General features: G+C 50.2%; 3 protein-coding genes and 2 long non-coding RNA genes across 28 annotated transcripts; 1 reads left to right on the forward strand and 4 right to left on the reverse strand.

The window, feature by feature from the left end:
• Positions 1-383: 383 nt before the first annotated feature.
• LOC140252815 (uncharacterized) lies at positions 384-79,205 on the reverse strand. Of its 23 annotated transcripts, XR_011903725.1 has the most exons (21): positions 78,240-79,203; positions 77,560-77,678; positions 75,983-76,155; positions 74,590-74,685; positions 73,910-74,028; positions 72,554-72,726; positions 66,544-66,639; positions 65,864-65,982; positions 64,287-64,459; positions 62,894-62,989; positions 62,214-62,332; positions 60,858-61,030; positions 4,100-4,401; positions 3,974-4,020; positions 3,741-3,838; positions 3,523-3,661; positions 2,888-2,962; positions 2,040-2,190; positions 1,905-1,930; positions 1,496-1,578; positions 384-952 (listed from the first exon to the last, which is right to left on the reverse strand). It is a non-coding gene; the product is annotated as an uncharacterized lncRNA (long non-coding RNA). The 23 variants fall into 23 exon arrangements; XR_011903713.1 differs by having other exon boundaries at positions 2,888-3,661; positions 78,240-79,205; XR_011903734.1 differs by lacking the exons at positions 1,905-1,930; positions 2,040-2,190 and having other exon boundaries at positions 1,496-1,541; positions 2,888-3,661; positions 78,240-78,335; positions 78,725-79,204.
• A 2,221-nt stretch (positions 79,206-81,426) lies between these two features.
• On the reverse strand, positions 81,427-90,061 carry LOC140252819 (uncharacterized). Of its 2 annotated transcripts, none has more exons than XR_011903736.1 (5): positions 89,952-90,061; positions 88,891-88,987; positions 86,550-86,718; positions 85,381-85,491; positions 81,427-81,969 (listed from the first exon to the last, which is right to left on the reverse strand). It is a non-coding gene; the product is annotated as an uncharacterized lncRNA (long non-coding RNA). The 2 variants fall into 2 exon arrangements; XR_011903735.1 differs by having other exon boundaries at positions 81,427-82,043.
• Positions 90,062-91,497: 1,436 nt separating this feature from the next.
• DNAJC17 (DnaJ heat shock protein family (Hsp40) member C17) lies at positions 91,498-108,685 on the forward strand. Its single transcript, XM_072337950.1, has 12 exons — positions 91,498-91,614; positions 92,906-92,975; positions 93,751-93,809; positions 95,092-95,179; positions 95,568-95,650; positions 96,046-96,142; positions 97,262-97,311; positions 97,821-97,898; positions 98,569-98,649; positions 99,411-99,539; positions 106,467-106,596; positions 107,506-108,685. The coding sequence occupies exons 1-11, from the start codon at positions 91,537-91,539 to the stop codon at positions 106,587-106,589; spliced, it is 936 nt and encodes a 311-aa protein (XP_072194051.1). The 5' UTR covers positions 91,498-91,536; the 3' UTR covers positions 106,590-106,596; positions 107,506-108,685.
• Positions 102,271-105,430, reverse strand: C5H15orf62 (chromosome 5 C15orf62 homolog). The gene is made up of 2 exons (XM_072337951.1): positions 104,665-105,430; positions 102,271-104,228 (listed from the first exon to the last, which is right to left on the reverse strand). The coding sequence occupies exon 2, from the start codon at positions 104,102-104,104 to the stop codon at positions 103,574-103,576; it is 531 nt and encodes a 176-aa protein (XP_072194052.1). The 5' UTR covers positions 104,105-104,228; positions 104,665-105,430; the 3' UTR covers positions 102,271-103,573.
• On the reverse strand, positions 107,685-114,498 carry GCHFR (GTP cyclohydrolase I feedback regulator). Its single transcript, XM_072337952.1, has 3 exons — positions 114,368-114,498; positions 111,759-111,853; positions 107,685-107,824 (listed from the first exon to the last, which is right to left on the reverse strand). The coding sequence occupies exons 1-3, from the start codon at positions 114,401-114,403 to the stop codon at positions 107,701-107,703; spliced, it is 255 nt and encodes an 84-aa protein (XP_072194053.1). The 5' UTR covers positions 114,404-114,498; the 3' UTR covers positions 107,685-107,700.
• Between the last annotated feature and the right edge of the window lie 230 nt (positions 114,499-114,728).

A 114,728-nucleotide genomic window follows, 5' to 3' on the forward strand; every position in this document is an offset into this window, starting at 1 on the left:
TAAAAAAAAAAAAAAAAAAAAAAAGAGAAAAAGTGAGTCCTTTATGTCTTTGCTGACAGAGGGATACAATCATACAGTCTGGCCCTTGGGGTAAAGTGAGGTGAGGGAGAGTTTGTACCTGCATTTGTAATGAAAGACAGTGCAAGGACTGGTTTGAAGTCTGGAATCTCTCTTATGAATACATTATGACCCCATGCACTTTTATGGTGTGGAAGGTGGTGGTGTTTGGTTTTTTTTTGTACTTTTAAGCTTTATAGCTGCAACCCACCATTTTTGCTCAGCCATTCTTGTTATTAATGGCAGGCTACACACTAATAATGTTAGTATGTAGAAAATGTGATCTGTGAAAAGACAGAGATAGTAAAAATGTCAAAATTCTGGATAATTTATTAGATTTTATTCCATTCCACCAGTAGAGCAATACATCCATTAATTTCAGCTGTCTAATACACTGAGTCAATAAACTAATGTGTAGGAACAGACAAACTAATGGCTAACCAATCATTTAAAGACATAAAAAAGAGGTTTCAAGTATTTGCTAAAATGAAATCAGAATGCAAGAGGCTGGAGGCAGACTCCAGGTGCTTCTTTGCAGAAGTAGTTCCCTTAGGTCTTAATGTAATTAATCAGGATACAGGAGACAAAGGTGTACATATTCAGTACATTTGCCAATTATGTTGAATTAGGAGGAGCCACAGATTCCTCAGGGGTAGAAAGACTCTGCAGAGGGATCCAAACAGTAGACAGTACAGGTTGGAGATGAAGAAAAATCATGCTCTAAAGAGGGCTGAGGTATCATAACAGGATTCCCTGAGGCAGCAATCACAGCCCAGAGCTGACACGGTTCACAAAGCAGGCGGATGCCGCTCTCAGCCAGAACAGCAGAAGTCAGGGCCATCTCACACAGCGCTAGGAGTCACATGTCCCTTCTGCTCATGTTGGCTTTGTAATTCTATAATGAGAAAGAAATTTCATTGAATTAGTGGATTTGTTTATCCATAACCTTTCTCTCAGTAATATTCATTTAAGACATCCCTATGCAAAATAACCCTCTCATTCTGTTTATCACAGAAACCAATGCCTCAACTGCCCACTTAAATCATCATGTACTAGTAAGATTACCTGTTAATTCATTGAAACTCTGTCGCAGTCAAGTCATTAGGGAAGAAGCATCATAGTTAACTAAGACTCTTCTTTTACTGCCAAATTACTAGCATGTTTCATTTTAGTGGCAGCATAAATAGGTCATTAAGTGATTGCAAGTGTTTATTAATTAATTAATATTAATATTTTAATTAATAAATATTAATAATTGCAGACTGTCACATAAAGATGAAAATGCTTGTGTGTAGTATAATCATGTATGGCAGAACCCCAGTGCAGTTCCATTACTCTTGTTAAAGTACACAATGCAGAGCATAGTGTACTTGTATAGTTAGCATTAAAGCTGAGTCTCACTTTGGAACAAAGGTTAACAAGAACTAACTTAGATTACCTGTTGGATGCAGAGGGTCACGCAGCAAAGCACTAGCTCAGTTTACCTAGTGAGAAACAAGTGTTTGCTCACAGTAATCTAATCTTAAAAAAAAAAAGAAGGAAAGATCAGAAGAAGATCAGGAAAGAAGTTTTTTTTTCTTTGTTTATTTTAAAACAAGGCAATCACCACCACTCTGCTGCTGAGACAGCACACCCACCCATCAGCCCAGAAAACCATACCGAGTTCATGAAACACTGCTCCAGAAACAGAGCCACAACAATATATACACTGAGCAAAGCGAGTCTAATGCACAGTCCCTCTGCCATAGTTAACTTGTGAAACTATTTGTTACTGATTTAAGTCTCACTTTTTCTTTTACAGAACATGCAATGCCAAGTGCCAATTGCTTAAGGGATCATTACTCTACCTCTTCACACTCCGCAAGATAAAAACCTTCGGCAGCAAAGAAGCCAGACCAAAGCACAGAATTAGAGAGCTCATCCATTTTTTATTGAGGTAAGCACTGATTTTCTGTTGTTTTAAGTCAGAGACAGACAGGTACCCGCTTCACCGCAAAACCTGGAGATAGCTAAGCCTAGTCTTTCCGCTAGGGGGCAGATATTCTTGGGCGTCCCAGATCTCAAACGCAATGCAGAACGGCGGCGCTCTCAGGAGAAACAATCTCGCCAAAAAGCGTTCGCGAGCCAATAATTCTGCAAAAAGGAATTATCACCCTCTTCCCGAACCACAGAAGTAAGCTTAGTTATCGCTATTTCAGAGGTACACGTTGAAACGAGAAGAACAGAGTTATATCCTGAAGTTCTTCTTCACAGTTTGGCTCAAGTAAAAATATGAAGCGGGACATACGCTATTAAGGGAGATCTAGCTTTTCACTAATTCAGATATTTTTAAGTCCCCCATCTGGCAATTAGTAATATTCTTAAAAAGAGTCAAACTCTGCTCACAGAGAGATAGTTTTCTACATTTTTTTAGTATATAATTATATACATTGATATATAATTACATATATTATATATTATAATATATACTATGTAAAATATACTATTATTGATAAATGATATAATTATTGATACAAATAATTGGCCTCAGAGAGCTCAACAGCTTTCACAAGCATTTCTATTTATTTGCCTGTTAGGTTTTATTTTTTCTCCCTAAGAGGATATGGCAATAATGTTACAGAGAACAGAGTAGCAGTTTCCCTCCTCAGTAACCACTCAGCCTACCTAGATTGTTGATACTGTAAACCATTCATAGCACATACAGGACTTATGCCTGAGGCATGCATCTCAGTATATTTCACCTTCAGCCCCTTAACCAAACTTCTGTAAACAGGAAATCCCCATAGACCCCCTTAGGCACAGAGCAAGAGTTGTTTCAAAAAGATCTTACCTGAGGCTTGAATTAAACCAAGTCGTCTTCTTCAGCAGGACACAGAACGCAGCTCCTCCTCACTCCAGCTCCTTCCTTGAGGGCAAAGAGCACCACCACACAGCAGCCACCCCGGCTCCCAAGGAAGAGACCCCTTCACCAGTGAGGGGCTCTTCCCCACACACCCCACTCAGAGGGTGGCCCCAAGGGGACAAGGGAGAGACCCCAAGGGGCAGGGCCCAAGTGGGGACTCAGGGGGCAGCCCCCAAGGGGGCAGAGGAGGGGCTCCAAGGGGGCAGGGGAGGGACCAAGAGGGCACAGGGGAGGGGCACACGGGCCGCCCCCAAGGGGGCGGGGGGCCACCGCAAAAAAGAAAAAAAATTATCTTTTTAAAGATACTGCAAAACCGGCTCTCTAGCATTATTCCAAGGGGGGAGAACACAGCCCACACTAAGCGACCAGAACAGTCACTGAGTGTAAGCAGTGTTCTCCCCCCTGAACAAAGTCAAACCAACACAGACAAAAAACCACAAAAAACACCAAGTGAAACCAACACCAAAACACCCACTAACTAACCGACAGTGCTCTAAACAACATCACCCAAAAATAAAGTCCCCAACACCAAAAAGCAACACACTAAACAAACAAGGACACACCTCACTCCGTGAAGGTGCTCCGATGCAGTGCTACCTCTGCTCCTCAAACTGCTCCAACCGCTTCAGAGGAACCGCTGCAACAGCCGGGTCGCAGGGCTCACCCGCCCTCCATGCCAAATGCTCTGCTGCGCTGCTCACCCTGGGAAAAAAGAATAAAGACAAGCCTTAAACAACCCCAGAAGAGAGGACTCAAACTCTCCAGACAGCCCATTACTCACCACACCGTGCCACCCGGGGACGTGACGCCGGCTCTTCTTCCCTCCCGCGCTGAAGGCTGCGCTCCTTTGGGCTCTCCGTCCTTCCTCGTCCGCCTTGCCTGTAACAAAAAGTACAAAAAACGCCATACGAACCTCTCGAGGGCTCGCTTCTGCCCGCTTCCTCGGCGGACATAGGCAGAGCCCAGCAAGCTCTAGGAAAAGAATGCTCAGGGGATACCTTAGGGCTCTCTTACCACATCTCCAAGCTGCTTATCCTGACGACTGCAATACTCTCTTCTCCCTGCTGACAGAAGGACAAAAAAAATCCTACCGTCGCCACTCGGTACCTTTACCCTAGACCTTAGGAAACGCTTCTTGACCTAAAGGGGAGTTAAACGCTGCACTAGGCTCCCCGGGAGATGGTCTCCTCCGCGTCCTGGGATGTCTTGAGGAGCCCTCTGGATGTGCTGCTTCCAGAGAAGATTGAGCTGAGCCTTGTAGACGCCTATGCTTATGCTGCCGCTGAAAACGACGATCTTGGACATCTCCTCCCACCTCAGTACCTCTAGAATTCGCAAGCCTTTTACCTACAGGATTTTCTTCCTTTATCTGTAGGCAGAGCTCAGGACGTACCGGTTCCCTCGGCTGTCTCTCTTGGAAAGAATGGAGCTGTCCTCGACGCCTGAAAATAGAAATAAAGGGTAAGGGGTGAAATATTCAGCTCGCTCCTGTCGGCGGAAGAGGAAGGGGCCACGGCACCCGCCAAACCCTTCTCGGGCGGTTGGTTCGGCCTGCAATAGAAAAAAACTTGTTTCAGAAGTCCTTGCGTGGCTGCACCCGTGCACTCCCAGCCGTGCCGAGGCTGGGACAATACGGCCCCGTCCCGCTCGCTCCTACCTATAACACCGAGAGAACCCGTAGCCCTCGATGAAAAGCCTCGAGGGGAGAAAGGAGCGGTAGTCCCCCAGTATCGTATGCTAATGAGGCACGAAGCCACGCCTACTTACTATATGCTAATGAGCTAGGAATCCACGCCCACAATAGGCTCGAGTCCAAAGGGGCGGGGCCTCAGTGTCGTATGCTAATGAGGACTGAAGCCACACCCCCAAAGGGGCGGAGCTTCACTGCTCTAGACTAATGAGGCATGAAGCTCCGCCCCCTTCAAGTCTCATACGTGGGCGGGGCCTCGTATGCTAATGAGACACAAAGCCACGCCCCCAATAGGCTTAAGTCCAATGGGGCGGGGCCTCAGAATCGTATGCAAATGAGGCTTGAAGCTCCGCCCCATCTAGATACAGGTATCATTAGTGGGCGGGGCCTCATATGCTAATGAGGCTTGAAGCCACGCTCCCAATAGGCTTGAATCCAAAGGGGCGGAGCCTCAGTCTCATATGCTAATGAACCATGAAGCCACGCCCCCAATAGGCTGGAGTCCAAAGGGGCGGGGCCTCGTATGCTAATGAGGCACTAAGCCACGCCCCTCCCTATACTTATAATGGGGGCCTGCAATACCATTAACAGCCACAAGGCGGCGCTATAATGGAGCCCATAGGGTTTAATGGAGCCCATAAGGTATAATGGGGGCCTGCAATACCATTAACAGCCACAAGGCGGCGCTATAATGGAGCCCATAGGGTTTAATGGGGCCCATAGGGTTTAATGGGAGCTGCAATACCCTCAGCGGCCACAAGGTGGCGCTATAATAGAGCCCATAGGGTTTAATGGGGCCCATAGGGTATAATGGGGGCCTGCAATACCATTAACAGCCACAAGGCGGCGCTATAATGGAGCCCATAGGGTTTAATCGGGACCATAGGGTTTAATGGGAGCTGCAATACCCTCAGCGGCCACAAGGTGGCGCTATAATAGAGCCCATAGGGTTTAATGGGGTCCATAGGGTATAATGGGGGCCTGCAATACCATTAACAGCCACAAGGTGGCGCTATAATAGAGCCCATAGGGTTTAATGGGGCCCATAGGATATAATGGGGGCCTGCAATACCATTAACAGCCACAAGGCGGCGCTATAATGGAGCCCATAGGGTTTAATGGGGCCCATAGGGTTTAATGGGAGCTGCAATACCCTCAGCGGCCACAAGGTGGCGCTATAATAGAGCCCATAGGGTTTAATGGGGCCCATAGGATATAATGGGGGCCTGCAATACCATTAACAGCCACAAGGCGGCGCTATAATGGAGCCCATAGGGTTTAATGGGGCCCATAGAGTTTAATGGGGCCCATAGGGTTTAATGGGGTCTGCAGTCTCCAGTCTAAAGGGGCAGAGCCCCGTATGCTAATGAGCCATGAAGCCACACCCCCGGTAGGCTGGAGTCCAAAGGGGCGGAGCCTCATTGCCGTATGCTAATGAGCTTATCCAAGGGGGCGGGACCTAGTTATTATATGCTAATGAGGACTGAAGCCCCGCCCCTTCCGGGCTTGAGCCACGCCCCCTCAAGAAGAAAGGGGCGTGGCCTTATCACCGTATGCTAATGAGGTGTGAAGCCACGCCCCCTCGAGCCTAAATGGGCGGACCCTTATCATCGTATGCTAATGAGTTATGAAGCCACGCCCCCAAAGGGGCGGAGCCTCACTACTGTATGCTAATGAGACACAAAGCCACGCCCCCAATAGGCTTAAGTCCAATCGGGCGGGGCCTCAGAATCGTATGCAAATGAGGCATGAAGCTCCGCCCCATCTAGATACAGGTATCATTAGTGGGCGGGGCCTCATATGCTAATGAGGCTTGAAGCCACGCCACCAATAGGCTTGAATCCAAAGGGGCGGAGCCTCAGTCTCATATGCTAATGAACCATGAAGCCACGCCCCCAATAGGCTGGAGTCCAAAGGGGCGGGGCCTCGTATGCTAATGAGGCACTAAGCCACGCCCCTCCCTATACTTATAATGGGGGCCTGCAATACCATTAACAGCCACAAGGCGGCGCTATAATAGAGCCCATAGGGTTTAATGGAGCCCATAGGGTATAATGGGGGCCTGCAATACCATTAACAGCCACAAGGCGGCGCTATAATGGAGCCCATAGGGTTTAATGGGGTCCATAGGGTTTAATGGGGACGATAGGGATTAATGGAGGCTGCAATACCATAAACAGCCACAAGGCGGCGCTATAATGGAGCCCATAGGGTTTAATGGAGCCCATAGGGTATAAGGGGGCCTGCAATACCATTAACAGCCACAAGGCGGCGCTATAATGGAGCCCATAGGGTTTAATGGGGCCCATAGGGTTTAATGGGAGCTGCAATACCCTCAGCGGCCACAAGGCGGCGCTATAATAGAGCCCATAGGGTTTAATGGGGCCCATAGGTTTTAATGGGGCCCATAGAATATAATGGGGGCTGCAATACCATTAACAGCCACAAGGCGGCGCTTAACGGAGCCCATAGGGTTTAATGGGGTCCATAGGGTTTAATGGGGACGATAGGGATTAATGGAGGCTGCAATACCATAAACAGCCACAAGGCGGCGCTATAATAGAGCCCATAGGGTTTAATGGGGCCCATAGGATATAATGGGGGCCTGCAATACCATTAACAGCCACAAGGCGGCGCTATAATGGAGTCCATAGGGTTTAATGGGGCCCATAGGGTTTAATGGGAGCTGCAATACCATTAACAGCCACAAGGTGGCGCTATAATAGAGCCCATAGGGTTTAATGGGGCCCATAGGGTATAATGGGGGCCTGCAATACCATTAACAGCCACAAGGCGGCGCTATCATGGAGCCCATAGGGTTTAATGGGGCCCATAGGGTTTAATGGGAGCTGCAATACCCTCAGCGGCCACAAGGTGGCGCTATAATAGAGCCCATAGGGTTTAATGGGGCCCATAGGATATAATGGGGGCCTGCAATACCATTAACAGCCACAAGGCGGCGCTATAATAGAGCTCATAGGGTTTAATGGGGCCCATAGGGTTTAATGGGGCCCATAGGGTTTAATGGGGTCTGCAGTCTCCAGTCTAAAGGGGCAGAGCCCCATATGCTAATGAGCCATGAAGCCACACCCCCGGTAGGCTGGAGTCCAAAGGGGCGGAGCCTCATTGCTGTATGCTAATGAGCTTATCCTAGGGGGCGGGACCTAGTTATTATATGCTAATGAGGACTGAAGCCCCGCCCCTTCCAGGCTTGAGCCACGCCCCCTCAAGAAGAAAGAAGCGGGGCCTTATCACCGTATGCTAATGAGGTGTGAAGCCACGCCCCCTCGAGCCTAAATGGGCGGGCCCTTATCATCGTATGCTAATGAGTTATGAAGCCACGCCCCCAAAGGGGCGGAGCCTCACTTCTGTATGCTAATGAGGCATGAAGCCACGCCCCCAATGGGCTTGTGCCTAAAGGGGCGGAGCCTCCGTATCGTATGCTAATGAGGCACGAAGCCACGCCTACTTACTATATGCTAATGAGCTAGGAATCCACGCCCACAATAGGCTCGAGTCCAAAGGGGCGGGGCCTCAGTGTCGTATGCTAATGAGGACTGAAGCCACACCCCCAAAGGGGCGGAGCTTCACTGCTCTAGACTAATGAGGCATGAAGCTCCGCCCCCTTCAAGTATCATACGTGGGCGGGGCCTCGTATGCTAATGAGACACAAAGCCACGCCCCCAATAGGCTTAAGTCCAATGGGGCGGGGCCTCAGAATCGTATGCAAATGAGGCATGAAGCTCCGCCCCATCTAGATACAGGTATCATTAGTGGGCGGGGCCTCATATGCTAATGAGGCTTGAAGCCACGCCCCCAATAGGCTTGAATCCAAAGGGGCGGAGCCTCAGTCTCATATGCTAATGAACCATGAAGCCACGCCCCCAATAGGCTGGAGTCCAAAGGGGCGGGGCCTCGTATGCTAATGAGGTACTAAGCCACGCCCCTCCCTATACTTATAATGGGGGCCTGCAATACCATTAACAGCCACAAGGCGGCGCTATAATAGAGCCCATAGGGTTTAATGGAGCCCATAGGGTATAATGGGGGCCTGCAATACCATTAACAGCCACAAGGCGGCGCTATAATGGAGCCCATAGGGTTTAATGGGGCCCATAGGGTATAATGGGGGCCTGCAATACCATTAACAGCGACAAGGCGGCGCTATAATGGAGCCCATAGGGTTTAATGGGGCCCATAGGATATAATGGGGGCTGCAATACCATTAACAGCCACAAGGCGGCGCAATAATGGAGCCCATAGGGTTTAATCGGGACCATAGGGTTTAATGGGGCCCATAGGGTATAATGGGGGCCTGCAATACCATTAACAGCCACAAGGCGGCGCAATAATGGAGCCCATAGGGTTTAATCGGGACCATAGGGTTTAATGGGAGCTGCAATACCCTCAGCGGCCACAAGGTGGCGCTATAATAGAGCCCATAGGGTTTAATGGGGCCCATAGGATATAATGGGGGCCTGCAATAACATTAACAGCCACAAGGCGGCGCTATAATGGAGTCCATAGGGTTTAATCGGGCCCATAGGGTTTAATGGGAGCTGCAATACCATTAACAGCCACAAGGTGGCGCTATAATAGAGCTCATAGGGTTTAATGGGGCCCATAGGGTTTAATGGGGCCCATAGGGTTTAATGGGGTCTGCAGTCTCCAGTCTAAAGGGGCAGAGCCCCATATGCTAATGAGCCATGAAGCCACACCCCCGGTAGGCTGGAGTCCAAAGGGGAGGAGCCTCATTGCCGTATGCTAATGAGCTTATCCAAGGGGGCGGGACCTAGTTATTATATGCTAATGAGGACTGAAGCCCCGCCCCTTCCAGGCTTGAGCCACGCCCCCTCAAGAAGAAAGGGGCGGGGCCTTATCACCGTATGCTAATGAGGTGTGAAGCCACGCCCCCTCGAGCCTAAATGGGCGGGCCCTTATCATTGTATGCTAATGAGTTATGAAGCCACGCCCCCAAAGGGGCGGAGCCTCACTACTGTATGCTAATGAGACACAAAGCCACGCCCCCAATAGGCTTAAGTCCAATGGGGCGGGGCCTCAGAATCGTATGCAAATGAGGCATGAAGCTCCGCCCCATCTAGATACAGGTATCATTAGTGGGCGGGGCCTCATATGCTAATGAGGCTTGAAGCCACGCCCCCAATAGGCTTGAATCCAAAGGGGCGGAGCCTCAGTCTCATATGCTAATGAACCATGAAGCCACGCCCCCAATAGGCTGGAGTCCAAAGGGGCGGGGCCTCGTATGCTAATGAGGCACTAAGCCACGCCTCTCCCTATACTTATAATGGGGGCCTGCAATACCATTAACAGCCACAAGGCGGCGCTATAATGGAGCCCATAGGGTTTTATCGGGACCATAGGGTATAATGGGAGCTGCAATACCCTCAGCGGCCACAAGGTGGCGCTATAATAGAGCCCATAGGGTTTAATGGGGCCCATAGGATATAATGGGGGCCTGCAATACCATTAACAGCCACAAGGCGGCGCTATAATGGAGTCCATAGGGTTTAATGGGGCCCATAGGTTTTAATGGGGCCCATAAGATATAATGGGGGCTGCAATACCATTAACAGCCACAAGGCGGCGCTTAACGGAGCCCATAGGGTTTAATGGGGTCCATAGGGTTTAATGGGGACGATAGGGATTAATGGAGGCTGCAATACCATAAACAGCCACAAGGCGGCGCTATAATAGAGCTCATAGGGTTTAATGGGGCCCATAGGGTTTAATGGGGCCCATAGGGTTTAATGGGGTCTGCAGTCTCCAGTCTAAAGGGGCAGAGCCCCATATGCTAATGAGCCATGAAGCCACACCCCCGGTAGGCTGGAGTCCAAAGGGGCGGAGCCTCATTGCCGTATGCTAATGAGCTTATCCAAGGGGGCGGGACCTAGTTATTATATGCTAATGAGGACTGAAGCCCCGCCCCTTCCAGGCTTGAGCCACGCCCCCTCAAGAAGAAAGGGGCGTGGCCTTATCACCGTATGCTAATGAGGTGTGAAGCCACGCCCCCTCGAGCCTAAATGGGCGGGCCCTTATCATCGTATGCTAATGAGTTATGAAGCCACGCCCCCAAAGGGGCGGAGCCTCACTACTGTATGCTAATGAGGCATGAAGCCACGCCCCCAATTGGCTTGTGCCTAAAGGGGCGGAGCCTCCGTATCGTATGCTAATGAGGCACGAAGCCACGCCTACTTACTATATGCTAATGAGCTAGGAATCCACGCCCACAATAGGCTCGAGTCCAAAGGGGCGGGGCCTCAGTGTCGTATGCTAATGAGGACTGAAGCCACACCCCCAAAGGGGCGGAGCTTCACTGCTCTAGACTAATGAGGCATGAAGCTCCGCCCCCTTCAAGTCTCATACGTGGGCGGGGCCTCGTATGCTAATGAGACACAAAGCCACGCCCCCAATAGGCTTAAGTCCAATGGGGCGGGGCCTCAGAATCGTATGCAAATGAGGCTTGAAGCTCCGCCCCATCTAGATACAGGTATCATTAGTGGGCGGGGCCTCATATGCTAATGAGGCTTGAAGCCACGCTCCCAATAGGCTTGAATCCAAAGGGGCGGAGCCTCAGTCTCATATGCTAATGAACCATGAAGCCACGCCCCCAATAGGCTGGAGTCCAAAGGGGCGGGGCCTCGTATGCTAATGAGGCACTAAGCCACGCCCCTCCCTATACTTATAATGGGGGCCTGCAATACCATTAACAGCCACAAGGCGGCGCTATAATGGAGCCCATAGGGTTTAATGGAGCCCATAGGGTATAATGGGGGCCTGCAATACCATTAACAGCCACAAGGCGGCGCTATAATGGAGCCCATAGGGTTTAATGGGGCCCATAGGGTTTAATGGGAGCTGCAATACCCTCAGCGGCCACAAGGTGGCGCTATAATAGAGCCCATAGGGTTTAATGGGGCCCATAGGGTATAATGGGGGCCTGCAATACCATTAACAGCCACAAGGCGGCGCTATAATAGAGCCCATAGGGTTTAATGGGGCCCATAGGATATAATGGGGGCCTGCAATACCATTAACAGCCACAAGGCGGCGCTATAATGGAGTCCATAGGGTTTAATCGGGCCCATAGGGTTTAATGGGAGCTGCAATACCATTAACAGCCACAAGGCGGCGCTATAATGGAGCCCATAGGGTTTAATGGAGCCCATAGGGTATAAGGGGGCCTGCAATACCATTAACAGCCACAAGGCGGCGCTATAATGGAGCCCATAGGGTTTAATGGGGCCCATAGGGTTTAATGGGAGCTGCAATACCCTCAGCGGCCACAAGGCGGCGCTATAATGGAGTCCATAGGGTTTAATGGGGCCCATAGGATATAATGGGGGCCTGCAATACCATTAACAGCCACAAGGCGGCGCTATAATAGAGCTCATAGGGTTTAATGGGGCCCATAGGGTTTAATGGGGCCCATAGGGTTTAATGGGGTCTGCAGTCTCCAGTCTAAAGGGGCAGAGCCCCATATGCTAATGAGCCATGAAGCCACACCCCCGGTAGGCTGGAGTCCAAAGGGGCGGAGCCTCATTGTCGTATGCTAATGAGCTTATCCAAGGGGGCGGGACCTAGTTATTATATGCAAATGAGGACTGAAGCCCCGCCCCTTCCAGGCTTGAGCCACGCCCCCTCAAGAAGAAAGGGGCGTGGCCTTATCACCGTATGCTAATGAGGTGTGAAGCCACGCCCCCTCGAGCCTAAATGGGCGGGCCCTTATCATCGTATGCTAATGAGTTATGAAGCCACGCCCCCAAAGGGGCGGAGCCTCACTACTGTACGCTAATGAGGCATGAAGCCACGCCCCCAATGGGCTTGTGCCTAAAGGGGCGGAGCCTCAGTATCGTATGCTAATGAGGCACGAAGCCACGCCTACTTACTATATGCTAATGAGCTAGGAATCCACGCCCACAATAGGCTCGAGTCCAAAGGGGCGGTGCCTCAGTGTCGTATGCTAATGAGGACTGAAGCCACACCCCCAAAGGGGCGGAGCTTCACTGCTCTAGACTAATGAGGCATGAAGCTCCGCCCCCTTCAAGTCTCATACGTGGGCGGGGCCTCGTATGCTAATGAGACACAAAGCCACGCCCCCAATAGGCTTAAGTCCAATCGGGCGGGGCCTCAGAATCGTATGCAAATGAGGCATGAAGCTCCGCCCCATCAAGATACAGGTATCATTAGTGGGCGGGGCCTCATATGCTAATGAGGCTTGAAGCCACGCCCCCAATAGGCTTGAATCCAAAGGGGCGGAGCCTCAGTCTCATATGCTAATGAACCATGAAGCCACGCCCCCAATAGGCTGGAGTCCAAAGGGGCGGGGCCTCGTATGCTAATGAGGCACTAAGCCACGCCCCTCCCTATACTTATAATGGGGGCCTGCAATACCATTAACAGCCACAAGGCGGCGCTATAATGGAGCCCATAGGGTTTAATGGAGCCCATAGGGTATAATGGGGGCCTGCAATACCATTAACAGCCACAAGGCGGCGCTATAATGGAGCCCATAGGGTTTAATGGGGCCCATAGGGTTTAATGGGAGCTGCAATACCCTCAGCGGCCACAAGGTGGCGCTATAATAGAGCCCATAGGGTTTAATGGGGCCCATAGGGTATAATGGGGGCCTGCAATACCATTAACAGCCACAAGGCGGCGCTATAATGGAGCCCATAGGGTTTAATCGGGACCATAGGGTTTAATGGGAGCTGCAATACCCTCAGCGGCCACAAGGTGGCGCTATAATAGAGCCCATAGGGTTTAATGGGGCCCATAGGATATAATGGGGGCCTGCAATACCATTAACAGCCACAAGGCGGCGCTATAATGGAGTCCATAGGGTTTAATGGGGCCCATAGGATATAATGGGGGCCTGCAATACCATTAACAGCCACAAGGCGGCGCTATAATAGAGCTCATAGGGTTTAATGGGGCCCATAGGGTTTAATGGGGCCCATAGGGTTTAATGGGGTCTGCAGTCTCCAGTCTAAAGGGGCAGAGCCCCATATGCTAATGAGCCATGAAGCCACACCCCCGGTAGGCTGGAGTCCAAAGGGGCGGAGCCTCATTGCCGTATGCTAATGAGCTTATCCAAGGGGGCGGGACCTAGTTATTATATGCAAATGAGGACTGAAGCCCCGCCCCTTCCAGGCTTGAGCCACGCCCCCTCAAGAAGAAAGGGGCGTGGCCTTATCACCGTATGCTAATGAGGTGTGAAGCCACGCCCCCTCGAGCCTAAATGGGCGGGCCCTTATCATCGTATGCTAATGAGTTATGAAGCCACGCCCCCAAAGGGGCGGAGCCTCACTACTGTACGCTAATGAGGCATGAAGCCACGCCCCCAATGGGCTTGTGCCTAAAGGGGCGGAGCCTCAGTATCGTATGCTAATGAGGCACGAAGCCACGCCTACTTACTATATGCTAATGAGCTAGGAATCCACGCCCACAATAGGCTCGAGTCCAAAGGGGCGGGGCCTCAGTGTCGTATGCTAATGAGGACTGAAGCCACACCCCCAAAGGGGCGGAGCTTCACTGCTCTAGACTAATGAGGCATGAAGCTCCGCCCCCTTCAAGTCTCATACGTGGGCGGGGCCTCGTAAGCTAATGAGACACAAAGCCACGCCCCCAATAGGCTTAAGTCCAATCGGGCGGGGCCTCAGAATCGTATGCAAATGAGGCATGAAGCTCCGCCCCATCAAGATACAGGTATCATTAGTGGGCGGGGCCTCATATGCTAATGAGGCTTGAAGCCACGCCCCCAATAGGCTTGAATCCAAAGGGGCGGAGCCTCAGTCTCATATGCTAATGAACCATGAAGCCACGCCCCCAATAGGCTGGAGTCCAAAGGGGCGGGGCCTCGTATGCTAATGAGGCACTAAGCCACGCCCCTCCCTATACTTATAATGGGGGCCTGCAATACCATTAACAGCCACAAGGCGGCGCTATAATGGAGCCCATAGGGTTTAATGGAGCCCATAGGGTATAAGGGGGCCTGCAATACCATTAACAGCCACAAGGCGGCGCTATAATGGAGCCCATAGGGTTTAATGGGGCCCATAGGGTTTAATGGGAGCTGCAATACCCTCAGCGGCCACAAGGCGGCGCTATAATAGAGCCCATAGGGTTTAATGGGGCCCATAGGGTATAATGGGGGCCTGCAATACCATTAACAGCCACAAGGCGGCGCTATAATGGAGCCCATAGGGTTTAATGGGGCCCATAGGGTTTAATGGGAGCTGCAATACCCTCAGCGGCCACAAGGTGGCGCTATAATAGAGCCCATAGGGTTTAATGGGGCCCATAGGATATAATGGGGGCTGCAATACCATTAACAGCCACAAGGCGGCGCAATAATGGAGCCCATAGGGTTTAATCGGGACCATAGGGTTTAATGGGGCCCATAGGGTATAATGGGGGCCTGCAATACCATTAACAGCCACAAGGCGGCGCAATAATGGAGCCCATAGGGTTTAATCGGGACCATAGGGTTTAATGGGAGCTGCAATACCCTCAGCGGCCACAAGGTGGCGCTATAATAGAGCCCATAGGGTTTAATGGGGCCCATAGGATATAATGGGGGCCTGCAATAACATTAACAGCCACAAGGCGGCGCTATAATGGAGTCCATAGGGTTTAATCGGGCCCATAGGGTTTAATGGGAGCTGCAATACCATTAACAGCCACAAGGTGGCGCTATAATAGAGCTCATAGGGTTTAATGGGGCCCATAGGGTTTAATGGGGCCCATAGGGTTTAATGGGGTCTGCAGTCTCCAGTCTAAAGGGGCAGAGCCCCATATGCTAATGAGCCATGAAGCCACACCCCCGGTAGGCTGGAGTCCAAAGGGGCGGAGCCTCATTGCCGTATGCTAATGAGCTTATCCAAGGGGGCGGGACCTAGTTATTATATGCTAATGAGGACTGAAGCCCCGCCCCTTCCAGGCTTGAGCCACGCCCCCTCAAGAAGAAAGGGGCGGGGCCTTATCACCGTATGCTAATGAGGTGTGAAGCCACGCCCCCTCGAGCCTAAATGGGCGGGCCCTTATCATCGTATGCTAATGAGTTATGAAGCCACGCCCCCAAAGGGGCGGAGCCTCACTACTGTATGCTAATGAGACACAAAGCCACGCCCCCAATAGGCTTAAGTCCAATGGGGCGGGGCCTCAGAATCGTATGCAAATGAGGCATGAAGCTCCGCCCCATCTAGATACAGGTATCATTAGTGGGCGGGGCCTCATATGCTAATGAGGCTTGAAGCCACGCCCCCAATAGGCTTGAATCCAAAGGGGCGGAGCCTCAGTCTCATATGCTAATGAACCATGAAGCCACGCCCCCAATAGGCTGGAGTCCAAAGGGGCGGGGCCTCGTATGCTAATGAGGCACTAAGCCACGCCTCTCCCTATACTTATAATGGGGGCCTGCAATACCATTAACAGCCACAAGGCGGCGCTATAATGGAGCCCATAGGGTTTTATCGGGACCATAGGGTATAATGGGAGCTGCAATACCCTCAGCGGCCACAAGGTGGCGCTATAATAGAGCCCATAGGGTTTAATGGGGCCCATAGGATATAATGGGGGCCTGCAATACCATTAACAGCCACAAGGCGGCGCTATAATGGAGTCCAAAGGGTATAATGGGGCCCATAGGTTTTAATGGGGCCCATAAGATATAATGGGGGCTGCAATACCATTAACAGCCACAAGGCGGCGCTTAACGGAGCCCATAGGGTTTAATGGGGTCCATAGGGTTTAATGGGGACGATAGGGATTAATGGAGGCTGCAATACCATAAACAGCCACAAGGCGGCGCTATAATAGAGCCCATAGGGTTTAATGGGGCCCATAGGATATAATGGGGGCCTGCAATACCATTAACAGCCACAAGGCGGCGCTATAATAGAGCTCATAGGGTTTAATGGGGCCCATAGGGTTTAATGGGGCCCATAGGGTTTAATGGGGTCTGCAGTCTCCAGTCTAAAGGGGCAGAGCCCCATATGATAATGAGCCATGAAGCCACACCCCCGGTAGGCTGGAGTCCAAAGGGGCGGAGCCTCATTGCCGTATGCTAATGAGCTTATCCAAGGGGGCGGGACCTAGTTATTATATGCTAATGAGGACTGAAGCCCCGCCCCTTCCAGGCTTGAGCCACGCCCCCTCAAGAAGAAAGGGGCGGGGCCTTATCACCGTATGCTAATGAGGTGTGAAGCCACGCCCCCTCGAGCCTAAAGGGGCGGGGCCTTATCATCGTATGCTAGTGAGTTATGAAGCCACGCCCCCAAAGGGGCGGAGCTTCGCTACAGTATGCTAATGAGGCATGAAGCCACGCCCCCAATGGGCTTGTGCCTAAAGGGGCGGAGCCTCAGTATCGTATGCTAATGAGGCACGAAGCCACGCCTACTTACTATATGCTAATGAGCTAGGAATCCACGCCCCCAATAGTCTGGAGTCCAAAGGGGCGGGGCCTCGTATGCTAATGAGGCACTAAGCCACGCCCCTCCCTATACTTATAATGGGGGCCTGCAATACCATTAACAGCCACAAGGCGGCGCTATAATGGAGCCCATAGGGTTTAATGGGGCCCATAGGGTATAATGGGGGCCTGCAATACCATTAACAGCGACAAGGCGGCGCTATAATGGAGCCCATAGGGTTTAATGGGGCCCATAGGATATAATGGGGGCTGCAATACCATTAACAGCCACAAGGCGGCGCAGTAATGGAGCCCATAGGGTTTAATCGGGACCATAGGGTTTAATGGGGCCCATAGGGTATAATGGGGGCCTGCAATACCATTAACAGCCACAAGGCGGCGCAATAATGGAGCCCATAGGGTTTAATCGGGACCATAGGGTTTAATGGGAGCTGCAATACCCTCAGCGGCCACAAGGTGGCGCTATAATAGAGCCCATAGGGTTTAATGGGGCCCATAGGATATAATGGGGGCCTGCAATAACATTAACAGCCACAAGGCGGCGCTATAATGGAGTCCATAGGGTTTAATCGGGCCCATAGGGTTTAATGGGAGCTGCAATACCATTAACAGCCACAAGGTGGCGCTATAATAGAGCTCATAGGGTTTAATGGGGCCCATAGGGTTTAATGGGGCCCATAGGGTTTAATGGGGTCTGCAGTCTCCAGTCTAAAGGGGCAGAGCCCCATATGCTAATGAGCCATGAAGCCACACCCCCGGTAGGCTGGAGTCCAAAGGGGCGGAGCCTCATTGCCGTATGCTAATGAGCTTATCCAAGGGGGCGGGACCTAGTTATTATATGCTAATGAGGACTGAAGCCCCGCCCCTTCCAGGCTTGAGCCACGCCCCCTCAAGAAGAAAGGGGCGGGGCCTTATCACCGTATGCTAATGAGGTGTGAAGCCACGCCCCCTCGAGCCTAAATGGGCGGGCCCTTATCATCGTATGCTAATGAGTTATGAAGCCACGCCCCCAAAGGGGCGGAGCCTCACTACTGTATGCTAATGAGACACAAAGCCACGCCCCCAATAGGCTTAAGTCCAATGGGGCGGGGCCTCAGAATCGTATGCAAATGAGGCATGAAGCTCCGCCCCATCTAGATACAGGTATCATTAGTGGGCGGGGCCTCATATGCTAATGAGGCTTGAAGCCACGCCCCAATAGGCTTGAATCCAAAGGGGCGGAGCCTCAGTCTCATATGCTAATGAACCATGAAGCCACGCCCCCAATAGGCTGGAGTCCAAAGGGGCGGGGCCTCGTATGCTAATGAGGCACTAAGCCACGCCTCTCCCTATACTTATAATGGGGGCCTGCAATACCATTAACAGCCACAAGGCGGCGCTATAATGGAGCCCATAGGGTTTTATCGGGACCATAGGGTATAATGGGAGCTGCAATACCCTCAGCGGCCACAAGGCGGCGCTATAATAGAGCTCATAGGGTTTAATGGGGCCCATAGGGTTTAATGGGGCCCATAGGGTTTAATGGGGTCTGCAGTCTCCAGTCTAAAGGGGCAGAGCCCCATATGATAATGAGCCATGAAGCCACACCCCCGGTAGGCTGGAGTCCAAAGGGGCGGAGCCTCATTGCCGTATGCTAATGAGCTTATCCAAGGGGGCGGGACCTAGTTATTATATGCTAATGAGGACTGAAGCCCCGCCCCTTCCAGGCTTGAGCCACGCCCCCTCAAGAAGAAAGGGGCGGGGCCTTATCACCGTATGCTAATGAGGTGTGAAGCCACGCCCCCTCGAGCCTAAAGGGGCGGGGCCTTATCATCGTATGCTAGTGAGTTATGAAGCCACGCCCCCAAAGGGGCGGAGCTTCGCTACAGTATGCTAATGAGGCATGAAGCCACGCCCCCAATGGGCTTGTGCCTAAAGGGGCGGAGCCTCAGTATCGTATGCTAATGAGGCACGAAGCCACGCCTACTTACTATATGCTAATGAGCTAGGAATCCACGCCCCCAATAGTCTGGAGTCCAAAGGGGCGGGGCCTCGTATGCTAATGAGGCACTAAGCCACGCCCCTCCCTATACTTATAATGGGGGCCTGCAATACCATTAACAGCCACAAGGCGGCGCTATAATGGAGCCCATAGGGTTTAATGGGGCCCATAGGGTATAATGGGGGCCTGCAATACCATTAACAGCGACAAGGCGGCGCTATAATGGAGCCCATAGGGTTTAATGGGGCCCATAGGATATAATGGGGGCTGCAATACCATTAACAGCCACAAGGCGGCGCAGTAATGGAGCCCATAGGGTTTAATCGGGACCATAGGGTTTAATGGGGCCCATAGGGTATAATGGGGGCCTGCAATACCATTAACAGCCACAAGGCGGCGCAATAATGGAGCCCATAGGGTTTAATCGGGACCATAGGGTTTAATGGGAGCTGCAATACCCTCAGCGGCCACAAGGTGGCGCTATAATAGAGCCCATAGGGTTTAATGGGGCCCATAGGATATAATGGGGGCCTGCAATAACATTAACAGCCACAAGGCGGCGCTATAATGGAGTCCATAGGGTTTAATCGGGCCCATAGGGTTTAATGGGAGCTGCAATACCATTAACAGCCACAAGGTGGCGCTATAATAGAGCTCATAGGGTTTAATGGGGCCCATAGGGTTTAATGGGGCCCATAGGGTTTAATGGGGTCTGCAGTCTCCAGTCTAAAGGGGCAGAGCCCCATATGCTAATGAGCCATGAAGCCACACCCCCGGTAGGCTGGAGTCCAAAGGGGCGGAGCCTCATTGCCGTATGCTAATGAGCTTATCCAAGGGGGCGGGACCTAGTTATTATATGCTAATGAGGACTGAAGCCCCGCCCCTTCCAGGCTTGAGCCACGCCCCCTCAAGAAGAAAGGGGCGGGGCCTTATCACCGTATGCTAATGAGGTGTGAAGCCACGCCCCCTCGAGCCTAAATGGGCGGGCCCTTATCATCGTATGCTAATGAGTTATGAAGCCACGCCCCCAAAGGGGCGGAGCCTCACTACAGTATGCTAATGAGGCATGAAGCCACGCCCCCAATGGGCTTGTGCCTAAAGGGGCGGAGCCTCAGTATCGTATGCTAATGAGGCACGAAGCCACGCCTACTTACTATATGCTAATGAGCTAGGAATCCACGCCCCCAATAGTCTGGAGTCCAAAGGGGCGGGGCCTCGTATGCTAATGAGGCACTAAGCCACGCCCCTCCCTATACTTATAATGGGGGCCTGCAATACCATTAACAGCCACAAGGCGGCGCTATAATGGAGCCCATAGGGTTTAATGGGGCCCATAGGGTATAATGGGGGCCTGCAATACCATTAACAGCGACAAGGCGGCGCTATAATGGAGCCCATAGGGTTTAATGGGGCCCATAGGATATAATGGGGGCTGCAATACCATTAACAGCCACAAGGCGGCGCAGTAATGGAGCCCATAGGGTTTAATCGGGACCATAGGGTTTAATGGGGCCCATAGGGTATAATGGGGGCCTGCAATACCATTAACAGCCACAAGGCGGCGCAATAATGGAGCCCATAGGGTTTAATCGGGACCATAGGGTTTAATGGGAGCTGCAATACCCTCAGCGGCCACAAGGTGGCGCTATAATAGAGCCCATAGGGTTTAATGGGGCCCATAGGATATAATGGGGGCCTGCAATAACATTAACAGCCACAAGGCGGCGCTATAATGGAGTCCATAGGGTTTAATCGGGCCCATAGGGTTTAATGGGAGCTGCAATACCATTAACAGCCACAAGGTGGCGCTATAATAGAGCTCATAGGGTTTAATGGGGCCCATAGGGTTTAATGGGGCCCATAGGGTTTAATGGGGTCTGCAGTCTCCAGTCTAAAGGGGCAGAGCCCCATATGCTAATGAGCCATGAAGCCACACCCCCGGTAGGCTGGAGTCCAAAGGGGCGGAGCCTCATTGCCGTATGCTAATGAGCTTATCCAAGGGGGCGGGACCTAGTTATTATATGCTAATGAGGACTGAAGCCCCGCCCCTTCCAGGCTTGAGCCACGCCCCCTCAAGAAGAAAGGGGCGGGGCCTTATCACCGTATGCTAATGAGGTGTGAAGCCACGCCCCCTCGAGCCTAAATGGGCGGGCCCTTATCATCGTATGCTAATGAGTTATGAAGCCACGCCCCCAAAGGGGCGGAGCCTCACTACTGTATGCTAATGAGACACAAAGCCACGCCCCCAATAGGCTTAAGTCCAATGGGGCGGGGCCTCAGAATCGTATGCAAATGAGGCATGAAGCTCCGCCCCATCTAGATACAGGTATCATTAGTGGGCGGGGCCTCATATGCTAATGAGGCTTGAAGCCACGCCCCCAATAGGCTTGAATCCAAAGGGGCGGAGCCTCAGTCTCATATGCTAATGAACCATGAAGCCACGCCCCCAATAGGCTGGAGTCCAAAGGGGCGGGGCCTCGTATGCTAATGAGGCACTAAGCCACGCCTCTCCCTATACTTATAATGGGGGCCTGCAATACCATTAACAGCCACAAGGCGGCGCTATAATGGAGCCCATAGGGTTTTATCGGGACCATAGGGTATAATGGGAGCTGCAATACCCTCAGCGGCCACAAGGCGGCGCTATAATAGAGCTCATAGGGTTTAATGGGGCCCATAGGGTTTAATGGGGCCCATAGGGTTTAATGGGGTCTGCAGTCTCCAGTCTAAAGGGGCAGAGCCCCATATGATAATGAGCCATGAAGCCACACCCCCGGTAGGCTGGAGTCCAAAGGGGCGGAGCCTCATTGCCGTATGCTAATGAGCTTATCCAAGGGGGCGGGACCTAGTTATTATATGCTAATGAGGACTGAAGCCCCGCCCCTTCCAGGCTTGAGCCACGCCCCCTCAAGAAGAAAGGGGCGTGGCCTTATCACCGTATGCTAATGAGGTGTGAAGCCACGCCCCCTCGAGCCTAAATGGGCGGGCCCTTATCATCGTATGCTAATGAGTTATGAAGCCACGCCCCCAAAGGGGCGGAGCCTCACTACTGTATGCTAATGAGGCATGAAGCCACGCCCCCAATGGGCTTGTGCCTAAAGGGGCGGAGCCTCAGTATCGTATGCTAATGAGGCACGAAGCCACGCCTACTTACTATATGCTAATGAGCTAGGAATCCACGCCCCCAATAGTCTGGAGTCCAAAGGGGCGGGGCCTCGTATGCTAATGAGGCACTAAGCCACGCCCCTCCCTATACTTATAATGGGGGCCTGCAATACCATTAACAGCCACAAGGCGGCGCTATAATGGAGCCCATAGGGTTTAATGGGGCCCATAGGGTATAATGGGGGCCTGCAATACCATTAACAGCGACAAGGCGGCGCTATAATGGAGCCCATAGGGTTTAATGGGGCCCATAGGATATAATGGGGGCTGCAATACCATTAACAGCCACAAGGCGGCGCAATAATGGAGCCCATAGGGTTTAATCGGGACCATAGGGTATAATGGGGGCCTGCAATACCATTAACAGCGACAAGGCGGCGCTATAATGGAGCCCATAGGGTTTAATGGGGCCCATAGGATATAATGGGGGCTGCAATACCATTAACAGCCACAAGGCGGCGCAATAATGGAGCCCATAGGGTTTAATCGGGACCATAGGGTTTAATGGGGCCCATAGGGTATAATGGGGGCCTGCAATACCATTAACAGCCACAAGGCGGCGCAATAATGGAGCCCATAGGGTTTAATCGGGACCATAGGGTTTAATGGGAGCTGCAATACCCTCAGCGGCCACAAGGTGGCGCTATAATAGAGCCCATAGGGTTTAATGGGGCCCATAGGATATAATGGGGGCCTGCAATAACATTAACAGCCACAAGGCGGCGCTATAATGGAGTCCATAGGGTTTAATCGGGCCCATAGGGTTTAATGGGAGCTGCAATACCATTAACAGCCACAAGGTGGCGCTATAATAGAGCTCATAGGGTTTAATGGGGCCCATAGGGTTTAATGGGGCCCATAGGGTTTAATGGGGTCTGCAGTCTCCAGTCTAAAGGGGCAGAGCCCCATATGCTAATGAGCCATGAAGCCACACCCCCGGTAGGCTGGAGTCCAAAGGGGAGGAGCCTCATTGCCGTATGCTAATGAGCTTATCCAAGGGGGCGGGACCTAGTTATTATATGCTAATGAGGACTGAAGCCCCGCCCCTTCCAGGCTTGAGCCACGCCCCCTCAAGAAGAAAGGGGCGGGGCCTTATCACCGTATGCTAATGAGGTGTGAAGCCACGCCCCCTCGAGCCTAAATGGGCGGGCCCTTATCATTGTATGCTAATGAGTTATGAAGCCACGCCCCCAAAGGGGCGGAGCCTCACTACTGTATGCTAATGAGACACAAAGCCACGCCCCCAATAGGCTTAAGTCCAATGGGGCGGGGCCTCAGAATCGTATGCAAATGAGGCATGAAGCTCCGCCCCATCTAGATACAGGTATCATTAGTGGGCGGGGCCTCATATGCTAATGAGGCTTGAAGCCACGCCCCCAATAGGCTTGAATCCAAAGGGGCGGAGCCTCAGTCTCATATGCTAATGAACCATGAAGCCACGCCCCCAATAGGCTGGAGTCCAAAGGGGCGGGGCCTCGTATGCTAATGAGGCACTAAGCCACGCCTCTCCCTATACTTATAATGGGGGCCTGCAATACCATTAACAGCCACAAGGCGGCGCTATAATGGAGCCCATAGGGTTTTATCGGGACCATAGGGTATAATGGGAGCTGCAATACCCTCAGCGGCCACAAGGTGGCGCTATAATAGAGCCCATAGGGTTTAATGGGGCCCATAGGATATAATGGGGGCCTGCAATACCATTAACAGCCACAAGGCGGCGCTATAATGGAGTCCATAGGGTTTAATGGGGCCCATAGGTTTTAATGGGGCCCATAAGATATAATGGGGGCTGCAATACCATTAACAGCCACAAGGCGGCGCTTAACGGAGCCCATAGGGTTTAATGGGGTCCATAGGGTTTAATGGGGACGATAGGGATTAATGGAGGCTGCAATACCATAAACAGCCACAAGGCGGCGCTATAATAGAGCTCATAGGGTTTAATGGGGCCCATAGGGTTTAATGGGGCCCATAGGGTTTAATGGGGTCTGCAGTCTCCAGTCTAAAGGGGCAGAGCCCCATATGCTAATGAGCCATGAAGCCACACCCCCGGTAGGCTGGAGTCCAAAGGGGCGGAGCCTCATTGCCGTATGCTAATGAGCTTATCCAAGGGGGCGGGACCTAGTTATTATATGCTAATGAGGACTGAAGCCCCGCCCCTTCCAGGCTTGAGCCACGCCCCCTCAAGAAGAAAGGGGCGTGGCCTTATCACCGTATGCTAATGAGGTGTGAAGCCACGCCCCCTCGAGCCTAAATGGGCGGGCCCTTATCATCGTATGCTAATGAGTTATGAAGCCACGCCCCCAAAGGGGCGGAGCCTCACTACTGTATGCTAATGAGGCATGAAGCCACGCCCCCAATTGGCTTGTGCCTAAAGGGGCGGAGCCTCCGTATCGTATGCTAATGAGGCACGAAGCCACGCCTACTTACTATATGCTAATGAGCTAGGAATCCACGCCCACAATAGGCTCGAGTCCAAAGGGGCGGGGCCTCAGTGTCGTATGCTAATGAGGACTGAAGCCACACCCCCAAAGGGGCGGAGCTTCACTGCTCTAGACTAATGAGGCATGAAGCTCCGCCCCCTTCAAGTCTCATACGTGGGCGGGGCCTCGTATGCTAATGAGACACAAAGCCACGCCCCCAATAGGCTTAAGTCCAATGGGGCGGGGCCTCAGAATCGTATGCAAATGAGGCTTGAAGCTCCGCCCCATCTAGATACAGGTATCATTAGTGGGCGGGGCCTCATATGCTAATGAGGCTTGAAGCCACGCTCCCAATAGGCTTGAATCCAAAGGGGCGGAGCCTCAGTCTCATATGCTAATGAACCATGAAGCCACGCCCCCAATAGGCTGGAGTCCAAAGGGGCGGGGCCTCGTATGCTAATGAGGCACTAAGCCACGCCCCTCCCTATACTTATAATGGGGGCCTGCAATACCATTAACAGCCACAAGGCGGCGCTATAATGGAGCCCATAGGGTTTAATGGAGCCCATAGGGTATAATGGGGGCCTGCAATACCATTAACAGCCACAAGGCGGCGCTATAATGGAGCCCATAGGGTTTAATGGGGCCCATAGGGTTTAATGGGAGCTGCAATACCCTCAGCGGCCACAAGGTGGCGCTATAATAGAGCCCATAGGGTTTAATGGGGCCCATAGGGTATAATGGGGGCCTGCAATACCATTAACAGCCACAAGGCGGCGCTATAATAGAGCCCATAGGGTTTAATGGGGCCCATAGGATATAATGGGGGCCTGCAATACCATTAACAGCCACAAGGCGGCGCTATAATGGAGTCCATAGGGTTTAATCGGGCCCATAGGGTTTAATGGGAGCTGCAATACCATTAACAGCCACAAGGCGGCGCTATAATGGAGCCCATAGGGTTTAATGGAGCCCATAGGGTATAAGGGGGCCTGCAATACCATTAACAGCCACAAGGCGGCGCTATAATGGAGCCCATAGGGTTTAATGGGGCCCATAGGGTTTAATGGGAGCTGCAATACCCTCAGCGGCCACAAGGCGGCGCTATAATGGAGTCCATAGGGTTTAATGGGGCCCATAGGATATAATGGGGGCCTGCAATACCATTAACAGCCACAAGGCGGCGCTATAATAGAGCTCATAGGGTTTAATGGGGCCCATAGGGTTTAATGGGGCCCATAGGGTTTAATGGGGTCTGCAGTCTCCAGTCTAAAGGGGCAGAGCCCCATATGCTAATGAGCCATGAAGCCACACCCCCGGTAGGCTGGAGTCCAAAGGGGCGGAGCCTCATTGTCGTATGCTAATGAGCTTATCCAAGGGGGCGGGACCTAGTTATTATATGCAAATGAGGACTGAAGCCCCGCCCCTTCCAGGCTTGAGCCACGCCCCCTCAAGAAGAAAGGGGCGTGGCCTTATCACCGTATGCTAATGAGGTGTGAAGCCACGCCCCCTCGAGCCTAAATGGGCGGGCCCTTATCATCGTATGCTAATGAGTTATGAAGCCACGCCCCCAAAGGGGCGGAGCCTCACTACTGTACGCTAATGAGGCATGAAGCCACGCCCCCAATGGGCTTGTGCCTAAAGGGGCGGAGCCTCAGTATCGTATGCTAATGAGGCACGAAGCCACGCCTACTTACTATATGCTAATGAGCTAGGAATCCACGCCCACAATAGGCTCGAGTCCAAAGGGGCGGTGCCTCAGTGTCGTATGCTAATGAGGACTGAAGCCACACCCCCAAAGGGGCGGAGCTTCACTGCTCTAGACTAATGAGGCATGAAGCTCCGCCCCCTTCAAGTCTCATACGTGGGCGGGGCCTCGTATGCTAATGAGACACAAAGCCACGCCCCCAATAGGCTTAAGTCCAATCGGGCGGGGCCTCAGAATCGTATGCAAATGAGGCATGAAGCTCCGCCCCATCTAGATACAGGTATCATTAGTGGGCGGGGCCTCATATGCTAATGAGGCTTGAAGCCACGCCCCCAATAGGCTTGAATCCAAAGGGGCGGAGCCTCAGTCTCATATGCTAATGAACCATGAAGCCACACCCCCAATAGGCTGGAGTCCAAAGGGGCGGGGCCTCGTATGCTAATGAGGCACTAAGCCACGCCTCTCCCTATACTTATAATGGGGGCCTGCAATACCATTAACAGCCACAAGGCGGCGCTATAATGGAGCCCATAGGGTTTTATCGGGACCATAGGGTATAATGGGAGCTGCAATACCCTCAGCGGCCACAAGGTGGCGCTATAATAGAGCCCATAGGGTTTAATGGGGCCCATAGGATATAATGGGGGCCTGCAATACCATTAACAGCCACAAGGCGGCGCTATAATGGAGTCCAAAGGGTATAATGGGGCCCATAGGTTTTAATGGGGCCCATAAGATATAATGGGGGCTGCAATACCATTAACAGCCACAAGGCGGCGCTTAACGGAGCCCATAGGGTTTAATGGGGTCCATAGGGTTTAATGGGGACGATAGGGATTAATGGAGGCTGCAATACCATAAACAGCCACAAGGCGGCGCTATAATAGAGCCCATAGGGTTTAATGGGGCCCATAGGATATAATGGGGGCCTGCAATACCATTAACAGCCACAAGGCGGCGCTATAATAGAGCTCATAGGGTTTAATGGGGCCCATAGGGTTTAATGGGGCCCATAGGGTTTAATGGGGTCTGCAGTCTCCAGTCTAAAGGGGCAGAGCCCCATATGATAATGAGCCATGAAGCCACACCCCCGGTAGGCTGGAGTCCAAAGGGGCGGAGCCTCATTGCCGTATGCTAATGAGCTTATCCAAGGGGGCGGGACCTAGTTATTATATGCTAATGAGGACTGAAGCCCCGCCCCTTCCAGGCTTGAGCCACGCCCCCTCAAGAAGAAAGGGGCGGGGCCTTATCACCGTATGCTAATGAGGTGTGAAGCCACGCCCCCTCGAGCCTAAAGGGGCGGGGCCTTATCATCGTATGCTAGTGAGTTATGAAGCCACGCCCCCAAAGGGGCGGAGCTTCGCTACAGTATGCTAATGAGGCATGAAGCCACGCCCCCAATGGGCTTGTGCCTAAAGGGGCGGAGCCTCAGTATCGTATGCTAATGAGGCACGAAGCCACGCCTACTTACTATATGCTAATGAGCTAGGAATCCACGCCCCCAATAGTCTGGAGTCCAAAGGGGCGGGGCCTCGTATGCTAATGAGGCACTAAGCCACGCCCCTCCCTATACTTATAATGGGGGCCTGCAATACCATTAACAGCCACAAGGCGGCGCTATAATGGAGCCCATAGGGTTTAATGGGGCCCATAGGGTATAATGGGGGCCTGCAATACCATTAACAGCGACAAGGCGGCGCTATAATGGAGCCCATAGGGTTTAATGGGGCCCATAGGTTTTAATGGGGCCCATAGGATATAATGGGGGCTGCAATACCATTAACAGCCACAAGGCGGCACTTAACGGAGTCCATAGGGTTTAATGGGGTCCATAGGGTTTAATGGGGACGATAGGATATAATGGGGGCCTGCAATACCATTAACAGCCACAAGGCGGCGCTATAATAGAGCTCATAGGGTTTAATGGGGCCCATAGGGTTTAATGGGGTCTGCAGTATCCAGTCTAAAGGGGCAGAGCCCCATATGCTAATGAGCCATGAAGCCACACCCCCGGTAGGCTGGATTCCAAAGGGGCGGAGCCTCATTGCCGTATACTAATGAGCTTATCCAAGGGGGCGGGACCTAGTTATTATATGCAAATGAGGACTGAAGCCCCGCCCCTTCCAGGCTTGAGCCACGCCCCCTCAAGAAGAAAGGGGCGGGGCCTTATCACCGTATGCTAATGAGGTGTGAAGCCACGCCCCCTCGAGCCTAAAGGGGCGGGCCCTTATCATCGTATGCTAATGAGTAATGAAGCCACGCCCCCAAAGGGGCGGAGCCTCACTACTGTATGCTAATGAGGCATGAAGCCACGCCCCCAATTGGCTTGTGCCTAAAGGGGCGGAGCCTCCGTATCGTATGCTAATGAGGCACGAAGCCACGCCTACTTACATTATGCTAATGAGCTAGGAATCCACGCCCACAATAGGCTCGAGTCCAAAGGGGCGGGGCCTCAGTGTCGTATGCTAATGAGGTGTGAAGCCACACCCCCAAAGGGGCGGAGCTTCACTGCTCTAGACTAATGAGGCATGAAGCTCCGCCCCCTTCAAGTCTCATACGTGGGCGGGGCCTCGTATGCTAATGAGACACAAAGCCACGCCCCCAATAGGCTTAAGTCCAATGGGGCGGGGCCTCAGAATCGTATGCAAATGAGGCATGAAGCTCCGCCCCATCTAGATACAGGTATCATTAGTGGGCGGGGCCTCATATGCTAATGAGGCTTGAAGCCACGCCCCCAATAGGCTTGAATCCAAAGGGGCGGAGCCTCAGTCTCATATGCTAATGAACCATGAAGCCACGCCCCCAATAGGCTGGAGTCCAAAGGGGCGGGGCCTCGTATGCTAATGAGGCACTAAGCCACGCCCCTCCCTATACTTATAATGGGGGCCTGCAATACCATTAACAGCCACAAGGCGGCGCTATAATAGAGCCCATAGGGTTTAATGGAGCCCATAGGGTATAATGGGGGCCTGCAATACCATTAACAGCCACAAGGCGGCGCTATAATGGAGCCCATAGGGTTTAATGGGGCCCATAGGGTATAATGGGGGCCTGCAATACCATTAACAGCGACAAGGCGGCGCTATAATGGAGCCCATAGGGTTTAATGGGGCCCATAGGATATAATGGGGGCTGCAATACCATTAACAGCCACAAGGCGGCGCAATAATGGAGCCCATAGGGTTTAATCGGGACCATTGGGTTTAATGGGGCCCATAGAGTATAATGGGGGCCTGCAATACCATTAACAGCCACAAGGCGGCGCAATAATGGAGCCCATAGGGTTTAATCGGGACCATAGGGTTTAATGGGAGCTGCAATACCCTCAGCGGCCACAAGGTGGCGCTATAATAGAGCCCATAGGGTTTAATGGGGCCCATAGGATATAATGGGGGCCTGCAATAACATTAACAGCCACAAGGCGGCGCTATAATGGAGTCCATAGGGTTTAATCGGGCCCATAGGGTTTAATGGGAGCTGCAATACCATTAACAGCCACAAGGTGGCGCTATAATAGAGCTCATAGGGTTTAATGGGGCCCATAGGGTTTAATGGGGCCCATAGGGTTTAATGGGGTCTGCAGTCTCCAGTCTAAAGGGGCAGAGCCCCATATGCTAATGAGCCATGAAGCCACACCCCCGGTAGGCTGGAGTCCAAAGGGGAGGAGCCTCATTGCCGTATGCTAATGAGCTTATCCAAGGGGGCGGGACCTAGTTATTATATGCTAATGAGGACTGAAGCCCCGCCCCTTCCAGGCTTGAGCCACGCCCCCTCAAGAAGAAAGGGGCGGGGCCTTATCACCGTATGCTAATGAGGTGTGAAGCCACGCCCCCTCGAGCCTAAATGGGCGGGCCCTTATCATTGTATGCTAATGAGTTATGAAGCCACGCCCCCAAAGGGGCGGAGCCTCACTACTGTATGCTAATGAGACACAAAGCCACGCCCCCAATAGGCTTAAGTCCAATGGGGCGGGGCCTCAGAATCGTATGCAAATGAGGCATGAAGCTCCGCCCCATCTAGATACAGGTATCATTAGTGGGCGGGGCCTCATATGCTAATGAGGCTTGAAGCCACGCCCCCAATAGGCTTGAATCCAAAGGGGCGGAGCCTCAGTCTCATATGCTAATGAACCATGAAGCCACGCCCCCAATAGGCTGGAGTCCAAAGGGGCGGGGCCTCGTATGCTAATGAGGCACTAAGCCACGCCTCTCCCTATACTTATAATGGGGGCCTGCAATACCATTAACAGCCACAAGGCGGCGCTATAATGGAGCCCATAGGGTTTTATCGGGACCATAGGGTATAATGGGAGCTGCAATACCCTCAGCGGCCACAAGGTGGCGCTATAATAGAGCCCATAGGGTTTAATGGGGCCCATAGGATATAATGGGGGCCTGCAATACCATTAACAGCCACAAGGCGGCGCTATAATGGAGTCCATAGGGTTTAATGGGGCCCATAGGTTTTAATGGGGCCCATAAGATATAATGGGGGCTGCAATACCATTAACAGCCACAAGGCGGCGCTTAACGGAGCCCATAGGGTTTAATGGGGTCCATAGGGTTTAATGGGGACGATAGGGATTAATGGAGGCTGCAATACCATAAACAGCCACAAGGCGGCGCTATAATAGAGCTCATAGGGTTTAATGGGGCCCATAGGGTTTAATGGGGCCCATAGGGTTTAATGGGGTCTGCAGTCTCCAGTCTAAAGGGGCAGAGCCCCATATGCTAATGAGCCATGAAGCCACACCCCCGGTAGGCTGGAGTCCAAAGGGGCGGAGCCTCATTGCCGTATGCTAATGAGCTTATCCAAGGGGGCGGGACCTAGTTATTATATGCTAATGAGGACTGAAGCCCCGCCCCTTCCAGGCTTGAGCCACGCCCCCTCAAGAAGAAAGGGGCGTGGCCTTATCACCGTATGCTAATGAGGTGTGAAGCCACGCCCCCTCGAGCCTAAATGGGCGGGCCCTTATCATCGTATGCTAATGAGTTATGAAGCCACGCCCCCAAAGGGGCGGAGCCTCACTACTGTATGCTAATGAGGCATGAAGCCACGCCCCCAATTGGCTTGTGCCTAAAGGGGCGGAGCCTCCGTATCGTATGCTAATGAGGCACGAAGCCACGCCTACTTACTATATGCTAATGAGCTAGGAATCCACGCCCACAATAGGCTCGAGTCCAAAGGGGCGGGGCCTCAGTGTCGTATGCTAATGAGGACTGAAGCCACACCCCCAAAGGGGCGGAGCTTCACTGCTCTAGACTAATGAGGCATGAAGCTCCGCCCCCTTCAAGTCTCATACGTGGGCGGGGCCTCGTATGCTAATGAGACACAAAGCCACGCCCCCAATAGGCTTAAGTCCAATGGGGCGGGGCCTCAGAATCGTATGCAAATGAGGCTTGAAGCTCCGCCCCATCTAGATACAGGTATCATTAGTGGGCGGGGCCTCATATGCTAATGAGGCTTGAAGCCACGCTCCCAATAGGCTTGAATCCAAAGGGGCGGAGCCTCAGTCTCATATGCTAATGAACCATGAAGCCACGCCCCCAATAGGCTGGAGTCCAAAGGGGCGGGGCCTCGTATGCTAATGAGGCACTAAGCCACGCCCCTCCCTATACTTATAATGGGGGCCTGCAATACCATTAACAGCCACAAGGCGGCGCTATAATGGAGCCCATAGGGTTTAATGGAGCCCATAGGGTATAATGGGGGCCTGCAATACCATTAACAGCCACAAGGCGGCGCTATAATGGAGCCCATAGGGTTTAATGGGGCCCATAGGGTTTAATGGGAGCTGCAATACCCTCAGCGGCCACAAGGTGGCGCTATAATAGAGCCCATAGGGTTTAATGGGGCCCATAGGGTATAATGGGGGCCTGCAATACCATTAACAGCCACAAGGCGGCGCTATAATAGAGCCCATAGGGTTTAATGGGGCCCATAGGATATAATGGGGGCCTGCAATACCATTAACAGCCACAAGGCGGCGCTATAATGGAGTCCATAGGGTTTAATCGGGCCCATAGGGTTTAATGGGAGCTGCAATACCATTAACAGCCACAAGGCGGCGCTATAATGGAGCCCATAGGGTTTAATGGAGCCCATAGGGTATAAGGGGGCCTGCAATACCATTAACAGCCACAAGGCGGCGCTATAATGGAGCCCATAGGGTTTAATGGGGCCCATAGGGTTTAATGGGAGCTGCAATACCCTCAGCGGCCACAAGGCGGCGCTATAATGGAGTCCATAGGGTTTAATGGGGCCCATAGGATATAATGGGGGCCTGCAATACCATTAACAGCCACAAGGCGGCGCTATAATAGAGCTCATAGGGTTTAATGGGGCCCATAGGGTTTAATGGGGCCCATAGGGTTTAATGGGGTCTGCAGTCTCCAGTCTAAAGGGGCAGAGCCCCATATGCTAATGAGCCATGAAGCCACACCCCCGGTAGGCTGGAGTCCAAAGGGGCGGAGCCTCATTGTCGTATGCTAATGAGCTTATCCAAGGGGGCGGGACCTAGTTATTATATGCAAATGAGGACTGAAGCCCCGCCCCTTCCAGGCTTGAGCCACGCCCCCTCAAGAAGAAAGGGGCGTGGCCTTATCACCGTATGCTAATGAGGTGTGAAGCCACGCCCCCTCGAGCCTAAATGGGCGGGCCCTTATCATCGTATGCTAATGAGTTATGAAGCCACGCCCCCAAAGGGGCGGAGCCTCACTACTGTACGCTAATGAGGCATGAAGCCACGCCCCCAATGGGCTTGTGCCTAAAGGGGCGGAGCCTCAGTATCGTATGCTAATGAGGCACGAAGCCACGCCTACTTACTATATGCTAATGAGCTAGGAATCCACGCCCACAATAGGCTCGAGTCCAAAGGGGCGGTGCCTCAGTGTCGTATGCTAATGAGGACTGAAGCCACACCCCCAAAGGGGCGGAGCTTCACTGCTCTAGACTAATGAGGCATGAAGCTCCGCCCCCTTCAAGTCTCATACGTGGGCGGGGCCTCGTATGCTAATGAGACACAAAGCCACGCCCCCAATAGGCTTAAGTCCAATCGGGCGGGGCCTCAGAATCGTATGCAAATGAGGCATGAAGCTCCGCCCCATCTAGATACAGGTATCATTAGTGGGCGGGGCCTCATATGCTAATGAGGCTTGAAGCCACGCCCCCAATAGGCTTGAATCCAAAGGGGCGGAGCCTCAGTCTCATATGCTAATGAACCATGAAGCCACACCCCCAATAGGCTGGAGTCCAAAGGGGCGGGGCCTCGTATGCTAATGAGGCACTAAGCCACGCCTCTCCCTATACTTATAATGGGGGCCTGCAATACCATTAACAGCCACAAGGCGGCGCTATAATGGAGCCCATAGGGTTTTATCGGGACCATAGGGTATAATGGGAGCTGCAATACCCTCAGCGGCCACAAGGTGGCGCTATAATAGAGCCCATAGGGTTTAATGGGGCCCATAGGATATAATGGGGGCCTGCAATACCATTAACAGCCACAAGGCGGCGCTATAATGGAGTCCAAAGGGTATAATGGGGCCCATAGGTTTTAATGGGGCCCATAAGATATAATGGGGGCTGCAATACCATTAACAGCCACAAGGCGGCGCTTAACGGAGCCCATAGGGTTTAATGGGGTCCATAGGGTTTAATGGGGACGATAGGGATTAATGGAGGCTGCAATACCATAAACAGCCACAAGGCGGCGCTATAATAGAGCCCATAGGGTTTAATGGGGCCCATAGGATATAATGGGGGCCTGCAATACCATTAACAGCCACAAGGCGGCGCTATAATAGAGCTCATAGGGTTTAATGGGGCCCATAGGGTTTAATGGGGCCCATAGGGTTTAATGGGGTCTGCAGTCTCCAGTCTAAAGGGGCAGAGCCCCATATGATAATGAGCCATGAAGCCACACCCCCGGTAGGCTGGAGTCCAAAGGGGCGGAGCCTCATTGCCGTATGCTAATGAGCTTATCCAAGGGGGCGGGACCTAGTTATTATATGCTAATGAGGACTGAAGCCCCGCCCCTTCCAGGCTTGAGCCACGCCCCCTCAAGAAGAAAGGGGCGGGGCCTTATCACCGTATGCTAATGAGGTGTGAAGCCACGCCCCCTCGAGCCTAAAGGGGCGGGGCCTTATCATCGTATGCTAGTGAGTTATGAAGCCACGCCCCCAAAGGGGCGGAGCTTCGCTACAGTATGCTAATGAGGCATGAAGCCACGCCCCCAATGGGCTTGTGCCTAAAGGGGCGGAGCCTCAGTATCGTATGCTAATGAGGCACGAAGCCACGCCTACTTACTATATGCTAATGAGCTAGGAATCCACGCCCCCAATAGTCTGGAGTCCAAAGGGGCGGGGCCTCGTATGCTAATGAGGCACTAAGCCACGCCCCTCCCTATACTTATAATGGGGGCCTGCAATACCATTAACAGCCACAAGGCGGCGCTATAATGGAGCCCATAGGGTTTAATGGGGCCCATAGGGTATAATGGGGGCCTGCAATACCATTAACAGCGACAAGGCGGCGCTATAATGGAGCCCATAGGGTTTAATGGGGCCCATAGGTTTTAATGGGGCCCATAGGATATAATGGGGGCTGCAATACCATTAACAGCCACAAGGCGGCACTTAACGGAGTCCATAGGGTTTAATGGGGTCCATAGGGTTTAATGGGGACGATAGGATATAATGGGGGCCTGCAATACCATTAACAGCCACAAGGCGGCGCTATAATAGAGCTCATAGGGTTTAATGGGGCCCATAGGGTTTAATGGGGTCTGCAGTATCCAGTCTAAAGGGGCAGAGCCCCATATGCTAATGAGCCATGAAGCCACACCCCCGGTAGGCTGGATTCCAAAGGGGCGGAGCCTCATTGCCGTATACTAATGAGCTTATCCAAGGGGGCGGGACCTAGTTATTATATGCAAATGAGGACTGAAGCCCCGCCCCTTCCAGGCTTGAGCCACGCCCCCTCAAGAAGAAAGGGGCGGGGCCTTATCACCGTATGCTAATGAGGTGTGAAGCCACGCCCCCTCGAGCCTAAAGGGGCGGGCCCTTATCATCGTATGCTAATGAGTAATGAAGCCACGCCCCCAAAGGGGCGGAGCCTCACTACTGTATGCTAATGAGGCATGAAGCCACGCCCCCAATTGGCTTGTGCCTAAAGGGGCGGAGCCTCCGTATCGTATGCTAATGAGGCACGAAGCCACGCCTACTTACATTATGCTAATGAGCTAGGAATCCACGCCCACAATAGGCTCGAGTCCAAAGGGGCGGGGCCTCAGTGTCGTATGCTAATGAGGTGTGAAGCCACACCCCCAAAGGGGCGGAGCTTCACTGCTCTAGACTAATGAGGCATGAAGCTCCGCCCCCTTCAAGTCTCATACGTGGGCGGGGCCTCGTATGCTAATGAGACACAAAGCCACGCCCCCAATAGGCTTAAGTCCAATGGGGCGGGGCCTCAGAATCGTATGCAAATGAGGCATGAAGCTCCGCCCCATCTAGATACAGGTATCATTAGTGGGCGGGGCCTCATATGCTAATGAGGCTTGAAGCCACGCCCCCAATAGGCTTGAATCCAAAGGGGCGGAGCCTCAGTCTCATATGCTAATGAACCATGAAGCCACGCCCCCAATAGGCTGGAGTCCAAAGGGGCGGGGCCTCGTATGCTAATGAGGCACTAAGCCACGCCCCTCCCTATACTTATAATGGGGGCCTGCAATACCATTAACAGCCACAAGGCGGCGCTATAATAGAGCCCATAGGGTTTAATGGAGCCCATAGGGTATAATGGGGGCCTGCAATACCATTAACAGCCACAAGGCGGCGCTATAATGGAGCCCATAGGGTTTAATGGGGCCCATAGGGTATAATGGGGGCCTGCAATACCATTAACAGCGACAAGGCGGCGCTATAATGGAGCCCATAGGGTTTAATGGGGCCCATAGGATATAATGGGGGCTGCAATACCATTAACAGCCACAAGGCGGCGCAATAATGGAGCCCATAGGGTTTAATCGGGACCATTGGGTTTAATGGGGCCCATAGAGTATAATGGGGGCCTGCAATACCATTAACAGCCACAAGGCGGCGCAATAATGGAGCCCATAGGGTTTAATCGGGACCATAGGGTTTAATGGGAGCTGCAATACCCTCAGCGGCCACAAGGTGGCGCTATAATAGAGCCCATAGGGTTTAATGGGGCCCATAGGATATAATGGGGGCCTGCAATAACATTAACAGCCACAAGGCGGCGCTATAATGGAGTCCATAGGGTTTAATCGGGCCCATAGGGTTTAATGGGAGCTGCAATACCATTAACAGCCACAAGGTGGCGCTATAATAGAGCTCATAGGGTTTAATGGGGCCCATAGGGTTTAATGGGGCCCATAGGGTTTAATGGGGTCTGCAGTCTCCAGTCTAAAGGGGCAGAGCCCCATATGCTAATGAGCCATGAAGCCACACCCCCGGTAGGCTGGAGTCCAAAGGGGCGGAGCCTCATTGCCGTATGCTAATGAGCTTATCCAAGGGGGCGGGACCTAGTTATTATATGCTAATGAGGACTGAAGCCCCGCCCCTTCCAGGCTTGAGCCACGCCCCCTCAAGAAGAAAGGGGCGGGGCCTTATCACCGTATGCTAATGAGGTGTGAAGCCACGCCCCCTCGAGCCTAAATGGGCGGGCCCTTATCATCGTATGCTAATGAGTTATGAAGCCACGCCCCCAAAGGGGCGGAGCCTCACTACTGTATGCTAATGAGACACAAAGCCACGCCCCCAATAGGCTTAAGTCCAATGGGGCGGGGCCTCAGAATCGTATGCAAATGAGGCATGAAGCTCCGCCCCATCTAGATACAGGTATCATTAGTGGGCGGGGCCTCATATGCTAATGAGGCTTGAAGCCACGCCCCCAATAGGCTTGAATCCAAAGGGGCGGAGCCTCAGTCTCATATGCTAATGAACCATGAAGCCACGCCCCCAATAGGCTGGAGTCCAAAGGGGCGGGGCCTCGTATGCTAATGAGGCACTAAGCCACGCCTCTCCCTATACTTATAATGGGGGCCTGCAATACCATTAACAGCCACAAGGCGGCGCTATAATGGAGCCCATAGGGTTTTATCGGGACCATAGGGTATAATGGGAGCTGCAATACCCTCAGCGGCCACAAGGTGGCGCTATAATAGAGCCCATAGGGTTTAATGGGGCCCATAGGATATAATGGGGGCCTGCAATACCATTAACAGCCACAAGGCGGCGCTATAATGGAGTCCATAGGGTTTAATGGGGCCCATAGGTTTTAATGGGGCCCATAAGATATAATGGGGGCTGCAATACCATTAACAGCCACAAGGCGGCGCTTAACGGAGCCCATAGGGTTTAATGGGGTCCATAGGGTTTAATGGGGACGATAGGGATTAATGGAGGCTGCAATACCATAAACAGCCACAAGGCGGCGCTATAATAGAGCCCATAGGGTTTAATGGGGCCCATAGGATATAATGGGGGCCTGCAATACCATTAACAGCCACAAGGCGGCGCTATAATAGAGCTCATAGGGTTTAATGGGGCCCATAGGGTTTAATGGGGCCCATAGGGTTTAATGGGGTCTGCAGTCTCCAGTCTAAAGGGGCAGAGCCCCATATGATAATGAGCCATGAAGCCACACCCCCGGTAGGCTGGAGTCCAAAGGGGCGGAGCCTCATTGCCGTATGCTAATGAGCTTATCCAAGGGGGCGGGACCTAGTTATTATATGCTAATGAGGACTGAAGCCCCGCCCCTTCCAGGCTTGAGCCACGCCCCCTCAAGAAGAAAGGGGCGGGGCCTTATCACCGTATGCTAATGAGGTGTGAAGCCACGCCCCCTCGAGCCTAAAGGGGCGGGGCCTTATCATCGTATGCTAGTGAGTTATGAAGCCACGCCCCCAAAGGGGCGGAGCTTCGCTACAGTATGCTAATGAGGCATGAAGCCACGCCCCCAATGGGCTTGTGCCTAAAGGGGCGGAGCCTCAGTATCGTATGCTAATGAGGCACGAAGCCACGCCTACTTACTATATGCTAATGAGCTAGGAATCCACGCCCCCAATAGTCTGGAGTCCAAAGGGGCGGGGCCTCGTATGCTAATGAGGCACTAAGCCACGCCCCTCCCTATACTTATAATGGGGGCCTGCAATACCATTAACAGCCACAAGGCGGCGCTATAATGGAGCCCATAGGGTTTAATGGGGCCCATAGGGTATAATGGGGGCCTGCAATACCATTAACAGCGACAAGGCGGCGCTATAATGGAGCCCATAGGGTTTAATGGGGCCCATAGGATATAATGGGGGCTGCAATACCATTAACAGCCACAAGGCGGCGCAGTAATGGAGCCCATAGGGTTTAATCGGGACCATAGGGTTTAATGGGGCCCATAGGGTATAATGGGGGCCTGCAATACCATTAACAGCCACAAGGCGGCGCAATAATGGAGCCCATAGGGTTTAATCGGGACCATAGGGTTTAATGGGAGCTGCAATACCCTCAGCGGCCACAAGGTGGCGCTATAATAGAGCCCATAGGGTTTAATGGGGCCCATAGGATATAATGGGGGCCTGCAATAACATTAACAGCCACAAGGCGGCGCTATAATGGAGTCCATAGGGTTTAATCGGGCCCATAGGGTTTAATGGGAGCTGCAATACCATTAACAGCCACAAGGTGGCGCTATAATAGAGCTCATAGGGTTTAATGGGGCCCATAGGGTTTAATGGGGCCCATAGGGTTTAATGGGGTCTGCAGTCTCCAGTCTAAAGGGGCAGAGCCCCATATGCTAATGAGCCATGAAGCCACACCCCCGGTAGGCTGGAGTCCAAAGGGGCGGAGCCTCGTATGCTAATGAGGCACTAAGCCACGCCTCTCCCTATACTTATAATGGGGGCCTGCAATACCATTAACAGCCACAAGGCGGCGCTATAATGGAGCCCATAGGGTTTAATCGGGACCATAGGGTTTAATGGGAGCTGCAATACCCTCAGCGGCCACAAGGCGGCGCTATAATAGAGCTCATAGGGTTTAATGGGGCCCATAGGATATAATGGGGGCCTGCAATACCATTAACAGCCACAAGGCGGCGCTATAATGGAGTCCATAGGGTTTAATGGGGCCCATAGGTTTTAATGGGGCCCATAAGATATAATGGGGGCTGCAATACCATTAACAGCCACAAGGCGGCGCTTAACGGAGCCCATAGGGTTTAATGGGGTCCATAGGGTTTAATGGGGACGATAGGGATTAATGGAGGCTGCAATACCATAAACAGCCACAAGGCGGCGCTATAATAGAGCTCATAGGGTTTAATGGGGCCCATAGGGTTTAATGGGGCCCATAGGGTTTAATGGGGTCTGCAGTCTCCAGTCTAAAGGGGCAGAGCCCCATATGCTAATGAGCCATGAAGCCACACCCCCGGTAGGCTGGAGTCCAAAGGGGCGGAGCCTCATTGCCGTATGCTAATGAGCTTATCCAAGGGGGCGGGACCTAGTTATTATATGCTAATGAGGACTGATGCCCCGCCCCTTCCAGGCTTGAGCCACGCCCCCTCAAGAAGAAAGGGGCGTGGCCTTATCACCGTATGCTAATGAGGTGTGAAGCCACGCCCCCTCGAGCCTAAATGGGCGGGCCCTTATCATCGTATGCTAATGAGTTATGAAGCCACGCCCCCAAAGGGGCGGAGCCTCACTACTGTATGCTAATGAGGCATGAAGCCACGCCCCCAATTGGCTTGTGCCTAAAGGGGCGGAGCCTCCGTATCGTATGCTAATGAGGCACGAAGCCACGCCTACTTACATTATGCTAATGAGCTAGGAATCCACGCCCACAATAGGCTCGAGTCCAAAGGGGCGGGGCCTCAGTGTCGTATGCTAATGAGGTGTGAAGCCACACCCCCAAAGGGGCGGAGCTTCACTGCTCTAGACTAATGAGGCATGAAGCTCCGCCCCCTTCAAGTCTCATACGTGGGCGGGGCCTCGTATGCTAATGAGACACAAAGCCACGCCCCCAATAGGCTTAAGTCCAATGGGGCGGGGCCTCAGAATCGTATGCAAATGAGGCTTGAAGCTCCGCCCCATCTAGATACAGGTATCATTAGTGGGCGGGGCCTCATATGCTAATGAGGCTTGAAGCCACGCTCCCAATAGGCTTGAATCCAAAGGGGCGGAGCCTCAGTCTCATATGCTAATGAACCATGAAGCCACGCCCCCAATAGGCTGGAGTCCAAAGGGGCGGGGCCTCGTATGCTAATGAGGCACTAAGCCACGCCCCTCCCTATACTTATAATGGGGGCCTGCAATACCATTAACAGCCACAAGGCGGCGCTATAATGGAGCCCATAGGGTTTAATGGAGCCCATAGGGTATAATGGGGGCCTGCAATACCATTAACAGCCACAAGGCGGCGCTATAATGGAGCCCATAGGGTTTAATGGGGCCCATAGGGTTTAATGGGAGCTGCAATACCCTCAGCGGCCACAAGGTGGCGCTATAATAGAGCCCATAGGGTTTAATGGGGCCCATAGGGTATAATGGGGGCCTGCAATACCATTAACAGCCACAAGGCGGCGCTATAATAGAGCCCATAGGGTTTAATGGGGCCCATAGGATATAATGGGGGCCTGCAATACCATTAACAGCCACAAGGCGGCGCTATAATGGAGTCCATAGGGTTTAATCGGGCCCATAGGGTTTAATGGGAGCTGCAATACCATTAACAGCCACAAGGCGGCGCTATAATGGAGCCCATAGGGTTTAATGGAGCCCATAGGGTATAAGGGGGCCTGCAATACCATTAACAGCCACAAGGCGGCGCTATAATGGAGCCCATAGGGTTTAATGGGGCCCATAGGGTTTAATGGGAGCTGCAATACCCTCAGCGGCCACAAGGCGGCGCTATAATGGAGTCCATAGGGTTTAATGGGGCCCATAGGATATAATGGGGGCCTGCAATACCATTAACAGCCACAAGGCGGCGCTATAATAGAGCTCATAGGGTTTAATGGGGCCCATAGGGTTTAATGGGGCCCATAGGGTTTAATGGGGTCTGCAGTCTCCAGTCTAAAGGGGCAGAGCCCCATATGCTAATGAGCCATGAAGCCACACCCCCGGTAGGCTGGAGTCCAAAGGGGCGGAGCCTCATTGTCGTATGCTAATGAGCTTATCCAAGGGGGCGGGACCTAGTTATTATATGCAAATGAGGACTGAAGCCCCGCCCCTTCCAGGCTTGAGCCACGCCCCCTCAAGAAGAAAGGGGCGTGGCCTTATCACCGTATGCTAATGAGGTGTGAAGCCACGCCCCCTCGAGCCTAAATGGGCGGGCCCTTATCATCGTATGCTAATGAGTTATGAAGCCACGCCCCCAAAGGGGCGGAGCCTCACTACTGTACGCTAATGAGGCATGAAGCCACGCCCCCAATGGGCTTGTGCCTAAAGGGGCGGAGCCTCCGTATCGTATGCTAATGAGGCACGAAGCCACGCCTACTTACTATATGCTAATGAGCTAGGAATCCACGCCCACAATAGGCTCGAGTCCAAAGGGGCGGGGCCTCAGTGTCGTATGCTAATGAGGACTGAAGCCACACCCCCAAAGGGGCGGAGCTTCACTGCTCTAGACTAATGAGGCATGAAGCTCCGCCCCCTTCAAGTCTCATACGTGGGCGGGGCCTCGTATGCTAATGAGACACAAAGCCACGCCCCCAATAGGCTTAAGTCCAATCGGGCGGGGCCTCAGAATCGTATGCAAATGAGGCATGAAGCTCCGCCCCATCTAGATACAGGTATCATTAGTGGGCGGGGCCTCATATGCTAATGAGGCTTGAAGCCACGCTCCCAATAGGCTTGAATCCAAAGGGGCGGAGCCTCAGTCTCATATGCTAATGAACCATGAAGCCACGCCCCCAATAGGCTGGAGTCCAAAGGGGCGGGGCCTCGTATGCTAATGAGGCACTAAGCCACGCCCCTCCCTATACTTATAATGGGGGCCTGCAATACCATTAACAGCCACAAGGCGGCGCTATAATAGAGCCCATAGGGTTTAATGGAGCCCATAGGGTATAATGGGGGCCTGCAATACCATTAACAGCCACAAGGCGGCGCTATAATGGAGCCCATAGGGTTTAATGGGGCCCATAGGGTATAATGGGGGCCTGCAATACCATTAACAGCGACAAGGCGGCGCTATAATGGAGCCCATAGGGTTTAATGGGGCCCATAGGATATAATGGGGGCTGCAATACCATTAACAGCCACAAGGCGGCGCAATAATGGAGCCCATAGGGTTTAATCGGGACCATAGGGTTTAATGGGGCCCATAGAGTATAATGGGGGCCTGCAATACCATTAACAGCCACAAGGCGGCGCAATAATGGAGCCCATAGGGTTTAATCGGGACCATAGGGTTTAATGGGAGCTGCAATACCCTCAGCGGCCACAAGGTGGCGCTATAATAGAGCCCATAGGGTTTAATGGGGCCCATAGGATATAATGGGGGCCTGCAATAACATTAACAGCCACAAGGCGGCGCTATAATGGAGTCCATAGGGTTTAATCGGGCCCATAGGGTTTAATGGGAGCTGCAATACCATTAACAGCCACAAGGTGGCGCTATAATAGAGCTCATAGGGTTTAATGGGGCCCATAGGGTTTAATGGGGCCCATAGGGTTTAATGGGGTCTGCAGTCTCCAGTCTAAAGGGGCAGAGCCCCATATGCTAATGAGCCATGAAGCCACACCCCCGGTAGGCTGGAGTCCAAAGGGGCGGAGCCTCATTGCCGTATGCTAATGAGCTTATCCAAGGGGGCGGGACCTAGTTATTATATGCTAATGAGGACTGAAGCCCCGCCCCTTCCAGGCTTGAGCCACGCCCCCTCAAGAAGAAAGGGGCGGGGCCTTATCACCGTATGCTAATGAGGTGTGAAGCCACGCCCCCTCGAGCCTAAATGGGCGGGCCCTTATCATCGTATGCTAATGAGTTATGAAGCCACGCCCCCAAAGGGGCGGAGCCTCACTACTGTATGCTAATGAGACACAAAGCCACGCCCCCAATAGGCTTAAGTCCAATGGGGCGGGGCCTCAGAATCGTATGCAAATGAGGCATGAAGCTCCGCCCCATCTAGATACAGGTATCATTAGTGGGCGGGGCCTCATATGCTAATGAGGCTTGAAGCCACGCCCCCAATAGGCTTGAATCCAAAGGGGCGGAGCCTCAGTCTCATATGCTAATGAACCATGAAGCCACGCCCCCAATAGGCTGGAGTCCAAAGGGGCGGGGCCTCGTATGCTAATGAGGCACTAAGCCACGCCTCTCCCTATACTTATAATGGGGGCCTGCAATACCATTAACAGCCACAAGGCGGCGCTATAATGGAGCCCATAGGGTTTTATCGGGACCATAGGGTATAATGGGAGCTGCAATACCCTCAGCGGCCACAAGGTGGCGCTATAATAGAGCCCATAGGGTTTAATGGGGCCCATAGGATATAATGGGGGCCTGCAATACCATTAACAGCCACAAGGCGGCGCTATAATGGAGTCCATAGGGTTTAATGGGGCCCATAGGTTTTAATGGGGCCCATAAGATATAATGGGGGCTGCAATACCATTAACAGCCACAAGGCGGCGCTTAACGGAGCCCATAGGGTTTAATGGGGTCCATAGGGTTTAATGGGGACGATAGGGATTAATGGAGGCTGCAATACCATAAACAGCCACAAGGCGGCGCTATAATAGAGCCCATAGGGTTTAATGGGGCCCATAGGATATAATGGGGGCCTGCAATACCATTAACAGCCACAAGGCGGCGCTATAATAGAGCTCATAGGGTTTAATGGGGCCCATAGGGTTTAATGGGGCCCATAGGGTTTAATGGGGTCTGCAGTCTCCAGTCTAAAGGGGCAGAGCCCCATATGATAATGAGCCATGAAGCCACACCCCCGGTAGGCTGGAGTCCAAAGGGGCGGAGCCTCATTGCCGTATGCTAATGAGCTTATCCAAGGGGGCGGGACCTAGTTATTATATGCTAATGAGGACTGAAGCCCCGCCCCTTCCAGGCTTGAGCCACGCCCCCTCAAGAAGAAAGGGGCGTGGCCTTATCACCGTATGCCAATGAGGTGTGAAGCCACGCCCCCTCGAGCCTAAAGGGGCGGGGCCTTATCATCGTATGCTAGTGAGTTATGAAGCCACGCCCCCAAAGGGGCGGAGCTTCGCTACAGTATGCTAATGAGGCATGAAGCCACGCCCCCAATGGGCTTGTGCCTAAAGGGGCGGAGCCTCAGTATCGTATGCTAATGAGGCACGAAGCCACGCCTACTTACTATATGCTAATGAGCTAGGAATCCACGCCCCCAATAGTCTGGAGTCCAAAGGGGCGGGGCCTCGTATGCTAATGAGGCACTAAGCCACGCCCCTCCCTATACTTATAATGGGGGCCTGCAATACCATTAACAGCCACAAGGCGGCGCTATAATGGAGCCCATAGGGTTTAATGGGGCCCATAGGGTATAATGGGGGCCTGCAATACCATTAACAGCGACAAGGCGGCGCTATAATGGAGCCCATAGGGTTTAATGGGGCCCATAGGATATAATGGGGGCTGCAATACCATTAACAGCCACAAGGCGGCGCAGTAATGGAGCCCATAGGGTTTAATCGGGACCATAGGGTTTAATGGGGCCCATAGGGTATAATGGGGGCCTGCAATACCATTAACAGCCACAAGGCGGCGCAATAATGGAGCCCATAGGGTTTAATCGGGACCATAGGGTTTAATGGGAGCTGCAATACCCTCAGCGGCCACAAGGTGGCGCTATAATAGAGCCCATAGGGTTTAATGGGGCCCATAGGATATAATGGGGGCCTGCAATAACATTAACAGCCACAAGGCGGCGCTATAATGGAGTCCATAGGGTTTAATCGGGCCCATAGGGTTTAATGGGAGCTGCAATACCATTAACAGCCACAAGGTGGCGCTATAATAGAGCTCATAGGGTTTAATGGGGCCCATAGGGTTTAATGGGGCCCATAGGGTTTAATGGGGTCTGCAGTCTCCAGTCTAAAGGGGCAGAGCCCCATATGCTAATGAGCCATGAAGCCACACCCCCGGTAGGCTGGAGTCCAAAGGGGCGGAGCCTCATTGCCGTATGCTAATGAGCTTATCCAAGGGGGCGGGACCTAGTTATTATATGCTAATGAGGACTGAAGCCCCGCCCCTTCCAGGCTTGAGCCACGCCCCCTCAAGAAGAAAGGGGCGTGGCCTTATCACCGTATGCTAATGAGGTGTGAAGCCACGCCCCCTCGAGCCTAAATGGGCGGGCCCTTATCATCGTATGCTAATGAGTTATGAAGCCACGCCCCCAAAGGGGCGGAGCCTCACTACTGTATGCTAATGAGACACAAAGCCACGCCCCCAATAGGCTTAAGTCCAATGGGGCGGGGCCTCAGAATCGTATGCAAATGAGGCATGAAGCTCCGCCCCATCTAGATACAGGTATCATTAGTGGGCGGGGCCTCATATGCTAATGAGGCTTGAAGCCACGCCCCCAATAGGCTTGAATCCAAAGGGGCGGAGCCTCAGTCTCATATGCTAATGAACCATGAAGCCACGCCCCCAATAGGCTGGAGTCCAAAGGGGCGGGGCCTCGTATGCTAATGAGGCACTAAGCCACGCCTCTCCCTATACTTATAATGGGGGCCTGCAATACCATTAACAGCCACAAGGCGGCGCTATAATGGAGCCCATAGGGTTTTATCGGGACCATAGGGTATAATGGGAGCTGCAATACCCTCAGCGGCCACAAGGCGGCGCTATAATAGAGCTCATAGGGTTTAATGGGGCCCATAGGGTTTAATGGGGCCCATAGGGTTTAATGGGGTCTGCAGTCTCCAGTCTAAAGGGGCAGAGCCCCATATGATAATGAGCCATGAAGCCACACCCCCGGTAGGCTGGAGTCCAAAGGGGCGGAGCCTCATTGCCGTATGCTAATGAGCTTATCCAAGGGGGCGGGACCTAGTTATTATATGCTAATGAGGACTGAAGCCCCGCCCCTTCCAGGCTTGAGACACGCCCCCTCAAGAAGAAAGGGGCGTGGCCTTATCACCGTATGCTAATGAGGTGTGAAGCCACGCCCCCTCGAGCCTAAATGGGCGGGCCCTTATCATCGTATGCTAATGAGTTATGAAGCCACGCCCCCAAAGGGGCGGAGCCTCACTACTGTATGCTAATGAGGCATGAAGCCACGCCCCCAATTGGCTTGTGCCTAAAGGGGCGGAGCCTCAGTATCGTATGCTAATGAGGCACGAAGCCACGCCTACTTACTATATGCTAATGAGCTAGGAATCCACGCCCCCAATAGTCTGGAGTCCAAAGGGGCGGGGCCTCGTATGCTAATGAGGCACTAAGCCACGCCCCTCCCTATACTTATAATGGGGGCCTGCAATACCATTAACAGCCACAAGGCGGCGCTATAATGGAGCCCATAGGGTTTAATGGGGCCCATAGGGTATAATGGGGGCCTGCAATACCATTAACAGCGACAAGGCGGCGCTATAATGGAGCCCATAGGGTTTAATGGGGCCCATAGGGTATAATGGGGGCTGCAATACCATTAACAGCCACAAGGCGGCGCAATAATGGAGCCCATAGGGTTTAATCGGGACCATAGGGTTTAATGGGGCCCATAGGGTATAATGGGGGCCTGCAATACCATTAACAGCCACAAGGCGGCGCAATAATGGAGCCCATAGGGTTTAATCGGGACCATAGGGTTTAATGGGAGCTGCAATACCCTCAGCGGCCACAAGGTGGCGCTATAATAGAGCCCATAGGGTTTAATGGGGCCCATAGGATATAATGGGGGCCTGCAATAACATTAACAGCCACAAGGCGGCGCTATAATGGAGTCCATAGGGTTTAATCGGGCCCATAGGGTTTAATGGGAGCTGCAATACCATTAACAGCCACAAGGTGGCGCTATAATAGAGCTCATAGGGTTTAATGGGGCCCATAGGGTTTAATGGGGCCCATAGGGTTTAATGGGGTCTGCAGTCTCCAGTCTAAAGGGGCAGAGCCCCATATGCTAATGAGCCATGAAGCCACACCCCCGGTAGGCTGGAGTCCAAAGGGGCGGAGCCTCATTGCCGTATGCTAATGAGCTTATCCAAGGGGGCGGGACCTAGTTATTATATGCTAATGAGGACTGAAGCCCCGCCCCTTCCAGGCTTGAGCCACGCCCCCTCAAGAAGAAAGGGGCGGGGCCTTATCACCGTATGCTAATGAGGTGTGAAGCCACGCCCCCTCGAGCCTAAATGGGCGGGCCCTTATCATCGTATGCTAATGAGTTATGAAGCCACGCCCCCAAAGGGGCGGAGCCTCACTACTGTATGCTAATGAGACACAAAGCCACGCCCCCAATAGGCTTAAGTCCAATGGGGCGGGGCCTCAGAATCGTATGCAAATGAGGCATGAAGCTCCGCCCCATCTAGATACAGGTATCATTAGTGGGCGGGGCCTCATATGCTAATGAGGCTTGAAGCCACGCCCCCAATAGGCTTGAATCCAAAGGGGCGGAGCCTCAGTCTCATATGCTAATGAACCATGAAGCCACGCCCCCAATAGGCTGGAGTCCAAAGGGGCGGGGCCTCGTATGCTAATGAGGCACTAAGCCACGCCTCTCCCTATACTTATAATGGGGGCCTGCAATACCATTAACAGCCACAAGGCGGCGCTATAATGGAGCCCATAGGGTTTTATCGGGACCATAGGGTATAATGGGAGCTGCAATACCCTCAGCGGCCACAAGGCGGCGCTATAATAGAGCTCATAGGGTTTAATGGGGCCCATAGGGTTTAATGGGGCCCATAGGGTTTAATGGGGTCTGCAGTCTCCAGTCTAAAGGGGCAGAGCCCCATATGATAATGAGCCATGAAGCCACACCCCCGGTAGGCTGGAGTCCAAAGGGGCGGAGCCTCATTGCCGTATGCTAATGAGCTTATCCAAGGGGGCGGGACCTAGTTATTATATGCTAATGAGGACTGAAGCCCCGCCCCTTCCAGGCTTGAGACACGCCCCCTCAAGAAGAAAGGGGCGTGGCCTTATCACCGTATGCTAATGAGGTGTGAAGCCACGCCCCCTCGAGCCTAAATGGGCGGGCCCTTATCATCGTATGCTAATGAGTTATGAAGCCACGCCCCCAAAGGGGCGGAGCCTCACTACTGTATGCTAATGAGGCATGAAGCCACGCCCCCAATTGGCTTGTGCCTAAAGGGGCGGAGCCTCAGTATCGTATGCTAATGAGGCACGAAGCCACGCCTACTTACTATATGCTAATGAGCTAGGAATCCACGCCCCCAATAGTCTGGAGTCCAAAGGGGCGGGGCCTCGTATGCTAATGAGGCACTAAGCCACGCCCCTCCCTATACTTATAATGGGGGCCTGCAATACCATTAACAGCCACAAGGCGGCGCTATAATGGAGCCCATAGGGTTTAATGGGGCCCATAGGGTATAATGGGGGCCTGCAATACCATTAACAGCGACAAGGCGGCGCTATAATGGAGCCCATAGGGTTTAATGGGGCCCATAGGGTATAATGGGGGCTGCAATACCATTAACAGCCACAAGGCGGCGCAATAATGGAGCCCATAGGGTTTAATCGGGACCATAGGGTTTAATGGGGCCCATAGGGTATAATGGGGGCCTGCAATACCATTAACAGCCACAAGGCGGCGCAATAATGGAGCCCATAGGGTTTAATCGGGACCATAGGGTTTAATGGGAGCTGCAATACCCTCAGCGGCCACAAGGTGGCGCTATAATAGAGCCCATAGGGTTTAATGGGGCCCATAGGATATAATGGGGGCCTGCAATAACATTAACAGCCACAAGGCGGCGCTATAATGGAGTCCATAGGGTTTAATCGGGCCCATAGGGTTTAATGGGAGCTGCAATACCATTAACAGCCACAAGGTGGCGCTATAATAGAGCTCATAGGGTTTAATGGGGCCCATAGGGTTTAATGGGGCCCATAGGGTTTAATGGGGTCTGCAGTCTCCAGTCTAAAGGGGCAGAGCCCCATATGCTAATGAGCCATGAAGCCACACCCCCGGTAGGCTGGAGTCCAAAGGGGCGGAGCCTCATTGCCGTATGCTAATGAGCTTATCCAAGGGGGCGGGACCTAGTTATTATATGCTAATGAGGACTGAAGCCCCGCCCCTTCCAGGCTTGAGCCACGCCCCCTCAAGAAGAAAGGGGCGGGGCCTTATCACCGTATGCTAATGAGGTGTGAAGCCACGCCCCCTCGAGCCTAAATGGGCGGGCCCTTATCATTGTATGCTAATGAGTTATGAAGCCACGCCCCCAAAGGGGCGGAGCCTCACTACTGTATGCTAATGAGACACAAAGCCACGCCCCCAATAGGCTTAAGTCCAATGGGGCGGGGCCTCAGAATCGTATGCAAATGAGGCATGAAGCTCCGCCCCATCTAGATACAGGTATCATTAGTGGGCGGGGCCTCATATGCTAATGAGGCTTGAAGCCACGCCCCCAATAGGCTTGAATCCAAAGGGGCGGAGCCTCAGTCTCATATGCTAATGAACCATGAAGCCACGCCCCCAATAGGCTGGAGTCCAAAGGGGCGGGGCCTCGTATGCTAATGAGGCACTAAGCCACGCCCCTCCCTATACTTATAATGGGGGCCTGCAATACCATTAACAGCCACAAGGCGGCGCTATAATGGAGCCCATAGGGTTTTATCGGGACCATAGGGTATAATGGGAGCTGCAATACCCTCAGCGGCCACAAGGTGGCGCTATAATAGAGCCCATAGGGTTTAATGGGGCCCATAGGATATAATGGGGGCCTGCAATACCATTAACAGCCACAAGGCGGCGCTATAATGGAGTCCATAGGGTTTAATGGGGCCCATAGGTTTTAATGGGGCCCATAAGATATAATGGGGGCTGCAATACCATTAACAGCCACAAGGCGGCGCTTAACGGAGCCCATAGGGTTTAATGGGGTCCATAGGGTTTAATGGGGACGATAGGGATTAATGGAGGCTGCAATACCATAAACAGCCACAAGGCGGCGCTATAATAGAGCCCATAGGGTTTAATGGGGCCCATAGGATATAATGGGGGCCTGCAATACCATTAACAGCCACAAGGCGGCGCTATAATAGAGCTCATAGGGTTTAATGGGGCCCATAGGGTTTAATGGGGCCCATAGGGTTTAATGGGGTCTGCAGTCTCCAGTCTAAAGGGGCAGAGCCCCATATGCTAATGAGCCATGAAGCCACACCCCCGGTAGGCTGGATTCCAAAGGGGCGGAGCCTCATTGCCGTATACTAATGAGCTTATCCAAGGGGGCGGGACCTAGTTATTATATGCAAATGAGGACTGAAGCCCCGCCCCTTCCTGGCTTGAGCCACGCCCCCTCAAGAAGAAAGGGGCGGGGCCTTATCACCGTATGCTAATGAGGTGTGAAGCCACGCCCCCTCGAGCCTAAAGGGGCGGGCCCTTATCATCGTATGCTAATGAGTAATGAAGCCACGCCCCCAAAGGGGCGGAGCCTCACTACTGTATGCTAATGAGGCATGAAGCCACGCCCCCAATGGGCTTGTGCCTAAAGGGGCGGAGCCTCCGTATCGTATGCTAATGAGGCACGAAGCCACGCCTACTTACATTATGCTAATGAGCTAGGAATCCACGCCCACAATAGGCTCGAGTCCAAAGGGGCGGGGCCTCAGTGTCGTATGCTAATGAGGACTGAAGCCACACCCCCAAAGGGGCGGAGCTTCACTGCTCTAGACTAATGAGGCATGAAGCTCCGCCCCCTTCAAGTCTCATACGTGGGCGGGGCCTCGTATGCTAATGAGACACAAAGCCACGCCCCCAATAGGCTTAAGTCCAATGGGGCGGGGCCTCAGAATCGTATGCAAATGAGGCATGAAGCTCCGCCTAATCTAGAAACAGGTATCATTAGTGGGCGGGGCCTCATATGCTAATGAGGCTTGAAGCCACGCCCCCAATAGGCTTGAATCCAAAGGGGCGGAGCCTCAGTCTCATATGCTAATGAACCATGAAGCCACGCCCCCAATAGGCTGGAGTCCAAAGGGGCGGGGCCTCGTATGCTAATGAGGCACTAAGCTACGCCCCTCTCTATACTTATAATGGGGGCCTGCAATACCATTAACAGCCACAAGGCGGCGCTATAATGGAGCCCATAGGGTTTAATGGAGCCCATAGGGTATAATGGGGGCCTGCAATACCATTAACAGCCACAAGGCGGCGCTATAATGGAGCCCATAGGGTTTAATGGAGCCCATAGGGTATAATGGGGGCCTGCAATACCATTAACAGCCACACGGCGGCGCTATAATGGAGCCCATAGGGTTTAATGGGGCCCATAGGGTTTAATGGGAGCCTGCAATACCCTCAGCGGCCACAAGGTGGCGCTATAATAGAACCCATAGGGTTTAATGGGGCCCATAGGATATAATGGGGGCCTGCAATACCATTAACAGCCACAAGGCGGCGCTATAATGGAGCTCATAGGGTTTAATGGGGCCCATAGGGTTTAATGGGGCCCATAGGGTTTAATGGGGTCTGCAGTCTCCAGTCTAAAGGGGCAGAGCCCCATATGCTAATGAGCCATGAAGCCACACCCCCGGTAGGCTGGAGTCCAAAGGGACGGAGCCTCATTGCCGTATGCTAATGAGCTTATCCAAGGGGGCGGGACCTAGTTATTATATGCTAATGAGGACTGAAGCCCCGCCCCTTCCAGGCTTGAGCCACGCCCCCTCAAGAAGAAAGGGGCGGGGCCTTATCACCGTATGCTAATGAGGTGTGAAGCCACGCCCCCTCGAGCCTAAAGGGGCGGGGCCTTATCATCGTATGCTAATGAGTTATGAAGCCACGCCCCCAAAGGGGCGGAGCCTCACTACTGTATGCTAATGAGGCATGAAGCCACGCCCCCAATGGGCTTGTGCCTAAAGGGGCGGAGCCTCCGTATCGTATGCTAATGAGGCACGAAGCCACGCCTACTTACTATATGCTAATGAGCTAGGAATCCACGCCCACAATAGGCTCGAGTCCAAAGGGGCGGGGCCTCAGTGTCGTATGCTAATGAGGTGTGAAGCCACACCCCCAAAGGGGCGGAGCTTCACTGCTCTAGACTAATGAGGCATGAAGCTCCGCCCCCTTCAAGTCTCATACGTGGGCGGGGCCTCGTATGCTAATGAGACACAAAGCCACGCCCCCAATAGGCTTAAGTCCAATGGGGCGGGGCCTCAGAATCGTATGCAAATGAGGCATGAAGCTCCGCCCCATCTAGATACAGGTATCATTAGTGGGCGGGGCCTCATATGCTAATGAGGCTTGAAGCCACGCTCCCAATAGGCTTGAATCCAAAGGGGTGGAGCCTCAGTCTCATATGCTAATGAACCATGAAGCCACGCCCCCAATAGGCTGGAGTCCAAAGGGGCGGGGCCTCGTATGCTAATGAGGCACTAAGCCACGCCCCTCCCTATACTTATAATGGGGGCCTGCAATACCATTAACAGCCACAAGGCGGCGCTATAATAGAGCCCATAGGGTTTAATGGAGCCCATAGGGTATAATGGGGGCCTGCAATACCATTAACAGCCACAAGGCGGCGCTATAATGGAGCCCATAGGGTTTAATGGGGCCCATAGGATATAATGGGGGCCTGCAATACCATTAACAGCCACAAGGTGGCGCTATAATAAAGCCCATAGGGTTTAATGGGGCCCATAGGATATAATGGGGGCCTGCAATACCATTAACAGCCACAAGGCGGCGCTATAATGGAGTCCATAGGGTTTAATCGGGCCCATAGGGTTTAATGGGAGCTGCAATACCATTACCAGCCACAAGGCGGCGCAATAATGGAGCCCATAGGGTTTAATGGAGCCCATAGGGTATAAGGGGGCCTGCAATACCATTAACAGCCACAAGGCGGCGCTATAATGGAGCCCATAGGGTTTAATGGGGCCCATAGGGTTTAATGGGAGCTGCAATACCCTCAGCGGCCACAAGGCGGCGCTATAATAGATCCCATAGGGTTTAATGGGGCCCATAGGATATAATGGGGGCCTGCAATACCATTAACAGCCACAAGGCGGCGCTATAATGGAGCCCATAGGGTTTAATGGGGCCCATAGGGTATAATGGGAGCTGCAATACCCTCAGCGGCCACAAGGTGGCGCTATAATAGAGCCCATAGGGTTTAATGGGGCCCATAGGATATAATGGGGGCTGCAATACCATTAACAGCCACAAGGCGGCGCTATAATGGAGTCCATAGGGTTTAATGGGGCCCATAGGTTTTAATGGGGCCCATAGGATATAATGGGGGCTGCAATACCATTAACAGCCACAAGGCGGCGCTTAACGGAGCCCATAGGGTTTAATGGGGTCCTTAGGGTTTAATGGGGACGATAGGGATTAATGGAGGCTGCAATACCATAAACAGCCACAAGGCGGCGCTATAATAGAGCCCATAGGGTTTAATGGGGCCCATAGGATATAATGGGGGCCTGCAATAACATTAACAGCCACAAGGCGGCGCTATAATGGAGTCCATAGGGTTTAATCGGGCCCATAGGGTTTAATGGGAGCTGCAATACCATTAACAGCCACAAGGTGGCGCTATAATAGAGCTCATAGGGTTTAATGGGGCCCATAGGGTTTAATGGGGCCCATAGGGTTTAATGGGGTCTGCAGTCTCCAGTCTAAAGGGGCAGAGCCCCATATGCTAATGAGCCATGAAGCCACACCCCCGGTAGGCTGGAGTCCAAAGGGGCGGAGCCTCATTGCCGTATGCTAATGAGCTTATCCAAGGGGGCGGGACCTAGTTATTATATGCTAATGAGGACTGAAGCCCCGCCCCTTCCAGGCTTGAGCCACGCCCCCTCAAGAAGAAAGGGGCGGGGCCTTATCACCGTATGCTAATGAGGTGTGAAGCCACGCCCCCTCGAGCCTAAATGGGCGGGGCCTTATCATCGTATGCTAATGAGTTATGAAGCCACGCCCCCAAAGGGGCGGAGCCTCACTACTGTATGCTAATGAGACACAAAGCCACGCCCCCAATAGGCTTAAGTCCAATCGGGCGGGGCCTCAGAATCGTATGCAAATGAGGCATGAAGCTCCGCCCCATCTAGATACAGGTATCATTAGTGGGCGGGGCCTCATATGCTAATGAGGCTTGAAGCCACGCCCCCAATAGGCTTGAATCCAAAGGGGCGGAGCCTCAGTCTCATATGCTAATGAACCATGAAGCCACGCCCCCAATAGGCTGGAGTCCAAAGGGGCGGGGCCTCGTATGCTAATGAGGCACTAAGCCACGCCCCTCCCTATACTTATAATGGGGGCCTGCAATACCATTAACAGCCACAAGGCGGCGCTATAATGGAGTGCATAGGGTTTAATGGGGCCCATAGGTTTTAATGGGGCCCATAGGATATATTGGGGGCTGCAATACCATTAACAGCCACAAGGCGGCGCTTAACGGAGCCCATAGGGTTTAATGGGGTCCATAGGGTTTAATGGGGACGATAGGGATTAATGGAGGCTGCAATACCATAAACAGCCACAAGGCGGCGCTATAAAGGGGCCCATAGGTTTAATGGGGCCCTTAGGGTTTAATGGGGGCCTGCAATACCATTAACAGCCACAAGGCGGCGCTATAATGGAGCCCATAGGGTTTAATCGGGACCATAGGGTTTAATGGGAGCTGCAATACCCTCAGCGGCCACAAGGTGGCGCTATAATAGAGCCCATAGGGTTTAATGGGGCCCATAGGATATAATGGGGGCCTGCAATACCATTAACAGCCACAAGGCGGCGCTATAATAGAGCTCATAGGGTTTAATGGGGCCCATAGGGTTTAATGGGGCCCATAGGGTTTAATGGGGTCTGCAGTCTCCAGTCTAAAGGGGCAGAGCCCCATATGCTAATGAGCCATGAAGCCACACCCCCGGTAGGCTGGAGTCCAAAGGGGCGGAGCCTCATTGCCGTATGCTAATGAGCTTATCCAAGGGGGCGGGACCTAGTTATTATATGCTAATGAGGACTGAAGCCCCGCCCCTTCCAGGCTTGAGCCACGCCCCCTCAAGAAGAAAGGGGCGTGGCCTTATCACCGTATGCTAATGAGGTGTGAAGCCACGCCCCCAAATAGGCGGAGCCTCACTACTGTATACTAATGAGGCATGAAGCCACGCCCCCAATGGGCTTGTGCCTAAAGGGGCGGAGCCTCAGTATCGCATGCTAATGAGGCTCGAAGCCACGCCTACTTACTATATGCTAATGAGCTAGGAATCCACGCCCACAATAGGCTCGAGTCCAAAGGGGCGGGGCCTCAGTGTCGTATGCTAATGAGGACTGAAGCCACACCCCCAAAGGGCCGAAGCTTGACTGCTCTAGGCTAATGAGGCATGAAGCTCCGCCCCCTTCAAGTCTCATACGTGGGCGGGGCCTCGTATGCTAATGAGGCACTAAGCCACGCCCCTCCCTATACTTATAATGGGGGCCTGCAATACCATTAACAGCCACAAGGCGGCGCTATAATGGAGCCCATAGGGTTTAATGGAGCCCATAGGGTATAATGGGGGCCTGCAATACCATTAACAGCCACAAGGCGGCGCTATAATGGAGCCCATACGGTTTAATCGGGACCATAGGGTTTAATGGGAGCTGCAATACCCTCAGCGGCCACAAGGTGGCGCTATAATAGAGCCCATAGGGTTTAATGGGGCCCATAAGATATAATGGGGGCCTGCAATACCATTAACAGCCACAAGGCGGCGCTATAATGGAGCCCATAGGGTTTAATCGGGACCATAGGGTTTAATGGGAGCTGCAATACCAAAAGCGGCCACCAGGTGGCGCTCTAACATAAGCTATATGGGACCCCATAGGGTTTAATGGAGCCCATAGGGTATAATGGGGCCCATAGGGTATAATGGGGCCCATAGGGTTTAATGGGGCCCATAGGGTATAATGGGGGCTGCAATACTATTAACAGCCACAAGGCGGCGCTATAATGGAGCCCATAGGGTTTAATGGGGCCCATAGGGTATAATGGGGGCCTGCTATACCATTAACAGCCACAAGGCGGCGCTATAACGGAGCCCATAGTGTTTAATGGGGTCCATAGGGTTTAATGGAAACCATAGGGATTAATGGGGCCTGCAATACCAAAAGCGGCCACCAGGTGGCGCTCTAACATAAGCTATATGGGACCCCATAGGGTTTAATGGAGCCCATAGGGTTTAATGGGGCCTGCAATACCATTAACAGCCACAAGGCGGCGCTATAATGGAGCCCATAGGATATAATGGGGCCCATAGGGTATAATGGGGCCCATAGGGTATAATAGAGCTCATAGGGTTTAATGGGGCCCATAGGGTTTAATGGGGCCCATAGGGTTTAATGGGGTCTGCAGTCTCCAGTCTAAAGGGGCAGAGCCCCATATGCTAATGAGCCATGAAGCCACACCCCCGGTAGGCTGGAGTCCAAAGGGGCGGAGCCTCATTGCCGTATGCTAATGAGCTTATCCAAGGGGGCGGGACCTAGTTATTATATGCTAATGAGGACTGAAGCCCCGCCCCTTCCAGGCTTGAGCCACGCCCCCTCAAGAAGAAAGGGGCGGGGCCTTATCACCGTATGCTAATGAGGTGTGAAGCCACGCCCCCAAAGGGGCGGAGCCTCACTACTGTATACTAATGAGGCATGAAGCCACGCCCCCAATGGGCTTGTGCCTAAAGGGGCGGAGCCTCAGTATCGCATGCTAATGAGGCTCGAAGCCACGCCTACTTACTATATGCTAATGAGCTAGGAATCCACGCCCACAATAGGCTCGAGTCCAAAGGGGCGGGGCCTCAGTGTCGTATGCTAATGAGGACTGAAGCCACACCCCCAAAGGGCCGAAGCTTGACTGCTCTAGGCTAATGAGGCATGAAGCTCCGCCCCCTTCAAGTCTCATACGTGGGCGGGGCCTCGTATGCTAATGAGGCACTAAGCCACGCCCCTCCCTATACTTATAATGGGGGCCTGCAATACCATTAACAGCCACAAGGCGGCGCTATAATGGAGCCCATAGGGTTTAATGGAGCCCATAGGGTATAATGGGGGCCTGCAATACCATTAACAGCCACAAGGCGGCGCTATAATGGAGCCCATACGGTTTAATCGGGACCATAGGGTTTAATGGGAGCTGCAATACCCTCAGCGGCCACAAGGTGGCGCTATAATAGAGCCCATAGGGTTTAATGGGGCCCATAAGATATAATGGGGGCCTGCAATACCATTAACAGCCACAAGGCGGCGCTATAATGGAGCCCATAGGGTTTAATCGGGACCATAGGGTTTAATGGGAGCTGCAATACCAAAAGCGGCCACCAGGTGGCGCTCTAACATAAGCTATATGGGACCCCATAGGGTTTAATGGAGCCCATAGGGTATAATGGGGCCCATAGGGTATAATGGGGCCCATAGGGTTTAATGGGGCCCATAGGGTATAATGGGGGCTGCAATACTATTAACAGCCACAAGGCGGCGCTATAATGGAGCCCATAGGGTTTAATGGGGCCCATAGGGTATAATGGGGGCCTGCTATACCATTAACAGCCACAAGGCGGCGCTATAACGGAGCCCATAGTGTTTAATGGGGTCCATAGGGTTTAATGGAAACCATAGGGATTAATGGGGCCTGCAATACCAAAAGCGGCCACCAGGTGGCGCTCTAACATAAGCTATATGGGACCCCATAGGGTTTAATGGAGCCCATAGGGTTTAATGGGGCCTGCAATACCATTAACAGCCACAAGGCGGCGCTATAATGGAGCCCATAGGATATAATGGGGCCCATAGGGTATAATGGGGCCCATAGGGTATAATGGGGCCCATAGGGTTTAATGGGGCCCATAGGGTATAATGGGGGCTGCAATACTATTAACAGCCACAAGGCGGCGCTATAATGGAGCCCATAGGGTTTAATCGGGACCATAGGGTTTAATGGGAGCTGCAATATCCTCAGCGGCCACAAGGTGGCGCTATAATAGAGCCCATAGGGTTTAATGGGGCCCATAGGGTATAATGGGGGCCTGCAATACCATTACCAGCCACAAGGTGGCGCTATAATGGAGCCCATAGGGTTTAATGGGGTCCATAGGGTTTAATGGGGACCATAGGGATTAATGGGGCCTGCAATACCAATAGCGGCCACAAGGCGGCGCTATAATAGAGCCCATAGGGTTTAATGGGGCCCATAGGGTATATTATTTATAGAGTCTTATTTATTGACAATGAAGTCTTATTTATTAGGAATGTTTAATTAGCAATGGAGTCTTACTTAGTGGCAATGGAATCTTCTTTTCAAGAAAAGGAGTCATAATTATAAGCAATGGAGTCTTATTTATTAGGAGTGGAATCTTATTTATTCGCAATATAGTCTTACTAATTAGCAATTGAGTCTTATTTATTGACAATGGAGTCCTACTGATCGGCAATGGAGCCTTATTTATTGGCAATGGAGTTATATTTATTGGCAGTGGTGTCTTAGATATTGGCAATGGACTCTTATTTATTAGCAATTGGGTCTTACTAATTAGCTGTGGAGTTATATTTATTATCAGTCGAGTCTTATTTATTGGCAATGGAGTCTTATTAATACCAGTGGAACTTTATTAGCTATAGAGCAGTATTAGTATTTGATGGAGCATTCTTAATGAGCGATGTAACATTATTAAAGCACTACAGCATCATTATTGAATTTCAGCATTATTAGCAATGGACTATTAGTAATTAGCAACGGAATGTTATTAAGTAATGATGGAGCATTATTAGTTACTGATTTAGTATTAATATCGATGGACTATTATTAATTCTCAATGGAGAATGATTAATTGCCAATGGCAAATTATTAGTGATGGAATAATATTAATTAGCAATGGAGTAGTATTAGTGATGGAGCATTATTAATTAGCAATAGGCCATTATTATGGTGATGAAGGTGATGACGATGGAGATAGATGATCCTACAGCACACAATGGGACGATCCTACAGCACACAATGGGACGATCCTACAGCACACAATGGGGTCCTGCAGCCCATGGGATGATCTTACACCCAATGGGATGATCCTACAGCACACAGTGGGGTCAGTGGTGCACAATGGGGTCCAGCAGCCAATGGGATGATCCTGCAGCCAATCGGTGACTGGTGTTTCATTGTGCACACAGATGCTGAGCTGACACACATGGATGCGGAGCGGCAACAATCTGGACTCAGTGGAGGAATCCAACCTGCAGCATGTGAGGATGGAAAGCAGGGAGGATTAATAAAGGCATCAGCACTGCAATAGGAACAACAGGATGGATATGGGGTATAAGGGATGGTTAATAAAGGCATCAGCACTGCAATAGGAACAACAGGATGGATATGGGGTATAAGGCAGGGATGGCTCATAAAGGCACCAACACACAACAGGAACAGCATAGGGACAAAACGTCATCCAGCTATGGGACATAAGGCCATTATACGGACACACACGGACACACACGGACACACACGGACACACACGGACACACACGGACACACACGGACACATCAGGTCTCTATGGGGTTTAATGGAGGCCTATGGGGTCTTATGGGGTGTCTATGGAGTCCTATGGAGTTCAAAAGGGTCTTATGGGGTCCTATGGGGTCCAAATGGGGCCTATGGGGTCGCTATGGGGTTCAAATGGGTCCTATGGGGTCTCTATGGAGTCCTTTTGGGTCTCTATGGGGTTTAATGGGGGCCAGTGAGGTCTTATGGGGTATATGCACACATATATACACACACATATACACACACATCATGGCCCATAAATATCCCAGAAGACCCCATTAAACCCCATAAGGACCCCATAACATCCCATAGGCCCTTATTAAACCCCCATAGGGATCCCATAAGACCCCATTAAACCCCATCGGACACCCTGAGGCCCCATTAAACCCCATAGAGTACCCAAATGATCCCATAAAACCCCATAGCCCCCATTAAACCCCATAGTGACCATAGAGGACATTAATAGCAGCAGTCTGAATCTCCCTTTGCATATCAGCCCTATTAACAGCAATGGGAGCTACAACAGCGCCGCCTTGTGGACACAACGCAGAACTGCAACGGAGGAGCAACAGCAGCAATAAAGAACTGAATGGAGCCATGGGGGAACAGAAACGAACTTGGGGGGCAGAATGTGATGGCTGCACTTGGGGGGCAGAACGTGATGGCGGCACTTATGGGGCACGACACACAGGCTGGACTTGGGGGGCAGAAAGAGATGGCAGCACTTGGGGGGCAAAAGGCAATGGCTGCATTTGGGAGCAGCAAGAAGGGCACTGCAATAAAAATTAAGCACTGAAGTGCAGAAATGAGCTCTGGAACGTTACCTTGGGTCTCAGTATGGAACAGATCCAACACAGTCAGTGTGTGCTGCTCTTATCTGCTGGGCAGGCAATTCCCGGCCAGCAAAGTTGAGTTCCGAGGCGTTCCAGGCAATGCAGGTTTCTGTTCCTCGCTGTTCTCATCAGGAGCTGCGCATCTCTCGGGGCTCTGCTGGCACCTGTTGGACACGACACGGCAATGAAGGCGCTGCCCACATCTGCAGGTGCCACACTGTGAACATGACACTAACTGTGATGGAAGGGAGCAGTAGGATAGAATTCATGCTATTAGGGATAGAAGTAATGCTATTGCTAAGGGTAGAGGTGCAGTTACTTTACAAGTGCTATTTTGCACTAGGATCAGAATTAAGGTTACTTAAACAAAAACAAAGGGTTCTACTTACAGATACTCTGCAGACAAATGCAGTTATCACTAGAGCTCCCATTAAGGTGCAGCTTCAGGCCAACATTAACATGAACGCTGCCTCCCAGCAAATCCCAGAGAGCCAAAGGCAAATGGAAGCAGAACGCCCACAGAAAGCCCCAAAAAAAGAAAAGCAAAGCAAGCAGCCAACAGTAACACAAGGGCAAAAACAAGAGAACAGCCAAGGGAAAGCACAAGGGAAAGGCAGGGCAAAGAGAGCGTGGTATGAAACACCAAGAACAGAGGCCAAAGGGAAACACCAAAAGAACACTGCAGGAACACTAAACGGGGGGGCACGGCCCAAGAGAACATTGCAGGGAACATCAAGATGGAATGCAAGGCCAAAAGGGCACCACAGGGAACAATAAAACAAACAGGAAGGTATAAAAGGGCACTGCAGAGAACATTGAAAAAGAGGGCAAGACCCAAAAGGGCACTGCAGGGAACATCAACATAGGAGGCAAAGCCCAAAAGGGCACTGCAAGGAACATTAACGTGGGGACAAGGCCCAAAAGGGCACTGCACAGAACAATAAAACACAGGGCAAGGCCCAAAAGGGCACTGCAGGGAACACTGAGATGGAGAGCATGGCCTCCAAGGCTGCAGTGAACAATATAATGGGATGTAAGGCACCAAAGAAAGCTGCAAGGGACTCTGATATGGGAGGGAAGACCCAAGAGAACACAGGAGGGAACACCAAAACAGAAAACAAACCCAACAGAATGCTGAACAGAACAGCAAAACTGAAAGCAAAGAGAACACTACAGGAAATACATGAGCAATGACAGAGTGCAAAGGCAAACAGAATGCAGAAGGACGAGAGCAGACAGCCCGTAGGGCACCCCAGAGTGCAGAAATGAGCTCTGGAACGTTACCTTGGGTCTCAGTATGGAACAGATAAAACACAGTCAGTGTGTGCTGCTCTTACTTGCTCTTACCTGCTGGGCTGAGAGTTACCGGTCAGCAAAGCTGGTTCAGGGCCATTCCAGGCAATGCAGGTTTCTGTTCCTCGCTGTTCTCATCAGGAGCTGCACATCTCTCAGGGCTCTGCTGGCACCTGTTGGACACAAAGCAACAATGAAGGCACTACCCACATGTGCAGGGCAGCACCTTTTGCACAAGCAGGCACTGCAGTGGTCGGGATACCTAAAAATGGCAGAGCTCACAGCCCTGAAACAAAGCAGAAACCAAAGACAAACACTCACCCACAGCCCGCAGGAGGCAAACTCCAGGGAGAAACACCACCCTTACAGCTGCTGACACTGCAATGTGGTCAGGCTGCCCCAGAAATGAGGGCAGCACAGCCCTGACTTAAAGAACCCCTCACCCCAATCCAAGGCCCAGAGCTCACCCCACACTCCAAAGGAAGCAGTCCCCAAGGAGAGATACCGCCCTCATGGCTGCCAGCCTTCCAATGCAGCTGTGAGCCCCAACAGGGGCAGATCACAGCCCTGCAATAAGGCAGGAATCACTCACCCCTTCCCGAGGAGCGGGGCTCACCCCACAGAAAACAGTCTGCAAGGAGATATGTGTCCCTTGCAGGTGGCACCCCTTAAATATGGTCACAACCCCCTGAGAAAAACAGAGCTCCCAGCCCCAAAATAAAGGAATCACTCACCTCATTCCAGAGACAAACAGCCCACACTCCCAAGGAAGCAATCAGGTACAGATGCTGCTCCTGCCGCTGCCAGCCCTGAAATGGGGTCAGGATCCACTAAAAAGAGAAAAACACAGCCTTAAAATAAGGAAAGGATCACTCACCCCACTCCATGGCTCACCCCATAAGGAAGGGATCACTCACCCCACCCCACAAGGAAGGGATCACTCCCCCCACTCCATGGCTCACCCCCACACTCCTAAGCAATGGGGGGCTATAGGGGGCAATGGGATGATGGGGGGCTATGGGGTCCTATGGGGTTCAAATGGGGCCTATGGGGTCTCTATGGGGGCCAGTGAGGTCTTATGGGGTATATGCACACACACATACGCACACACACACACGCGCAGACACACACGCACATACACACACGCACATACACACACGCACATACACACACGCACATACACACACGCACATACACACACGCACATACACACACGCACACACACACGCACACACACACGCACGCACACACACACGCACACACACACGCACACACACACGCACACACACACGCACACACACACACACACACACACACACACACATACACACACACACATACACACACACACATACACACACACACATACACACACACACATACACACACACACATACACACACACACACATACACACACACACACATACACACACACACATACACACACACACATACACACACACACATACACACACACACACACACACACACACACACACATACACACACACACACACACACACACACATCATGCCCCATAAATATCCCAGAAGATCCCATTAAGCCCCATAAGGACCCCATAACATCCCATAGGCCCTTATTAAACCCCCATAGGGATCCCATAAGACCCCATTAAACCCCATCGGACACCCTAAGGCCCCAAAGGCCCCATTAAACCCCATAGAGACCCCATAAAGGCCCCAAATGATCTCATAAAACCCCATAGCCCCCATTAAACCCCATAGTGACCATAGAGGACATTAATAGCAGCAGTCTGAATCTCCCTTTGCATTGCAGCCCTATTAACAGCAACGGGAGCTACAACAGCGCCGCCTTGTGGACACAACGCAGAACTGCAACGGAGGAGCAACAGCAGCAATAAAGAACTGAATGGAGCCATGGGGGAACAGAAACGAACTTGGGGGGCAGAATAAGATGGCTGGACTTGGGGGGCAGAACGTGATGGCGGCACTTATGGGGCACGACACACAGGCTGGACTTGGGGGGCAGAAACAGATGGCAGCACTTGGGGGGCAAGAGGCAATGGCTGCATTTGGGGGCAGCAAGAAGGGCACTGCAATAAGAATTAAGCACTGAAGTGCAGAAATGAGCTCTGGAACGTTACCTTGGGTCTCAGTATGGAACAGATCCAACACAGTCAGTGTGTGCTGCTCTTATCTGCTGGGCAGGCAATTCCCGGCCAGCAAAGTTGAGTTCCGAGGCGTTCCAGGCAATGCAGGTTTCTGTTCCTCGCTGTTCTCATCAGGAGCCGCGCATCTCTCAGGGCTCTGCTGGCACCTGTTGGACACGACACGGCAATGAAGGCGCTGCCCACATCTGCAGGTACCACACTGTGAACATGACACTAACTGTGATGGAAGGGAGCAGTAGGATAGAATTCATGCTATTAGGGATAGAAGTAATGCTATTGCTAAGGGTAGAGGTGCAGTTACTTTACAAGTGGTATTTTGCACTAGGATCAGAATTAAGGTTACTTAAACAAAAACAAAGGGTTCTACTTACAGATACTCTGCAGTCAAGTGCAATTATCACTAGAGCTCCCATTAAGGTGCAGCTTCAGGCCAACATTAACATGAACGCTGCCTCCCAGCAAATCCCAGAGAGCCAAAGGCAAATGGAAGCAGAACGCCCACAGAAAGCCCCAAAAAAAGAAAAGCAAAGCAAGCAGCCAACAGTAACACAAGGGCAAAAACAAGAGAACAGCCAAGGGAAAGCACAAGGGAAAGGCAGGGCAAAGAGAGCGTGGTATGAAACACCAAGAACAGAGGCCAAAGGAAAGGCAGCGCAGGAGGCCAAATGGAAACACCAAAAGAACACTGAATCAACACTAAACGGGGGGGCACGGCTCAAGAGAACATTGCAGGGAACATCAAGATGGAATGCAAGGCCAAAAGGGCACCACAGGGAACAATAAAACAAACAGCAAGGTATAAAAGGGCACTGCAGAGAACATTGAAAAACAGGGCAAGACCCAAAAGGGCACTGCAGGGAACATCAAGATAGGAGGCAAAGCCCAAAAGGGCACTGCAAGGAACATTAGAACAGAGCACAAGGCCCAAAAGGGCACTGCACAGAACATAAACGTGGGGACAAAGACCAAAAGGGCACTGCAAGAAACATTAACATGAGGACAAGGGCCAAAAGGGCACTGCAAGGAATATTAAAACAGAGCACAAGGCCCAAAAGGGCACTGCAGGGAACATAAACGTGGGGACAAGGCCCAAAAGGGCACTGCAAGAAACATTAACGTGAGGACAAGGCCCAAAAGGGCACTGCACAGAACAATAAAACACAGGGCAAGGCCCAAAAGGGCACTGCAGGGAACACTGAGATGGAGAGCATGGCCTCCAAGGCTGCAGTGAACAATATAATGGGATGTAAGGCACCAAAGAAAGCTGCAAGGGACTCTGATATGGGAGGGAAGGCCCAAGAGAACACAGGAGGGAACACCAAAACAGAAAACAAACCCAACAGAATGCTGAACAGAACAGCAAAACTGAAAGCAAAGAGAACACTGCAGGAAATACATGAGCAATGACAGAGTGCAAAGGCAAACAGAATGCAGAAGGACAAGAGCAGACAGCCCATAGGGCACCCCAGAGTGCAGAAATGAGCTCTGGAACGTTACCTTGGGTCTCAGTATGGAACAGATAAAACACAGTCAGTGTGTGCTGCTCTTACCTGCTGGGCTGAGAGTTACCGGTCAGCAAAGCTGGTTCAGGGCCATTCCAGGCAACGCAGGTTTCTGTTCCTCGCTGTTCTCATCAGGAGCTGCACATCTCTCAGGGCTCTGCTGGCACCTGTTGGACACAAAGCAACAATGAAGGCACTACCCACATGTGCAGGGCAGCACCTTTTGCACAAGCAGGCACTGCAGTGGTCGGGATACCTAAAAATGGCAGAGCTCACAGCCCTGAAACAAAGCAGAAACCAAAGACAAACACTCACCCACAGCCCGCAGGAGGCAAACTCCAGGGAGAAACACCACCCTTACAGCTGCTGACACTGCAATGTGGTCAGGCTGCCCCAGAAATGAGGGCAGCACAGCCCTGACATAAAGAACCCCTCACCCCAATCCAAGGCCCAGAGCTCACCCCACACTCCAAAGGAAGCAGTCCCCAAGGAGAGATACTGCCCTCATGGCTGCCAGCCTTCCAATGCAGCTATGAGCCCCAACAGGGGCAGATCACAGCCCTGCAATAAGGCAGGAATCACTCACCCCTTCCCGAGGAGCGGGGCTCACCCCACAGAAAACAGTCTGCAAGGAGATATGTGTCCCTTGCAGGTGGCACCCCTTAAATATGGTCACAACCCCCTGAGAAAAACAGAGCTCCCAGCCCCAAAATAAAGGAATCACTCACCTCATTCCAGAGACAAACAGCCCACACTCCCAAGGAAGCAATCAGGTACAGATGCTGCTCCTGCCGCTGCCAGCCCTGAAATGGGGTCAGGATCCACTAAAAAGAGAAAAACACAGCCTTAAAATAAGGAAAGGATCACTCACCCCACTCCATGGCTCACCCCATAAGGAAGGGAACACTCACCCCACCCCACAAGGAAAGGATCACTCACCCCACTCCATGGCTCACCCCCACACTTCTAAGCAATGGGGGGCTATAGGGGGCAATGGGATGATGGGGGGCTATAGGGGGACATTAGCAGCAATTCTATATATCATAAGTAAACCAACAATAGACGACCATCTATTTCATAGTCACACACACTGCCGGCTTCACACTGCACTGCGTCAGAGCTGCAGGCCTTCTTTCAAGCGCTTTGATAGCACTGACTGCAATACACGGTACCTGGCCATAAGCAATAGATGGGAACAGCAGCACGAACACACCGTTATCGTTGCCATGGCTGAGAACAGCAACGAGGCAACAACCTGCAGCTCCTGCTGCGACGCTCCCGGACTTTTCCCTGCGTCCAAACGCTGTTCCACGGTCCGACTGTTGTTCCCCGGGCAGGAACTGCCGGCAGCTTTTCTACCCCAGCCGGAACCAACCGGACCCGGGAGCTCACCCGGCCGGGGGCAGCGACGATCGCTGCGCTTCTACCCCGCGTAGGACGGCTCCGTCCGGCTGACGGGCTGCCCTGATCCCACGCACAAACCGCTCCGCCGATGGAGGCTCCTTGTCGGCTCCCGCGGGGTTCGGCTGAGGGAGAACGAACGAGAAACCGCGGGGCGCGCCAAAGGCGGGAGAGAACGCCGCTAAAATAGGAGGTCGCCATTTTGGTCATGCGCAGTAGCGCTTTTCCGCCGCAATTTTGGACATGCGCAGTAGCGCTTTTCCGCCGCAATTTTGGGCATGCGCAGTAGCGCTTTTCCGCCGCCGTTATGGACATGCGCAGTAGCGTCCCTTCTGCCGCGGTGCATTGTGGGATATAACGCGGCAGGAGGAGGTCGGCATTTTGGACATGCGCAGTAGCGCTTCTCCGACGCCATTTTGGACATGCGCAGTAGCGGCCCTTTCTGCCGCGGTGCATTGTGGGATATCCCGCCAAAATTGGAGGACGCCATTTTGGACATGCGCAGTAGCGCTTCTCCGACGCCATTTTGGACATGCGCAGTAGCGTCCCTTCTGCCGCGGAGCATTGTGGGATATCCCGCCAAAATTGGAGGACGCCATTTTGGACATGCGCAGTAGCGCTGTTTTCGCCGCCATTTTGGACATGCGCAGTAGCGTCCCTTCTGCCGCGGTGCATTGTGGGATATCCCGCCAAAATTGGAGGACGCCATTTTGGACATGCGCAGTAGCGTCTTTTCCGCCGCGGTGCATTGAGGGATATCCCGCCAAAATTGGAGGACGCCATTTTGGACATGCGCAGTAGCGTCTTTTCCGCCGCGGTGCATTGTGGGATATCCCGCCAAAATTGGAGGACGCCATTTTGGACACGCGCAGTAGCGCTTCTCCGCCGCCATTTTGGACATGCGCAGTAGCGTCCCTTCCGGCAATATAGTTTTACTAGTTGTTAGTTTATTAGTTTATTAGTTTATATTTCCGAAAATATAGTTTTATTTCAATTAATCTTTTCGATTGGCAATGGAGTCTCATTTATGGGCAATGGAGCCTTACAATCAATACACTCTTACTTATTGGCAATGGACTCTTATTTAATGGCAATGGACTCTTAAGTCTTAATGGAGTTATATTTATTAGCAATGGAGTCTCATTTATTAGCTATAGAGTCTTACTAATTAGCATTGTAGTCTTGTCTGTTGGCAATGGAGCCCATAGGGTTTAATGGGGCCCATAGGGTATAATGGGGGCCTGCAATACCATTAACAGCCACAAGGCGGCGCTATAATGGAGCCCATAGGGTTTAATGGAGCCCATAGGGTTTAATGGGGCCCATAGGGTTTAATGGGGTCTGCAGTCTCCAGTCTAAAGGGGCGGAGCCCCATATGCTAATGAGCCATGAAGCCACACCCCCGGTAGGCTGGAGTCCAAAGGGGCGGAGCCTCATTGCCGTATGCTAATGAGCTTATCCAAGGGGGCGGGACCTAGTTATTATATGCTAATGAGGACTGAAGCCCCGCCCCTTCCAGGCTTGAGCCACGCCCCCTCAAGAAGAAAGGGGCGGGGCCTTATCACCGTATGCTAATGAGGTGTGAAGCCACGCCCCCAAAGGGGCGGAGCCTCACTACTGTATACTAATGAGGCATGAAGCCACGCCCCCAATGGGCTTGTGCCTAAAGGGGCGGAGCCTCAGTATCGCATGCTAATGAGGCTCGAAGCCACGCCTACTTACTATATGCTAATGAGCTAGGAATCCACGCCCACAATAGGCTCGAGTCCAAAGGGGCGGGGCCTCAGTGTCGTATGCTAATGAGGACTGAAGCCACACCCCCAAAGGGCCGAAGCTTGACTGCTCTAGGCTAATGAGGCATGAAGCTCCGCCCCCTTCAAGTCTCATACGTGGGCGGGGCCTCGTATGCTAATGAGGCACTAAGCCACGCCCCTCCCTATACTTATAATGGGGGCCTGCAATACCATTAACAGCCACAAGGCGGCGCTATAATGGAGCCCATAGGGTTTAATGGAGCCCATAGGGTATAATGGGGGCCTGCAATACCATTAACAGCCACAAGGCGGCGCTATAATGGAGCCCATACGGTTTAATCGGGACCATAGGGTTTAATGGGAGCTGCAATACCCTCAGCGGCCACAAGGTGGCGCTATAATAGAGCCCATAGGGTTTAATGGGGCCCATAAGATATAATGGGGGCCTGCAATACCATTAACAGCCACAAGGCGGCGCTATAATGGAGCCCATAGGGTTTAATCGGGACCATAGGGTTTAATGGGAGCTGCAATACCAAAAGCGGCCACCAGGTGGCGCTCTAACATAAGCTATATGGGACCCCATAGGGTTTAATGGAGCCCATAGGGTATAATGGGGCCCATAGGGTATAATGGGGCCCATAGGGTTTAATGGGGCCCATAGGGTATAATGGGGGCTGCAATACTATTAACAGCCACAAGGCGGCGCTATAATGGAGCCCATAGGGTTTAATGGGGCCCATAGGGTATAATGGGGGCCTGCTATACCATTAACAGCCACAAGGCGGCGCTATAACGGAGCCCATAGTGTTTAATGGGGTCCATAGGGTTTAATGGAAACCATAGGGATTAATGGGGCCTGCAATACCAAAAGCGGCCACCAGGTGGCGCTCTAACATAAGCTATATGGGACCCCATAGGGTTTAATGGAGCCCATAGGGTTTAATGGGGCCTGCAATACCATTAACAGCCACAAGGCGGCGCTATAATGGAGCCCATAGGATATAATGGGGCCCATAGGGTATAATGGGGCCCATAGGGTATAATGGGGCCCATAGGGTTTAATGGGGCCCATAGGGTATAATGGGGGCTGCAATACTATTAACAGCCACAAGGCGGCGCTATAATGGAGCCCATAGGGTTTAATCGGGACCATAGGGTTTAATGGGAGCTGCAATATCCTCAGCGGCCACAAGGTGGCGCTATAATAGAGCCCATAGGGTTTAATGGGGCCCATAGGGTATAATGGGGGCCTGCAATACCATTACCAGCCACAAGGTGGCGCTATAATGGAGCCCATAGGGTTTAATGGGGTCCATAGGGTTTAATGGGGACCATAGGGATTAATGGGGCCTGCAATACCAATAGCGGCCACAAGGCGGCGCTATAATAGAGCCCATAGGGTTTAATGGGGCCCATAGGGTATATTATTTATAGAGTCTTATTTATTGACAATGAAGTCTTATTTATTAGGAATGTTTAATTAGCAATGGAGTCTTACTTAGTGGCAATGGAATCTTCTTTTCAAGAAAAGGAGTCATAATTATAAGCAATGGAGTCTTATTTATTAGGAGTGGAATCTTATTTATTCGCAATATAGTCTTACTAATTAGCAATTGAGTCTTATTTATTGACAATGGAGTCCTACTGATCGGCAATGGAGCCTTATTTATTGGCAATGGAGTTATATTTATTGGCAGTGGTGTCTTAGATATTGGCAATGGACTCTTATTTATTAGCAATTGGGTCTTACTAATTAGCTGTGGAGTTATATTTATTATCAGTCGAGTCTTATTTATTGGCAATGGAGTCTTATTAATACCAGTGGAACTTTATTAGCTATAGAGCAGTATTAGTATTTGATGGAGCATTCTTAATGAGCGATGTAACATTATTAAAGCACTACAGCATCATTATTGAATTTCAGCATTATTAGCAATGGACTATTAGTAATTAGCAACGGAATGTTATTAAGTAATGATGGAGCATTATTAGTTACTGATTTAGTATTAATATCGATGGACTATTATTAATTCTCAATGGAGAATGATTAATTGCCAATGGCAAATTATTAGTGATGGAATAATATTAATTAGCAATGGAGTAGTATTAGTGATGGAGCATTATTAATTAGCAATAGGCCATTATTATGGTGATGAAGGTGATGACGATGGAGATAGATGATCCTACAGCACACAATGGGACGATCCTACAGCACACAATGGGACGATCCTACAGCACACAATGGGGTCCTGCAGCCCATGGGATGATCTTACACCCAATGGGATGATCCTACAGCACACAGTGGGGTCAGTGGTGCACAATGGGGTCCAGCAGCCAATGGGATGATCCTGCAGCCAATCGGTGACTGGTGTTTCATTGTGCACACAGATGCTGAGCTGACACACATGGATGCGGAGCGGCAACAATCTGGACTCAGTGGAGGAATCCAACCTGCAGCATGTGAGGATGGAAAGCAGGGAGGATTAATAAAGGCATCAGCACTGCAATAGGAACAACAGGATGGATATGGGGTATAAGGGATGGTTAATAAAGGCATCAGCACTGCAATAGGAACAACAGGATGGATATGGGGTATAAGGCAGGGATGGCTCATAAAGGCACCAACACACAACAGGAACAGCATAGGGACAAAACGTCATCCAGCTATGGGACATAAGGCCATTATACGGACACACACGGACACACACGGACACACACGGACACACACGGACACACACGGACACACACGGACACATCAGGTCTCTATGGGGTTTAATGGAGGCCTATGGGGTCTTATGGGGTGTCTATGGAGTCCTATGGAGTTCAAAAGGGTCTTATGGGGTCCTATGGGGTCCAAATGGGGCCTATGGGGTCGCTATGGGGTTCAAATGGGTCCTATGGGGTCTCTATGGAGTCCTTTTGGGTCTCTATGGGGTTTAATGGGGGCCAGTGAGGTCTTATGGGGTATATGCACACATATATACACACACATATACACACACATCATGGCCCATAAATATCCCAGAAGACCCCATTAAACCCCATAAGGACCCCATAACATCCCATAGGCCCTTATTAAACCCCCATAGGGATCCCATAAGACCCCATTAAACCCCATCGGACACCCTGAGGCCCCATTAAACCCCATAGAGTACCCAAATGATCCCATAAAACCCCATAGCCCCCATTAAACCCCATAGTGACCATAGAGGACATTAATAGCAGCAGTCTGAATCTCCCTTTGCATATCAGCCCTATTAACAGCAATGGGAGCTACAACAGCGCCGCCTTGTGGACACAACGCAGAACTGCAACGGAGGAGCAACAGCAGCAATAAAGAACTGAATGGAGCCATGGGGGAACAGAAACGAACTTGGGGGGCAGAATGTGATGGCTGCACTTGGGGGGCAGAACGTGATGGCGGCACTTATGGGGCACGACACACAGGCTGGACTTGGGGGGCAGAAAGAGATGGCAGCACTTGGGGGGCAAAAGGCAATGGCTGCATTTGGGAGCAGCAAGAAGGGCACTGCAATAAAAATTAAGCACTGAAGTGCAGAAATGAGCTCTGGAACGTTACCTTGGGTCTCAGTATGGAACAGATCCAACACAGTCAGTGTGTGCTGCTCTTATCTGCTGGGCAGGCAATTCCCGGCCAGCAAAGTTGAGTTCCGAGGCGTTCCAGGCAATGCAGGTTTCTGTTCCTCGCTGTTCTCATCAGGAGCTGCGCATCTCTCGGGGCTCTGCTGGCACCTGTTGGACACGACACGGCAATGAAGGCGCTGCCCACATCTGCAGGTGCCACACTGTGAACATGACACTAACTGTGATGGAAGGGAGCAGTAGGATAGAATTCATGCTATTAGGGATAGAAGTAATGCTATTGCTAAGGGTAGAGGTGCAGTTACTTTACAAGTGCTATTTTGCACTAGGATCAGAATTAAGGTTACTTAAACAAAAACAAAGGGTTCTACTTACAGATACTCTGCAGACAAATGCAGTTATCACTAGAGCTCCCATTAAGGTGCAGCTTCAGGCCAACATTAACATGAACGCTGCCTCCCAGCAAATCCCAGAGAGCCAAAGGCAAATGGAAGCAGAACGCCCACAGAAAGCCCCAAAAAAAGAAAAGCAAAGCAAGCAGCCAACAGTAACACAAGGGCAAAAACAAGAGAACAGCCAAGGGAAAGCACAAGGGAAAGGCAGGGCAAAGAGAGCGTGGTATGAAACACCAAGAACAGAGGCCAAAGGGAAACACCAAAAGAACACTGCAGGAACACTAAACGGGGGGGCACGGCCCAAGAGAACATTGCAGGGAACATCAAGATGGAATGCAAGGCCAAAAGGGCACCACAGGGAACAATAAAACAAACAGGAAGGTATAAAAGGGCACTGCAGAGAACATTGAAAAAGAGGGCAAGACCCAAAAGGGCACTGCAGGGAACATCAACATAGGAGGCAAAGCCCAAAAGGGCACTGCAAGGAACATTAACGTGGGGACAAGGCCCAAAAGGGCACTGCACAGAACAATAAAACACAGGGCAAGGCCCAAAAGGGCACTGCAGGGAACACTGAGATGGAGAGCATGGCCTCCAAGGCTGCAGTGAACAATATAATGGGATGTAAGGCACCAAAGAAAGCTGCAAGGGACTCTGATATGGGAGGGAAGACCCAAGAGAACACAGGAGGGAACACCAAAACAGAAAACAAACCCAACAGAATGCTGAACAGAACAGCAAAACTGAAAGCAAAGAGAACACTACAGGAAATACATGAGCAATGACAGAGTGCAAAGGCAAACAGAATGCAGAAGGACGAGAGCAGACAGCCCGTAGGGCACCCCAGAGTGCAGAAATGAGCTCTGGAACGTTACCTTGGGTCTCAGTATGGAACAGATAAAACACAGTCAGTGTGTGCTGCTCTTACTTGCTCTTACCTGCTGGGCTGAGAGTTACCGGTCAGCAAAGCTGGTTCAGGGCCATTCCAGGCAATGCAGGTTTCTGTTCCTCGCTGTTCTCATCAGGAGCTGCACATCTCTCAGGGCTCTGCTGGCACCTGTTGGACACAAAGCAACAATGAAGGCACTACCCACATGTGCAGGGCAGCACCTTTTGCACAAGCAGGCACTGCAGTGGTCGGGATACCTAAAAATGGCAGAGCTCACAGCCCTGAAACAAAGCAGAAACCAAAGACAAACACTCACCCACAGCCCGCAGGAGGCAAACTCCAGGGAGAAACACCACCCTTACAGCTGCTGACACTGCAATGTGGTCAGGCTGCCCCAGAAATGAGGGCAGCACAGCCCTGACTTAAAGAACCCCTCACCCCAATCCAAGGCCCAGAGCTCACCCCACACTCCAAAGGAAGCAGTCCCCAAGGAGAGATACCGCCCTCATGGCTGCCAGCCTTCCAATGCAGCTGTGAGCCCCAACAGGGGCAGATCACAGCCCTGCAATAAGGCAGGAATCACTCACCCCTTCCCGAGGAGCGGGGCTCACCCCACAGAAAACAGTCTGCAAGGAGATATGTGTCCCTTGCAGGTGGCACCCCTTAAATATGGTCACAACCCCCTGAGAAAAACAGAGCTCCCAGCCCCAAAATAAAGGAATCACTCACCTCATTCCAGAGACAAACAGCCCACACTCCCAAGGAAGCAATCAGGTACAGATGCTGCTCCTGCCGCTGCCAGCCCTGAAATGGGGTCAGGATCCACTAAAAAGAGAAAAACACAGCCTTAAAATAAGGAAAGGATCACTCACCCCACTCCATGGCTCACCCCATAAGGAAGGGATCACTCACCCCACCCCACAAGGAAGGGATCACTCCCCCCACTCCATGGCTCACCCCCACACTCCTAAGCAATGGGGGGCTATAGGGGGCAATGGGATGATGGGGGGCTATGGGGTCCTATGGGGTTCAAATGGGGCCTATGGGGTCTCTATGGGGGCCAGTGAGGTCTTATGGGGTATATGCACACACACATACGCACACACACACACGCGCAGACACACACGCACATACACACACGCACATACACACACGCACATACACACACGCACATACACACACGCACATACACACACGCACATACACACACGCACACACACACGCACACACACACGCACACACACACGCACACACACACGCACACACACACGCACACACACACACACACACACACACACACACATACACACACACACATACACACACACACATACACACACACACATACACACACACACATACACACACACACATACACACACACACATACACACACACACACATACACACACACACATACACACACACACATACACACACACACATACACACACACACACACACACACACACACACACATACACACACACACACACACACACACACATACACACACACACACACATCATGCCCCATAAATATCCCAGAAGATCCCATTAAGCCCCATAAGGACCCCATAACATCCCATAGGCCCTTATTAAACCCCCATAGGGATCCCATAAGACCCCATTAAACCCCATCGGACACCCTAAGGCCCCAAAGGCCCCATTAAACCCCATAGAGACCCCATAAAGGCCCCAAATGATCTCATAAAACCCCATAGCCCCCATTAAACCCCATAGTGACCATAGAGGACATTAATAGCAGCAGTCTGAATCTCCCTTTGCATTGCAGCCCTATTAACAGCAACGGGAGCTACAACAGCGCCGCCTTGTGGACACAACGCAGAACTGCAACGGAGGAGCAACAGCAGCAATAAAGAACTGAATGGAGCCATGGGGGAACAGAAACGAACTTGGGGGGCAGAATAAGATGGCTGGACTTGGGGGGCAGAACGTGATGGCGGCACTTATGGGGCACGACACACAGGCTGGACTTGGGGGGCAGAAACAGATGGCAGCACTTGGGGGGCAAGAGGCAATGGCTGCATTTGGGGGCAGCAAGAAGGGCACTGCAATAAGAATTAAGCACTGAAGTGCAGAAATGAGCTCTGGAACGTTACCTTGGGTCTCAGTATGGAACAGATCCAACACAGTCAGTGTGTGCTGCTCTTATCTGCTGGGCAGGCAATTCCCGGCCAGCAAAGTTGAGTTCCGAGGCGTTCCAGGCAATGCAGGTTTCTGTTCCTCGCTGTTCTCATCAGGAGCCGCGCATCTCTCAGGGCTCTGCTGGCACCTGTTGGACACGACACGGCAATGAAGGCGCTGCCCACATCTGCAGGTACCACACTGTGAACATGACACTAACTGTGATGGAAGGGAGCAGTAGGATAGAATTCATGCTATTAGGGATAGAAGTAATGCTATTGCTAAGGGTAGAGGTGCAGTTACTTTACAAGTGGTATTTTGCACTAGGATCAGAATTAAGGTTACTTAAACAAAAACAAAGGGTTCTACTTACAGATACTCTGCAGTCAAGTGCAATTATCACTAGAGCTCCCATTAAGGTGCAGCTTCAGGCCAACATTAACATGAACGCTGCCTCCCAGCAAATCCCAGAGAGCCAAAGGCAAATGGAAGCAGAACGCCCACAGAAAGCCCCAAAAAAAGAAAAGCAAAGCAAGCAGCCAACAGTAACACAAGGGCAAAAACAAGAGAACAGCCAAGGGAAAGCACAAGGGAAAGGCAGGGCAAAGAGAGCGTGGTATGAAACACCAAGAACAGAGGCCAAAGGAAAGGCAGCGCAGGAGGCCAAATGGAAACACCAAAAGAACACTGAATCAACACTAAACGGGGGGGCACGGCTCAAGAGAACATTGCAGGGAACATCAAGATGGAATGCAAGGCCAAAAGGGCACCACAGGGAACAATAAAACAAACAGCAAGGTATAAAAGGGCACTGCAGAGAACATTGAAAAACAGGGCAAGACCCAAAAGGGCACTGCAGGGAACATCAAGATAGGAGGCAAAGCCCAAAAGGGCACTGCAAGGAACATTAGAACAGAGCACAAGGCCCAAAAGGGCACTGCACAGAACATAAACGTGGGGACAAAGACCAAAAGGGCACTGCAAGAAACATTAACATGAGGACAAGGGCCAAAAGGGCACTGCAAGGAATATTAAAACAGAGCACAAGGCCCAAAAGGGCACTGCAGGGAACATAAACGTGGGGACAAGGCCCAAAAGGGCACTGCAAGAAACATTAACGTGAGGACAAGGCCCAAAAGGGCACTGCACAGAACAATAAAACACAGGGCAAGGCCCAAAAGGGCACTGCAGGGAACACTGAGATGGAGAGCATGGCCTCCAAGGCTGCAGTGAACAATATAATGGGATGTAAGGCACCAAAGAAAGCTGCAAGGGACTCTGATATGGGAGGGAAGGCCCAAGAGAACACAGGAGGGAACACCAAAACAGAAAACAAACCCAACAGAATGCTGAACAGAACAGCAAAACTGAAAGCAAAGAGAACACTGCAGGAAATACATGAGCAATGACAGAGTGCAAAGGCAAACAGAATGCAGAAGGACAAGAGCAGACAGCCCATAGGGCACCCCAGAGTGCAGAAATGAGCTCTGGAACGTTACCTTGGGTCTCAGTATGGAACAGATAAAACACAGTCAGTGTGTGCTGCTCTTACCTGCTGGGCTGAGAGTTACCGGTCAGCAAAGCTGGTTCAGGGCCATTCCAGGCAACGCAGGTTTCTGTTCCTCGCTGTTCTCATCAGGAGCTGCACATCTCTCAGGGCTCTGCTGGCACCTGTTGGACACAAAGCAACAATGAAGGCACTACCCACATGTGCAGGGCAGCACCTTTTGCACAAGCAGGCACTGCAGTGGTCGGGATACCTAAAAATGGCAGAGCTCACAGCCCTGAAACAAAGCAGAAACCAAAGACAAACACTCACCCACAGCCCGCAGGAGGCAAACTCCAGGGAGAAACACCACCCTTACAGCTGCTGACACTGCAATGTGGTCAGGCTGCCCCAGAAATGAGGGCAGCACAGCCCTGACATAAAGAACCCCTCACCCCAATCCAAGGCCCAGAGCTCACCCCACACTCCAAAGGAAGCAGTCCCCAAGGAGAGATACTGCCCTCATGGCTGCCAGCCTTCCAATGCAGCTATGAGCCCCAACAGGGGCAGATCACAGCCCTGCAATAAGGCAGGAATCACTCACCCCTTCCCGAGGAGCGGGGCTCACCCCACAGAAAACAGTCTGCAAGGAGATATGTGTCCCTTGCAGGTGGCACCCCTTAAATATGGTCACAACCCCCTGAGAAAAACAGAGCTCCCAGCCCCAAAATAAAGGAATCACTCACCTCATTCCAGAGACAAACAGCCCACACTCCCAAGGAAGCAATCAGGTACAGATGCTGCTCCTGCCGCTGCCAGCCCTGAAATGGGGTCAGGATCCACTAAAAAGAGAAAAACACAGCCTTAAAATAAGGAAAGGATCACTCACCCCACTCCATGGCTCACCCCATAAGGAAGGGAACACTCACCCCACCCCACAAGGAAAGGATCACTCACCCCACTCCATGGCTCACCCCCACACTTCTAAGCAATGGGGGGCTATAGGGGGCAATGGGATGATGGGGGGCTATAGGGGGACATTAGCAGCAATTCTATATATCATAAGTAAACCAACAATAGACGACCATCTATTTCATAGTCACACACACTGCCGGCTTCACACTGCACTGCGTCAGAGCTGCAGGCCTTCTTTCAAGCGCTTTGATAGCACTGACTGCAATACACGGTACCTGGCCATAAGCAATAGATGGGAACAGCAGCACGAACACACCGTTATCGTTGCCATGGCTGAGAACAGCAACGAGGCAACAACCTGCAGCTCCTGCTGCGACGCTCCCGGACTTTTCCCTGCGTCCAAACGCTGTTCCACGGTCCGACTGTTGTTCCCCGGGCAGGAACTGCCGGCAGCTTTTCTACCCCAGCCGGAACCAACCGGACCCGGGAGCTCACCCGGCCGGGGGCAGCGACGATCGCTGCGCTTCTACCCCGCGTAGGACGGCTCCGTCCGGCTGACGGGCTGCCCTGATCCCACGCACAAACCGCTCCGCCGATGGAGGCTCCTTGTCGGCTCCCGCGGGGTTCGGCTGAGGGAGAACGAACGAGAAACCGCGGGGCGCGCCAAAGGCGGGAGAGAACGCCGCTAAAATAGGAGGTCGCCATTTTGGTCATGCGCAGTAGCGCTTTTCCGCCGCAATTTTGGACATGCGCAGTAGCGCTTTTCCGCCGCAATTTTGGGCATGCGCAGTAGCGCTTTTCCGCCGCCGTTATGGACATGCGCAGTAGCGTCCCTTCTGCCGCGGTGCATTGTGGGATATAACGCGGCAGGAGGAGGTCGGCATTTTGGACATGCGCAGTAGCGCTTCTCCGACGCCATTTTGGACATGCGCAGTAGCGGCCCTTTCTGCCGCGGTGCATTGTGGGATATCCCGCCAAAATTGGAGGACGCCATTTTGGACATGCGCAGTAGCGCTTCTCCGACGCCATTTTGGACATGCGCAGTAGCGTCCCTTCTGCCGCGGAGCATTGTGGGATATCCCGCCAAAATTGGAGGACGCCATTTTGGACATGCGCAGTAGCGCTGTTTTCGCCGCCATTTTGGACATGCGCAGTAGCGTCCCTTCTGCCGCGGTGCATTGTGGGATATCCCGCCAAAATTGGAGGACGCCATTTTGGACATGCGCAGTAGCGTCTTTTCCGCCGCGGTGCATTGAGGGATATCCCGCCAAAATTGGAGGACGCCATTTTGGACATGCGCAGTAGCGTCTTTTCCGCCGCGGTGCATTGTGGGATATCCCGCCAAAATTGGAGGACGCCATTTTGGACACGCGCAGTAGCGCTTCTCCGCCGCCATTTTGGACATGCGCAGTAGCGTCCCTTCCGGCAATATAGTTTTACTAGTTGTTAGTTTATTAGTTTATTAGTTTATATTTCCGAAAATATAGTTTTATTTCAATTAATCTTTTCGATTGGCAATGGAGTCTCATTTATGGGCAATGGAGCCTTACAATCAATACACTCTTACTTATTGGCAATGGACTCTTATTTAATGGCAATGGACTCTTAAGTCTTAATGGAGTTATATTTATTAGCAATGGAGTCTCATTTATTAGCTATAGAGTCTTACTAATTAGCATTGTAGTCTTGTCTGTTGGCAATGGAGCCCATAGGGTTTAATGGGGCCCATAGGGTATAATGGGGGCCTGCAATACCATTAACAGCCACAAGGCGGCGCTATAATGGAGCCCATAGGGTTTAATGGAGCCCATAGGGTTTAATGGGGCCCATAGGGTTTAATGGGGTCTGCAGTCTCCAGTCTAAAGGGGCGGAGCCCCATATGCTAATGAGCCATGAAGCCACACCCCCGGTAGGCTGGAGTCCAAAGGGGCGGCCACCAGGTGGCGCTCTAACATAAGCTATATGGGACCCCATAGGGTTTAATGGAGCCCATAGGGTTTAATCGGGACCATAGGGTTTAATGGGAGCTGCAATACCCTCAGCGGCCACAAGGTGGCGTTCTAACATAAGCTATATGGGACCCCATTGGGTATAATGGGGCCCATAGGGTTTAATGGGGCCCAAAGGGTTTAATCGGGACCATAGGGTTTAATGGGAGCTGCAATACCCTCAGCGGCCACAAGGTGGCGCTATAATAGAGCCCATAGGGTTTAATGGGGCCCATAGGGTATAATGGAGGCTGCAATACCATTAACAGCCACAAGGCGGCGCTATAACGGAGCTCATAGGGTTTAATGGGGCCCATAGGGTATAATGAGGCCCATAGGGTATAATGAAGCCCATAGGGTATAATGGGGGCCTGCAATACCATTAACAGCCACAAGGCGGCGCTATAATGGAGCCCTTAGGGTTTAATGAGGCCCATAGGGTTTAATGGGGCCCATAGGGTTTAATGGGGGCCTGTAATACTCTCAATAGCCACAAGGTGGCGCTATAATGGAGCCCATAGGGTTTAATGGGGCCCATAGGGTTTAATGGGGCCCATAGGGTTTAATGGGGCCCATAGGGTTTAATGGGGTCTGCAGTCTCCTGTCTAAAGGGGCGGAGCCCCATATGCTAATGAGCCATGAAGCCACACCCCCGGTAGGCTGGAGTCCAAAGGGGCGGCCACCAGGTGGCGCTCTAACATAAGCTATATGGGACCCCATAGGGTTTAATGGAGCCCATAGGGTTTAATGGGGCCCATAGGGTATAATGGGGGCCTGCAAAACCATTAACAGCCACAAGGCGGCGCTATAATGGAGCCCATAGGGTTTAATGAGGCCCATAGGTTTTAATGGGGCCCATAGGGTTTAATGGGGCCCATAGGGTTTAATGGGGCCCATAGGGTTTAATGGGGCCCATAGGGTTTAATGGGGCCCATAGGGTTTAATGGGGCCCATAGGGTTTAATGGGGCCCATAGGGTTTAATGGGAGCTGCAATACCCTCAGCGGCCACAAGGTGGCGCTATAATAGAGCCCATAGGGTTTAATGGGGCCCATAGGATATAATGGGGCCCATAGGGTTTAATGGGGGCCTGCAATACCATTAACAGCCACAAGGCGGCGCTATAATGGAGCCCATAGGGTTTAATCGGGACCATAGGGTTTAATGGGAGCTGCAATACCCTCAGCGGCCACAAGGGTATTAATATTAATTAGCAATGGAGTAGTAATAGTGATGGAGCATTATTAATTAGCAATAGGCCATTATTATGGTGATGAAGGTGATGACGATGGAGATAGATGATCCTACAGCACACAATGGGACGATCCTACAGCACACAATGGGACGATCCTACAGCACACAATGGGACGATCCTACAGCACACAATGGGACGATCCTACAGCCCATGGGATGATCTTACACCCAATGGGATGATCCTACAGCACACAGTGGGGTCTGTGGTGCACAATGGGGTCCAGCAGCCAATGGGATGATCCTGCAGCCAATCGGTGACTGGTGTTTCATTGTGCACACAGATGCTGAGCTGACACACATGGATGCGGAGCGGCAACAATCTGGACTCAGTGGAGGAATCCAACGTGCAGCATGTGAGGATGGAAAGCAGGGAGGATTAATAAAGGCATCAGCACTGCAATAGGAACAACAGGATGGATATGGGGTATAAGGCAGGGATGGCTCATAAAGGCACCAACACACAACAGGAACAGCATAGGGACAAAATGCCATCCAGCTATGGGATATAAGGCCATTATACAGACACACACACACAGACACACACACACAGACACACACACACAGACACACACACACAGACACACACACACAGACACACACACACAGACACACACACACAGACACACACACACAGACACACACACACAGACACACACACACAGACACACACACACAGACACACACACACAGACACACACACACAGACACACACACACAGACACACACACACAGACACACACACACAGACACACACACACAGACACACACACACAGACACACACACACAGACACACACACACAGACACACACACACAGACACACACACACAGACACACACACACAGACACACACACACAGACACACACACACAGACACACACACACAGACACACACACACAGACACACACACACAGACACACACACACAGACACACACACACAGACACACACACACAGACACACACACACAGACACACACACACAGACACACACACACAGACACACACACACAGACACACACACACAGACACACACACACAGACACACACACACAGACACACACACACAGACACACACACACAGACACACACACACAGACACACACACACAGACACACACACACAGACACACACACACAGACACACACACACAGACACACACACACAGACACACACACACAGACACACACACACAGACACACACACACAGACACACACACACAGACACACACACACAGACACACACACACAGACACACACACACAGACACACACACACAGACACACACACACAGACACACACACACAGACACACACACACAGACACACACACACAGACACACACACACAGACACACACACACAGACACACACACACAGACACACACACACAGACACACACACACAGACACACACACACAGACACACACACACAGACACACACACACAGACACACACACACAGACACACACACACAGACACACACACACAGACACACACACACAGACACACACACACAGACACACACACACAGACACACACACACAGACACACACACACAGACACACACACACAGACACACACACACAGACACACACACACAGACACACACACACAGACACACACACACAGACACACACACACAGACACACACACACAGACACACACACACAGACACACACACACAGACACACACACACAGACACACACACACAGACACACACACACAGACACACACACACAGACACACACACACAGACACACACACACAGACACACACACACAGACACACACACACAGACACACACACACAGACACACACACACAGACACACACACACAGACACACACACACAGACACACACACACAGACACACACACACAGACACACACACACAGACACACACACACAGACACACACACACAGACACACACACACAGACACACACACACAGACACACACACACAGACACACACACACAGACACACACACACAGACACACACACACAGACACACACACACAGACACACACACACAGACACACACACACAGACACACACACACAGACACACACACACAGACACACACACACAGACACACACACACAGACACACACACACAGACACACACACACAGACACACACACACAGACACACACACACAGACACACACACACAGACACACACACACAGACACACACACACAGACACACACACACAGACACACACACACAGACACACACACACAGACACACACACACAGACACACACACACAGACACACACACACAGACACACACACACAGACACACACACACAGACACACACACACAGACACACACACACAGACACACACACACAGACACACACACACAGACACACACACACAGACACACACACACAGACACACACACACAGACACACACACACAGACACACACACACAGACACACACACACAGACACACACACACAGACACACACACACAGACACACACACACAGACACACACACACAGACACACACACACAGACACACACACACAGACACACACACACAGACACACACACACAGACACACACACACAGACACACACACACAGACACACACACACAGACACACACACACAGACACACACACACAGACACACACACACAGACACACACACACAGACACACACACACAGACACACACACACAGACACACACACACAGACACACACACACAGACACACACACACAGACACACACACACAGACACACACACACAGACACACACACACAGACACACACACACAGACACACACACACAGACACACACACACAGACACACACACACAGACACACACACACAGACACACACACACAGACACACACACACAGACACACACACACAGACACACACACACAGACACACACACAGACACATCTCACATCAGGTCTCTATGGGGTTTAATGGAGGCCTATGGGGTCTTATGGGGTGTCTATGGGGTCCTAGGGAGTTCAAAAGGGTCTTATGGGGTCCTATGGGGTCCAAATGGGGCCTATGGGGTCTCTATGGGGTTCAAATGGGTCCTATGGGGTCTCTATGGAGTCCTTTTGGGTCTCTATGGGGTTTAACAGGGGCCAGTGAGGTCTTATGGGGTATATGCACACATATATACACACACATATACACACACACATCATGGCCCATAAATATCCCAGAAGACCCCATTAAACCCCATAAGGGCCCCATAACATCCCATAGGCCCTTATTAAACCCCCATAGGGATCCCATAAGACCCCATTAAACCCCATCGGACACCCAAAGGCCCCATTAAACCCCATAGAGACCCCATAAAGGCCCCAAATGATCCCATAAAACCCCATAGCCCCCATTAAACCCCATAGTGACCATAGAGGACATTAATAGCAGCAGTCTGAATCTCCCTTTGCATTGCAGCCCTATTAACAGCAATGGGAGCTACAACAGCGCCGCCTTGTGGACACAATGCAGAACTGCAACGGAGGAGCAACAGCAGCAATAAAGAACTGAATGGAGCCATGGGGGAACAGAAACGAACTTGGGGGGCAGAATGTGATGGCAGCACTTGGGGGGCAAAAGGCAATGGCTGCATTTGGGGGCAGCAAGAAGGGCACTGCACTCAGCATTCAGCAGTGCAGCAATGAGCTCTGGCTCATGAGCTCAAGTCCCACTAAGGAACAGATCCAACACAGTCAGTGTGTGCTGCTCTTACCTGCAGGGCAGGCAATTCCCGCTCAGCAAAGTTGAGTTCCGAGGCGTTCCAGGCAATGCAGGTTTCTGTTCCTCGCTGTTCTCATCGGGAGCCACGCATCTCTCGGGGTCCCTATGGGGTTAATGGGGTCTTATGGGGTCTTTATGGGGTTTAATGGGGGGCCTATGGGGTCTAATGGGGGCCTATGGGATCTCTATGGGGTTTAATGGGGTTCTATGTGGCCTTTATGGGGTCTCTATGGGGTCCCTATGGGGTCTAAGGGGAGCCTATGGGGTTTCTATGGGGGTTAATGAGGGCTTCTGGGGTCTAATAGGGGTTGAATGGGGGCTCCCATCTCTCGGGGCTCTGCTGGCACCTGTTGGACACGACACGGCAATGAAGGCGCTGCCCACATCTGCAGGTACCACACTGTGAACAATGCTGTTACCTGCAGGAATAGGGCTGGGAACACAAGCAGGCACTGAGTGAGTAACATGGATGGAGGCTGATTTATTGGCAATGGAGTCTTATTTATTGGCAATGGAGTCTTATTTATTGGCAATGGAGTCTTATTTATTGGCAATGGAGTCTTATTTATTGGCAATGGAGTCTTATTTATTGGCAATGGAGTCTTATTTATTGGCAATGGAGTCTTATTTATCGGCAATGGAGTCTTATTTATCGGCAATGGAGTCTTATTTATCGGCAATGGAGTCTTATTTATCGGCAATGGAGTCTTATTTATTGGCAGCGGAGTCTAATAAGGAATGGAGTCTTAATTGTTGGCAATGGAGTCTTATTAATTAGCAATGGATTCTTATTTAATGGCCTTGGAGTTCTATTTCTTGGCAATGGAGACTCATTAATTGGCAGTGGAGCCTTACTTATTCACAATGGAATCTCATTATTACCAATGGAGATTTATTTATTAGGAATTGAATCTTATTTATTGTCAATGCAGTCTTAGTTATTAGCAATGGAGTCTTATTTATTAGCATTTGAGTCTTATTTATTAGCAATATAGTCTTCCTTTGCAATGGAGTCTTATTTATTGGCAATGGAGTCTTATTATTAACACTGGAACTTTACTAGCTCTAAAGCGGAATTAGTATTTGACGGAGCATTATTAATTAGCAATTGGCCATTATTATTATGATGGAGGTGATGATGATGGAGATAGATGATCCTACCGCACACAATGGGGTCCTGCAGGCAATAAGATGATCCTGCAGCCAATCGGTGACTGGTGTTTCATTGTGCACACAGATGCTGAGCTGACACACATGGATGCGGAGCGGCAACAATCTGGAATCAGTGGAGGAATCCAACGTGCAGGGCGGATTAATAAAGGCTTCAGTACTGCAATAGGAACAACAGGATGGGTATAGGGTGTGCGGGGTGTATAATTACACACACAGATATACACACACAGATATACACACACAGATATACACACACAGATATACACACACAGATATACACACACAGATATACACACACAGATATACACACACAGATATACACACACAGATATACACACACAGATATACACACACAGATATACACACACAGATATACACACACAGATATACACACACAGATATACACACACAGATATACACACACAGATATACACACACAGATATACACACACAGATATACACACACAGATATACACACACAGATATACACACACAGATATACACACACAGATATACACACACAGATATACACACACAGATATACACACACAGATATACACACACAGATATACACACACAGATATACACACACAGATATACACACACAGATATACACACACAGATATACACACACAGATATACACACACAGATATACACACACAGATATACACACACAGATATACACACACAGATATACACACACAGATATACACACACAGATATACACACACAGATATACACACACAGATATACACACACAGATATACACACACAGATATACACACACAGATATACACACACAGATATACACACACAGATATACACACACAGATATACACACACAGATATACACACACAGATATACACACACAGATATACACACACAGATATACACACACAGATATACACACACAGATATACACACACAGATATACACACACAGATATACACACACAGATATACACACACAGATATACACACACAGATATACACACACAGATATACACACACAGATATACACACACAGATATACACACACAGATATACACACACAGATATACACACACAGATATACACACACAGATATACACACACAGATATACACACACAGATATACACACACAGATATACACACACAGATATACACACACAGATATACACACACAGATATACACACACAGATATACACACACAGATATACACACACAGATATACACACACAGATATACACACACAGATATACACACACAGATATACACACACAGATATACACACACAGATATACACACACAGATATACACACACAGATATACACACACAGATATACACACACAGATATACACACACAGATATACACACACAGATATACACACACAGATATACACACACAGATATACACACACAGATATACACACACAGATATACACACACAGATATACACACACCCATTTATTGCCCCCCACCCCCATTAAACCCCTTTTTCTTGCCCCCCACCCACATTAAACCCATTTTTCTTCCCCCCCACCTATATTAATCCCCTTTTTCTTCCCCCCAACCTTATTACACCCCTTTTTCTCGCCCCCCACCCCCATTAAACCCCTTTTTCTCGCCCCCCACCCCCATTAAACCCCTTTTTCTCGCCCCCCACCCCCATTAAACCCCTTTTTCTCGCCCCCCACCCCCATTAAACCCCTTTTTCTCGCCCCCCACCCCCATTAAACCCCTTTTTCTTGCCCCCCACCCCCATTAAACCCCTTTTTCTTGCCCCCCACCCCCATTAAACCCCTTTTTCTTGCCCCCCACCCCCATTAAACCCCTTTTTCTTGCCCCCCACCCCCATTAAACCCCTTTTTCTTGCCCCCCACCCCCATTAAACCCCTTTTTCTTGCCCCCCACCCCCATTAAACCCCTTTTTCTTGCCCCCCACCCCCATTAAACCCCTTTTTCTTGCCCCCCACCCCCATTAAACCCCTATTTATTGCCCCCCACCCCCATTAAACCCCTAATTATTGGCCCCACCCATATTAAACCCCTTTTTCTTGCCCCACACACACACACTTACACACACACACACGTACACCCTTACACACGCGCACGCGCGCGCACTCGCGCGCACACACACACACTCACACACACACAGATATATACACTGTTGCCGTGCACAATTATAGTTTAAACGAGACCCGCTACCGCCTATATGTTTACAACATCTCCCCCCCTCCGAATACTACAAGGTTCAGCCTCGTTAGCATCTACAACAGATAGGGTTTGCAGCGTCAGACCACGTGGGTTCAAAACATGTGTGACACATGTGGGGTTAATTCCTACCTTGCATTTCTGCTCTGGCTCCTTCAGAGAAGCATCATTTGTTCAACCACTCAGCTTCGTATTTGCTCATGTGTTCATCAGGCCACGTGATGAATAACTTGTGAAATAAAAAGAAACGCAACGTCAGAAACAACAACAACACAAAATAAAAGTAGAAATTGCAGGAATTGCAATATTTCAATCAGTAATATCACAGTAATATCTGCTCACATTCATTGACTGCGTCTGCTGTGAAGAACCTACTACACACAGTGTGGATGGTAGCAGCCCTGTCTATAGTGACACGCAGAGAAAGCCTGAGTTGCTGTCATTGATACCCCTATCCTAAGGGACTTCAGCATCCGGCATCATCAGTCTAATCTATTCTGAATCACAGAGTACTCTCTTCAAATACTTCCAGCCCCAGCAACCAGGCTCGGAGCAGCCAGCCACTGCATCCAGACAGAGCGGAGGCTCTCTTTCACTGGCAGCAGCAGAAGCCTTCAACAGCTTTAGGGTAGGAAACAATTCCACTGCACACTTGGTGGCTTTTTTAGTATGCAAATCTACATTAAACACTATTACTAGACTTGGGGCCTACCCAGATCTTTGGTTTATGCCAATTTACTGAAGTCAGTGGAGCTGAACCTGCATGACGCTGCTGTTAATTAGGAGGCTCCAGGGCTATTCAGTTTGCCAGCTACACAAGAGAAAGACACGAAAATTATTACAGCAAAAAGATTCCCCCAGTGGTGAAATATTACTAAAACACTCAGTGTTTGCATTACTCTTCTGTTTCTGCCTGCACTGTAAAGCAATCATTTGGGTGAGCCACCTATTGAGAAAATCCCATATGGACAAAAAGCCTGCTGATTGTATTCCTCAAGTCTATCATGATGCAGTGTCACAGACAAACCCAGACAACAGCGATTAAAAATAGCTGCTACAGCACACCCTCTTGGTGCTTATCTTCTCACACACACAAATTAAATAGATATAAAAGGACGCATGCAATAACATAAGTGTATAGTTGCAACTACAGAGTAAAAGGAGAGCCAGAGAGTATCTAAGAAAAGACTCACCAGTGCTGAGGCTTTCAGTCAAAATGGATAGCCACCAATGTTGAGGCTCAGCACAAAAAACCCACAAAGAAGCAACCTCCAGAAAGAGATGCTACCTTAGTGGTGGTCAGCCCTTAAATGGGATCTAAGAGAGGTAGAGTCAAGCTGCACCCCTTTCAGGAGCACAGCTGAATAACCTTCACCTGTGCTCCCACAGCTGAATAACCTTCACCTGTGCTCCCACAGCTGACGCATCACTTGCCTCAGATGGCAAATCAGAGGTTCAGGCTGTGATCAACAGTTTCCTTCACAGTACACAAAGTGAGAAGCCAGTTCTGGCATTATCTATAACTACATACTAAAACCAAAAGTTGTTAATATTTCATCATGCAAGCATTGCATGAATTAGCAGCTTTTGCAGGCAGGCAGGCTGCTAGCTTGTCAGATAGCAGCATCTTTTCTTTTGCATTCTCCAGAGATGAATAGCCCTTCTACTCTTTTTCTTGGTGAGATACTTTCTTTCACTTTCTTTCCCTGTTTTTTGTGGCTCTGTAGTGTGGCTGCCTTCGCTGCCATCCTGGTGGGATGTGGCTGCCTACCTCCTGTTGGCTGTTCTCGAGAATCCTGGCCTGTAAAAGTATTCTTCACCCACAGATCATTTTCATGTTGACATTTAGATCCTCTGATGAAACCTGTGCTTCCCTGAAATGTTTCTGCCTGTTCCAACAAGCCCTTCTATGTTTCATTGTTATTTTTTGGGGGGATGAATCACGCTGAGAACATTCAACATATCGAGCTTGATATAAAAACAGGCAGTCGGAATGTGAGCTAATCAACAGCAGCTTTTCTATTTCTTCTTCAAATACAAAAGGGATCATTTCCACACCTCAGAATAACCCAAACATCTCGGAGAACAATAAACTGACCCAACAAGCATTACAACTCTATGGGAAACAAGAGGTTTGTGGCAATGGAACAATACACACTTTAAATGAATATAGTAAACAGCATCGACTCTTTCTCATAAGAGACAAGTGCATCTAATTTGTTTTAAGACGCCTTTCTTGGGCAGGATTACACAAACTTTAATGTACCTATGCCTTTGGTTACCAAAATGGAGCAAGTTCTGAAGGCTTTCCTTTTAGCTACCATTTCCTTTGGATCCCTTCCTTTTAGCTACCATTTCCTTTGGACCCCTTCCTTTTAGCTACCATTTCCTTTGGATCCCTTCCTTTTAGCTCCATCCAGCCCAGCTCCAGCTGCTCAGTAGAGCAGGACAAAGTCTCAGCAGCCTCCTGGTCTCCACGCTGAACAAGAGCAGCTTTTCGTGCCGAACAGCCCGACGGGAGTTGTAGTTCCTCTGCCCCCCCGTCCCCCTCCGACAGCAGCAAGCGTGAAACTACACCCCCCAGAATGCCTCGCGCCCCGCTCTGCCTATTGGGAGCGGACGCAGCACCCTGTTGCCGCGGAGCATTGTGGGACGTGTAGTCAATCTACCCGACTTCTACTAGCCTCGAGCAGGGGGAGGCTGTGAGGAAAGACTCCATTTCCCAGCAGGCAACGCGGGCCCAGAAGGCGGCGCGGACGGAAGCCGCTCGGCGACGACATGGCGGTCGATAAGGACTTGCTGGAGTTGGATCTGTACGGCCTGCTGGGGGTCGGCGAGAAGGCGTCGGAGAAGGAGGTCAGAGCTGCGTTGCCTCACGTTGCCCTTCTCTTTCCTCAGCTCAAAGCTGGATCTCGGTTTGGGAAGGGTGGGATCGGCTGAGCTGGGGCGTTTCAATTAGCCGCCATCAGGAGTCATCGCGTTCGTGTTGTGCCTTTGGAACGGCGTGTTTATGTTTTCGCTTTAATTGAGCGCTTCCATCGATGCTAATTACCCCAGGCACTAATAGCTCTGAGCTGGGAACGCGACCTGGCGGAGGGGAAAAAGGCTCTGAGTGCAGCTAGCACCCGAACGTGGTTCAAGTAACAGCTTTGTTTCCCCCACTTGGGCTTTTTCTGTGTCCTTAAGAGCAGTACAAGTGCAGCAGGTAAATCGTGGAAGCCAAAGGCAGTGTGTAACCAGCAGATGTGTTGCCTTGATACATCAAGCGCATCAAATAGAGCTCACGGGGCACCGCGAAGCGATGGGCTTTGCTGTTGAGCTGATTGCTGGGCTGGGGATGAGGATGAGGAAATGACCAAGTGGGTGTTTTATCCACAAGGTGGCGCTGAGCCACCTCCTGTTCCATCCCATCTGATAGTTCTGTTTGGCAACTGAGCTTTCATGCGTGCAGATGTTCTGCTGAGGCAGGAAACTCAACGTTATAAAAGCTTTACTAGTGACTTAGCCCATCACCACGTTCAGTTGTTGCACAGTGAACTATATCGTCTCTGTCTCAAATAACCTCAAAGAGTAGAGCATCCCTCTGGCTAGAAAACCACGTCTGTAAACCAGACTTGACCTTGATGATCAGGGTGATTACTCTGCAATACGGTGCACCTTGAAGTAAAACTTCAAGTTTCAAAAGGATGAAAACTCATTCAAAATGTGGCTGCCCGCCCTAGGCAGGTAACTTGTGTCCTGGGCTCGGATGCTTTATGCTTGTAGTACAACGTGGTTTAAAAAGACAGGTTGCTTCACTGAGGTTGAAAATAGCTTTTCAGACGTCTCCTGCTATTACAGCAGACTAGTGGAAGGTATTCTAACGTGATGGAGTAATGGTGCTGTCAACACTCTAGAAGTGGACTTTGCTATCAGGCATGGGGAGTATTCAGTGATGTAAGTGAAAGTTGGTTCAACCAAGCCTTCAGTTCATGAGAGATGTGGTTTAAATTAAACAAAACAAAGGACAGCAAAAGCAAAGAAACAGAAACACCCACTCAGCTGTAACTTTCTTGTTCATACAGTGTTATTTATCTGTTTATCTTTAACAAGTTGTATTTCTCAGCATGGCCTAAATGATACCAGCTGACAGATCTGATTCTTGTAGGTTAAGAAAGCATACCGCCAGAAGGCCCTGACTTGTCACCCAGATAAGAACCCAGATAATCCCCAAGCAGGTGAGATGATACTGCATGGCTGCAAGCCACTCTTGTTTGTTTTCACACTTACTGACTCCTGGAAGTGTCTCTGTTTAACTTCATGTCTGTCTTTTTATGCAATTAAGAGAATGCCTAGATTTGTGTATGTAAGACTCAGAGTTACTTGCATCACTATTAACTAGCTCGGTTTTTTAAACGCATGCAAAAATCCCCCTACGTGACACCTGAATCACATAACTGTAACTGTTCCAAGTGTTTACTGGGAGTTCAATATTTTAATTGATACCTCTCTCAAGTCAAAACTTCAATAACAAACTTATAAATCAGTATTTTGTATCAGCATTACCCATTATTGCCTAGTAGCCCAAACACTGTAGAATTGAGTATATACAAAATGTCAGCAAGGTCTGTTCTTTTTACACCTGCTTCATTTGTAGCCATAGGTAGCAAAGAACAGTGGTGGTAACTGGAAGGATGCTGTTCATAACACTCAGGCTAACTGCAGGTGGAGGAATTCCAAGCCTGTAGATGGGTTCTATTGAGATCATGTTTGCAAGGTTTCTCTTAAAATAAAATGTCCGGTGTTTTTGTTTCTTGATGTACGCTGAAGTTTATGTCACAAGTGTTCTTTCGACTGTGTGGATTGTAAGTTGGTTTGCAAAATGCTTTGGAAGGATTATTCTTCTTTCTGATGTTCTGCAGGTCTCTTTCAGAAAGGATTGTGTTTTCTGCTTGATCTCCAGGCCGCTAGCGTGGTTTTCTGCATCTTACCCTTTTTTCTTCTAATTCCCAGCGGAAGTCTTCCACCAGCTGTCTCAGGCCTTAGCTGTTCTGACAGATGCAGCAGCAAGGGTAAGGATGCCCATCCCTTGGTTATATTGGGACTGTGTGTTGTTATGCTGCATGCTGGAGAAGTAGTAGAAACTCTCATCCTGCCCTGATCTCTTCTCCACTTGAGCCCCTGTGAGTGCACGTCTGGTCTGTTATTCCCTGTAGCCCTCCATGAGATGAAATAGCAGGTGCCAGATAAGAGCTTTGATAAATGTTTTTTTCTGATCTGATGTGCTGGGAGTAGCTCTGTTTGCAGTGAGTATGAGATACTGTCTTTAATAACATGCTCAGCTGGAACTTGTCTCATTTAAAGAATTAAATAACCACCAGCGACTGATTCAGGATGCATTCAGTTTCTGTGGCAGCAGTGCAGTTCTGGTTCACTTGAAATCAAGATGTGGCAAGCACATAGTACCTAGACATGGGATCACTAAGGCTCAGAGCCCTTCTTTCAGTGGGGCACAGAAAAGCTGAATCATAGTTGTGATCTCTGTCCTTTTGCTGCACAAGCTTTGCAGGCTGCCAGATGTAGCTTGGACTCTGTTCTTCCTGTAAAGTGGCTGAGTACTTACTGCAAGGCCTGAAAGTAATCCATGTGAAAGGCAGGAACAAAAACAGCGTGAAAGTGAGTCAGCAGGAGCATCTTATACATCATCCAGATAAACTCAGGAGAGAAGGCATATTAAAATTCCGGATAAGATTTAAAAGCATGAAATGACTCTTCATATGTTGACAGAGATTGAAGAGGATAATGATATGAAGGATAATGAGAATGGTTTGAGCAGATGTCAGTGAAGTTGTTAGTTTACCCCAATTCTGAAGTCACTAAATGAACGTTGATGTGCTGTCGCAACTGAGGAATACCGGTGTTCTTTGCTCTGTTACATTTATGTGAGCCAACCATCTGTCTTATCAGCAAATCTTTTATATAAACCTTTTCTCCTCCTAAAAGTTTCTTCTAAATCAAACTTGATTTGTTTCTGGTGCCCCTAAAGTTACTTTTGACCTGTTCAGAGGAAAAAAAAAACACATATATTTTTCTCACCTCTAAAAATGGGTGAGATTGTTTCCTACATTACACTTTGCAGTTACTTCTAGATGTCTTCACTCTTCCAGGCTCAATCTGGAGGTCCTTCTTGTGTTATTTATGTTAACTCCAACGTTTTAAAAGCGTTAGCAAGAAGCGGAAAATGTTTCACCTCTTCTTACAGTTTTTCAGTAGCTGACCTCCCTTCTACTCACAGCTTTACATTTTACCCCTTTTGCTTTGCGTAGTCACACTGTTCTGTTGGTTTTTTGACAGGCGGCATATGACAAAGTGAGAAAAGCCAAAAAGCAAGCGGCAGAAAGGACACAAAAGCTTGATGAGAAGCGAAAGAAAGTAAAGCTTGGTAATGAAATCAGAACTTCGTTTTCTTTGGGCTCTTCATTCGCTGGGCACTTGCATTTCTTTGGCGCTGGAATTCACCGTGGATTGTTATGTTGCTGTTCATCTGTTATGGGCTGGTTACTTTTTGCCCACTCGGTACAATGCAGGAGCTGTGTGAAATCTCTAGTAGTCGCAGCTTGGGATGATTCTGCTCTGGCAAGGAACACAGGGGCTTTGTATGCCCATTAGGACTGCTGATATATTGCTCTGTTTGAGCAGAGGAGAGACAGAAAAGCTATTATGTCTCTGCTTTGATTAGAGGTGTAGCCAAGTGTTGGATCATTACACCCACCTCTGGACAGCAGTGAAAATTCTCTTTGGTTTGTTTTAATTTTTATCTTTCTCTGCAGATCTTGAAGCCAGGGAACGAGAAGCCCAGACCCGTGACAGTGAAGAGGAGGAGATCCGGATAACGAGGACCTTAGAACAAGAAGTAACGATCCATTCTTAGATTTGTATACTGCATTTGAGAATAACTGCTGAAAGTCTATGCAAAACACAGGAGTTGTGGCAACTCTGTGTAGCAGCCCCTCAGCCTTTTGGATTGATGGGCTCTGTAAAGAGGGGCATGTGTGACAGTCTGACAAATGTCAGTCTTGCCTTTTGGCATAGCAGAAAGTAACTAATTGGGTGGATGCTGGCTGATAGGGACTATGTCATTAGGAACAGGAGGGATCTAAATATTAAACAAGCACTGGAGCTGGCACACGGGGCTAATAGAAGGTTTATGTCAGAAGATGGGGCTAAGTTAAAAGCTGTCCTTGGTAGTTTTCAACTGGCATGAGTCAAGCATGGAACTGTTCCCATGCTGTCTTACCTTTGCTCTAGATAATACGGTTGCGTGAAGAAGGCTCTCGTCAGCTTGAAGAGCAGCAGAGACTCATTCGAGAGCAGATCCAGCTTGAAAGACAGCAGCGTATCCAAGGTGAGATAGGTGAGACTGGGGTGCCTAGCCAAACTAGATACCCCTGGGTCTCCAACTTCTTTATAGATGCAGCAGGGCTTACATATGGATGAGGCCCTCTGACTTGGTCACCTTGCCACATATAGAACCCTACTTAGACCTTTGACGAGAGTAAGACTAGCATTCCTGTGAGGCCTTTTTTCTTGCATGTGGCAGATTGCTGTTTAACGTATTGTTGCTCCTCTTCAATAAAGATTCTAAAGCTTTGAATGGAGCTGGCCTGATGTGGAGCACCTCAGCTGTGCTGGAGGGAAACCTGAAGTCTTACTTGTCCATCATAATGAAATCAGTCAGTGTGGCACACAAAACAGGGACTGATTGAAGGTTGCGAGAAAAAAAGTTGCCATCAAGATTGCTGCCTCTGTATCCCTTTGAAAGTTCCCAGTACCTGTCACCCAAAAGAGATGTAGTAAAGACATTGAGGTTTTGTATGGTGTACATTTCCTGAGTTTTTACTGACTGGAATTTGGTTCTCATGTATTTTGGGTGTATGAAGTCTTCATCCCAGGTTTGTACAAAGGCTGAGAACAAATCTGTCAGGATGAGCAACACATTGAACAGGAAAACACCTGAATTCTGTGTTACTGTATGACATCAGCAAGTTATGTTTGATATTATCTCCCTCTAACTCTTGGGGTCTGCTCACTAGCTGTAATTAGTCCCTTTCATACAGGACTGGATGAGATGTATCTAGAATCCCAGGAGCTCAGCCTCTGGTATTCCTGAACCTCATTCCCATCCATACATCTCTATACATTTGCCTTTTCTAACATTCTGCGTCTAGGTGGGTTTAAAATGTGCAGTTCTGTATTTCACAAAGTTTTGTTCTGCTTTTCAAAATAAGATAGAGTGCTGTTTAGAGTTTCAGTTCAGCAGAAAAACTTAATGTCTCTTGCTTCCTACTGTGTTCACTCTGGCTGAGAACTTAAGAGGCCTTTGGAACAGGAGCAGAGACGTACACTTGCTGAATACATTCTCAGGTCAAATCTTGTGCTGATGCTTTTTAGCTGATGGATTTTCACCCACTTATTCACTTTCTTACGTCTTTTTGTAATTTTTTTTTTTCTCTGTACCACTTAGGCAACCGAGTAGGAAATGGAGCAGAAGGCCAAATAACTCCCAAACTCAAAGTAAGTCACCTCCATGAAGATGGATTTGGCAAAACGCAGGTAGAATATTTGCAGCTTTGGAAAACGGAAAGGACTCCTCTGCTGAGCTGGCATGCCCTTTGGTACAGCGGTGGTGAAGCACCTCTATTTAGTGCATATTATGCAAGCCAGCACCTCCCATCCCTGCCTTTAAAATACCCTTCCTCCCTTATTTTTTTCTTCTTTTACTTTCTCTTGTAAACATTTGAGCCTGAATTTGACTCATCCGTTCTTTAGGCACTGAGAAACATCTGCTTATTACCCTGATACAGCCATTAATATACCTTCAGGTGCAGTTTTGACTCCCATGAGTCCTTCTCACTGTTCCCCAAATAATATGTTCCCTGCGCGCACTGTGATGTTGAAGTTATTGTCTGGGCCATTCTGGGACTGTAGCTGTAAATAGCAAACTTGATTACTGTGCAGGTGGTGCGAGCTGTGTTCAGCGTGTTCAAATGGACAAAATTAACTTCTCACATTTTATTTTCCAGCTAAAATGGAAATGCAGGAAAGAAGATGAGACAGGAGGGGGATACTCAAAAGAAGTTCTACTGCGGATTCTGCAGAAGGTACTGCTTTGCTGTTACTTGATGTTCCTTTGTTTTCAGTGTTATAAGAGAGGGCAGTAAATTCTTGGAAGCCCCATATAAACCAGAGAAGCTGATTTTTCTTCTCTTGTTGAGCCCTCTCATTCATGCCATTTTCAGAGATATCAGCACAATCCATTTGTTGTGAACTGTTCCTAGGTGCACGCTTGCCTTCTCCCTAGTAGGGATCCCCAGTGAAACAGAGCAACCACAGACTCTTCTCCAGAGTGATTCATGCCCTTTATAAAGGTTAGACTGGCTGTGTGGTTATAGTGCACTTTTTACCTTTACTTAAAGCACTGTATGTTAACTTCTATGGGGAGTTCAGAGGCAGGAACAGACAAGCCTTTGATCTGATTAATCCCAGCATGTAGTCTTCATTCAGGTGAATATCTCCTGTCACTGAGCTGAGCAGCCCTCTTGCCTTGGGGTTTGCTGGAAGCAAAGTTTGTAGCTACGTGCAGCCCCAGCACTGTTTCCTGGAGGGACAAATTAGGACAGATTGAGATCAATGGGAGCATCCTGAAAGACAGAAAGGGTGACGGCTCAAGTCTCATGTCTGTGAAGACACGTTTTCCTTGCAGTCACGCCATAGGTGAGCTTGACTCTTCTTCTGGGTTTGTGATTAACTTTTCTTTCTCTCTCCCAACAGTATGGCGATGTGCTAAATTTGTTGATCTCCAGTAGGAAGGCTGGGAGTGCAGTCGTGGAATTTGCTACTGTTAAAGCTGCCGTAAGTCTGGTGGAGACCACGGATGTGAACAGTGGAGAGTGGGCAAGAAGGGGTGTTTCAGAAGGGAAGAGTTAGCTGTCTGACAGCCTAGAAATGCTGCCTTGTTATTAAGGCAGTGGAGAAGGGTAATGAGAGTCTAAAGGTATGGATGGATGAAGGGAGTGGCAAAGCTTGAGGCGTAAACTCAGAGCAGATCATGCACATAAACAAGTAGGCTGTGCTTGTAAGCTTCTGAGGGAAGAGACACTGCTTTAAAGGGCAGGCACCAAACTATTCAACCAGCTCTCACGGGGGGTGATGGGCTTAATGGATCTTAGAGATTGTATCAAGCATTTGCAGTTTAAAAGAAATTAAAATGTCTTAACTCATGAGGAGTTCTAATAATTCGTGTTACTGTGGAAATAGAAATAATCTGTACAGTAACTACTGTGATTAAATAAACCTGTAATGTTAGTAGTTCCATCCACTTAAATTTACAAGAATTTTCTTGTAAATGTCACCTGTTCTTTCCCTTAATCTATCCAGATAATTGAGAAAAAAAAAACAAAACAAAACAACAACCCACAACTGCCTTTGCTCTGATTTACCCATCTTTGATGCAGAAATGAACCATGAAGGGTGCTTCTCATGTAGGGCATCTGTGAAATCTTCATTGACCTTGATAACAGGCTGAGATAGAAAAATTGGTAGGATTGTGAGTGAGCTGTGAGGGAGTGTGACCCAAAACTCAGATGGTGATGATGGAATATTTTCATTGGTAGGAAATGGCTTTGAAGAATGAAGTTGGCCTGACAGATAATCCTCTGAAGATTTCCTGGCTGGAAGGCCAGCCCCGGAACAATCCCAGCAGTGTCCTTTCTGACAGCAGTGGTCAGCATAGGACTTCACAGGTAAGAAGAATATAAGCAGCTGTTATTTAGCAACCTAAATTTAGGAGTGCTTTGTGTTTATGGTAGGATGCGTTGATTCCTAGTGGAGCAAGAAAAGAAACTGACAGTGTAAGGACTGGCTTCCTGATGAACCTTTTTATGCTGAGGCAGTGACTTTTTTTAAAGGACCTTTTTGTCGGTGTAGCAACACACTGAGGTATAAGCTACTTGAATGACTGGATGTTTGCACGATATCCCCTTCTTAAAAGTGAAAACTTTGATCCTTGCTCAACACAAAGCCTCTAATTCCCTTCTTCTGTGAGTTTAGTTTACTGTACTTTGACTGCGAAACCCTTTGGCAGATAGTTCACTGAAAGAGGTCTAGAACCTTTAGAGAGGTTTAGTTACTGCATTCAAAAGAGGGTGAAATTCCAGTGCTAGAATCAAACCTACATTCTTAGCATCTGCAGGAGGGAAACTAAAATAATATCAAATTAAATATGTTTGTAAAGAGTCCTTTTCTGTTTTGGTTCCTCTTTACCATTGTTGTTACAGCTTGGTAGACACTTCCAGTGCAAAGTTTACCAACTTCTTGTTTGTTCCACCAGATAATACACCTGAAGCTGTTGCTGTTGAATAGCAATTTTGCCTTTTATGTGCTTTGTGATTGGAATGCAACATGTAGTGGTTAAAACATAGAAAATGTCTCCTCTAACGTGCCATGTTGTGTCAAATCGTTGGCCATCAGTTACCTCCTACTCCTGTTGCCCCTTTGACTTGGGAACTGTATCCACTTCTTTTGGAGCGTGTTAAATTCTGTTTTAAAGCAAAGTGTAAATATAACTCATGCTCTGCCTGTGTTCTGATCTGGTTAATCGTTTATTCTCTGAGAGGAAGTGTGAAGGGGCCTGAGATCCTCTGGCTATTTGAATTCCTCTTCAGACTTCATATGCTGCTTCCTCTCCTCTCTTTCACTGCCTCATGCTGTACAGGTACCCTCAGTCCACACATCTACAACCAAAATACTGTAGTAGTTTGTAAGATTGTTCAATACTTTCTCTCCTGAGGATTTTATTTACATGTCAGAATGCGTTGCTGTTACCCTAGTTTTGTTTAGGGTTCTGTGTTCTCTTTCTGAGCAGCATCACTACCCAGAAATCTCAGGCAATGGCAGTTTGAGCATCATAGTCCAGTAGCCAAGCAGGATCTCCATGCACAGTGTAGAATCAGTGTCTTACAGGCAGAGCAGATTCAGAAAGGTGGCTGAAGTGCTTTGGAAAAAAAAAAGCAGAGTTCAGTTGAGTGTCTTTGAGTATCCCTTACTAGCAGAGAACTAGAACTGGCTCTGGAGAGCTCATTCACACCTAAGAGGAGGAGTTACTAGTGCAGAGGTTGGTAATGTGTTCTTACCTGTGTGTCTTCAACTGTTAAAGACTTATTGTTCAACTGAATTGATCTTGGCTTGTTCCATGACCAAAGCTTGTTAATTTGAAACTGCATTGTCTGCCTGCTGCGAAGGATTAGATGGTGGAGCAGCAGCAAGGGAGGACAGGCTAAAGCAGCAAATGGAGTTCATGCTGTGTGGAGTTGGCTACACTGGTCCAGCATACCCTCATCAGTCCATTGCTAGCTCTCAGAATGATGGGTTATGTCCAGCGATTTGCAACCTTTTCCAAGAGTTGCACTTCCAATGCTTGTGTTCTTTTGACTGCTTTTATGTGTAAGCAGCAGCAGTCTCTTTAATTACATTGCTGTCTTGCTGTCTAGGCTAAGATACCCACGCTGCTCTTGTTTGTTTTATTGTTTGCTTCATTAGGCCTTCCCAAAGTCCTGCTGTGCTTCTGCTTGGCTGTTTCCAAAATGTACACCTTGATAATCCCCTCTCTTGGCCTTATTGTTTCTAGCTGTCGTAACAGCCTTTGTTCTCAGCTCCTCAGTCCCAGTCCTCCAAGTGGAGTCTTTTGGGTATCATTTGACTTTGCTTCAGTCTACTACCGACCTTATCCCTTTCATACGCAGTCTAGCTTTCCATCCATCAGGAGCTACATTCTTTCTTTCAGGCTCATTCTGATTTTTAAGCTGCCCTCACTTCCTCTTTGCTGTCTCTGGGCGGCTCCTATTTTTGTCTGATTCCACCTTCTGTTTGCTCCCACTCTTTGCAAATGCAGCTCCTTCCTTGCTGTGCTTCAGGAGACAGCTGAAGAGCTGCACTGTTCTCATGGCAACATACTCACTACCCATCCCCTGTCTGTGTTTCATGCGTGGGGTTGACAGCTGTGCACCAAAACCCACAAATAATGGAGACCCACAGACAGGCTAGACCAGGACAGCTTTGGAAGCAGTTCCTAGGAGAAAGGAAGGCTGACTGCTGAAACATCATGCTGTGAGGAGACAGTAAGTTGTAAATTATGTACCTACACAGTTTTTGCTGACTTGTTTCATCCCAAGGCAAAGGATGAGTGTTGTCCTTCCTAGAGGACAGGAGGGTTAAGCTTTACAAATTATAAAGCTACAAAAGCTGTGGTTTGACCGCTGTTACTTTAGGATACTTGAGAGCAACAGCCATTTGATTGCTGCGGCTCTGATTGGTTCAAAGCACATGAAGACTATATAGTGCTATGAGGAGTATTTTATGCCACTGCAACAGCATAAAGTGCTCGCTCATGGGAAAGTCATCACTGCACTTAGTGGTGTCACCCTATATGTGCTCCCCATTCATTTTTGGCCATCCATTCAGCCACAGTAAAGTGCTGAGAAAAGCCTTCTGATATCCTTTCGCAATCTTTTCTAAGCTTCAGGGCTTCGGCAGATGTGGTTCATATTATCTGACTTCACCAGATTCACATCAGTTTGTAGGTTGAGTTCTGTGCCTTCTCTGGAATCTCTGTGCACCTTGCTGTAGCCTACTTCCAAAGCTCACAGTTGTCTTTGCCCATGGGATTTTTGTTTGTTTTTGTTTCAAGAAGATCCTTAGTCTCTTATCTAGCTATGAGAAAAAGATAAAACATTGTGATGACCCAGTAGGCTCTGCAGTGTCTTTTTAGCAGGGCAGTGCCTAAGTGTTACTCAGCATAGAAGAGCATTTCCCACCGTCCACATCACAGAATGAAGAACTCTCCTTCTCAGGGGAAGATAGGGTACCAGCAGCTCTAGCCTTTTCCCAACCCAGAAAAGCAGAGCCGTGCATCTTTTCCTACCTCAATAAATACCTCAAGTGCCAGAGAGGATTGATCTTGGTCACCACAGTTGGTAGACCTTTGCTTCTGCTACGTGGCCTTTGTTGTTTTGGCTTGCTACCAAAGAAATGAGGCAACAAGGCACTTCTAGTCACAGATACATTTATTCTTCCATGTCTGTACAGCTGATAGGTCAGTGCATGCTTCAAGCAGCAGTATCTAGAGAAATTTCTTCTGCTAGTAGGCTAAATAAACTGCTGTTCCTGTATTAAGAGCTTATACAGATGGTTACCTGTTTCCAGGCTGCAAGTACCAACTGCATTTGAATTATGGGGGGAGGGGGGAAGCTCACATGGAAAGAAATGAAGGGAGAGGAACAGCTTTGATTTTCCACATACAGATATGTTGAGAGAAGAAACATCAGTTTCTGTCTCTTGACCCTTGCCAGAGCCGTGGTTTTGAGCTAATAACACTGTCTCCTTACAAGCTGCCTGCTGATCCACAAACTGTGCATGCCATACCCCTTTCTGTTCAGACTCTGCCATGTCACTGCCACATCCCCCCAAAAAGTCTTTAGTTAAAGAATACCAGTCTTCTATGTGGAGGAGATACACAGTCAAGGGTGAGAAATTCCCAGTGTGGAGAATGGAAACTTGCCCACAAGGTTCCAGCAGACATTGCTCTCATCTAGGCATGGAGCCTGTCAGCTCTGCTCTGAAGGACTTCTTGGCGAGGACAAGAACAGTCTGTGATGGGTAAGGCAACAACAATAAAACAGACCACGCACAACAGGGGTGCTACAGTATCCTTCTTCCCATCAGGACTAGAGAAAACGGCATCAGCAGTAGGTAAACGTGATACATTAAGTGATAAATACCTTCAAATGGCATAATCTCTAGGATTCTGTTTCCTGAGGGTCTGCAGAACATCCTCGAGAAGTGATAGCCCCAAATCCACTTTGAAGGACAGGAAAGGATCGGACAGATCAGAAAGAGTGGTGCTGTTCTGGGAACCAGTCTCTGAAGTCACGCAGTCTGTAGCCTGGTCCTTGTGGAACTGCGTTTGAGTGGCTTTGTTGTATTGATGAGAAGTACCAGAAAAGGAGACATCAGAGTGGGAATCCGTGTGATCAATGATGTTAGGGCAGCTAGAGCTGTCCAGGTACAGCCGGGGAGGCTTAGGAGGTGCTTGTGCCTTGGCCAGGTTTTGCTCACTCTGACATGACAGGTAATCAGACTTGTCCTTCAGATCCCTCAAGCATTCCCTCTTCTGGCACTGTCCATCGCTGTCCAGTGTGTGGCTGTTCTTGTTCAAGATAATGACCTGGTTGCCCAGCTTTTTGTGTCTCCTGAGTGAGAAACGTCTGAAGAACGTTGTGGATTTAATGGATCCTCTCCGCCAAGTATCCATGCTGATAAAAAGCAAAGAAAAGAAGAAAACTGCTGACTCTTCACAGTCAGGTGTCGAACTTCAGTCACAGGCTCAGCAGCAAGTCGCACAACAGGAACAACCTCTTCCTTCCCTGTTCCCGTAGCTGGAAGGAAAACAGAGAGGCTGGTATTGCAGGAAATGCAAACTTCACACTACATCTCTGCATTAAGGAGCAGTTGACCTGTCTGATAAATTAGGGAATCTCATTCGGTGGAGAAGGAACGGTGATGTCTGAGCTTGTTAAATCTGTGCTGCAGAAGCAAGCTGATGAAGAATAGCAAAAGCACACAGTCACCATGAGAACAGATTTAATCTAGCATCTAGAACAGAAGGGCACTTTGGTACCATGGTAACCAGCCACCTTCATGGTGAAGGGCACAGTATAAAAATCTCAGTGGGTGGTTAGGAAGGGAGCCGGTGACTCAGTAATGCTGAAGGAAACCAAAGAAAGGAAAATTGAAACAAGCAAACAAACAGAAACTACAAAACCAAAATGTTAAGGATGAGCGTTAGGAAAATGGAATGCAAAATAGACTTACGGTATGTTGGAGCCGCACCCGAGTCCAACAGGCAGAGAAGAGAAGTTGCTGAAGTACTGAGAGAACAGGGACCACCACGTTCTGAGATGCTGGAAGAAGAAAGTCCAGGGGCAACTGAGCCAGATTGGACCTAGAGCAATAAAAATCCACAATGCCGCCTTCTCTTCATGTGCTTCTTGTCACTGCTTCCCAGGCTGCAGTTCCTTGCTCGTATATATTTGTTTTGAGCCAAGCCCTTGCTGAGTCAGCCACGTCAGAAACTGGGTTTTACACTATTGGTAATTGCCAGGATTGCAGGAAGTAGGTGTGTAAAGTGGCAAAGCACCAGCCCACACTCTGCCTGAGGAGAAAGCAAGCTCCCTCGGAGACAGGCACCCAGATTGCTTGAGAACCGTCAACATGGACGTCAACTTGGAGCCCATCTTGAATCAGACTGCTTCTTCCCAACTGCTGCTCCTAATGGCTTGTTGTATCAGCAGGACTCCCAAATGAGGCCGGAAATAATCTCTTGTCTGTTTTAAATTTAAATCCAGAGCGTGAGGTAGTGATTCAGGTTTGCATGGGTGACTCATTTGCATGAGTCTCACATAGCCTATTTCATTCAGCAGGGCAGATGACAGTAAATATATCTGTGGTTAGTGGACAGGAGCTTTGAAGAAACCTTGTTCTGCCACTGAAGGCTGATAGAAATCTGTTGCTTTCTCAGACGCTATGAAAATCTGTGCTGCACGGTACTGAAAGGTTATTTCATTCATGCAGTTCCATAGATACCAATTACAGCCTATTAGTCTCTTGAAATCCCCACTCAAAGTTTCTCATCTATTGTGGGCTTCTGTTTTGTCCTCACAGCTATGTGCTCTGCATCTGGAGTAACCAATTTCCTTGCTCTGTTTTCCTGGTCTGCTATTTTTTTCTGGCCTTCTCTCTTTTCATCCCTTTTAGTTTCTATTTAAGCTATCCTTAAATCACCATTAATTTTAGTAGAAAAAAAAATGAATGTGAGATTTTTGTTTGTTTGTTTTTTGTCACCTTTTGTCAAGATGCTTTTATTTCTGCCTAAGCTGTCAAGCAAATGAGATGGATGTTTCCAAGCACTGTGGCACTTTAAATACATCTGAAGTAAGTAAGGCCACCTACTAATGCTAAATGACTTTTGAAAGGAGAATGGCAAAACTACCTTTTTGCTCTGAGATAGCAGCTGTCATTTGCTGCCTACGTTTATTAGGTAGTTTGCAATCACCACGTAGCTGATGTGACAGTTACTACCACACGCTGCAGAAGGGCTCCAAGAGCTTTTGGGAACCGAAACTCTTGTGCCAGGTTTGTGAACGTACCTGGTTTTCTTCTGTGCAACTCCTTCCATAGCTAAGTCATAAAGGTTTGGGTTTTATGGCGTTAGCCTTTATAATGAATGAAGTGTGTGCTGGACATTGTGCATCGATGTTGTACTTGCGGAGCAAGCTTGTCATCCAGAATAACCAACCACAGCAAGGCAAGCCATGCTTCCCCATCCACCCTCACTGTGAGAAGCGAGAGGTTACTTCAGCTACCCCAATGGTTCCATTCTTTGTCTCAGCACTAGCACTGTCAAGGCTCAGTCCTGTTTGCTACGAAGCCAACTACTTTCTGTAGGCAGTTTTCCCACCTTACCCGATTTTCCTCACGTCAAAGTGCCCTGGGCTGCCTTCCTGACTCAAATGTGCGTGTTGAGAGCGTGACTTAAGGAGAGGAGGACTGCGGGGAGTCGGTGACTTTGAATTGTGGGCTATCCTTGACATGTTGCATTTGTTTTCTGCTCCTAGGCATCTGTGGTCTCCGAGCGGGATTACGAGAGCTTGGTGATGATGCGGATGCGCCAAGCAGCAGAGAGGCAGAAGTTGATTGCACAGCTCAAGCAGGAAGATGAGGAAGAATCTCACACCTAGAATGAAAGTATGGATTCTCCCCACCCCATCGTTGTTCATTTCCAAAGCTGTTTCTTAAATTAAGGCAATAAAACTCCTTTTTAAAATAAAAACGGTTGTTGGTGCCTGCAGCGCTTTTCAGAGAACAGGAAAAGATGGCGGAATAAGTTTCTATGTTAGCCTGTGTGCTCGGTGTAGCTGTCCCACCGGCATTCAGGATTTGAGAGGTGCTATGAGAACAAACACCAAACCTCTAAAAGTGTTGTAATTCCTGAATGTTTGCTTAGGAGATATGGAAAGTCTTTGGCACCAACTGATCGGAATAACCCACACAAAGACATCAGCCTCTGTAGTGAAATGTTTTATTGGTGTTAACTCTTACATCAGGATTGATACACGGTCCCAAACAACGCAGCGTTGCAACTGCTGCTATTAACTCTACATGGCCCGTAATTGATATGTTGACAAGACCTGTTTGCGCTGATCATAGGGCCACTTTGGGAACCAATGTGTTATGTCTGAATGGAACTTGAGACTGAAAGCCTGATGCTGTTAACCATGGCTTCGTTTGGGAGGGAAACTGGACTTGCTGCTGCATGAAGAGATTCTCAGAGAGCACTATGTAGATTAATCAGTTCCTGCTTTCTCTCTGGGGGTGAGATAGTGCATCGTCTGTTCTCGACCTCCCATCCTTGCCCCCCAGGATCTGGGAGGAGGCTTGTTCTGAGCTCACAGTTCAGCACATACCCTCTGAGACAGCCCTGAGGAACAGACAGGCAAGGCTGTGATTTGAGCTCCTTCCAATGCATGCTAAATAGATTATTAAAATGCAGAAAGATGGTATTTGCCAGACTGCCATTCAGACAAACGTGGAGTTAGAGCCATCTGTTTTATGCGCATGATATAATCTGGACTGGGCATACCTTCCTCCCCGCAGGTCTTTGGAAATGGCAGGGATGCTGAGTTTCCATTAGGTGAAGCCTTGCCTCTGCACTGCTCCTCCCCTGACGCCTGAGTGCCTGGAGTCTGGGACAGAAAAGAATTACTCGAGGGGAAATGTTTGATGTCGGTCCGGTGTGAGATGATTCCCCAGCAGAGCCTTGCTGAGGTGGAATGCAGAAGTCCTTCTTCGCTATTCCTTGTGGAGGCACCACACCAACGTCTGGCCCACACCCGTCATGCTCACCACCCGGTAACCACAGCTCTCCAGCTTGTTCAGGACTACCCGCGGTGCATCGTTCACGTAGTACTCCCAGCTGCAAGTGGGAAAAAGAGGAAAGCTGGAGTGAAAGATGAGAATTTCCTCGTGGAATTGGGTTTTCCTCGCTTATTAACTGGTACAAAACACCGCAGTGGTCACACCTGGCGCACTGCCTGTGTGATGCAACACCTTGGTTAACCAGACTGGAAGAGCAAAACACGCAGCTTCCAAAGCAAGGAGAAAGCTGCGCAGAGTGGAAATTGATCTTAAACTGAAGTGTGGTTTGGGGACTGGTTATCCAAAGCTGCTTGTTTAGCTGAGCTGAAACCACAGCTGCTCAGAATTCATGGAAAAAGAGAACGGTCTCTGCAAAGCAGGGGATAAATGTAGGGCAGCAGCTTCAAACAGTGTTATAACAGCAAGATCTTTGCTTGTTCCTGCAAGTTGCAGACCTACAGCTTGCAGGCCTGACAATTCCCTGTTATCAGACCCTGTTTACTGTTGCTTTCACCTCAATTGACACGGCTGGACCTTTCTGGAAGCTTTTTACAAAAGGATTCGGGTGTTTTAAAGGAGTGAAATACCAATGTTCTGCATTGCTCTTACCATAAAGAAAACAGATGGTGATCATGGAGTGGAAAGGTAGCACAACACAGACATAAAATGTGTTGAATTAGGTTGGGAAGTGGCAGAACTCAAATGGCAAGTCTACCCTTCAGTGCTGGATTCGGCAGCCTTTCTGTTCCTTTAATACAGTTGTTTGGGCTGCAGTATTTATTCAAGCAGATGGGATAAGCTTCATAATTGTGTAGCTCTTAGGTGACTCACCATGCCTGATAAGCTGATAATGATGGGCTGTGGGATCGTTGATGATCTCAGTTGGGCATCCTAACAAAGACTATCCTGACTTTTGTGCTAATAGTAATGAAAAAAAAAAAGACCCAAAAAGCATTGCCAAAGTTTCTAAGATTGCAGGAGGTTTATAGTGGTGAGCATTTTTAAAGCATGAAATATCACTAAGACGTGAAAGTATTTTTCCAGTTTCTCAAGACAAGGCTATGCAAGAATTATAGATGCGATATAAAGATAGTATCTATTATTACAGTGCCTCTGAACTTAATGTTTTCTCTAAGAGGCTTGCCACATACCCTTCAGATTCACATGTTGGAGTAGGTAAATATTATTGCCATTATGCAGAGGAAGGAGCTGAGGCAGGGCTTGTTATTTGTAGGAACCTAAATTGGAGTGGCTGAGCTGGAAGCAGAAGGCAAGCTGAGTGGCCTAGGGCCTTAAATTCAGCTCCGCACTGAGTGACACAAAACACCTTGCACGATGCCTATCAAGTGTGCCACCCTCTCCACATGGAAGCAGTCTGAATGAGGATGATGTTTGTAAAGTCTTTCAACTAGAAGCCAGCAGGGGACAGAGGTCAGCCCAGAGATGAGAGAATCCTTCACGTGCTCATTTTAAGTACGCCAGCCTTTGGCTCTCAGGTATACCAATGGTAGGTGAGGGAGCACATGCTGTGTGTGGGAATGGGGCTGAGCTACAGCGAGAGCATCCTAACGCAGTGACTTTTAGTCTGACTTTAGAAAGCTTGCTATTTAAAAGTAGCACCATTGACTGATAGCCTTTATTATGACAAGAGGTGCAGGGGACATCGTCCAGCATCTACTCAGAATCCCATTCTGCAGTAGCATAAGATTGGCTTTGCGACCTAAATGCCCAAAGGTTCTGCCCCTGCTCATTAGGTAAGGGATGGAGGATGCGTGCTTGCAACTGATGGTGCTTAATGATGTGCCATTTGCAGTAGTTGTTTAACAGGATCCACATTCCCCTTTATTAGAGGCAATTAAGTGTTTTATGTATATTACAGTGCTACAACAGATCCATACTGCTTAGGCTCTTTCTTGCAGGCTCCCTCTGAGCTCCTTAAGTCATGTTTAAGGCTTTGGATCTCACAGTGCTGTGGAAAGGGTGAGATTTGTGTCGTCATGTGGCAGTGGGATAGAAAACCCTGCTCCTCCCCAGGGGGTTTATTGGTGGAAGGTGAATGGGGCTTGCCTTGCTGGCACACCACTGTGCCTCTCAGGGTGTCGGTATTCCAGCCACATTGTTTCCTCCACCCTGTGTTGCTCAAGAACAGACAGGGAAGACAAGCTTGAAAATGCCTATCGGGCCGCAAGCAGGCACTAGTAGAAGTAGAAAGATCCCCCAGGAAGCAAAATCTGCCACTCTGCTTCCTTATAACCCTGCAGTGGCCTTAAGCTGCACCGGAGGAAGTTCAGGTTAGATATTAGGAAAGATTTCTTCTCAGAAGAAGCAGTGATGTATTGGAATGGGCTGCCCAGGGTAGTGGTGGAATCACCATCATCTTTGAAAGTGTTCCAGAGCCATGGAGATGTGGCACTGAGGGACGCGGTCAGTGGGCATGCTGGGGATGGGTTGGGATTGGACTCGATCATCTCAGAGGTCCTTTCCCACCTTAATGATTCTATAGTTTTATGAACTCTTTCCCACAATGAACTCCTCTCTGGCTGCTTGGGCAGGCAGCATGGAGGCATTCTGCCTTCCTTCCCTTCTTGTTCCACCCAAGTCCTAGAGATTCGCCCCTATTTCAGAGCCAGCAGCACTTCATCCTCGAAGCCTCTCCTGGTTCTCTCCTCGGGTCTCTTCTCCCATTGCATAACTCCCAGGCTCAGCTCCAAAGGCGGCAGCACGAAGCTTGGCACTGCTGCCAATTTCTGTGCCACCCACGGGGTTGGGAATAGCAGCTCAGAGATGGCTCAGCTCTGCAAACCCACCTGAGCCTCTGCTGATGGGAAGGAGCAAATGGAAGAGGCCAAGTTCCTGCCGAAGCAGGTGGCCCAAGTTTGCAACTTGGAGAGTTTCTCGAAAATCAGGGGATCCTTCCATTATTTTTCTGCTCTTTTTTTTTTTTAAACTCCTGAGTTCTGTGATGCAATGGAGGAGTTGGGCCTTGATGCCTGTCAGCCCGCTGCTGAGGACATGGGTCTTTCCAGCTCTACTGATGGAAGTCTGAACATGCTGGGACCAAGGAAACGCCTGGTTTTCCTCCCACTCCTCCTCTGCACCACAGCACGAGTGGGCAAGCATGAGCAGAAATCAAACTGCTCCCTTCTGCTTTAACTTGACTTGCATTTAGGTGTTTTCTTTTGCTTTGGTGGGGTTTTGTTTGTTTCTTTGTTGTTTTGTTATTATGATTTGAATCCTAGAGAAAAAAAAACAAGAAGTCAAGATACCGAATTGGGGGGAGGGGGAGGAGAGGAAGGGACGGGATGTGTGCCAAGATGTAAAGAACAGGATGGCAGCGTTTCCAAGCTTCACCCTTGGTGTTAATCTCAGCGTAGGCAGAGAGTGACACAGGAACGCAAAGAAGCTTTGGATGTGTTGGAAACACACAGTCTAATGGGTTGGGGACACAAAGCGGCTCAAAGCCCAGGGGCTCAGCACCCCAAGAGGGAGGGATGCTCAGTAACAGGGAGAAAGCTTGAGCTGGGATGGGTTGGGACAGGTTGTTGGGAGGGCAGCTAATGTGGGTTGGCACTAAACCTGGACAGAGGCAGGCTTTGAGAATGGGCACCATTTGCTTCTGAGCAGCTTGGGGCTGGAAGTGGTACCAAAACAGAGAAGGTGTGTCATTAAGGATGGGATAAAGGCAAAAAGGTGAAAATGCCCACCGTGTCTGTTTTATTTCAGCCAGGGCAGGTCGTACCCCAAAGCATCCCAAGAATGCAAGGTGTGAGGATGAGAAGATGCATCGGGTGCTACAATGGGGTCATAGTGAGAAAAAATAACAGAAAACTGATCGAAGTAATAGGAAAATACCCTTGGCTGAGCAGATGGGGGCAAGGACAGGCATGTGCCCCTCCAGTAGCAAAACAGTCCTGGGATTAGAAGTAGGTGTGCCAGAGAGTGAAGCTTTGGGGAGAAAGGGAACGGGGGAGAGACTGAAACATTGCACTTACAAGTGGTTCCCAAGCATGTTCCTCTTTGTGGCCCCCAGGAACTGCATCAGGTTGGGATCCGAGTGCTCATCTCCCACCATGGTGGGGCCGACTTCCTGCAGAAAAGGAGCAGAAAAGGGTTGAGCAATGCGTGGCAGTGCAACTAACTGGGAAGAGAACAGTGTCCTGAGAAGAACGAGGTTCCTACTGCCACTGATAATGAGATCGGCGTGGGTTCCTCAGCCTGGATGCGTCCCAGGACAAAGCCACGTGTGTGTCTCAGATGAGGGCTTTGCTCTGGAGGCACACGGTGGTCATTCAGCCTGTAGGACAGCTATGAGGTGGCACTCATGGTCTTGTTGCACCAAAGCAGCAAAACCTCAATGCTTGGCCATGAAATGATAGGGCCACTTAAGGTTTTGTCCTGGCAGAGGACAGCTTTGGTTGGAGAAGACCTCTGAGGTTGTGAAGTTCAACCATCAACACATCACTGTGCCCACTTAACCCACGTTCCTCAGAGTCACATTACTGTGACAAGGAGGTGCCATGGGTTAGTTTGGGCAGATTGGCACCTATGGGACAAGAAAGGACTGTCACGTTGGAGAGACAGGAGGCAGTCAGAGATGTGAGTCATCTCCCCAAGAAAACCATCCGAAAGACTTCCCACGTGTCATATGGAGGGGACAGGGACGCTTTCACAGCATGATCCACCAGTGTTGTTTATTGAGCTATTCTCACTTCAAACAACTTCCAAGAACTAAGGAGCAGACACAGGACACAGCTCCAATGAGACCTCCGTCATGACCACGCTGGCTGTGCTGACACCCTCCCATATTCCAATTCCTTACCCCTGCAAGATCTTGTATTTCTCAAAACAAAAACCACAACAAATGGTTTTAATTGATTTTAATACGAGGAGCCGCTTTTCCCTTTTCATTCTCCTCCATTCTACACGTGAAAAATCTGCAAGTGTTGTGAAGAATGTCACCCATCCACTGGCATTGCCATCGGCAAACACGCGTTAATGGTCATTCATTTGTAATATGCAAAGGGATGGACAGTCTGACTATAGAGAAACTGTGTTTGGCTTGGAAAGCTGAAGAGATGTGGTTTGGGAAAGGCTGAAGAGTAGAGATGGAAGAGCCTTCCTGCAGCATCCATCCCCAGCCCAGCAAGCTGTGTGTTAACTGTGAGCCTCTACCAGACCCCAACTGGGAAGTAGTTACGCAGTGCCACTGAGCAAACATTTTGGTAAGCCACCAAAAGCAGCAAAGCCCATCACCTCCTGCTATGTGCCAGCATGAGCTGCTTCCAGCTGTGGCTTGATGCCAGGGTTCAGGCTGTAAATGTTTGCTTTGCTTTGCTAAAGAGCAGAGTTCCCAAAGGCTGCAGGGAGAAGTATTTCAGTCCATTCCACTGCATGCATTTTCCTGAAGCACCTTAAAACATCTACCCAGTACACTGTAGCTCAGTCCATAATCATTCAGTCAACTTGTATGATGCCAGATGCCACCACAAACACAGGCACCTCCAGGGATGTGTTTCTAAGGCCAGGCTGGATGGGGCACCCTGATTTGGTGGGGGCTGGGGGGGCTTTGAGGTCCCTTCCAACCCAACCATGTTGTGGTTTCATAGTCTTTAAGGACCCTCCCAACCCAAACATTCTGTGATTCTATGAGCTTTAAGATCCGTTCCAAAACGAGTATTCCATGGTTCCATGATCTTTAAGAATCCTTCCAACCCAAACATTCTGTGATTCTATGAGCTTTAAGATCTGTTCCAAACCAACCATTCTATGGTCCCACGATCTTTAAGGACCCTTCCAACCCAACCATTCTATGGTTCCACGATCTTTAAGGACCCTTCCATCCCAACCACTGCACAGTTCTGTGATCTCATGCCACAGCATCCCAGCACGTCCTTCCTCAGTTCTCAGCTTTCTGGGTCTGAGCTGTACCTGTAATGAGGCATCTTTGCATCTCTCATTAAATTCCTGCCAACTTGGTTTGCTGTTTTCCTCATCGCACCTATTGCAAAACCATGGCATTTATACCTATATATACCTATAGCTCCCCTTGGGAAAAGGGGAAAACACACCTGAACACCCTTCTGCTCTTACAGATGTGCATCTGGCTGCAAGAACTGCTCCGAGGGCAGTGGATGCTGCAATCACCAGGAAGCAGCATTTCCTTTATGGCTTTCTATACAAATGTGGCTTTGGGTACTATGCAACGATCCCACTGCCAATAACACCCTTCCCTTTGTCTGGGTCTGTGTTTTTCATGGGAACTTCTTGGGGAAGAGGGAAAACCTGCAATGAAACCACATGGCTGGAAATTATTTCCTCTGACTTTCACGGGCTCCTGCAACAAGTTTCCCAAGTGATGCTTTTGGGTGTTAGTAGAGAGAACAGCGCAGCACTAGAGGCAGCTCACAGCACAGAAGGGACGGTACGAAGGGAGGAAGGCTTGTGCACAGCGCTATTTGCACAACGCACCTCTGGAGCATCGCACCCTATGGGGGAGCCCCCCTTCCCATCCCTCTGCTCGCGTCGCCCCTCGCTCTATGCAATCCCCCATCCTTAACTAGGACCTACAGCCCGGGAGGGTCCGGCGGTAGGGCGGACTCACCATGCGGATCTGTGTGCTGATGAGGAGGTACGGCATGATCCCACCGCTAGCACCGCAGCCCCCGGGTAGTGCCCAGGGGAGGCTGAGTCCCCTCCCGTCCCGCCCCCGCTCCGCCCGAGGGAGGAGGTGGCCGCGTTACTCCCACCCCGGGGAAACGGAGAGGGGGAGGGAAGGGGGGGGGAGGGAGGTACGGAGCTTTGTGCGAGGCTCTATGGCTCTGTTGGGCCATAGAGGGTTGGGGAATAGGGAGGAGATGTGCAGGGAGACGTGGGGTTAGATGGAGACAAAGGAGAGAGGTGATGGATATAACGGACAAGGAGATGAATTACAAGAAGATGATGGATAGGAAGATGTTGGATAA

The sequence above is a fragment of the Excalfactoria chinensis genome, chromosome 5 (genome assembly GCF_039878825.1).
Source record: "Excalfactoria chinensis isolate bCotChi1 chromosome 5, bCotChi1.hap2, whole genome shotgun sequence".
Classification (NCBI taxonomy): Eukaryota; Metazoa; Chordata; class Aves; order Galliformes; family Phasianidae; genus Excalfactoria; species Excalfactoria chinensis.

Excerpts from the sequence above, each read along its gene's own strand:
- C5H15orf62 (XM_072337951.1), bottom strand. The coding sequence starts at position 104,104 with ATGGATACTTGGCGGAGAGGATCCATTAAATCCACAACGTTCTTCAGA.
- DNAJC17 (XM_072337950.1), top strand. The coding sequence starts at position 91,537 with ATGGCGGTCGATAAGGACTTGCTGGAGTTGGATCTGTACGGCCTGCTG. Across the intron at positions 96,143-97,261 it reads AAGACAGCAGCGTATCCAAG|GCAACCGAGTAGGAAATGGA; the intron begins GTGAGATAGGTG and ends TGTACCACTTAG. Across the intron at positions 99,540-106,466 it reads GTCAGCATAGGACTTCACAG|GCATCTGTGGTCTCCGAGCG; the intron begins GTAAGAAGAATA and ends TTCTGCTCCTAG.
- GCHFR (XM_072337952.1), bottom strand. The coding sequence starts at position 114,403 with ATGCCGTACCTCCTCATCAGCACACAGATCCGCATG. Across the intron at positions 111,854-114,367 it reads TCAGCACACAGATCCGCATG|GAAGTCGGCCCCACCATGGT; the intron begins GTGAGTCCGCCC and ends CCTTTTCTGCAG. Across the intron at positions 107,825-111,758 it reads AACATGCTTGGGAACCACTT|CTGGGAGTACTACGTGAACG; the intron begins GTAAGTGCAATG and ends TCCCACTTGCAG.